This window comes from Macaca fascicularis, chromosome X, assembly GCF_037993035.2.
Source record: "Macaca fascicularis isolate 582-1 chromosome X, T2T-MFA8v1.1".
In the NCBI taxonomy this organism is placed as follows: Eukaryota; Metazoa; Chordata; class Mammalia; order Primates; family Cercopithecidae; genus Macaca; species Macaca fascicularis.
Window position 1 is genome coordinate 28,079,744 of NC_088395.1, and position 144,179 is coordinate 28,223,922.

A 144,179-nucleotide genomic window follows, 5' to 3' on the forward strand; every position below is an offset into this window, starting at 1 on the left:
TAAAAAAGGATGAGTTTGTGTCCTTTGTAGGGACATGGATGCAGCTGGAAACCATCATTCTTAGCAAACTATCACAAGAACAGAAAACTAAACACCGCATGTTCTCACTCATAGGTGGGAACTGAACAATGAGATCACTTGGACTCGGGAAGGGGAACATCACACACCGGGGCCTATCATGGAGGGGGGAAGGATTGCATTGGGAGTTATACCTGATGTAATGATGAGTTGATGGGTGCTGATGAGTTGATGGGTACAGCACAGCAACATGGCACAAGTATACATATGTAACAAACCTGCACGTTATGCATATGTACCCTAGAACTTAAAGTATAATAATAATAAATAATAAATTAATAAATAAATAAATTTTTAAAAAAGAAATGAATAAGTAGAAACATACTAACAACATTCTGCAATTAATAGATAACTTTGTAAAATTACAGACATAAAGACTGAAGACCTTAGGAGTAGGTCAATTCTGATACAATGAAGTCGGGGATATAACATGACCTAATAATAATCAGCACGGGAATCAAAGCAGGTCAGTGGATAATGCCTAATTGGGAAGATTTAAAGTAATCTCAAGAATTTCAACAATAGCTTTGAATGGAGAGTTATGAATTATAGAGAGGTATTACAGATGAGTCCCCTCTGGGATTCAGAGTCAAGTTATTTGTAAAACTAGTGTGCCAGTGATTTTTCTCAGGTTTCTGTCTCTTTTCTTTTTCTTTTCTGTCTTTATTTTTTTTTAAACAGGGTCTCACTCTGTTGCCCAGGCCAGAGTGCAGTGGCGTGATCACGGCTCACTGCAGGCTCAACTTCCTTGGGCTCAGGTGATCTTCCTACCTCAGTGTCTCAAGTAGCTGGAACTACAGGCGTGCACCACCTTGCCCCAGCTAATTTTTGTATTTTTTGTGGAGACGGGGTTTTGTCATGCTGCCTAGGCTGGTCTTGAACTCCTGAGCTCAAGTCATCTGCCCACCTCGATCTCCCAAAGTGCTGGGATTACAGGCGTGAGCCACAGTACCCAGCTCAGGTTTCTATTTTCAGTAGTTGTTGTCCATGAGGATTTTGTTTTCTGGCAAAAAGGGAATAAAAGATGGGCAGTCTTCACACTTCTGGAAGACTACAAAATATCTAATTTTACTCCAGTGACCACATTTATGCCTTGAAGATTTTGTAGTTATTAGAAAGGAGACAACCCAGGGAGAGAGGTGGACTGAGTAGAACCATAGCTAGAAACACAGGTAACGTTACCAGGTTTAGAGTGGAAATATCTGTATCAATTGCCCCTGATTTAATGTTAGGAGATGTGTGGCATCCTCTGGAGGGGAATAAAATTCTTGTAGGAGTGTGGACTTTTAAAAGGGCTAATGTTTTGCTTATACAAATTTGGGGGCTTACTTTCTAGTGTACTTTAGTAGTAGTATATATTCACTTGGACCCACATAAAATAAAACAGAGCTGTACTACATTTATATCTGTATGTAATCTGCATTTTACTATACATCTGAATTTATTGTTCAGCTAATTATGTAGGACATATAGATGTTTAATTTCTTAAATCTAATATCACTTTAAATCTCTTTTATTATTATAAAGATTATATATTAAATATATAAATATATTTTATATATTATCTTTATATGAGAAGCCTAGGCTGACCTCATCACCTTTACAACTAAGACCCTCAGGCCTACTGTGAGAAAGCTAGTGGGCAGATTTGTCTTAACAGGCATACAGAATGCTGTCTAAAAAGTGTCTTCTCCTATTTTCGGGCATGTTAGTTTCTTCTTACTGCTGTAACAAATTACCACAAATTTACTGGCTTAACATTAAGTATATTATATTACTTCTGGAGGTGAGAAGTCCTAAAATTAAGATATTGGCATGGCTGAATTCCTTCTAGAGCGTCTAGGGAAGAATCCATTTCCTCCTCTTTTCCAGTTTCTATAAATGATGTGCATTCCTTCATTCATGGCCCCTTCTTTCATCTTCAAAGCCAGCAACATCCATCTGCACATCTCCTCCTTTGATTCTTTTTTCTCTTTTATAGGATCCTTGTGGTTACCTTAGGTTCCTTCCTCTGTCTTATAGGACTCCTGTGGTTACATTAGGCCTACCTGGATAATATAAGACATTCTTCCCATCTCAAGATCCTTAACTTAATGACACCTGCAAAGTCCCTTTTGTCATTTAAAGTAACATATTTACAGGTTCAGAGGATTCAGATGTGAACATCTTTGGGAGGAGGGGCATTATTCTGCCTACCACAGGGAGCATCTGCCAATACACTTATCACTTGTGGAAAACTCTTTTCCTTTTATTTATTTTTTTGCACATATTTCCTGAGTACTTACTATGTGCATGGCCCATAGTGGAAGGCACTAAGTAAATAGTAAAGTCACTGTCCCTGCAGTCAGGAAGCTAAACATCTATTTTTAAAAATAAACTTTGGACTTCTGAAAAATTTTTTATTGTTTGTTGTACAGTGATGTTGTTTATATTTCATTTCCTATTTGTTCATAATAATAATATTGGATATTACATTTGTTTGTATTCATTACATAAATAGCAATGTCCTCCAGCGGAAGACCACCAGAAACATAACTGTAGTGGAATGAATTGGGTTTATTAGTTGTTGCAGTGAGGGATATCACACAATATGAGGAATGTGCAGCATCTCAGTAAGAGTGTTAGAAAGGACTTATTATTGGATTTGGGTTTTGTGAGGAAATCCTGAAGAACATCTAAGGAAATGGAGACTCACTCTGGATCATTTGTTGTCAGTAAGCAAGGAGAATCCTATGATTGGGTATCTCAAAACATCTAAAGGAAGGGCAAACTATAGTGGGGATAAAGCTGTAATAGGCAAAAAAGCAACAGTCACTCATATTAGCCAACAGAAAGGGATGTTTGGTGTTTGGTGAGTGGCACAAAATCTTTTTATATCTTGCTGTAGCATGGTCTCAGAATGGCCTTGTCTGATACTGGTGCTCTGTGAGACTGTTTATGACCAACAAGAGAAAAATGCGGCCTAGCAGTGAGCATCAGGCCAGCTTGTAATAACATGGAGACCTAGGTTACTCTAGTTCCTAGATGCTACACTTGTGGCATTTCCCATTCCTGTCCCATCTGTGGCACTTGCTAAAAATCCAGAATTCCAAATCTACCCTACAATTACTGCATCAGAATCTCTGAGAATTGATTTAACCAGGTGATTCTTATATATATTAAAGGTTAAAATTGCTCTATTTAAACAATTTAAATATCAATTGTTTATCAAGGTTAAATATTTGCTTGTTCATGATTACTGTCCTCAGTAATAATTTTCTGATGTTTTTATTTTTTCATTTATAATTCACAAACTATAGCCTTTTATTTATCCATGCCATTTTGTTAGCTATTTCTTGGAAATGGCTAAGCTGTGGGACTATCTTACGACAAACCAAAGGAGAGATACATTTCCAAAGAATTTAAAACTAGGCACTAATGATATTTGCATGGATTTAACATCTGCAGTTTAGTCTTTTATTTTCACAGTTTACTTATATGTTGACTGGATGTCACCTGAAATGAATACTGCAAGCCGCAGCAAGACTAAGCAACAATTCCTGTTCAGGTTCTGAATGCACACTGCACCATCTTCTCTCTGCATCATCTTCCTGTTGACAAGCTTTCCCTTGTGCTTTAAACCTGAAACCACATAAGCCTTACAACCTCACTCTGATGAGCATGCCCTTTAAAACCTCAGCTAAGTGTGTTTTCCTTGTCCCCACATGAAAATGTGAGGGGAAGCAAGCCTATAGGAGGAAGCCTGTGCCTTCAAAATAACATTGATGACACTCACACCTTAATTTCTTTTATTTCTTCCTTTTTTTGACACAAGATAAAAATGCACAATGGGAAAACAAAGTTAAAGGCAAGATGTATTCTCTTTGGTACAATCTAACATAATTATTAACACTCTAAAATATGGCTTCAAGCCCTCAAAATAAATTTTTCTGAAATGATAATAATTTTAATATTCTACTTTAAGTATGTGAATAGGTAACTTTAGAAAAATAAACGTTCATGAAGAACATGCTGAAGCTGAATGTCAATTAGGAAAGAGAAGACAGATATATAAAGTATGTATTTAGCCATAGTTTGTGCAACTTGTATTTCCATAAGAAAATCAGAATTTAATGAGAGTTCTGGAAGAATGAGAGTGAAAGATTTTCACATTCTAGATGGCAACAAAGTGTCCTATACAAGTGCTTTTCATACTATCCCCAGCAATAGATCAGTATCTTTTATCTCTTTGTTCATTCACTTTCTAAATATTATTACTCAGATTCATCACAGATGGATAATTTTTAATAGAATAACACTCAATTTGTTTAAAAAAATAGAAAAGAGACGTACAAACTACAGGTCCATCCTTAAATCATTGTTAGATTTGATAAGCATAAAATTACTCTGTCAAATTGCTATAAAAATGTATAAAGATTTAGTCTCAATTTCTGTATTTCATTGTGGAACAGTAAAAAAACTTCCATAGATCTCCACATGTTGAGTGGTAGTGTCTGATACTATGTTTAAGAACTGGGGTTTTAATGTTTATAGCATCATAATTTATTAGGGCTATAAGGGACATAAGAAATTTAACCACAGACTTAAAAGAAATAAGACCACTGAAATAGGTGAAAATGAAGGCAAAACATTATTGCTCAGAAACTTGTCAGATCCCAAAGCAAACATAGCCATTTAATGAATGGAGTAGGAGAGGCTAATGGACAAGAATGAATGAATACTATTTGATTTACAATGTATTTTTAGAAAAAAAATAAAGATAGCAGAGTGATGCTATTTATATTTTTTTCTTTTTATATATTTTTATTTTTTATTATACTTAAGTTCTGGGATACATGTGCAGAATGTGCAGGTTTGTTACATAGGTATACATGTTCCATGGTGGTTTGCTGCACCCGTCAACCTGTCATCTACATTAGGTATTTCTCCTAATGCTCTCCCTCCCCTTGCCCCCCACCCTCCGACATGCCCCAGTGTGTGATATTCCCCTCCTTGTGTCCATATGTTCTCATTGTTCAACTCCCACTTATGAGTGAGAACACGTGGTCTTTGGTTTTCTATTCTTGTGTTAGTTTGCTGAGAATGATGGTTTCCAGCTTCATCTATGTCCCTGAAAAGGACATTAAAAAGGATAGTAAGAATGATTGAATTGTAGAAATTGAGCTTTTTTATATATACCACATATAGAGATTAGCAGCAAAGCTAAATAGAACTGCGATCCATTTTTACTTCATGCCAGAAAACTATTCTTGCTACTGTGAGTGAGCTCATCTTTCATTTGCCTTTTTGCCTCCCCTCCCACTTTCAATGTGTCATCAAGTCCCACTGAGATGGCTGCCTAACGATGCCTCAAATCTGTAATAGTCTCTGCTTTATCACTGGGACCTCCAATAGTGCCTGGCAGATAGTAAGTGTTGAGTAAATATTTGTCAAATGATCGAATGAATATATGTTCTCCAACGCATGGCATAATGCCATGTTTTTCCTTGTCTTTATGATTTTGAACATGAGTTTCTCTTTTTATATAATGTTGCTACTTCTTAACATTTTTGAAGACAGGCTCACTCTACATGGCACAACTTTTCTGAACTCTCCCCCAAAATCCCCAGAAAAAGCCTCCTTAACTCTCCTCTGAGTCTATATGTATTTTCTCATTGCAATTATTTGCTTATATATGTCTTCTACAATAGACTAAATGGTCTTGAGGACAGAAATTATGTCATTATTCTAATCATCTTCCCAGTGCCTAGCATGGTGCCAGAAAATCCTAGAAATCAATATAATTTATCCTATGGATGAATAAGTGAATTAGTCAATGAGATCAAGATAAATTACAAATGATTTTAGCTCCATCTATCACACATAGAATTTTTGTGTTTTGCTTCTCCACATTTTGTAAAGCTTCTTGCTTATAAAGTCTAATAGTCATAATTTTTAATTTGATTGATAACAAATATATTAGCATCCTCTACTTCAATTTTTGTTGTGTTGTCATTTGTTTGATTTCTTACTTATTGTTCAGAAACAGGGAAGAACTCAACAAAATACAGGACAGCTCTGATTAAGATTCTAAAATATATAATCCTTTCTCCTGGAAATAGTTATGGAAGCTACAGTATCTCCTTTGATGTTTCCATGTTCTGGTATGCTCTTCTAAATACCAAAGATTTCTTGCCTGAGTACTGACCCCAATTTTATCAGAAGAAGTTTATAATTGGGGGCACACTCAACTGATTCCTAATCTATGTCAAGGTTATTCCCCTTAGCTTAATTGCCCAGTACTTAACTCTTGTGCATGACCCTAATACAAGAGCATATTCAAAAGGGTTTCGACTTTACTGAAAGTAACGGATTGCATCATTTCATAATTCCCTACTAGATAGTAAAGTAGTTTGCAACAAAATCTAATCTCTTCCTAATTTTATCTTATTGTTTGCAACATCACCAGATAAAGCTTCTTTGAATATCACTTATAAAACATCACACATTTTGTGGCATTTTCTCTAATTTGTAGTCCTAACTCCTATGCTCCCATTTATCTTCTGCTGAATAAATAGTATATTAACTGATTCACAGGGTTCTGATTTACTCCACATATTTGACTATAAAATTTAAGGAGAAAATTCCCTTTATTTTATAATACAATTCATGTTACACCTTTGGAGTTGTCAGTTTAATTTTTTCTTAGAGCACCTTCCCAAATTAATGTGGAAATAACTCAACCTATTTTGATATATGGTCAACCTGCTAGAAAATGCAAAAATATCAGTTAACAATAGTTCTTACACCATTTATTACACTAATACTACTTGGAAAATACTTTTTGAGAACTTGCTTTTAATCAGGCTCTGGTTTTAGTTTGGGGATTCAGTGTGGAAAAAGATAAACACGTTACCATCGACCTTATGTTCTGGTAGATAAAGATAAATCATAAAAAGTAAAAAGCTGCATAAACAAGATAATTTCTTATCATTATGTATGTGCAGTATATACAGGCAGATATGATAGTGACTGGACATTTTTATATATAGGGTTCTAAGGAATGCATCTCTGATGAGGTAGCCTTTAATCTGAGGACTGAGGGATGAAAGAAGCCAGCTACAAAAAAAGGAAAATATTTCCAAGTAATGGAAATCAACCAGTCCAAAAGCTCTAAAGAGGGGATACACATCAAAAAGGCCAGTGTGGCTGCAGTGTAGTAAGCAGGAGGTACAGTGAAAGGAGTGTGTGAATTGGTGTCTAGAGTTTGACAAGAACCAGATGACATAGGGACGTAGAGTGTGAAGGGAAGCCATGGTATAGTTTTAAGCAAGGGGATGACACAAATTTATGTTTTTAAAAATTTCTCATAGTGCTATAAGAAGAATGGACTTTAAGGAGTGGAAGCAGAAATCCCAGAGATAGGAGATTATGGCAAGAGTCCAGGAATAAGATGATGGTCACCTAGACTAGGAGAGAATTGGACTGATTTAAGATAAATGCTGGAAGTAGAATAGACAGCATTTGCAAATGGATTAATTTACTGGGTGAATAAAACATAAGCATGAAAAAGACTGCTACATTTTTGACTTGAGTAATTAAACATTCATGCCTCTTACTGACACATGTAGTTTGGGGGAGTGTAGAAGATATCTGTTATTTTTTTGCATTCAGCTTCCATTTCCATCTAAATATAGCACACCGATTTTTCATTGGGGATTCACCCTCCTCCTACTCCATCAGATTGGTTTTGCTTTTTTTGAGACTACTTCCAATTTCCAGTTCCAGATATGTGTATGAGAGACATGCCTGGGTAGTCAGCATTTTCAAATTTTTTGCCAAAGTAATTGACTTAGTGACAATACTTGCCCCAATTGGATGCCACCCTGAGACTTTGGGTTAAACTGTAGGGGGTTAAAGGTGTTAAGTTTGTGATTGATAAGTTAGTAGGATTTCAATTTGGCATGTCTAGAGGTTACCATGTTGAGAGAGCATGACAGAGAATGAGGCCAATGCAGAGGCAAACCAGGCAGAGTGGTAGAGTGAGAAACCAAGTCTTGATGATGTTTTTAAGTCCCTGAATTGCCATACCTGAAGCCACATTTACTCTAGTGCCTTTCAGTTATGTGTCCCCCAAATTAGCTTCCACGTGCTTGAGCACATTTGAGTTGAATTTCTCTCCCATGTAGCCAAGAGTTCTTTTTTCAAATTTATTTATTTTTAAAAAATGGAAATATAAAATTATATGCATTTGTATGTGTACATTGAAGTATGTGTACATTGTGGAATGGTTAAATCTAGCTAACTAACATGTACATTACCAAACATGGTTATCGTATTTGTGGTGAGAACACTTAACATCCACTTCCTTAGCATTTTTCAAGAATACAGTATATTGTCATCGACTGCAGTCGCCATACTGCACAGTAGATCTCTTCGTACAGTTGAGAAATGTATTTTACATGTATAAAGTTGGAAATGACTGTTTAGGTTTTCCAGATTAAAATACAGGATGCTCAGTTAAATTTGAATTTCTGATAACTGATGAAATTTTTTTTAGTATATGTCCCCAATACGGCTAAATCTGGTGAGCCTATGCCTATTAGATATCCAAGTGGAGATGTCAAGTGGGAAGTTGTGTGTACAGACATGGCTGTCTACAGAGAGGTCAAAGATTTTTATGTATATCTGCAAGTTGTCACAATAGCAATAGCATTCAAAGCTGTGGGACTAAAAGATCACAGTTTGGGAAACAAGGGAGATAGAGTTGAGCGAGTGTCCAGAGCCAATCCTGAGGGCAGCCTGCTTTATGAAGTCGAAGTCTAGCAGACCAGGGAGAATATGTGAAGTATTGAGAAGGAAGAGCCAGTGAAGGTGGCAATATAGTTTCAGGAAAAGCAAGAAAAAAAGACAAGTTTTAAGACAGGATTCATCAGCATCTCCAACAAAGATCAGCAAACCTCCTTCTCGAAATAATGGGTACACACTTTCCTTCTAATCACTTACCTACTGAACCTTTTCAACATCCCATCACTTCCTGGATCTATTCAGATGCCTAGCCCCTTTGGCCATTGTTGGAGACATCTAGAAACTCATCCCTTGTCTATGGGCATTGAGATGTTCCCTCTCTGCTGCATTTGATATTGGGGACTTAAAAATCCCCTTTCTGTTTCTATCAAACAGCTTGAGACTTTAAAGGTTTAAAGAGTTAGAACAGATATATGCAATGACTAATTAGTAATCCAAAGTTATCTATTCAGGAGTGAGAACATGGAAACAAACAGCTCTAGTGAACACCTGCTCATGACTAGAGTGTTATCAACATTGCAGAACCTACTGACCTCTTCATTTTTCCTCTCACCTTACTGTCTGACTTCTCTTCCATTTTCACTTTCTCCAGGGAGCCCACCAGTCACCCTCTTTACCTCTCCCTAGCACCTTCATTTCTTCCTTTCACTCCTCCCTTAATTAATGGTGGAATCAAAGCATATTGTGGAAGGAGTTTTTCTTTGTTTGTTTTGTAATTTTCTTTTTATTGTTAACCAAAATATTTATTACTATAATGTAATAAAAACTTATAGACAGAAAGAAAAGAATTAAGGCAGTTGAGAAAGGACAAAAAAGTGAGAACTAAAAGCCCCCTTTCTTCTTTCCTACCCCCAGTCACATGTCCTTTGGGATAGTGTTAATATTATACATATCTATCTATATATATTTTATGTCAAATGGGAAGTTTTATGCAAAGACACGTACCCACACAGATTATATAATATTAACATGCATTGAGTGGTTACCATGTTCCAGAAACTATTATAAATGCTCCAAATACATTAATTTATTTAATCCTCACAAAAGGCCTTTGGCAGATAAGGAAACTGAATTACAGAGCATAAAAGTAACTTCCCCCAAATCACAAAGCTAGTAAATGTATAATATGCATGAGCATTAAAGGCATGCTATAAAATGTGCTTTGACTAAAGTAAAATGAGCAGATATTTTCGGTGAAATCGAAATCTATCTAGAAAACGTGTTGTTTGAGGCATACTGTTTATTGATACAAATACTAATGCAACTTTCAGGTCTGCAGAATTTCTTTTGTGGCATTGGACTTCCAAATATGTTGTCGTTGTGGTCTGTGAGCTCAATTTCTGCTAAAGTTATCCTTCTACAGAAATTTTCACCCTTGTGTAATATGAGTCAGAATCTTATCTTTGGGAGTAGTTTGAGACATGTAGAAATGTTTGTATTAGCATTCAGGCCTAGGGTTACCACATGAAATGGATAGCACTTGTTGGGTTATACCCACAGGCTTGGCACAAGCTCAGAATTCCCGTATTCCAAAGATAATTTTGTCCACCTATGATATGGGGCAGGCAGTTTGTGATTGGCAAATAAGCCACTCAGCTAGCTAGCAGAGATTTATGGGTTTCTTCTCAGGAACAAAAAAAAACAGTCTGGGCTTCCAGCTTTCTACAGGGAGTTATGTTCTGGCTTCCAGCAGGAATGGAGCTTGTGGCCTCTATTTCTATCATGAAGCAGGCATTAACACCACAGCTTCCAATTTCTGTTATGTGTTATCTTGTTATTTCCAGCACTCTGAAAATTCTCCTTTCTTGTTCATCTTTCTATATATTTTTATTTAATATTGTCTGAAAACTTTATAAAGCATTTTAAATGTATTTGGAATCGGAGATAGAAATTATTTGATGTGCTCAATTGTCTACTCAAAAGTTTTAGTTTCGTTTTTATCTTGGAAATACATAAATCTTAAAAGTGTGTAATCCACTCAATTATTTTTTAATTACTCTAATCTTTAGCATTTGATAGGTTTCAAAACTCGTTTCACAAATCCCTTCCCCTTTTGCTCTTCTCCTACATTTATAACCTCCAAACTCAATGTTTTAACTGAGGCCAAATGGGGATCGACTTAACTAAAAGGGTTGATTTTTTTATATTGTTTTGTTATAAGTTTAGTTATGGTTTTGCTTATGCAAAAATATCATTTATAGCAAAACTGCATATATTTCCTCATTTTATTCACTAGGAAAATTACTAAAACTGAAGAAACTTCACTTGCTTTGATACAATGTAGGAAGTAGGACATATTTCAAAACAAAATGGCACAGAGAAAGATTTTCTGTGGCTCAGAAAATATTGCAATGCTTTCAACATTAAATAAAATTCAAATACAATGTAAATATTATTGTCCATGAATAATGGGAACTTTAACAGTTGACTTGTGTTGAGCAGCAAAAGAGAAAAGCATAGAACTCGAAAGAGAGGCTTGGGAAGCTTTCAGTAGGCAGAAATTTGATTTTAAGTTGGGCAAGCTGATTGCATGACACTCTAGTTAGGTGGCATTAATGTATCTGTTTTAAAAGTAGATTCCCCATCAATTTACACTTCAATTATTTCCCTCAAAACTTAATTTGTTTGAGACCCTGTGAAAGGCAAGGTCAGACTTTGCATCACTATCTGATACCTAGTGTTTTCCTATCATGATGAAGAGAAAAGGTATATGGGGGCCTAATGCCTTCAAAAGTCAAAAATATTAGTTAAAGCCTACGTGACATGTAGGACACCATAAAACAATCAAATATTCAAATTTTCGGTGTCCCAGAAAGTGAAAACCAAAAGGATGGAAAATATATTTAACAAAGTAATAGCTAAAAACTGTACAAGTCTAGCAAGAGAGTTAGACATCCAGATACAGAAACCTCAGAGATAACCAAATGGGTACAATTCAAAAGCATTTGTTGAGTACCTACTATAGAAAAAGCACCATACTAATTAATTAAAATTTATTTCTTACTAGGTTTTTGCATTCTAAATTTTTCTTTTATCCAGGACTTTTTGCTTCTTAAAGATTATGACTTCCAGCAAGTGACTGCTGAGCCATTTACTAGGTTTTGGCAAATGATTCTATCAACAACAATATTTCATAAATACAGATTAGGTCTCTGTTTGCTGTGATATTAGAAAACAGTGAAAGGGAGAAAAGTCAGTAGCCTGAAAATGAACTAGAGAGAAGCAATAAGAAGGATTACACTAATTCACAATTATTAAGGATGTCAAATAACATTGCTGACAAATTCCCTACAAGTAGGCTCCTTATAAGAATTTAGTTTTTCAGGAAAAAAAGATGCTGCAGGTGTTTTGGGACCAAAAAGTTTTGGCATTTATCATGAGAGATGTCAAAGAACTTCCACATGAAGGCATAGAGGTTATCCAAAAGTCTCTTCTTATTCTTATTGTCATGATACATATTTTGATTTGTTTCAAAAAATTAAGCACATTTCTATGCTAGAGCAAATATTGAAGAACTCATGTCTGTTTCTGTTTTTTCATTTTAGTGTAGTAAATCGATAGCATTTTTAACTTTTGTGCCTATAATTCCAATATTTACGCAGTTTTTATTGCATCCTAGGATTTTTTGAATGATTATTACATGATATTTTTATAATAATGTTTTCCAGAGATTTTTTTCTGCTTCCTCAGTTAGCAATCAAGTATCTATTTTTGTTTGCATTGATGAATACTACAGTATGATTTGGTCTGAAATAATGGGTAGGTTTCTCCTATATTTTGTAGCTTTTCTATGCTTTTCTTATTATTGTAAAGCCTAGAAAATGATTCCTTACATTTTCCTCCATTCTAACATAACACCACTTAAATATATATATGTGTGTGTGTGTGTGTATATATACTGCATTCCAAAGTCAAAGTGTCAGTTTCCAGGATGACACGACGATCCCTATTTCTAAACATTTGAATTCATTTCAAAGCTCAGGAAAATTGTCACGAATAATGGCTGTAATTATTACAGTACATTTGTTCTCTAAATCGACTTTAGGGAGAAAATGTTATACTGTTATTTTTAGCAATGATGTGAACTAGGCTGTTGAATTGAGGGATTGCTTCCAAACTGACCTGGAAAGGAGACACAGCTACCGCTGCTTCAATTACATTAATATGGAATACCTGGCTATTTTAAGGCCTATGTAGCCTTCAATTTTTTGGCTAGGAATCACAATGTTGCTACCTCCTCTACAATTTAAATCCCCAAATTGAGAAGGAACTATGATTTTTCTCTCTTATATTTTATTATTATTAATATTATTTTAGCATAATCTGTTTTTAGTTGTATATTTTTGTTGAAATTTTATTTGAACTTTTGCAGATGTAAAGCTAAGTGAATTCAGAATTGAAGTCATGAAATTAAGGCATCATTCGTATATAGATTATTTTAAATTAACAAAATCATAACTCTTCTAAATCAACTAAAATTGAATAAGTCTTTCAGTTAAGTTCCAAACTGATAGGTTTGTTTTCTGTGTCAAACCTGGAAGAGTCAGCCCAACAAAAACGGTGCAAATAATTGGATTTTTAAATTGAATTTGAGTATTTTTCTTGATTACAATTTTTTTAAGTTTGTGGTTATTTATTTATTATAATTTCAACTTTTATTTTAGATTCAGGAGTACACGTGCAGGTTTGTTACATGGGTATATTGTGTGATGCTGAGGTTTGGAGTACAAATGGTACTGTCACTCAGGGAGTGAGCATAGTACCCAACAGGTGTTTTTTCACCCCTTGTCCTTCTACCACTCTCCCCCCGACACTAGTGTCTATTATTTCCATCCTTATGTTCATGTGTACCCAGTGTTTAGCTCCCACTTATAAATGAGAACATGTGGTAGTTGGTTTTCTGTTCCTGGTTTAATTCACTTAGGATGATGGCCTCCAGCTCCATCCATGTTATTACAGAGGATATGATTTCATTGGTTATGGCTTTATTGTATTCCATGGTGTATATGTACCACATGGTGTATATATACCACATTTTCTGTATTCAATTCACTGTTGATGGGCACCCTGTGTTTGCTATTGTGAATAGTGCTGCAATGAACATACCTACATGCACGTATCTTTTTGGGAGAATGATTTATTTTCCTATGGGCATATACCCAGTAATGGGATTGCTGTCTTGAATGATAGTTGTTTTAATATCCTTGAGAAATCTCCAAACTGCTTTCTATAGTGGCTGCACTAATTTACATTTCTACCAGCAGTGTATAAGTATTCCCTTTACTCTGCAGCCTCACCACCATCAGTTATTTTTGACTTTTTAATAGCCGTTCTGACAGGTGTGTGATGGTATCTCATTGTGGTTTTGATTTGCATTTCTCTAATGATTAATGATGTTGAGCATTTCTTCATGTGTTTTTTGGCCACTTGCATGTCTTCATTTAAGAAGTGTCTATTCTGTTCATGTCCGTTGCCTACTTTTTAATGGGGTTGTTTGGTTTTTGCTTAAGTTCCTTATAAATTCTGAATATTAGACTTTTGTTGGATGCATAGTTTGGAAATACTTTCTCCCTTTCTGTGGGTTGTCTGTTTACTCTGTTGATAGTTTCTTTTTCTGTGCAGAAGGTCTTTAGTTTAATTAGGCCCCACTTGTCAATTTTTGTTTTATTTGCAAATGCTTTTAAGGACTTAGTCATAATTATTTCCCAAGGCCAATGTCCAGAATGGCATTTCCTAGGTTTTCTTCTGGGATTTTTATAGTTTTAGGTCTTTAATTTATGTCATTAATCCACCTCGAGTTAATTTTTATATTTGGTATAAAGTAGGGGTCCCATTTTATTCTTTTGCATATGGCTAGCTAGTTATCCCAGAACCATTTACTGAATAAGTCCTCTGCCCATTGCTTATTTTTGTCGACTTTGTCAAAGATTAGATGGTTGTAGTTCCTATTTCCTGATGCATTAGTGTTTCTGAGTTAAAACAAAACATAATATGAATGTTGTTTGCATATAAACCACCCTTAAAGACTTCTTTCAATTTTGTTTTGACATACTTTTATCACACAATATTATTTTTGTTTGGAGTAATTTTTTTGTTTTTGTTTGACTGTTTCTCCAAATTATTTGTATGAAACTGAATTATGTAGCTTACTGTCTGCAAATAATTTCTTCAATTTTTGGAAGTAGAGAATATTTTCAGAAACATAGTAGTCTAAAAGAATACATGGCAAGAGGAGAGTAACATCAAAAGGGAAAATAAATAGTGTTTTATACACAATTGAATTGCAACAACAGTAATAACAATAATAATAGTATTAGTAGCTGCCATTAATATAGCATTTATCATGAGCACTACACTGTTCTAAGCGCTTCATGTACATTAACTCATGTAATCCTCAACAGTGGGGAAAACAAAGGCAAAAAGAGGTTGAATAATTTGCTAAAGGTCACAATGGAAAAGTCATAAAGGAAAAATGAAAAGTCAAGATAAAGCCAGAAGAGTTTTAAAAATAAATGCTCAGAATATTGTTAAGTGCAACTACTGAGAAATGCAAAAATTAAGATTAGAAAAATATTAAGAGATATCAGAAAAAACTCATTTAATTTTCAAGGACCTGAATAAAAAAAAAGAATGATTATATCATCAGTTGCTAAAAGTAAATAAAATCAGTGTGTAAATAGATCTATTTGAAAAAAACAATTTTGAGGTTTAGTTGTGGTTCCAGGTTATCTAGATTCATTGGGCAAGTCATGTTAAGTCTAGGCACAGATATCTTTCACCATAACAAAAGGGATTTGGTGAATTTCTAAAGCCACTTTCCCCCAGATTAGTTTGATTACATTTACTTAATACTATTTAATGGCCATGGATTTTTTTTGGCTGAATGCAGTTAAAACCAGTGGGGTCACCTAAGCATAATGCATTGGAAATATTAAAGATTTATATTTTATATTAAAATATTAAAGATTTATTAAAGATTTCCCTTGAAGGGAAAGGCAAGGAACCATGTGTGGTCCAGAGTTGTATCTGGTAGTTTTTGAAGACCTTGGTAATAGCTGTGTGGCCTTCTCACCACCCTTCACCACTAGAGCCAATAAATCCTAATTATTTATTAAAACCTTGGCTCACACACACTCTAGGTCTAGGAGAGACAGCCCAGTTGGCCAAGGTTTTGTCATATGTCTAGATAACTGGCAACATTAAAACAATGAGAGGAAAGACATGGCAGAAGGAGTTTTATATAGAAGGAAAGCAGGTTCAGCCAATGGAAAATAAGCAGTTCTCTTCTGTCTATTATTGTATTAGTCCATTCTGCATTGCTATAAATCAGTGCCTGAGACTGGGTAATTTATAAAGAAAAGAAGATTATTCAGCTCACGGTTCCGCAGGCTGTATAAGAAGCATAGTGCCAGCATCTGCTTCTGGTGAGGGCCTCAGGAGGCTTCCAGTCATGGCAGAAGGTGAAGGGTAGCCAGTGTGTCACATAGCGAGAGTGGGAGCAAGAAAGGAGGAAGCTCCAGACTCTTTTAAACAACCAGATCTCTTGTGAAGTTGCAGAGCGAGAATTCAGTCATTATGGTGAGGATTGTATCAAGCCATTCATGACGGATCCACCCTTATGACCCGAACATCTCCCATCAAGCCCCACCTCCAACATTGGGGATTACATTTCAACATGAGATTTGGAGAGAACACCCAAACCACATCAACTATGGCTTAATAACTATAGGAATTTTGTAATACTTTTTTTTAAAAATGTGAGGCTTTAATATATGATCATGTTTTCCCTTGAGATGATTAATATCTCAATAGAGACAAATATATGAAGAATGAAAACTAAGATGTTAAAAATATTCTACCTTACCTACTGCTAAAGATTTATATTGAAAGATTGTAAAACAGGTAAGAATTGACTCTTAGAGTACTTCCCCTTTCAATTTTTAAGTCTAAGTGTATAATTATTGTTGCAAATGTATAAGATCTTTTAAAATCTTGTAACTGACAAGCTGAACATAATTATTAATTTCTCCTCAGAATTTCCATCTTTGATAGAGTTATGAGTTGAGCTTTTTCCTCAATAGATGCCCACTTGAAAAAAATCACACAAAAAATACTTTTTAAAATATGAACATTATATCTGAGTGAAAAACGTCGTCTTAATTGAGAATTTTTATATTATCACAAATTAAGTGAATGATTAAAAATGCCAGGGGAACAGAAGATTGTTTCATATGGCTCTCTGTTCAATGTGGATTGCCAATGTGGGAGAAAATCCTTGTAAATCTTAGCATTGCTCCCACACAGCCACCTACACAGATGATTGCTTGACTTTCACGCTAACAATAGATGTGTTAGTAGAACTCTCACCATCTGCAAAGTGAAGTGCACTTAAAAAGATGTAACTGCAGCAGACAGTAGTAATTGCTTATATATTGTGATTAGCATTTTATATTTACAATTAAAAGGTAAGATTTTAAGCTGTGATAGCTTCCAGTTTAAATAAAGGCAGTCCCTAAGGTAGCTCCCAGATTAAATAAGGTCAGTCCTAGATACCAGATAAACTTATTTTAGAAAACTTGATTTTGAATTTCTTTCTACTTAAGATTTATCTGTATCCAAGAATGCAGATATGAATTCTGATATTCTCACTTCTCCTTCAGTAATAACACTCAGAATCATGTGCATTAGGATAAAGTCTGCTACAGAGTCTAATTGTTACAACTGTCCTAATTTTGTAAATACAATTCTTTCGAGGGAACATTTATTTGGGTTCCTCTCCTCTTAAATCTAGTTTTATCATCACTGAAGAATGAGTATTATAGAAAATAAACTTTATATCATTGGAAAATATGGTCTTTGGTCTCCTTTCCCATATTGATTTTTTGTCAAGGATGGAAAGGCCCGTTATTCCATTACTTGGACTTAGTGGAAAATTCTAAGGCAAAGTGTTAGAAAATGAATTATCTAGATTATTCAGAGGGAATAGAGTGGCGTAAGGGCTCATGGGTAGAACCTGCTCATACTTGGAATACTGTGTGTGACAGAGAGGAAAGCAGGCATGTGGCTGATGGAAGGCAGGGTGAGACCCATTTTTCTCAACCCAATACAAACAGGTGCATTACCACTCTGTACTGGCAAAGATCCCATGTGTTTCCAACCCACATGTTTCTAACATTTGGCCTGAATAATCTTGTTCTTTCACATTGATGAGTGAGGCTGTCTGTATGAGCTATGAGAGCTACTATAACCCTAAAATATTATCTAAAATAACATTGCCTAAAATTCTATGATGAATTGCTCATTTTTGTATTAGGAACATGTCCTTTTCCTTGCCTATTTTACTGCAGAATATTATAGAAAAGGTAGTACATTAAGACAATAATAGCTTGGTATGATTTAGCTTTATTTATTTTCTCTCAAAATAAATTATAATTCTAGAAATTTAATATTAGAAGGAAATTTAGGATTAGAAGGAAAATAAAATATCACCTAGTCCAACCAATACATTTTACAGATGATAAAATTGAGGCTTAATAAACATTCATACACAAGCAGAAATCCAGAATGAATCCCTAAGACTCCTGACTTCAGTCTAGTGCTTTTTCATTTATACTATAATAAAACATTAAGACAACAGTTGTCCCTTGGGGCAAGGGTGAGGGTGTGCTGGAAAGGAATCGAAAGCATGAGGAAAGTAGAAGAAAGAGCGTAAGCTGGCCTCCAATTATTTTTCTAAAATTGATCCACATAATAGAATTTTTAGCAGGATTGAATTTATTTAAACCAGCAAGTTTAGTATACATACATCTAAACTCCAGTTGGAGTTTTGGTACTAAAAATATACTCAAGGAAACGTAATTGCCACTGTGGAAATCTGACATGTCTACCCCAGAAAGGAAGGTTACCATTTTACTAGAAAATTTAACCTTAAAAAGTAGTAGATTATCTTTGTGACAATTGTTTAGACAATTACCAAGTTTTGTTTTAACAGCCCTGTACTTGAACCAAGAAGATCAAATTCAGACTGCTCCCTAACTATATAACCTTAACTGAGACAAATAAACCATTTAACCCTCATTTAATTCTACAGTAAAATGAGTGTACTAAGATTTCAATTGGATAATTTATGTGAGGGTGCCAGATGAAAAGAATGAATTCAAACTCTTAATTTTTACTCTAAAACCTCTGCTTTTAACTTCTGTAACATAATGATTGAGGAAATGTTTGTCAATAACTATTTTATGTTACTAATAATAATACTTTGCATAGAAGATAAGTTTGTAAGTTTAAAAGCACTCAAACAACTTTCTAGTGTTCTCCACCACCATAGAACCTTTTAGCCTCTTGATCCTCCCAGTTCTACAAGGCTGCCACCACACTATTGGTTTTATGTGATTTGCTATTCAAACTGAGTCTTGTATCTATCCCCTTAAAACCAGCTTAACCAACATTCTCAATTGTACTTCTTTATTTCTTCTTTGCATATGTCTCTCAAAACCTCACTGTTATAGTTATCATAACTAAATATTTACTTTCTTTGCTCTTGCTCCAGGGCTGCCAAGATTTGCTAAGAAAAAAAACATAAGTGTATTCATTTTATAATCTGGCTTGCCCACTTTGCCACTTTATTAGCTTCATTGTAGTTGTGAAGATTAAATTATTTTTTAAAACGTAAGCTGGTATACATCATTTATTGCTGTGCCTGATATTGTAGACACTAAATAAATTATTATTGTTATTCTTTAGTCATAGAATATCTCATTGGAATAAGGGATGAAGTAACAGTTTTGCCCAAACAATTTTTCTCTGGCAATTATTCTAGACCCTATGAGGGACTTTGTACTGGATGGTCAATGGAAACTCATACAGGAATCAATGCTGGTGAGTCACCAAACAATTAAACTCAGAATCATGGTGGGAAAGGAAGTCCAAGGAATATATAATACAATTATTCAGCTTTGTAAATGAAACTCTGACTGACAAAACACAGTAGTTAGACAATATTTGGAATATAAAATGTAAAAATCAATAGCCCACAGGAAACCAGTGTGCTGTTTAAAACCATCTTATGAAAAGTTTAGATAAATATGTTTTAAAAAGCAAAACAACCAGCCATTCAAAATAGCTTCCTGAATCTTTCACCTCCTCCCATTCCTATGTTTGATACCCTAGTTCAGGCTCTTATTACTCTTCTCACATGAACTGTGGCAATAACAAAATAGTTCTTATTGTAATCAGATACTCGCTTCTGCAATCTAGCTGCCACACTGCTACATCCATCTTTCTGCCCATCAATCCAAATATTTATCCATCCACTAGGCACTGTGTTCAATATTGTGAATCTATTATAAAATAGATCTATTAAAAGAAACAATCAAATACCTCTAGAATTCTCTATTCTTAAGAAATACTCAGTCCTGTGAAGAGGGTGTATAATCATAAAATTACAATATAATAAAATAATCACTTCCAGGTATTCATGAAATAAATTATGTTAACATTTGTATATTGCAACCACATGTTTTAGTAAATGAAGTGGGAAGTAACAAAACAATATATAATGCTCATGCTGTATTATATTGATATTAATACATCTAATATATATTTGCATATGAATTATGCAAATATATTTTAGATAACTATTTTCATATGTATAAATGTACATGAAAACATCAAGAATGATATTCATCTTAGTGCTAACAGTGCTCTACAGAACTGTCGAAATTGAGAGAATTTTCATCTACTTCCTCCCTCTTTTGCACATTGATTTTTTTTTTACAATAAGCATGTATTTTATGAGTAATCAGATTTCTATTTTTAAAGCTATACAGGCAGACAGTATCAAGTTGTGCTTGACTAGGGGTTTAAGTGAATCTCAGATCTACCGCTTCCTAGATATGTTACTTTGACCAGTCTTTGCCTCACTTCCTCATCTGAGTAATAGAGGAAATTATGGTGCCTTCTTCATAGAGTTGTCGGTATGAGATAAGATAATCCAGCTAATGTTATGTTAGCTGGATTATGCCAGGTACCTGGCAAAGAGTAAATGTTTAAAAAAAGTTTGGTGATAAAGATTAAGAAGAAGATGATGATGAATTAATCCATTTAAAGTCCCATCTTCCATAGACCTATCTCACTAAAATGTCTCACAGTCAAAGGGAAATACAGTTCAATATTTACTATAGTCTCTTGAGATAGTCTCAACATTTATACTGCCCCAAACTTTGTCTAATTTTATTTATCCTCTCTTTATGGCTATAATTTCCATAATATCGTCCTCAGAAGGCAGGTATCTGATGCTGAATTAAAATTATCTTTCTCACTTCCTTCTTTCTTCTTCTGCCCTTCCCAGTAAATTTGCCTCTTCATATTTCTGCCCCTGCTCTCTTGCTCATCTCTGTTTTAAATTTGTATTCTATTTTATTTCATTAGCCATTTGGGCCCTTTTTCCTTTTAAATCTTACAAGCATCTCCATTTCTCTAGGGCCAACACTACAACTGCCTTATTAGCACAGTTTTGTTAAATCCAAAGACATGAAAAAAGTAAATGGATATGTCAAACAGGAAACGCCAAAGGACAGTGTCCTAGGAAGAACACTTACTTAAAGAAGGTTGCATGTGAACGGGATTTTGGTGATGAATCCAAGCAAATGAAAGGAATGGGATTGAAAGAGTTGATATGGCATGTTGTGGGAGCTACAAGTAGTTCAGTATACCTGGAGGGTAGGCTGGGATATAAATCAGAGGGTAATATGAGAATAGACTGAGACAAACAATAAATGGCCTTGCTAAGAAGTTTGGATTTTTATATGAAATTAATAGAGAATTATTTAAAAGTTTAGGCAGAGAGTGGTGTGATCAGACTTGCATTCTATAAAGATCACTTTTGTAGCAGTGTGAAAAAAAAAAACCACACATTTAAAGAGGGAAAGCTGTGAAGTCAAAAACACCTGTTACTATCTATAGTAAAAGGTGGAGTCAGAGTGTGGTTCCTTGCATCACAGCTATGTTTTAAACAACTAAGAGGGAACAATAATAGCTAATACAATAAATAATTATTATCTATGAGATATGTTCTATATGCCTTGCATTGTACTAAGTGCTTTATATTCAGTATCTCAGGTACCCCAGCTAGTCTGACTTCTGAGCCCATACTTTCAACTACTAAATTACAAAACAATCATCAGAGACAGCATCCAACATTAGCAATGGTGTGGTGGTAAAAATGTTTAACAGCTAGCTCTCTGGGGAAATAAAGCCCTGTTTTGAAGTGTTTGCTCATTTCATACTGTAAATATTTCAACCATGGTTGATTTCAAGCTACCAGCATGATGTCATTAAACGTTTAGTTGAAAAGAGTTGTACACGGTAGGTTCTAATGGGCTGGTGAGATCTATCTTCAGTACAACACTGGTGTCAGATTTCAAAGCTGCTGTGAAGTCAATAGTTCAATAGTCTGGAGCTAGGATATCAATTTAGGTAGGAAAAGAAAGTCATTCCTAGTGGCTTCGGGTTTTCTATTCTCATAGTGAATTTCCTGCTGAAATTCCAGATGTCGTATCCTCTCAACTTCTTCCCCCTCCCTTAGCTGCTGTCCCCATCACCTTGCCATATATATTTCTTCTTCAGAAGAAAAGTGATTACTTTTTCTTCTTGTATTTTATTGGCTCTGAATGGGATATGTGTCTTTCCCTAAGCCAGTCTCAGAGGTCAGCATGTTGATTGGCCTAAACTAATCAGGGCTCATAACTGGTGCAAGTTCCAAAACCCAGGATGTGGTTCACAGAAAGAGAAGAAATAGACACTAGTCCACAAGCAACTCTCTACTACAAACTTCCTGAGTTGGGCCTTAGGTGTTGACTTTAATCTTGGGGGTTGACAATCCTGTAGCAGTTTTAAAAGTCTGCTACCAGTTGATATGCCTTGTGTATGCCCTTAGTGCTCCTGAGGGTGTTCAAGTGTTTTCTTTCAGCAGATAAAAGCAGATGCCAGTATATCTGAGGTATCAGGACAGTGGAGAAATGGCAAGAATGGGAGTAAAGTTGTGGCGAAAAGGATGCTATGAAATTAAGTGTAAAGCAACACATTGTAGTTAGTTTCTGATATGAAGTGTCAGGGGAAACAGTAATGCTACTGAAGCCAAAATAACACTACTATGTATACTACTATGCATACTTCCTAATCAAATTGATATAGTTTTCTCATCTTTGTTGACGACATTGAACCATCAGCTTTAAATTCAGAATGCAATCTTGCTGAGCATGGCAAGAAGGCAGCAGAGCTGTTGGATCCAAGGCAGCACACGGTGTCAGGATATGAGCATCTCCAAAGTAAGCTATATAAAGAGCAGAAGCTGATTACCTATGCCTGTTGCTGTGTAAGACCTCAAGACTATAAAACATCACTTTTGGGGGGAGGAGAATAATAATGACTGGGACTGAATATCCCTCTCAACAGTGATAAGATGGAGACTTAACTAAGAGTTACATTTTTATGCATTAGGTATTAAGGAATTTACTCTCTTTTATGCTCCTGAGATTGTGGGTTGAGATGATTGCACATTACATATGGAGTCCTCATTAAGGCTTACTAAGAATTCTTATACTGCGCTTACATGCACCGTGGACCAATTTCAATCTCTAGAATTGGAGCTAATTCACTTCAAGATAACAATCATGATCGTTTTTTAAAAAGGTACATAGATATTACTATGAACTTTCAGAAATTCATTAAAATGTATAGAAAAAAGTTAACTCTGATAAGAACAAGCTCGAAAGAGTACTAAAGATTTCTTTAGGACCTCTGATAATATATAATTCAGTTGTTAGAAGGAATAGAGAGAAGGGAAATGAAGCTTTGTTTGCATTTTTTGAAGAGATTCATTTCTCCATGATTCCCAGAGGATACCTAGAAATGGAGACACATGGATGGTGAAACTTAAGATGCCTAGTTTAAACTAATAAAAATAGAACCAAACAAAAAACACAGGACCTCTTTCTAGAGCTGCCAAGACATGGGCTAAAATTATAAAACAGAATATAGGTAAATCTATTTTGGCAGTGATGGAAATGACAATCCATCAAAATTTAAAGGTATTGTCTACTGATGATAAACCTCTTTCTCTAGAAAAACAGACATTTAAATTTTGTATAAAACACAATATAATTGATGCCAAGTGACAGGTACCTGTGACCTCCAAATATTTGTAGACAATAGACATTAGTCATCTCAAAACAATGTTATAAGAACTATGAATTATAGAACATAAACAATACAACAGGCTAGCAGACATTCAAATCAGAGAGCATACTTAGTAAATTTGATTAAACACATTCCAGAAGGCAAGTGAATACAAGAGTTCAATCATACAAAGTTTGAAGACTTTGCCTCAGAAGACACTGGCTTTTGGAAGTGTCACTGGCTTTTCAGAAATCCTAGATCTGGCCCTTTTAGAACACGTCTCAGCAAGCACAGAAATCTGAAAACTTTTCCCAAATGATGACGCTGTGCCAGAACAGGAGAAGGCTAAGGGAGTTGCACTCCCATAGATCCAGGAAAGCTAAGCATGAAGGGTAGATTTCAATGATACTAGCCCAGACCCTGACAGCAGGGATGAGTCAAAACTAAAAAAAGCAGATAAAAGCCCAGACTGGCAGTATTCTAGAAAGCCAAATATTATCACTCTTTCATAGGCTGCCAATAACTGGCTCTCATTTATGCACATCAACGTGGTAATCTAGATCCCTTGTGCAAATCAGTTATTTGAAGGATGAACCAAACCTTATAAAGACCAAAGAAAGTACTATCCAACCTCAGAGTACATGTTGCTAATTCTGCTTCTTGGGATTAAGATAAGTACTCCTTTTTTGATTAGTTTATTTAAAAAATGTACATTTCATGGCAAACTGAGCCATAAAAAGAAGTTCAGTTAGTAATATAGAATCTAAGGTCCACTTCAGTGTACTTAGAAAGGTGGGATAAAAAACCTGATTGTATTTGAGTCTGCACTCAACTAGTACTCATTGCCCAGAAAGGAGTTGAGAAAGAGGAAAGAATGTGTCTACCTGGTCCTAGGCCTCTGGTGAAGGGAAGGCTTTGCATACTCATAGCAGCCCTTGACAGTCTCAAATGGGAGACTGAATCACTTGATCTTAATCCATAGGACTCAGATATGGTGGAGGGTGATGGATTTGATGACAATGAAGACACAATTAGAATTTCAGAATGGAAGGGCTGCCCACATTACCTATTTTAGTCACTGTTCTATCTAAGGCTGAAACATCCTCTGCGTAGGAACCTGTAGGGGTTGGAAAAGGTAGACTCTTCAGCAGTAATCACTCAGTTTTAGAGAAAAGAGATTCTCCAGTATACTGGCTCATCTATTCAGCCATTTAGAAAATAACCAGCTTTACCAGTCTGTGGCAAACAGAATAATCACCACCAGTCCAAAGTGTGGAGGTCCTAATGCCCAGAATGTATGAATGTGTTCTTTCACATGGTAAGAGAGATTTTGCAGATATGATTAAATTAAAAAGTTTGAGATGGGGAGATTATCGTGGATTATTCCAGTAGGCCTAATCTGATTACAAGAGGAGACAGGGAAGCAGGAAGGTCAGAGTCAGGAACGAAATTTGAAAATGGAAGCAGATATTGGAATGTTGTGGCCACCAGTCAAGGACTGCAGGTAGCCTCTAGAAGCTGGAAAAGATTCTTCCCTCCAGTCTCCAGAAGGAATATAATATAGCAATGCTACCATCTTTACATGAGCTTTGTAAGACCCATTTTGGACTTAAGACCCCCAGAACTATGAGATAATAAATATGTGTTGTTTTAAGCCACTAAGTTTGTGGTAATTTGTTATAGCAGCAACAGGAAACTAACATGCTGTCTAAGAGAACAGAGATAAAGGGCTCACTCTTCCAATGGGGACAGGGGAAGAAGGACATTTCCTCTGGAGAACATAAAGATTTAAAAGGGGAAAAGGAGACAGAGTAATTTGTTGAGAAAGAAATGTATTTCCTGTTTGCATTTGCCATTCTCCTTTCCAAGCAAGTAAGCAGCCGCTTTTGAGCACACTTGCCTCAAGGAGAGGCAGAGAAAGCGTCTCAGGAGTCTACAGCCTGTGCAATTGCACAGGGCACTGAGAAAGGCTCCACACTTGGTTTAATGCTCTGCTGTCACCGTCTTGAAATTCTTAATAATTTTCTAACAGGGGCCCTGCAATTTTTTTAGCATTGGGCCCTGCAAATTATGTAACCTGTGTTGAAAAGAGGTTTATATTTCAGGGCATAAAGAAAAGGTTTCCTACAAGCTATTTCTCTTCCTAGAACATAGCATAGAAACTGCACAGCTTCAAGACTAAAGGGACCATATTGGCTGGAATGACAGACATCTCATTGGTAGTGTGGCCAGGCTTTATTGCCCTGCTGGCTTTGTGAACTGAGATTGCAATGCATTATACAACAAAGAAGAGACTTGTGGTAGAAGTCCTGCACTTAACACTACATCAGAACTGTACGAATTTGAACTAGCCAATTAAACATTTCATGAATTGGCTTAAAAGCAATATTTGATCTGCATATCAGTAATTTACTTGCTTTCATAGTCAAATAAAATGTAAACATGTTTTATAAATTATAATGATATAAATATCAGGTAATATTTGTTATTATTACTTGATTCTTGTTTTCACACCTGAAAGATAAAATTAAACTCATGAACTTTAAAGTGATAGAAGGGTAGTGGTTAAGAAGTTAAAACTATTTTAAATGAAACACTTTATTCTGGAAATACATGGACTAAAAGGAGATATGTTGACATCTATAACATTACAAAACTAATGGCGTAACATAACATGACATTGTTTAATACATTCTTGCGTGACAGAGCAAGGAAGCATTCTTTGAAGCATGGCAGAGGTATTTTTGTACAATGGAAAGAAACCCTAATTCAAATAGTGGATGAGAATTTATGGAGTTCACCAATGCTAGCAGATGTAAAAACTTAAAAATGAAAAATATTCAATCTCAGTTGAGGTAAATTAGTGGTGATAAATTACTAACAACATAAATATTTGGGTGTATATTTTTCAACTATGAAAATAACCCCACAAAGGAAAATTATTGAATTCTGCTAATTTTTGCATACCACCTAAGAGAATACTTACTTGAAAGGGCTACAGGCATGTTTGGTAATTACTTTAAAGCAGTTTTAGATTCACAGCAAAATTGAGCAGAAGGTATACAGATTTCCCATATACTCCTTGACCCCACTCATACATAGCCTCCCCCATTATCAACATCCCCCACCAGAGTGGTACACTTGTTACAACTGATGAACCTACAATGACACATCATTATCTATCACCCAAAGTGCATAGTTTATGTTAGAGTTCACTCTTAGTGTTGTGCATTCTATGGGTTTGGAAAAATATGTAATGGCATGTCTTCACCATTATAGTATCATGCCGAGTAGTTCCATTGCCCTAAAAATCCTCTGTGCTCTGCCTATTCATCCCCATTTGATAATTTTTAAACTCTTACTTTATGTTCCCTCTCAATAAAGGTATGCTAGCAATGTATATTTTAGCCCCAGCTATCAACATTTATCTGCCCCATATTTACATTTAAATAGAAGGTATTGTTTAATCCTAAAGGAGCCAGGTATACAATTACCAAAAAAGAAGCTCAGAATTAGAATTTTTATTCCAATAATAAATTATATTTATAAACAGAATGTTAGTATACAGCAATATCATACCATATTCCATGTAACCCAATGTTTTCATTCACTTTAAAGAAAAAGAAATTAACGCTCAGAAAAGTAACTGATTTTCTCAAGGAATTTGCCTTCTGACTCAGAAGCAAGTGCTTAAAAGTATTCACTAAAACCTATAAAATGGGTTTTATCAACCAGTCAAGTAGTAATTACATTATTATTTCCAGTGGGCTTTGGTTTTAGCCTATTTAGTCCCTCTTCTACCCCTTACCCTCATTATAGGAAAAGACCCTGCCGTCCTTAGTGAATGTTGTATGCTGCGCAGATCTCTACCCCTTTCCCCTCTGGGGCTGGAGAATCCAATTCCACAATCCTGGGAGTTTTGGCAGCTGATTTTCTGCCAGTGGAGTGACTTTCAGCTGAGTCCCCCTCTAGAGATTACCCTAGCTGAGGAGAACCAAGCCTACAGTCACACCTGTTCCCAGGAGCAACCCTTATCAAATGACTGATGAATTCAGGAGTAAAAAGTCTGAGCCCCTCCTCCAATTCAGAACCACTCTGCAGAGACATCCCATTTTCATCACTCTCTCTGAAATTGTCATAACTGCACCTCAGCCCAATGTCTCCTGGTGTCCAATTCTCACAAATACTGATTTTAAGAGCACTTCCTAATAAGCTTCCTGCATGCGAATCTTCAACTCAGAGCTTCCCTTCCAGGCTCCGGATTTTCAGGGAATCAAACCTGGAACAATGCCCTTACCTCAGGGGTGAACACAAGACCCAGGCTTTTCCAATCGTGGTATCTATCACCTGAACGTGTGAGTGCTCCAAGGATCAGCACACTGCCCAAGCTAAACCAAACAGAGTTTCCCTTAGAGGTGTTTTTCAAATTTGGATAGGGTAAAATAACTTCTTTATTCCTTGGATACAACCTGTGAAGATGTGGGGCTCAAACTGGTGGATGTCATGTCCACTGCAATGTAGTCTGAGAGAAGAAAAGAAGCAGAAAGCAGGGACAGAAAGAATCCTGCCCCCTGCCCTTTTTATCATAGTGGATGTTTGAGCCTTGCATTTGCCTTTTTTGCTTAATTCAAGTTGAATTTCAGCACATAAAACCAAAGAACTCTAATCAATAAGCACTGTATGTCCAAGGTTTATAAAAATAAAATAATTTAAAACACCACTTCTTTATTAAGGTGATTGGGAAATTTTAGGTTTCTTAATATATTCACCATTAAGAGGAAAGGAAATGAGCTGTTGTTCTCTAGAAACCAGTATAAAAAGAGTCCAGAATTATCTTAATTGATTTCAGACCTTAGAAAGCTGAAACCATACTGTTTTAATATGAAGGAATGAGTATAAGCTGAAGGCAGATGAGATCATTAGGCCTTTTCTCTTCTGCTTGGGGATTTATCTTTGTACTCATTTGAGTAGTAGCTGTTGCACAAATGATTGTTTCTTTGAAAATGTGTGTAGACCTTTATCAATCCCTTTTGAAAAGCAAATTTCCTTTCCATGAATGGTTTTCCACCTATGAACTAATAATAGAAATATATGCCCTTAATACATTAATGATTTTTGTATGTTTGATACAAAAGAGATTTTGGTGCCTTGGGCATTTGATAACATTTAATTCCTCTCTATAAATCTCACAGACATTTTCCCTGGCTGAAATCTAAATCATTGACATAGCAAAAAGTGTGTATCAAAAAGGAAAGCTATATTGGATTAGGGGACAAGAAGACACCAGGGAACCTGTAAATATGTCTTGTTATGATTTTACTTTTTATTTTGTCCCTGTGTTTCAATTTCATAGCTTTCCAGTTCCTAGGCATTCTTTTCCATCAACAAATATTACCTCAGTTTACATTAGTTCAGCAGATATTTACAGCGAACCTATTACATGTCAAAGACTGTGATAAGTCTTATATTTCTTTTTAGCATCTCCCAGATTTTTTCCTTTAATGCATGTTTTGTGTGTGTGTGTGGAGAACCATCTATACCTTTTTTTATGTCTGATAATATATTTTTTACACTCATATATAAATGTCCATTTGACTGGTTATAAATATCTAGATGAAAACCTCTTTCCTTCGCTATTTTTAAAACGTCATTCCGTTGTCTTCTTGCATCCAGAGATGCTATGTTGTCAACCTGATTCTTCTTTCTTTGACTATCATCTACACTCTCTGGAATTTTAGTGCGTTTCCACTATTATATGTTGATGCATAGGTTTTTTTCTCTTTTTTGGCATTGTATGTCCCTTTTCAATCTAAGGTATTTAATTCACCTTTATTTTGGCAATTTTTTATTTAATATTTCTTCAAATCTCTCCTCTCTACCTCCCTCAGCCCCCCTCCTCCTTTTCCTTCTCCCCCTCCCACCTCTCTCTTTGTTTTAGTCCTTTCCTACTTCTACTTCTAGGCCTCAGTATTTGTTGCTACTATTCTATATCCTGTATTTTTAAACTTTGCATTTACATATGTTCTCTCTATATTCTTTCTTGCTGCTTTCACGGAAGATGATTTCATTTGTTGTTCTACCTCACAGAAACACTTATTATGTTCTTTATTTCAACGACCATAGATTTCATGTGCTAATAATTCTACTATTGTCATGATTGTTGTTCTTGTTTCATCTTATTAATATATTTACTGATTTACGATTTAATTTATATGTGACCTCTCTTTGCAAGCTTTTAAGGTTTTCTCATTCTCCTGGAATTTTGAATGTTCCCATTGATGTGACATGGTATGGGGTCCCTTTTATTCACATGCTAGTCTCTTGATGAGCCATTTTAATCTGGAGATTTATCATTCTGTTTGGGATCTTTTGTTTTTTGATCATGTATTTCCATCTGTTTTCTGTATTCTCTCTTTCCAGTGCTTCAATCAGTCAGGTGTGGGACCTAATCAATTGCTTACCTATTTTCTTATTTTCCATCTCCATCTCTTACTTTCTCTTTGTCTTATGGTTCTACTTTTCGTGACATTTTCCTCAACTTTATATTTCAGCCCTTCTGTTAAATTCTCATTGATGAGTATCTTATTTTTTATTATCAAAAACTGTCTTATGTTCTCCACCTTTTTTTCTGTTTTAATACAATTCTGTTTCAATGTCTTGAATGAAATATCTTTTCTTGTTTCCCTGTGGGTATTAATATCTTCATTTTCTTTTACTGCATATATTGTATATATTTCCTCCAATTTTATTTTTTCAAGTTTGAGGCTCATCAAATGCCTGTTAATTTGGGGCTATCCATTTAATTTAAGAGTGAGACACTACAAAAGTCTTTATTTTGATTGCCCTAACTCTAGGGTTATTGGATGCCAAATCCAGCTTTTATTAAGGGATCTACCAGATGTCAGTATTAGGACATTTTTTCTCTGAGGAAATTAAGAAAATAATCCTCTACTCTCATGCATGGCAAATATATGCCTGGCTGCTCATGTTCTGGGATCATGAAGGAGGAAGGGGACTTAGAGTCCCTGCAGTTCACTGTTCAGACTTATACTTAATTCTCCCATTTTGAGCCCTGCTTCTCAACCATGAAGCATGTGTTCACTGAGATTATTTTCCCCAACCCAAAGCCTCTGTGGTTTGGTTTCTTCAGAAACTAATTTCCCACCTTCCCACCAGGTTGGCAAAGGGGAGTAGTAATAGCCAACTGCCTTTGCAATATGGGGAAGGGATACAGGAAGGGAGTCAAACGTGTCTGGATAAAGGATTTCAAAATATCCTCATAAAGCCAGCCTTGTCCCTTAGCCCCACCTGCAAGGTATGTAGTATTTCCAATTGCTGAGTCACTCTTAAGATTCCGCAGAAAAATGTGGTGTCCTTTTCCCCATGTTGTCATTTCTTTGCCCTGCTTAAGTCATGCATCGCTCCCTCATCTGCCTTCTGACTTCTAACATTTTTGAAATGACTGCTGTGCACTAGTCATGTTATCATTGATCTTGTAGGTTAATAATGCCTCTTTTTTAAAAAAAACTAATTCATTGGCAATTTAGTGCCACTTTTGGAGGAAGAGGACATATGTACATGCAGCGAGACCAGCAAGATTAATTAAAATTTTATATTTGTCAATCTATTTTGTGCTCCTTGATTGCAAACTTCTTTGATATTTATTGCTCTGCTTTATTTTTCTGATTTTTTTCAACACATGTTGACCAAATGTTCCTTGCTATGAAGCTGTGGAAATCATTTTTATACTAGTGTTACAGTCATGCATCATTTAACAACAGGGATATGTGCTGAGTAATGTCTCATTAGGCAATTTTGTCATTGTGCAAACGTCATCAGTGGGCCTACACAAACTTAGATGATATAGCCTACTACATGTCTAAGCCATATGGTATAGCCTATTGCTCCTGGGCTACAAACATAGACAGCATGTTGCTGTAGTGAATACTGTAGGCAATTGTAACACAATAGTAAGTATTCGTGTGTCTAAATATATCTAAGCATGGAAAGGGTACAGTAGAAATATGGCATAAAAGATAAAATATGGGCCAGGCGCAGTGACTCATGCCTGTAATGCCAGCACTTTGGGAAGCCGAGGTGGGCAGATCACCTGAGGTCAGGAGTTCGAGACCAGCCTGACCAATATGGTGAAACCCCATCTCTACTAAAAATACAAAAATTAGCCAGGCGTGGTGGTGTGTGCCTGTAATCCCAGCTGCTTGGAAGGCTGAGACAGGAGAATCACTTGAACCTGGCAGGCAGAGGTTGCAGCGAGTCAAGATCACACCATTACACTCCAGCCTGGGCAACAAGAGCAAAACTCCTCTATCTCAAAAAAAAAAAAAAAAAAAAAAAAAAAAAAAGATAAAATATGGTACATCTCTATAGGGCGCTAACCACGAATGGAGCTTGCAGGAATGAAAGTTGCTCTGGGTGAGTCAGTGAGTGAGTGGTGAGTGAAAGTAAAGGACGAGGACTTTACTGTACACTACTGTAGTTTTTATAAACACTGTACACTTAAGCTACACTAAATGTATTAAAAATATTTTTTCTTTCTTTAAAAATAAACTAACCTTTGATTACTGTAACTTTTTAACTTATTTTTTTTTTTCTCTAGAGACAGGATCTTGCTCTGTTACCCAGTGGAGTGCAGTTGCACAATCCCAGCTCACTGTAACCTCAAATTTTGGAGCTCAAGTTATCTTCCTGCTTCAGTCTCCTAGGGAGCAAGGACTATAGGTGCATGCCACCACGACCAGCTAAATTTCTTTTTTTTTTTTTTTTTTTTTTTTTTTTGTAGAGATGGGGTTCTTGCTATGTTGCTAGGCTGGTCTTGAACTCCTGGCCTCAAGCGATCCTCCCTCAGTCTCCCAAAGTGTTGGTATTACAGGCATGAGCCACCATGCCCAACCTCATTTTTAACTTTTTAGCTCTTGTAATAACACTTCGCTTAAAACATACATTGTACAGCTGTGCAAAAATATTTTTTTAATCCTTATTCTATAAGCTTTTTTTTGTTGTTGTTTGTTTGTTTTTAAACTTTTTGGTTCAACATGAAGACACAAACACACATATTAGCCTAGGCCTATACAGAGTCAGGGTCATAAATATCACTGTCTTCCACCTCCACATCTTATCCCTATGGAAGGTCTTCAGGGGCAATAACATGCATGGAGCTGTCATCTCCTAGGATAACAATGCCTTCTTCTGTAATCTCTCCTGAAGAACCTGCCTACGGTTGTTTTATAGTTAACTATTTTTTAATACATAGAAGGGGTACACGCTAAAATAACAATAAAAAGTACATTATAGTAAATATATAACCCAGTAACGTAGTCATATGTTAACATTATCAAATAGTATGTACTGTACGAAATGGTATGTGCTATACTTTTAAACGACTGCCAGCACAGTAGGTTTGTTTAGACCAGCATCACCACAAACAAGTGAATAATGTGTTGTGCTACATTACAATGGCCCTGCCATCACTAGGGATAGGAAATTTTCAACTCCATTATAATCTTACGGAACTGACATCATATATGTGATCCATTGTTGACCAAAATATTACTATGCAGTGCATGACTGCATTTGAATGTCTGTTTTTCTTCTACTATCTGTAATGCATCGGTATTCTACCTCTTGGCAGGATAAAGTAAAGTATTTTACTACCCGTGACCCCTTTGTTAAATTAATCTTATTTTTGAAAAGAAGACTTTTATCTTCTTATTTTTAAATTTGCTCTTTTTAAAAGGCGTTTAAATTACTTTTCTGATTCCTGTTAGTATAGCGCTTATTTAGATATTGCTTTTTTTTTTTTAGTTTTAGCAGGTGAATGATTACTGCCATTTATTCTGTTTTTCTCATGCTTGAGATATTTAGCTTTAGCCATTCCTCATTTGGCTGGAGTGCTGCTATTAGCATTTTTTTTCAATGAACATGGATGGGTTAATTCTTAATTCCTGAAACTGTTTCTCTATTGCCCTCACGTAAGAACATAGCATAAATTTACTGCAAAGTAGATTCATAGATGATAATCTCTTCCTCAAAACTCTATATGCTCTGAGTTCCACTGGGCCATCTAGAATATGTGAATGGGTTTCCTGGACTTCATGAACCATGTAAAACTACCAACTCTTTATGTGAATGAGCACATGTGCATTTTTCTGGAGAAAGGATCCACAGTCAGATAGTAAAAGATACCCATTTCCCCCAAATATTATTTATAGACTTTGTATCACTGTATTCTGGTATTTAGTGTTGTCAATCTCCTTTTTTGCCCCCTTTGCTAATAACTTGCCTAGAAGCTTGTAGGAATTTTACTTAGTGTTTTACATTCTGAAATTTCACTGCGGTATGTCTACATGTTTTTCTTTTTCCATTAACTTTGCCAAATATTTAGAGAGTTATTTTTGTCTAAAGACTTTAGCCCTGTGTAAACTCTGGGAAAATTTTGTTCTGTTATTTCTTTCTTTAATGAATTTTCTCCACCATCTTCTTCTGAGAATTTTGTAATATATATAAGAGGTTCTTCTCTCACCTTTCTCCCTCTAATATCTTTTCTTTCGGCATAGCATGTAACTACTTTACCTTTTACTTCAAGCATTTCAAAACAGTGGAGTTAAGGCAATTCCATGCTAAGGCCAGGTGGTTTTTTTTTGTTTTTGTTTTTTTCAAACAAACAAACAAACAACTCCTATCCTTCTAGCAGGCTGAATTTAACTAGAAAAATGCATACTCTATCTGACACAACTACACACCTAGAAATTGTGCTATTATCATAAGAGTCCTCATTTTCTAAAAAGGCCAGAGATTGTAGGAGAAGCATCATGGCCAGTTTTAAAGTCAGCTCATTGTAGTAAATGTATGCTAGTCTGAAGGGTTGTGAAGCTTGTTCTTTCCCTTTCTCTATTTAGCCCATCCTTTGAAAGTCCACTGTTTTGTAATGGAGTAATTCCCTCTGGTTTATTTACTCTATACTTAGCTGGAATCCAGGGCCACAATAGAGCTCCTGAAATCTTGTTTATGTCCTGCTGGGACCACAGGCTGGCCTCTCCCTAGTTCCCTGTGCCCAGGAACTAGGGATTTTCTGAGAACAATCTTGGCACACACTTACGGGTTACCAATGTTGTTCCATTATTGAATTGGAGACTGATTCATATAGATTATTATTCACACAGTCGAATTATATCTGATTCATTTTTAAAAAATTTGTGAAGACTTTCTGTTTTATTTTCGGATTATTATGCATTTTCCATCTTTGTTGCAGGTTTCTTTTTTCATTTAATAGGCTTTGGGAAGGATTGAAAGGTAAATGCCTGCACTCAAATCACCATCTAAAAATTTAAACCTAAAGCCATTTTCTAAAATGCTGTTGTTTAGAATAATAATTTACTCTTATCCATACCCTCTGCCATTCTCTAATTTTTACTGTGCTGAAAAACCTTTAATGGTCCAATATCCTCCCACCATAATACAACTCAAGAAACCATGCATTTATTAGATGCCTAAATCTATCCCCTACCAACTTTTCCAACTTATCTCCCTGACTCTCCACATAAGACACCGGTCTGTTTCATCCAAACAACTCTGTTCATTGTTTCCCAGACAGCCCTGCCTCTGACACTTTAGTTAGGCTATCCTGATATCCAACATGTGCTCTTCCCTCCATGTCTGTATAAACATTTAAGAACTGACTAGACATCCAGGATACTACTTTAAAATCTGAGTCAATGAATATGGAATTGAAGAGGGAAAAAAAAAAATCTTTGTTTCGATTGGCAGGCCAAACCTTGATGGAATTAGGAGGCTCAGATAGGAATTGAAAGAAGCTATCTTACACTTCAAAGTTGTCATTAAGTTTCAAGAATACCAAAGACTATATGAATATTAGGAGTTATTTAGATAGATACAAGCCCTGGAGTGGTGTGATTTTAGTAACACAAACCAATACAAATATTAACATTTGCCTGGTCAAGAAGATGGCATAAGTAGCATAAAACAAAACAAAAAACAAAAAACCCTAGAACTCATATAGGCAGATCCCCATGAGTTTAGACAGAATTCCACTGGATATAGTTCATTCTACATATAAAAACTTCTAACACTTTAGTTTTTATCTAATCCACCTGAAAGCAAGCAAATAAAAATAACAAAATAAAACACAGTTTCTTTAGATGCCATAATAAATGAATTGCTAATAGGGCATTACAAAATTATCATTTTCCCATTTATCAAAATGTGGATTAATCTTACATAAGTTCTCCTGGGCTCATTTTTTATAAAACTTTAATAGAACATGGTGAGAAGGCAACAAATGAAAAACTCCGTATATACCATATCTTATTGAATCTATCTGTCACATCGCCAATTTCAGCGATATTTATATTCTTAAATAAATATAGCAATGGTAAGATGGTATTTATTGTAAGATAATTCTCTAGTTCTGAGATGTTTCAGTATTGGAAAAAATGAACATTTTATAGAATTAGTGAAATACAGGTGTCCCAGTTGTCATCAAAAAGCACTGCCGTGGTAGGAGCCTTCACAATAAATAGCACCTCAGTTCCTTGTTGAGTGCCCTTTAACTTTCCAATCAAATACATAAAGTTAAATTTAGTTGCTATCCCTGTATGGACCCATTTTTTAAAAAACTACCTGAGCTACTTCTAATCACTTTGATGTGAACTGAAATAAAAGTGTAAGTTTTACGTAAGATAGTATCAAACATCAGCTAAACCCTTTGGGATTTCTTTCCAAACAGGATGTGGATATGGTTACAGTTGCTATTTAAAATATAGAGAGAATAAAAATAAGATTAGTGTTTCTGTACATTTTGACAACTCCCATTAAGAGAAAAGCATCTGCAATCATATTTGAAGTGTACCTAATGTTAGTTAGGAACTGTCTATGACTATTGTGCTTATTAGTGCATTCAGGCAATTCAGAATTTAAATAAAACCCAAAGCACCAAATTTAGAAAAACACTGCATGGTAAGATGTAATGTTTGGTATGCTGTAGTGTTAGAGGTACTTTTTAAATTCTTGTTTTAATTAGCTTCTTTGTGGTTTTTTCTTGGGGGAGAGGGGGAGTGGTATACTAGCTTTACTCTTGATCTACAAAAGAAATACATGGTGCTGGTAAATTTTATTGTAAGCTAAAATGAATGAATCCCTGAGATACAAAGATAAAATTCTTTGTGAAACAGTAAAATAAATTTTAAAAATAATAAATTGTAACAAATGTTATTCAGATTTTTAATGACAAAATATATTTGCTATGCTGTAATTATTTCAAACCAATGGTATAGAAAATAATTGATAGACACAGGAATCAGAAAATTTATAGAGAAATCGAATCAAACCTAATGGACTCATGATTTTAATGTGAGTGACTTCAAATATATTTAAGTTAGGGAGTTGAAATGTCACATAGAAAAGGTTTGTGCCATTTTAAGTAGGTTACTCTTCAAAAGATTAAGAGAAAATGGAACTTATTATTTTCCCCAAATGTCAATAAACTCAACTCTAATTGTATTTTATTGCTGCTGAGATAAATTTATCTATCTCTATTCTTCATATCATCCTTAGGCCTTAACCTTCTGGCCCCTCATTCATCTTCACTCTTCTATGAGCATTTTGTTATTATAACTTTGTACTGCAATCTTGATTTAACTTGCAATATATGTCCAGGAGTATTTCTTCTCTTTCGTTTTATTTTCTTCTTTTTAAATTTCATTGTCTTCTCATGAGGAATGTATGTTAAAAGAAAATTAAGTCTCTAAATATTATCATATTTACAAATAACGTAGTACCCCCATCACACCTAGGAAAAAAAAAAATCTTTGCACAGCAGAAATCACCAGTACCTAAAGTATTGACTAAGTTCACCTTAAAGTTCCCTTCAGCTTGACTAACATTAGACAAACTTCTTCTTGACTCCAGGCCAGACCTTATTTTTCTTAGAGGATTTACTTTAGAAAGCTTGTTACTGTACATTCTTTCTCTTCCTTCCCCCTTTGAGATGCAAATATATTAGAAGCCTCTAACCAGTTTCATACCCCAGGAATGTCTTCCCAAGGACCTGGGAGCCATCCCTTTGAAATGTAATTATCAAGGAAGATAGTGCCCCTATGTGCCAGTCTCTGGATGGATAGGAGGCTAATTCAATCGTGACCAATTAGGGAACACAGATGGCCTAATCACAAAGGCAATAATTTGCAAACTCAGGAAACTAACTCAATGTGCTCATATTACATTGATTAACCTCCCCTCTATTGTCCTCCAGTACTGTTCCACTAGCTCATCCCTGTCCCTTTAAAACCTCCCGGCCCTTTGTTCTCATGGAACTGAGTTCAGACTGAGTTCTAGCTTACCTCCCCTATTGCAATAGCCTTGCTTGTTTAACTTTGTCCGGCGAAATTCTGCCTTGACAATTTTAATTTATCACTCTAGTCCCCCACAGAAACAAATATATTATTGTAGACAGCAATTTTTAGTATTTGGTTAACTTTCCATGTAAAATTTTCCAATTTTCTGCTTCAAGATTAACTTTTCTAAGAACAGTAGGCTGCCTATATAAAATGAGTTTAAAATGTCACCATATTAGTTTCCTATTGATGTTACAATAAATTACTACAAATTTCGTGGCCTAAAACAATACAAATTTATTATCTTACAGTTCTGGAGGTTAGAAGTCCAAAATGAGTCTCACTGGACTAAACTCAAGGTGTTGGCAGGGCTGGTTGGCAGGGCTGGTTCCTACTTAAAGCTTTAGGGGAAAATCCTTTTCCTTAAGTTTTCTAGCTTCTAGAGGCTACTCACATTCCTTGGCTCCTGGCTCTGCATCACTCCAACCTCTGATTCATCACCACATATCCTTTCCTGACTCTAACTCTCCTACTTCCCTTTTCCTTTACAAGGACCTTTATATATTGGGCCAACCCAGATAATCAAAGATGACCTTCCATCCCAAGATCCTTAATCACAACAGTAAAGTCCCTTTTTTTCACCATGCAAAATGGCTTTCACTGATTCTGATGACTGGGATGTAAACATCTCTGGGTTCCAATATTCTGCCTACTTATAATAGTCCGATGCAGAATATGTAGGCTATATTTCTGGAAGATCAGAAAATATCAATTACATGTAGAAAGTTAGAAGTAACACCACCTAGGTAAGATAAATGCATCAGGATGAATAAAGATATGAAAGAACAAAGTAATCATAATCTGGTTTGGCATATGAATATTCAAAATCTAGATGAAGGGGAGAAAATTGAGAAATGTCAAGACAGCCAAGAAATGAGTAGCTATAGCACTCATAGTAAGTCTCTGATAATGTTGACTTCTTCCTAAACTGGAACATCTGCTGCAAGTTACCTTCCTTTTTCTCCGGCCTTGTCACCCTGTTTTTTTTTCCTTCCACTTTTATTTTCAGTTCAGGGGTACATGTGCAGGATGTGTAGGTTTGTTACATAGGTAAATGTGTGCCATTGTGGTTAGCTGCACAGATCATCCCTTCACCTAGGTATTAAGTCCAGCATCCATTAGCTATTCTTCCTGATGCTCTCCTTCCCCCACCATGCCCCTCCGACAGTCCTTAGTGTGTGTGTTTTTCCCCGCCATGTGTCCATGTGTTCTCATCATTCAGCTCATACTTATAAGTAAGATCATGTGGTGTTTGGTTTTCTGTTCCTGCATTGGTTTGCTGAGGATAAAGGCTTCCAACTCCATGTCCCTGCAAAGGACATGATCTCATTCCTTTTTATGGCTGCATAGTATTCCATGGTATATATGTACCATATTTTCTTTATCCAGTCTATCATTGATAGGCATTTAGGTTGAATCCATGTCTTTAATAGTGTGAATAGTGCTACAATGGACATAGCATGCATGTATCTTTATAATAGAACGATTTATGTTCCTTTGGGTACATACCCAGTAATGGGATTGCTGGGTTAAATGTATTTCTGCCTCTAGGTCTTTGAAGAATTGCCACACTGTCTTCCACAATGGTTGAATTAATTTACACTCCCACCAACAGTGTAAAAACATTCCTTTTTCTCTGCAACCTCGCCAGCATCTGTTGTTTTTTGACTTTTAAATATTATTATTAAATATTAAATATTAATATTATTATCTCATTCTGACTGGCATGAGATGGTATCTCATTGTGGTTTTGATTTGCATTTCTCTAATGATCACTGATGTTGAGCTATTTTTCATGTTTGTTTGCCACATGTACAAACATGTGGCAAACATGTTTGTACATGTTTTGAGAAGTATCTGTTCATGTCCTTTGCCCACTTTTTAATGAGGTTGTTTGTTTTTTTCATGTACATTTGTTTAAGTTCCTTGTAGACTTTGGATATTAGACCTTTGTCAGATGGATAGATTGCAAAAGATTTCTCCCATTCTGTAGGTTGTCTGTTTTTTTCCTGTAAATTTGTTTGAGTTCCTCGTAGATTCTGGATATTAGACCTTTGTGGGATGGAAAGATTGCAAAGATTTTCTCCCACTCTGTAGTTTGCCTATTCACTCTGATGATAGTATCTTTTGCTGTGCAGAAGCTCTTTAGTTTAATTAGATCCCATTTGCCAAATTTTGCTTGTGTTGTGATTGCTTTTGGCATTTTCGTCATGAAATCTTTGCCCACGCCTATTCAGGAATGGTATAGAGAACTCAGAAATAAGACTGCACACCTACAACCATCTGATCTTCGACAAACCTGACAAAAACAAGCAATGGGGGAAAGGCTCCCTAATTAATTAATTGTGCTGGAAGAATTGACTAGCCATATGCAGAAAATTGAAACTGGACCCCTTCCCTAGACCATATACAAAAAGTAACTCAAGATAGATTAAAGACGTAAATGTAAAACCCAAAACTATAAAAACCCTAGAAGAAAATCTAGGCAATACTTATTTTTTCATATGAGTATATTTTCTTGCCTGATCTTTATACTTAGGAAAATACTGAGAAACCACAAAATTTATTACATCCATTATTTTGCTGAGAAATATCAAAATTTACAAAATAATGTACACATTAGGAAATAAATATATATTTTTGAACTGAATTGGTAAATGCATGTTACAATTAAATTTCATAGCCAGATATGGTGGCACATGCCTGTCATTCCAGGTACTGAGGCTGGAAGCTGAGGCAGGAGAATTGCTTGAATCCGGGAAGCAAAGGTTGCAGTGTGCCACTGCACTCCGGCCTGGGAGTCAGAGTGAGACTCCGTCTCAAAAAAAAAAAAAATTCAACCTGTCTCCACAGTTCTTTCTCATCTGTCATAAAAATAAAGTGAATACGGATAATTCAAGGGACTAACTCTTTATTATTGATAACATTTTAATATTAATAACTGAACAAGAGAACACTGTCATGAACATTTTGAAAGTCTTAAAGTAAAATACAAATTATGTAAAGTTAGTATTTATTTTCAAAAATACACTCTACAAACATTAAAACTTTAAAAATGCATAAGAATATATCTCAAATGAAACTAACACAAAATTTCTTCCATATTTTTCAGGATCAAACTATTCTGTATATGGCCACTTAAAGATATAACTTGGCGATATTTTTTTCTTTAGAGGTAGCCTCATTTTATAGATACATATTTTAAATATGTGTATGTAATTTATTTACTTGAGTGGTCTGCTGGTAACAGAGACTTAGATTGTTCCCAGTATTCACTGTTATAAATAGTAACTTAATGGCCTTCCATGTAATTGCATCTTGAATAATTTTTGTCAGTTTATCTATAGGGTAATCTGTGAATATTGCCATTTCTAAAAAGGGAATACAGTATGTATGTTTAAATTTAAGAGATTTTACAAAATTACCCTTCAAAATGGGAGCACTAATGTATCTTCCTACTCATAGTGTATGACATTAACAGTTCAACATCCTTACCAATACTGAATATTATAATTGTGTATATAATTAATTATTTTCCTTATAGATTTCTGGTTTTCTGACTAACTTATGTATACATTCCTTCCTTATGCAGATACTTTTTCTTTCTTTCTTTTTTTTTTTTTTTCGAGATGGAGTCTCACTCTGTCGCCCAGGCTTGAGTGCAGTGGCATGATGTCAGCTCACTGCAACCTCCGCCTCCCAGGTTCAAGCGATTTTCCTTGTCTCAGCCTCCCGAGTAGCTGGGAATACAGGCACAAGCCACCACGCCTGGCTAATTTTTTTTTTTTCGTATTTTTGGTAGAGATGGAGTTTTGCCATGATGACCAGGCTGGTCTCAAAAAACTCCTGACCTCAGGTGATCTGCCCCACCTTTGGCCTCCCAAAGTGCTAGGTATAGGCATGAGCCACCACGCCCGGCGTTTATGCAGATACTATATATAATATTTACTCATGTTTTCTTTGAGTGCATTAATGTTTTATTTATTTATATTTAAATATTTTAATCCAAATATAAATGTGATGTTTGTATTTAGATAGGGATAATTTTACAAATGAATAGCCAACTGGTCCAATACTATCCTTTCTGCTATGAACTGATAAACCACTTTTATTATATGCCAAATACCTACAGATACTTGGATATGTTTATAAATTACATATTCTATTTGATCTGTCCTTCCCTGTCTTTTTTATTTAAATATTCCTTATTTTTTCCAACTTTTTCATTATTTGTTTTACATATACAATCTTTACTATTATTTTTGACAACCTAATAAAAATACTAATGATATTTTCATTTTGATATAATTGATTTCATAGATTTCTTTTGGGAGATTTGATTTTATTTTCAGAAAAAAAAACTTTCAGCTAATAAAATATGACATTCTATTTATTGTAGAATTATATGTTCCTTAATAGGATTTTATCTCTGTTATATAGATATTCAGCATATTCTCTGTTAGAATTTTTTCTAGATATTTTATCATCTTATTTACTAAAGTAAATGGATTATTGTCGTTTTACTATATTTTAATTGGTTATTATTTATATATAAGAAAGCTACTAATATGTTTTCATATTGATTTTGCAACCAACCACATTATTAAAATCATGTTGCTGCTGACTCCACTTGACTCTATCCTATACCTTTCACTACTTTTTAAAAAAGAAATGGTGTCAATTAACATCTCAATAGTAATGTTAAGTGATATGGTGGATAGAAAGCACATTCCTGACTGTAAGAGTAATGCTGCTAGAAATAAGCATGATGCTGGATTTGGCTCTGAAATATATACTGTTTTTTTGTATCAGTGAGATAATCATCCACTCCCTTTTCAGTAAACTTTTAAAAATCAGAAATGAGTGATAGCTTTAAGTAAACACTTTTTGGTTTTTGTTTGTCTGGAATGAGTTATGAGATGTATATATACCCCCCATGTTGAATTCCGCATACTTATGATGTTATATACTTTTTCTTTTTAATTTATGTTTAATTTACAAATAATAATTATGTATATTTATGGAGTACAATACAATCATTTTGATCTGTGTATACCTTATAGAAAGATTCAAATTAATTGCATATCATTAAATTTTGATAATATTTAACCAATATGTGTTCAAAATTACAAGGGACAATTGTTTACAATTACAATTGTTTCTTTTTTTCTTATTTTTGGACTATATCAGACTTTTTGTTGCATGTGTATGTTGGCTTTTAAAAATATTTTGAGTGTTTTCCTTCTTCCTATTTGCTCTGGAAATTTTTAAATAGGTTAGAATTATACTTTAGGTTAGAATTATACTATCGTGTCCTTGAAAATGTGAAATAATAATTCGAATGTGAAGCTGACAAATATATTTGGTAATACTCACATTTTTATTCTTATTAGGTTCTTTTTATGTCAACCCTGGAAATTCATGTTTGATCTAGATTAGATAATCATTCTTTTTTTTTTGAGACGGAGACGGAGTCTGTCTCTGTCGCCCAGGCTGGAGTGCACTGGCAGGATCTTGGCTCACTGCAACCTCTGTCTCCTGGGTTCAAGTGATTTTCCTGCCTTAGCCTCCCGAGAAGTTGGGATTACAGGCACGCGCCACCACACCCAGCTGATTTTTGTATTTTTAGTAGAGATGGGGTTTCACCATGTTGGTCAGGCTGGTCTTGAACTCCTGACCTCGTGATCCACCCGCCTTGGCCTCCCAAAGTGCTGAGATGACAGGTGTAAGCCGCTGTGCCCAGCCATCGTCATTTTTATCTGGATATCAATATTGATTTGTCATTGTCTTAGCAGAAGTGATTCAAAAAATCTTCCAGCATTGTATTTCTTACAGTATATATTTCTCTTTTTAGTTCTGTCTTGGCTTTTTGTTTGCTCTATAACTAAGTTGACCATAAAATTTATCACTCAAATCAGGACTTCATTAAAAGTAAAAGGAGGCACCATTAATAATTATGTGAGGAAAACAGGCATAAACTGGGGCATATAAACATGCTCTCTATAACTTCTATTTTATTTCTTGTGTTTGTATGCGTATGTGTGCACACATGATTCTACTCCAATATGAAATGTTTAAAGTCTATTCTAGTTTTTATAAAGATGTCCTTTTGAAATTGATATAATATACTTGGAGCTCTAGTTGTTAATATAGAAACTTAGGTATTATCCTTCCCAGAAAGACCAGAAATCTGTGTACTTTTACATCCTCCCACCATCCCTTCTTTGATCCCCCACCAACAACTATTTTTTCATGTTTTGTCTTTCTTTTATTTTATCAAACTTTCTAATTTCTATCTTATGTAACTATATTCCTAAAGACCGTTTAACCTTAGCTTTATCTTTCTTTCTTTTTTTTTTTTTTTTTTTTTTTTTGACAACTTCAACTGTTTTTTGTGATGAAGTGGAATGTTTCCATACGAAGTCTACAATAGCATAGATTATGTTATCAGTAACTATGATTTTTTTTTTTTTGGTCTGCCTTTTCCTGAAAAAATATTTAAGAGACAGAAAGAAGTTTCAGCTTTTGTTGATAACCTGATGAGATTTGGCAAACACAGTTCTTGGTGCTGAGAAACGGGAAAGCCCCTGCCAGCCAGAAACTGACCTGACACTCACAGCTAGGTTTTGGTGTTCTCCAGATGAACACAAACAGTTTCATAGAATATCATCAGTGTAATCACCCTGTGACCATGAGGAATTAACACAAAAACAAGACCACTCTATAATCACATTTGATCACAGATAAAAACACGAACACTTTCTAAACCACAAAAAGAGTCAGACATCCCCCCAATCTGACTAATATGTGCAACTGCTGCTTCATTACCAGTTGCACATTTAGGCACACTTCTTTCTTCTCTCCTTCTAGATAAGATACCCAATTATAGAATTATGTCTGCTTCCTGAAAGTGAATATGAAGCTTACCACTAACTGTTTTTCAAAGGGTTCCTGGTACATCATTGGTCAAGGATTCACGTTATCAGAATTTTTGTTTGCTTTTTTTTATTGTTATTTAAGAAAATGAGGCAGGGGCTTATGGGTTCCTACCTGTTTAAGAATGCCTGTTACTTTAATACTGGAGTAACAATTAAGTTTTCATATTTTATTTCACAGAAATATATGTAGTAATGCCTCTATTGTCCTCGTGCACTGAATACTATGTTAAAGAAGACTGAGGCAGTGTGATATTCAAATTTCGTGGCAGATTTGCCTTGATTTTTACCTATATTGTCTATAGGTAAAAATTTTTGTACCTTATTGTTGAAATTCCAAAGCATTACTATGTGTTGCTTTCATCTGTTCTGTTTCAGTCTTCCTTAGACTATTGTACATATTCATTGGTTCTTTATTTTTAAATAAAATATTTTAATTTCACCTTAGAATTATTTTTCTGTTCCATTTACTGGCATTTTAAAGACATACTAATTATTTCCCAGAGATCATGCCTATTTATCCTCCAGAACAATTATCTTCTAAGGACCTTTTAAAAAAATGTTTTCTTGTGTCCAGGTGTGGTGGCTTTCACCTGTAATCCCAGCACTCTGGGATTCGCTTGAGGCCAGGAGTTCGAAACCAGCCTGAGCAACACAGTGAGATCCCATCTCTACCAAAAAAAAAAAAAAGTTTTAAATACCTAGGCTTAGTGGCATGCACCTGTAGTCCCACCTACTTGGGAGGCTGAGGTCCGAGGATTACTTGAGCCCAGGAGTTTAAGACTGCTGTGAGCCGAGATTGTGCCACTGCACTCCATCCTGGGCAACAGAGTGAGATACTGTCAAAAAAAAAAAAAAGTTTTCTTTTGATATGATCACAGAGTCACAGAAAGTTGCAAAGAAAATATCTCCTTCACCCAGTTCTCCACAATGGTAGCACCTAACATAATTATAGTACAATATCAAAACTAGAAAATTGGCATTGGTATAATGTGTGTATAGAATTCTAAGCCATTTCTCACTTATATAGATTTGTGTAATCACTACTGCAATCAAGATTCAGAACTATTTCATCACCACAAAAATCTTCTTTGTGCTACTTCTTTATACTAACACCAACACCATTCCTCCCACCATCCCTAAACCCTGGCAAGCACTAATCTGTTTTCCATTTATATACTTTGTCACTCTGAGAATATTATATAAATGGAATAAAACAGTATCTGATCTTTTGAGATTGGCATTTTTTACTCAGCATAATCCCCTTGAGATCCATCCAGTTTGTTGTGTACGTAATCATTTGTTATTTTCTTATTGTGCAATGCTATGGATTACCACAGTTTGTATAATTATTTATCTTTTGAGGAACATTTTGGTTGTTTTTAGTTTTCAGCTATTACAAATAAAATTACTATGAACAAATGTGTGCTGTTTTTTTGCGTGGACATAAAATTTCATTCCTCTGAGATAAATGCCCAGCAGTGAAATTGCTGGGTTATATGATAGTTGTATACTTATTTTTTGAGTAAAATGCTGAACAGTTTTTTTCAGAGTGACTGTACCATTATTTATATTCCTGCCAGCAATGTATGAGTAATCCAGCTTCTCCACATACTTGGCAGCACTTGATGTTTTCACTTTTTTTTCTCATTTATTCATTCTGATAGGTGTGTAATTATATCTCATCGTAATTTCAGTTTGCATTTTCCTAATGGCTAGTGACGTCAAACATCTTTTCAAGGGTTTATTTGTCACCCATATATACTCTTTGGTGAAATATCTCTTCATATCTTCTTCCTATTTGCAAATTGAATGTTTTGATTTTTTATTGTTGAGTTTTGAACATTCTTCACATATTTTAGATATGAATCCTTTCTCAAACATGTGATTTCCAGGTATTTTCTTCTGGTCAGTACATATCTTTTCATCTTCTTTATGGGATCTTTTATAGAGAATAAAACTTAATTTAGGTAAGGTCAAATTTAATTATTATTTTTTTAATGATCATGCGTTTGATGTCAAGTGTAAGAAGCCTTTATCAAGCCTTAGGTCCTAAAGATATTCGCCTATGTTATTTTCTAATAGCTTTATAGGTTCATGTTTTACATTTATTTATTATTTATATGCCTTTTTAGAGACATAGTCTCACTCTGTCACCCAGGCTGGAGTGAAGCGGTGTGATCATAGTTCACTGCAACCTCAAACTCCTGGGCTCAAGCAATCCTCTCACCTCCCTCAGCCACCTAAGTAACTGGGAGGGACTTCAGGCAAACACCACCATGCCCAGCTAATTTTCCTATTTGTAGAGACAGGTTCTCGCTATGTTTCCCATACTGGTCTTAGACCTAGCCTCTGGCAATACTCCCACCTAAGCCTCCCAAAGTGCTGGGATTACAGGTATGAGCCACTGCACCCAGCCTACTTTTAGTTTTCAATTAAATTTTGTATAAGGTGTGAAACTAAGATTAAGATTCATTTCTATTTTTATTTTTATTTGCCTAGGGATGTCTGATTTTTCCAACACTATTTAATGAAAAACTATCTTTCCTCCATTGAATTGTTCTCTTCTTTTTCAAAAGTCAGTTGAGTATATTCATGTATGGCTACTTCTGAGTTCTCTAGCCAGTAGTTCCATTGACTTATGTGTCTGTCCTTCCACCAACACCAAACGGGTTTCATTACTGTAACTATATAATAAGTCTTTAAACTGAGTAGACTGATTCCTCCTATTTTCATCTTTTTTAAAAAAATGTTTTACTTATTCTAGTCCCCTTGTCCTTTGATATACATTTTAGAATGCACTTAACTACATCTACAAAAAATCTTGCTGGAATTGTGATGGGAATTGCATTAATCCTGTATATCAATTTGGAGAGAATTAACATCTTTATTATGTTGACTCTTCCAATTTGTGAACATAATATTTCTCTACAGTAATTTAGATCTTCCTTCAGTTTCCTCACCAGTATTTTATAGTTTTCAGTACACAGATCTTGTACATGTTTTGTTAGATTTAAATCTTAATATGTTACTTTTTAAGCAATTGTCAATCATATTGTATTTTTGGACAGTATCAATACTTTGGTCTCTGTGTGCTTATTGCTAGTATATAAAAATATGATTGGTCTTTATATGTTGACCTTGTATCTGTGACCTTTCTGGACTCACTTATTAGTTCTAGAAAATATTGTGTTTTCTTTCCTTTCTTTCTTTTTTTGAAACGGAGTCTCACTTTGTTGCCCAGGCTGGAGTGCAGTGGCGTGATTTCAGCTCACTGCAACCTCCTCCTCCCAGGTTCAAGTGATTCTCGTGCCTCAGCCTCCTGAGTAGCTGGGATTACAGGCGTGCACCAACACACTCAGCTAATTTTTGTATTTTTATTAGAGACGGAGTTTCACTATGTTGGCCAGGCTGGTTTCAAACTCCTGGCCTCAAGTGATCCTCCTGCCTCAGCCTCCCAAAGTGCTGGGATTACAGGTATGAGTCACCCGTGTGCCCGGCAGAACTATTGTTTTTTAACTTTAAAACATTCTATCTGTGATATTCTTTTTGTCTGTGTTTTTGTTTTTGTTTACATATAAGTTCCCAATAATTATTTCTTGGGAATTTCTTGGGAATTTAAATATAAATCATCATATTATCTGGAAATAGCAACTGTTTTATTTCTTCCTTTGTTATTTATTTTCTGTTCTTTGTTTATTGTGCTGGCTAAGGCTTACAACACTATGTTGAATAGCAGGCCTGAGAGGAGACATCCCTGCCTTGTTTCTGTTCCTAGTGGGGAAGCATTCAGAATTTCGTCATTAAATATGATAGTAGCTGTGGGTTTTAGTAGATGTTCTTTAGCAAATTAAAGAAGTTCCCCTCTATTCCCAGTCTGCTGATAGCTTTTATCATGAACAGTGTTGGGTTTTGTCAAATGCTTTTTCTGAATCAAGTGATATGGTCTTATGATTTTTTTTACTTTAGCTTGTGATACGGTGCATTGCATTGATTAATTTTCAAATGTTGAACCAGCCTTGAATACTAACACCTACTTGGTTATGGTGTACAATCTTTTTTATACATCACTGGATTATATTTGCTAATATGTAGTTGAAGATATTTGTGTTTAAATTCATGATAGAAATTGGTCTATAGTCATCTTTTTTGTACTGTCTTTGCTTTTGGTATCAAGGTAATACTGGCCTCATAAGATGAGCTGGTGAAGAGTCCCCTCCTCTTCTATTTTGTGGAAGACTGTATAAAATTGGTATTAATTCTTCTTTAAATACTATACTTCTCCAGCAAAACAATATGGTCCTGGATATTTCCTTTTTAAGAGTTTTAGAATTACAAATCAATTTCACTAGTGTGTATAGGGACTATTCAGGTTGTTTAATTTTTCTTGATTGAGTTTTGGTAGTTTATGTTTTTTGAGGAATTGATCTGTTTTTTCTAAGTTGCCAAATTTATGATAAAATGTGTTTGCAGTTTTTTCTTACTGCCTTTTTAAAATGGCTTTAGAATATGTAGTGATGTTTCCTGATTCATTTCTGATATTGATATCGGTGTGTCTTCTCACTTTTTAATCTTTGTCAGAATTACTGGAGGTTTATTAATTTCATTGACTTTTTCCAAAGAACCAGCTTTTTGTTTCATTGATTTTCCCCATTTTCCTGTTTTCAAGTTCATTGATTTGTGACTTTTCTTCCCTTTCCTTCCTTGTGCTTGCTTTGTGCTTCTTTTGCTCTTTTCCATATTTTTGTGGTTAGGTTTTAGATTATTAATTTTAGATACTGGTCATTGGCATAAAAAGTAATTTTTGATCAAAATGTAGGCATTTGGATTTTGTTATGAGTCTGACTCTTATTCAAATCTGGTGTTTTAGAAGGCCTCCTCCTGCAGAGGAAGGGAGGCACCACCTTGTTACTGCCATGTGGGGAGAAAGAATCCAGGTTCTCCACTTAGCCTGATACATACCACCTGATTATGAAAGGCACCCTGCTATTGCTAGGTTGGCCTGGAGTTCAGGCTCCCCACTAGGCCTGTCTTGATACAAGTCTGGCTTGGAATAGGAGCATGCCTCTTTACTGCTTTCTTACACTTACATTGCAGGATCATGGCCTTCTCACCACTGAGTGGTATTCAAAGTCCTGGCTTTCCACTAGGCCTCCTCTGACACAATGCCAGTGAGGAGGGAGGGGGACATCTTGTTACTGCCTGACTGTAGAAGTCCTGGCTTCCCACCCAGCCTTTTCTGACATAACCATGTTGGGGACAGGGAGGGGGTCAGGTGCCCTGCTATAGCCAGGCAAGAATGGCATTCTAGTTTGGGGTGGGGCTGTATTTTTTTCTGTGGTGTTTGGCTGGAGTAGAACAATTTTTGTCTAAAAAAAATTATTTCCTGCTAGGCTGCCACTTTTTTCGTTCTTTAGCTAAAGATAGAGGCATTTCTTGTTTTATTTATTTATTTATTTATTTATTTATTTATTTATTTATTTATTTTTGAGCCCATTGGCATTTCTGGGTTGCCAGCTTCTTTATTACCCAGTCTGGTATATATAAGGCAAAAAGAAAACCCAAGCACTTACTTAAGGCAAAAAGAAAACTCAGGGCACGACTGTGTCATTCCTTGAGTCCTGAGGTCTGTAGGCAGTCTGTAGGCAGTCTGTTTCTTTCCATGTTTCAGAGTTTCCTTATATGCGTTTTGTATATAATGTTCAGAATTTTTAGCTGTAAATAGCAGGAGGACTAAGGAAAAATACATCTTTTCCATAATTCCAGAAGTACAAATCAAGATTTATCTCTAAAATCTTTTTATCTTTTTAATTTTATTATTTGTGATTATTTCAAGATGTTCTACTTTGTTACCAACAACTTGCTATATTTAGTCTCTCATTAGCTGCTTATGATTTATTTGTTCATTCTGTCAGAATGTGAGTTCGAACTGCCATTTCACCCTTATCATCTCTTTCCATCATTTTATCATCTTATTTTTAATGTCTTCTTTTTCACTGAATGTATTTATTTCAGTTCTTCTGTAGTGCAAATCATTTATTCTGGGGATTCTTTTAGTTTGTTTGGTTAGGTCATGATTTCTGCTCCTGTCTTTTTTTCTCTGTGTGTCTTTTTCATATTATGCTTCTGTATTTCACTTTTTTTTCCATTTTGGCGTGTAGTAGTTCCCCCCTTATCCATGGGGGGTATGTTACAAGATTCCAGTGGATGTCTGAAGCTGTGGATAGGACTGAATCCTATATACACTATATTTTTTCCTCTATATAGAAAGCAAAAAAAAATAGAGTGTGTATATGTGTGTGTGTATATATATGTGTATAAATATGTGTGTATGTGTGTGTGTATATATATACACATATACATATATGTATATGTGTGTATATATGTGTATGTGTGTGTATACATATATACACACACACACATATACACTGTTATATATATGTATATACTTATACCTAAATAATATATACTTAAATATATTTATATCATATATCATAGGTGTGTATGTATATATATATGATAAAGTTTATACATTAGGCACAGTGAAAGACTAACAACAATAATAATAAACTAGCACAGTTTTAACAATATACTGTAGTAAAAGTTATGTGAATGTGGTCTCTCTCTCTCTCAAAATATCTTAATATTTTCAGACTGAGGCTGACTGTGTACAACAAACCACAGGAAGCAAAACCTCAGATAAGGGGGCCTACTGTAATTGGCATGATATTTCTTTTCATCTTATTTTTAAGTAAGGTGGAAAGTGCCATGAACACTATTGGCTCTGGTTTAATGTGTGTAAAGTATCCTTGATTCTTTCTCACTATATCTGTGACCTGTTTGTCTCACTTTCTATATGAGAGTTGGATACTAAGTGTTCTACTCAGTTTTCTTTGAAAACTGGTGGTGGTCAAAGAAAGGGGGACAGAAGCTTCTGGGAATTGGTATAGATCCTGAAGGTATTTGTCATTTTCTAGATGTCCTTAACAAGCACCGGTGTCATTGTAGGGAAGTATGGTGTGAGGAGATTAATATTTGGATGCATACATTTTCTGAAGAAACAATTTATGGGATTATATTATTTTTCTTAATGTTATTGGGTCCAGGGAAGGTACATTCATGGTGTAATCAAATTTTACTTGATGTTTTGGAACTGTTATAATTTCTTTCTTTCTTTAACTTTCTTTAACTTAATGGAGAGTAAGTTAATTTATAAATGATTTATTATTCGTTTAAATTTGCTCAGCAGATTGGTAGCTCTAATAACTGTTGTGTGATGAGATTCCACATATGCTTTAAATTGTTCTTTAAAATCTACAGGGAGCCTTGGAAACTTTGCTTTAGATAGAGACAGTTACCTCATCATCATTCTCTTACCTGAAATTGTTAACTCTGCTGTCAAACAGTGGAGGAAACATAAGAGAAACTCATTAGGAAAATTCTGTGAAATTTGAAAATAGGGAAAAGAGACTACTGGCCTTGACTTCCTATTGTCTGGGCTATTTTACAAGTCACTGGAGCAGAGATAAACTTTTATATTTTTTATCTGGTAGAGATTAAAGTAATTTATGTCCATTGAAACAGACCACCCTCAAGGGTTTATGGGCCAGTTAAACATTAACCAGTTTTGTATGTAACCCAACAATCTAACTCAAGCATTTCTTTGTTAAATTGCCTGTATACTTAACAGTTAAAATGTTTTTGGGGCTTTTATTTTTATTATCTTACAGGTTCTTAACTATTTAATAAAGTAAATATCTTTAGCATTGTTCATTTTAAATGTTTCTTAGTTTCATGATTTTACCTTTTTGAAAATTACATTTTAACCATATTTGAGGTTTCTCTGAGATTCCACAGTGGTCTCGCCTTTTGGAGCCAAGTAAACTAAACCTCTTGGGCTGGTTAAACCTAGCCCTGTCTTTCCTTGGCTCCTGGAGTGAATCCCAAGGGGCAATAAAACTTTCATTTTACTGACTCTATTTTTCTAAGTTGCTTTTTTCCCCTTTCTGTTGATTTTATATTTTTATATTTGTTTCTGGTTTTTACTCAGCTAACAAGTTATGTTCCCTTGCTGGCAGCAATGATTAGAAATTGGTTATAGACCATTTGGTGATATCTGTCAGATGAATAATAGAGATTTATTCTCTGCTGTGTGAGAGATGACAGAGAATATGGTTAATCGTTTTCTTTCTTTCTTTTTTTTTTTTTTTTGTCTACCTGTGGTGAGCTTAAATTAATTAAGAGTTTTATGCTTATTAGGAAGGTAGAAAGCTCTTTGAGATTTTAACTGAGAGGTTTTGGTAGAAAGCTCTTTTGAGATTTTAACTGAGAGGTAATGTTGAGCTGTGGCTGAATTTGTAGAACAGAAGCTATAGGCTCTCTTTGTGTCTGTGCACCTGTACTTGATAAAAGGACATACCTTTCATGATGTGAGTGTGAGATATTTTCCTATTTCCATGGAGTATTAATAAGTTATGTCCTTTAAACTTAAAAAACTACTATTCTGATTTGTTTTTAGAGATAAGTGAGCATATATACAAATTTAATATCCTCCCTCAAAATCACAGAAAATCAATTTGTAAAACTCCTGACCTGATATCTCTAAAGGAAGTGCTAGCTCAAAAACATTTTATGTCTAAGTTTACATAATTAAGGTGAATCTTAGGACAAATTAAACTGGTTTAGTAGTTTTGGTTCAATAATAAATAGTAACTCTTTTTCTTGAGTCTAACAGTCCTGTATGTAGCACAAGCGTTTTGATTTTGTATTTGTTTTTCTTAGATTTGGGTTTGCTTTGTCTTAAAGTGATGAGTTAATCTGAACTTCTAGACTTCTTATACTGTATTATGAATCAAATCATGTTACTCCCAGAAAGCATTTAAGATTATGAAAAAAATTAATTTGTGTTTAGCTAAGTTGAATCATTATTTTACTCATTTTTATATCAGTGGTGATTATGTTTTGTAGTGTTTCTGTTTAAATAAAATTTCCAAGATCCTTAGATGATTTACAAATTTAGATTAATTTTAAATTGAGTTAATTAATGCATAATGATTAGATGCTGCAGGGGAGAAAAAGTAATATATTTCCTTCACACAAGGCAAGGTTCACGGCTGACATGCCTATAACAAAAGACAGATTAACAAGAGAAAAGCATATCAGCTTTATGTAACTAGTTTTATGTGACACAGAAGCCTTCATAAACGAAGAACCCAAGGCCCAGGGAAAACTGTATTTTTATGATTAGGTCAAATGAAGAAGTATGATTGGACAAAAACGAGATATTACCTAAGGATATTAAACTAGGGGAAACTTAGAAAGGATTGTTTGTTCTGATTTTTTTTGGCCTCTCTGTGTAACATTCCTTCCCTCCAGGTATAGGGCAGGACACCTGTCACATAGGGTCTTATGAACTACTTTCAGGGGAGGTAGGTCAGAGAATTCTTTTATAGCCAACTCTCACACAGAAAAGCAGAAGGAAGTCAGATGGTGACCTTTCCGCTTCTACTGTTTTCTCAGTTTCCACAGTGCCGTATTTTGGGGTAGCGTGTCCTGTATCGTGTCAATGCCTAGATAATTTCTAGGTAAAATTGAATACTCAAACATTGATTACTAAACATAATTTTAAGTTTATATGCTCTTATTGATTAGTTTTTATTTCTCATTTACAGTCATGATATCTTTGGGTAACATTAATGAACATGTTCATTTGTGTCATTTTTAAGAAGGTATAAAAATGATGTGTGGGGCTGCAGGTAATGAGTTTTATTAGTCTGCTAAAGTATTTGAAAGAGAGTTCTGAAATTATAGGCCTCTCAGTTTTTCTGTGAAATAGAAGTACATTTTCTTCCTTAAAGGTTATAATTAATATGGTTAGTTGAGACTGTACTAGGAGCAATAATGCAAGATAAATATACCTGCATATGTAAGGTAATGGGATATAGTTTTGTTTATCAAGAGAAAAGGGGTAATTTTGTCTTAAAGGTCAGGTTGTTTCAGAATGTCAAACAGGTTAGTGAAAGACAAAATCTTAATGGATACAGAAAATTGTAAAAGGTTTTACGAAATGTAGTTTTTATTTGCCTTGGTTTATAATATTTGAATAGAAAAAAGCAAAGAAATGTATTAAAATTTTGCCAAAGCTGGCTCATTTTTGATGAGTTTATATATGAGAAAATATGTTGAAACTTAATGCCAAATATTATGTAAATGCAAAACTAGAATATGGATTTTTCTGCCTTAAAATGATTAACTTGCTTTAGAGCTCTTAACAAGAGGTAATAAAGATTATTATTTTTCTTCTGTAGGTAATTTCCTATATCACCAAGATAGTTTTCTCTGTTTTGTTTGGATAATTATGTAAAATAACAACACATTCAACACAGATTCTTCACCTGTAAAAAAAAGATAAAATGCTTTACAATTATGTTACCTTCTTAAATAATTATTTTAAAATATTTTATTGACACATTGATTAAATGGAGGAACAAATATTGTTTCTTGAGCACTGATCATCCTGACTGAATCAACTGACCTGATCTTTGGCAACTATTTTGATTTCACTTTCTCAAGACAGGACCTAAGTTGAGGAAAACGTAAAATAAAATTTCAGGCTATCTTTTGCATTTAAAGAGATGTTTTAGGTTCTCCAGTGGGTTCTTGGAAAATCAAAGATTTGTTATTTACTCTATAAAAGAAAAAATGCTACAAATATATTGTTTGTTTCCTCCATATTTCTTAACTATACTATTGTAAAAATTACACGAAAATAATTGTCAAATGAGAATAGATACTCAGCCTTCCTAAGGTTAAACTTATATGAGTATAATGTTATTAATATAAATATTCCAGAGACTTCACATTTTATGGGAAAACCCTAGGATTTAGTCAATGCCTATACTGCCATAATACATTCATATCCTTGGAGGAAGCATTGATCAAACCCTTATAAAATAGGGTTTTAGTGCACTCAAATAGAACATTTTGATATTATTAGAACTGTGATTAAGTAACCACAGCCTCTAGTCTCATTACTAAATGGCTTTCTACTTCCTGGTATTTGCCTGAAGTCTTTGGTACAAGCCAGAAGCTCAAATATCTATCTTCAACAAATAAAGCGAATGGCAGAGCCTTTTGGAAAGGATAGCATAACAGGTACTGTGAACTATTGACATTTCAAAGAATAGCCTTTTTTTTTTTTTTTTTTTCTTCTTTAGACACAGTGTCTCTGTTGCGTAGGCTGGAGTACAGTGGCGGGATCATTGCTCACTGCAGCCTCAAACTCCTCGGCTCAAGTGATCCTCCCACCTCAGCAGTAATAATCCTAAGGGGGCTAGGACTACAGGCACATGCCACCAAGCCCCGCTAATATTTTAATTTTAATTTTTGCCGAGATAGGGTCTCAGTATGTTCCCCAGGCTGGTCCCGAACTCCTGGCCTCAAGCGATCCTCCCACCTCAGCCTCCCAAAGCTCTGGGGTTACAAGTGTGAGCCACAGCACCCAGCTAGAGCTGGCATGGCTTGAACAACTGACAGTCTATATCATGAACTGAGTCAGGATTTTCAGGACTCTTTTTCATTCCAGAAGCAGACAGACTTTGCAAAAGCAAATTGCTGACCTGAGACCTAATGAAACAAAATTCATCATATAGGACTGAGGAAGAAAATCCTATTGTTATTTGGTTGGAAAATTATTGCAATTATTTTTAAATGTGAATTGTAATTGTATGTAAGGATGCCCTATTTATTTTTTAAGCTCTTTCTAATTCTCAATTTAGTAGACTATACATCTGTGAACTAAAATGAAATGTTTTAATGGTATCTGATTCTCACTGGCCCCTCAGAATGCAGAAACAGATACTTTTACTTGAGTGTTCTTACTTTTCAAAGCAATGCTATATATTTACTTTCCTAGATTCAATAACAATCTGTACTCCCTTTACCCAGATGTAACTGGGCAAATTGATTGTGCAACCAGGGCCATATCTAGAATATCATATTTTCAAATGATTCTCATCAAATTAAGTAATCAGATATATGAAGCCCACTTCTTAAAAAATCATACTTTAAGTTCTAGGGTACATGTGCACAACGTGCAGGTTTGTTACATATGTATGCATGTGCCATGTTGGTGTGCTGCACCTGTTAACTCGTCATTTACATTAGGTTTGTCTCCTAATGCTATCCCTCTCCCCCTCCCCATCCCACGACAGGCCCCAGTGTGTGATGTTCCCCACCCTGTGTCCAAGTTTTCTCATTGTTCAATTCCCACCTATGAGTGAGAACATGCGGTGTTCAGTTTTCTGTCCTTGCGATAGTTTGCTCAGAACGATGGTTTCCAGCTTCATCCATGTCCCTACAAAGGACATGAACTCATCCTTTTTTATGGTTGCATAGAATTCCATGGTGTCTAAGTGCCACATTTTCTTAATCCAGTCTATCATTGATGGACATTTGGGTTGGTTCTAAGTCTTTGCTATTGTGAATAGTGCCACAATAAACATACATGTGCATGTGTCTTTATAGTAGCATGATTTATAATCCTTTGGGTATATACCCAGTAATGGGATGGCTGGGTCAAATGGTATTTCTACTTCTAGATCCTTGAGGAATTGCCACAGTCTTCCACAATGTTTGAACTAGTTTACAGTACCACCAACAGTGTAAAAGTATTCCTATTTCTCCAAATCCTCTCCAGTACCTGTTGTTTCCTGACTTTTGAATGATCACCATTCTAACTGGTGTGAGATGGTATCTCATTGTGGTTTTGATTTGCATTTCTCTGATGGTCAGTGATGATGAGCATTTTTTTCATGTGTCGGCTGCATAAATGTCTTCTTTTGAGAAGTGTCTGTTCATATCCTTCACCCACTTTTTGATGGGGTTGTTTGATTTTTTTCTTGTTGATTTTGTATCCTGAGAATTTGCTGAAGTTGCTTATCAGCTTAAGGAGATTTTGGGCTGACAATGGGGGGTTTTCTAAATATACAATCATGTCATCTGCAAAGAGGGACAATTTGACTTCTTCTTTTCCTAACTGAATACCCTTGATTTCTTTCTCTTGCCTGATTGCCCTAGCCAGAACTTCCAACACTATGTTGAATAGGAGTGGTGAGAGAGGGCATCCCTGTCTTGTGCCAGTTTTCAAAGGGAATGCTTCCAGTTTATGCCCATTCAGTATGATATTGGCTGTGGGTTTGTCATAAATAGCTCTTATTATTTTGAGATACGTCCCATCAATACCGAATTTATTGAGAGTTTTTAGCATGAAGGGCTGTTGAATTTTGTCAAAAGCCTTTTCTGCATCTATTGAGATAATCATGTGGTTTTTGTCTTTGGTTCTGTTTATATGCTGGATTACGTTTATTGATTTGCATATGTTGAACCAGCCTTGCATCCCGGGGAATGGAGCCCACTTGATCATGGTGGATAAGCTTTTTGATGTGCTGCTGGATTCAGTTTGCCGGTATTTTATTGAGGATTTTTGCATCGATGTTCATCAGGGATATTGGTCTAAAATTCTCTTTTTTAGTTGTGTCTCTGCCAGGCTTTGGTATCAGGATGATGCTGGCCTCATAAAATGACTTAGGGAGGATTCCCTCTTTTTCTATTAATTGGAATAGTTTCAGAAGGAATGGTACCAGCTCCTCTTTGTACCTCTAGTAGAATTCAGCTGTGAATCCCTCTGGTCCTGGCCTTTTTTTGGTTGGTAGGCTATTAATTATTGCCTCAATTTCAGAGCCTGTTATTGGTCTACTCAGGGATTCAACTTCTTCCTGGTTTAGTCTTGGGAGGGTGTATGTGTCCAGGAATTTATTCATTTCTTCTAGATTTTCTAGTTTATTTGTGTAGAGGTGTTTATAGTATTCTCTGATGGTAGTTTGTATTTCTGTGGGATCGGTGGTGATATCCCCTTTATCATTTGTTATTGCATCTTATTTGATTCTTCTCTCTTTTCTTCTTTATTAGTCTTGCTAGCAGTCTATCAATATTGATCTTTTCAAAAAACCAGCTCCTGGATTCACTGATTTTTTTGAAGGGTTGTTTGTGTCTGTATCTCCTTCAGTTCTGCTCTGATCTGAGTTATTTCTTGCCTTCTGCTACCTTTTGAATGTGTTTGCTCTTACTTCTCTAGTTCTTTCCATTGTGATGTTAGGGTGTCGATTTTGGATCTTTCCTGCTTTCTCTTGTGGGCATTTAGTGCTATAAATTTCCCTCTACACACTGCTTTAAATGTGTCCCAGAGATTCTGGTATGTTGTGTCTTTGTTCTCATTGGTTTCAAAGAACATCTTTATTTCTGCCTTAATTTCATTATGTACCCAGTAGTCATTCAGGAGCAGGTTGTTCAGTTTCAATGTAGTTGAGCAGTTTTGAGTGAGTTTCTTAATCCTGAGTTCTAGTTTGATTGCACTGTGGTCTGAGAGACTGTTATAATTTCTGTTCTTTTACATTTGCTGAGGAGTGCTTTTACTTCCAACTATGTGGTCAGTTTTGGAATAAGTGCAATGTGGTGCTGAGAAAAATGTATATTCTGTTGATTTTGGGTGGAGAGTTCTGTAGATGTCTATTAGGTCACCTTGGTGCAGAGTTGAGTTCAATTCCTGGATATCCTTGTTACCTTTCTGTCTCATTGATCTGTCTAATGTTGACGGGGGGGGTGTTAAAGTCTCCTATTATTATTGTATGGGAGTCTGAGTCTCTTTGTAGGTCTCTAAGGGCTTGCTTTATGAATCTGGGTGCTCCTGTATTGGGTGCATATATATTTAGGATAGTTAGCTCTTCTTGTTGAATTGATCCCTTTACCATTATGTAATGGCCTTCTTTGTCTCTTTTGATCTTTGTTGGTTTAAAGTCTGTTTTAATCAGAGACTAGTATTGCGACCCCTGCTTTTTTTTGTTTTCCATTTTCTTGGTAGATCTTCCTCCATCCCTTTATTTTGAGCCTATGTGTGTCTCTGCATGTGAGATGGATCTCCTGAATACAGCACACTGATGGGTCTTGACTGTTTATCCAATTTGCCAGTCTCTGTCTTTTAATTGGAGAATTTAGCCCATTTACATTTAAGGTTAATACTGTTATGTGTGAATTTGGTCCTGTCATTGTGATGTTAGCTGGTTATTTTGCTCATTAGTTGATGCAGTTTCTTCCTATCATTGATGGTCTTTACAATTTGGCATGTTTTTGCAGTGGCTGGTGCCAGTTGTTCCTTTCCATGTTTAGTGCTTCCTTCAGGAGCTCTTGTAGGGCAGGCCTGGTGGTGACAAAATCTCTCAGCATTTGCTTGTCTGTAAAAGACTTTATTTCTCCTTCACTTATAAAGCTTAGGTTGGCTAGATATGAAATTCTGGGTTTAAAATTGTTTTCTTTAAGAATGTTGAATATTGGCCCCAAACTCTCTTCTGGCTTGTAGAGTTTCTGCCGAGAGATCTGCTGTTAGTCTGATGGGCTTCCCTTTGTGGGTAACCCGACCTTTCTCTCTGGCTGCCCTTAACATTTTTTCCTTCATTTCAACTTTGGTGAATCTGACACTTATGTATCTTGGAGTTGCTCTTCTCGAGGAGTATCTTTGTGGTGTTCTCTGTATTTCCTGAATTTGAATGTTGGCCTGCCTTGCTAGGTTGGGGAAGGTCTCCTCGATGATATCCTGCAGAGTGTTTTCCAACTTGGTTCCATTCTCCCCGTCACTTTCAGGTACATCAGTCAGATGTAGATTTGGTCTTTTCACATAGTCCCATATTTCTTGGAGGCTTTGTTCATTTCTTTTTACTCTTTTTTCTCTAAACTCCTCTTCTCACTTCATTTCATTCATTTGATCATCAATCACTGATACCCTTTCTTCCAGTTGATCAAATTGACTACTGAAGCCTGTGCATTCGTCATATAGTTCTTGTGCCATGATTTTCAGCTCCATCAAGTCATTTAAGGTCTTCTCTATACTATTTATTCTAGTTAGCCATCTGTCTAATCTTTTTACAAGGTTTTTAGCTTCTTTGCAATGGGTTCGAACTTCCTCCTTTAGCTTGGAGAAGTGTGTTATTACCGATCATCTGAAGCCTTCTTCTCTCAACTTGTCAAAGTCGTTCTCTGTCCCGCTTTGTTCCATTGCTGGTGAGGAGCTGCGTTCCTTTGGAGGAGAAGAGGTGCCCTGATTTTTAGAATTTTCAGCTTTTCTGCTCTGGTCTCTCCCCATCTTTGTGAATTTATCTACCTTTAGTCTTTGATGATGGTGACATACAGATGGAGTTTTGGTGTGGATGTCCTTTCTGTTTGTTAATTTTCCTTCTAACAGTCAGGACCCTCAGCTGCAGGTCTGTTGGAGTTTGTTGGAGGTCCACTCCAGACCCTGTTTGCCTGGGTATCACCAGCAGAGGCTGCAGAACAGCAAATATTGCAGAACGGTAAATGTTGCTGCCTGATCCTTCCTCTGGAAGCTTCGTCTCAGAGGGGCACCTGGCTGTATGAGGTGTCAGTCGGCTCCTGTTGGAAGATATCTCCCAGTGAGGCTACTCGTGGGTCAGGGACCCACTTGAGGCAGTAGTCTTTCCATTGTCAAATCTCAAACTCCGTGCTGGGAGAATCACTACTCTCTTCAAAGCTGTCAGACAGGGACGTTTAAGTCTGCCGAAGTTTCTGCTGCCTTTTGTTCAGCTATGTCCTGCCCCCAGAGGTGCAGTGTACAGAGGCAGGCAGGCCTCCTTGAGCTGCGGTGGCTCCACCCAGTTTGAGCTTTGCAGCTGCTTTCTTTACCTACTCAAGCCTCAGCAAAGGCAGATGCCACTCCCCCAGCCTTGCTGCTGCTTGAAGTTTGATCTCAGACTGCTGTGCTAGCAGTGAGCGAGGCTCCATGAGCGTGGGACCCTGCAGGCCAGGTGCGGGATATAATCTCTTGGTGTGTCGTTTGCTAAGACTGTTGCAAAAGTGCAGTATTAGGGTGTGAGTGTCCCGATTTTCCAGGTACCATCTGTCGTGGCTTCTCTTGGCTAGGAAAGGGAATTCCTTGACCCCTTGCAACTCCCGGGTGAGGCAATGCCCCACCCTGCTCCATGGGCTGCACCCACTGTCCGACAAGCCCCAGTGAGATGAACCTGGTACCTCAGTTTGAAATGCAGAAATCTCCTGTCTTCTGCATCGCTCATGCTGGTAGCTGTAGACTGGAGCTGTTCCTATTCGGCCATCTTGGAACCATTTTTTTTTTTTTTTTTGAGACAGAGTCTTGCTCTGTCACCCAGGCTGGAGTGCATTGGTGCAATCTTGGCTCACAACAACCTCCACTTCCCTGGTTCAAGTGTCACCCTCTATAGTAGCTGGGATTACAGGCACCCACCATCGTGCCCAGCTTATTTTATTTTTATTTTTTTTGTATTTTTAGTAGAGATGGGGTTTCACCATGTTGACCAGGCTGGTCTTGAACTCCTGACCTCAGGTGATCCACCCACTCTTAAAGAACATGTGTTGCCTTTGTGGACATAAAGACCACACAAAGCCCTCCTAAGTAATTGGCTCAGTATCTGGCTTATAAGATCTCACAGATGGTATTAGTCTCATAGAAGATATGAGAAAATTAAACCAAAAAGTTTCTGCACAGCAAAATAATCAACAGAGTGAAAAGACAACTTAAAGAATGGGAAAAGGTATTTGCATGTTGTGTAGTCAATGAGAGACTAATATCCAGAATGTACAAGGAACTCAAATAACGAACAACAACAACAACAAAAAACAAACAAATAACTCCATTAAAAAGTGGGCAAAGAGCCTGGGTGCATTGGCTCATGCCTATAATACTAGAACTTTGGGAGGCTGAGGTAAGAGGATCGATTGAAGCCAGGTGTTCTAGACCAGCTTGGGCAGCATAGTAAGAACCCCATCTCTACAAAAAATAAAAAGTTTACCTGGGTGTGGTTGCACACACCTTTAGTCCTAGCTACTCAGGAGGCTGAGGCAGGAGGGTCCCTTGAGCCCAGGAGTTGGAGGCTGCAGTAAGCTCTGATCATGCCACTGCACTTCAGCCAGGGCAACAGATTGAGACACTATCTCTAAATTTTAAAAAAAAGAAGAAGAAAGATAATAAAAAGTGAGCAGTCAGCAAAGGACATGAACAGACACTTTTCAAAAGAAGACATGAGTGACCAATACGCATATGAAAAAATTCTCAATATCACTAATTATCAGAGAAATTACAAATTGAAACTACAATGAGACATCATCTTACACCAGTCAGAATGGCTGTTATTAAAAAGTAGAAAAAATTAACAGATGTTGGTGAGGATGTATAGAAAAGGGAACACTTATACATTATTGTTGGAAATGTAAATTAGTATAACTTATATGGAAAAGAGTATACAGGTTTCTCAAAGAACTAAAAATAGAACTACCATTCGATCCAGCAACCCCATCACTGGGTATTTACCTAAAGAAAATAAATCATTGTATTAAAAAGATACCTGCATGTATATGTTTACAGCAGCACTATTCACAATAGCAAAGATGTGGAATCAACCTGTGTTCATCAATGGATTACTGGATACATAAAGTGACACACACACACACACACACACACACACACACACACACACACACACACGTATACACTGAAATACTACTAAGCCATAAAAAAGAATGAAATCTTGTCATTTGCAGCAACATGAATGGAACTGGAAGCCATTATCTTAAGTGAAATAACTCAGAAACAAAGTCACTTAGCATATGTTCTCACTTATAAGTGGGAGCTAAATAATGTGTACACATGGACACAGAGTGTGGAATAATAGACCTTGGAGACTCATAAGCATGAGAGTAGGGTGAAGGAAGAGAAATTACTTAATGAGTACAGTGAACACTATTGAGGTGACGGGTACAATAAAAGCACAGACTTTGCCAGCACAGACGTATTCATGTAATAAAACTGTACCTGTACCACCTAAATTTATACAAATTTTAAGTTATTTTCTAACAGGTCAGGGACCTTAGAAAAGTTTTGGGGACCACACCATTTTCTGGAAAATTTTCTCCATGAAGTGTTCTTAAAGATTGTTGCATTATTTGATTATTTTTTAAATACAAACTTGCAGTTTGTATTATTACTATATTTTTTTATTTCACTAGGTTTTGGAGAGGCAACTTCTAACATATACATAGATTTACTCAGTGATGGTGTCCTAGAAAGACACAAATAAGATTTCCATCACAATTCATGTCTCATGTTATTATATTCTTTCTTAAATTACAAAATGACATGTCATTTTACAAAATGATTCAATCTTCCTATAACTATTTTATCAATTTGGTAAATCTGAGAAATGATGGTTGATATTTTATTGATTACTTTGATTTTTTTAAAACATTGAAGGCTGGAATTTCCTATTTCATAATTTTTTTAAAAAATAGTATGTTAAGAAACTTTTAAAAATCACACTTTATAAGTGTTTGTTTTATGTATAAATAGAATCACCTTTACAATTATTTTTAAATTAACAAAATAAGAAGGCATGGTCTGGAGGAAAATCTCCCAGCATTGAATTTGCAGAGAATTTGGAAATTGGGACAGATAAGAAAATAACCAGAGGAAAAAAAATACTTTGTTTACCTAGAAAATTACCTGTGTATTTTGCTTACTTAATGAAATTAATCAAGCCATTGCAAAATGAGAATCATTTTAATTGGAAAATTATGATTTTCAAAATCTACGGGCATTGATTTATAAATGATTTATGTGTTAATAGTTCCCATTTTTATTTTACTCTAGGACAAATTTATTTCCATGAAATTCATCTTTAAATGAGTATCGTTATCAGTAGAAAAGCATGTTTTGGATTTTTAAAAACTTTACTAACACACAGATTTTGAAAATATTCCCATTCCTAAATTATAGAAACTGAAAAGTGTAAGCAACTTATTATACTCTTTAATCTATTATATGAACAATGTATTTGTTCAGACTAACTAGTTTTTTTTATTTTCTTATGTGAAGTGTTATAATCAATTTTTAAAATTTTGATTCAAATACATTTCCGAAAAAAAGTTATTGTTCATTAATTTTATTACAATACTCACCTTCTAATTAAAGAGTTGTAAAGGCCAAAGAGAACCTTTTTCGTGAGAACAGTCTCATTAATTTGAATACCAGTGACTTAACTACCTTGCCACCAAGGGATTTGATCATTTATACCAAAATTTCTCTCAATTTATTACCACATTTACAAGCAACTAAAATGAATGTTTTTCCATTGCTTTGCCTTTGTGAATTAAATCACTTTTGTTTCCTAAAATAGCAATTTTACAACCCTGAGTTGTGTATGTTTCTCAATGTTTGTGGAAGGAAAAGTTTTCCTTTTCCTAAAAACTAATGTAATTTGTGTATGTAACATTTCTGGATTTGACCATAAAAGGTAACATAATATCTTCCATTCAAGTAATATAAGTTCTTATGTCTTAAGATTTTAGCCTAAATGTATTTCATTGTTTTGTGCCCATATATAATTTTTTGTTGTAGGGCCCCCATGACTAAGCACCAGCGTAAATATAGCTTTCAGTAAAAGCTACATACAGAGCAATGTTCCTTGGAACGTTATCATATCTTGCAAACATAATTTGTGACATGTGCTCTAACATGTACCAATACTAGTGTACTTTTGAAAGTCATGGCTGGGGTGTTTGGCGGTAGGTCCATATCCTTCATCTGAGGCTTTCAAGGTGAATGCTAGTCTAATGTCATGAATGAGTATATGGCCTGTGGAATCAAATTGTATTTAGGACCCAGCCTGGGGGGCTGGGGTAACACCAATAATATCAACTAGTCTAGTGGCATAGACCAGTTGGTTGGCTCCTAGGTAATTGACTGAAACTCATCTTTCTTTTCTGTAAGCATGGAGATAATACATATTATCTTAATATGTAGGTCATAAATGGATTGTATATAAGTATGAAATGAATACATGTAAAGCATTTGAAATAGTGTCAGGCTTGGAGTCAGTACAAGTGTCTTAGTTCTCGTTATCATATACCTTTCACTGAAGGAATTTTTTGTTCACAGAAGATATTATTCCAGAAATAATTATCAATGATATATGTATATATGTCAATATAAATATATGTACATATATATCGAGGTTATGTACACATATCATATATTTTTACTTTTCCTTGACTCTCGTTCATTTGCAAAGGTTCATTTCTCTCTGCCTTTTTACTGAAGTCACTTCATCTGACATCAAAACTCACTCAATGGCCTTTTTAAAATACTCCTTCCTCCAAATAACTTGCAGTTAGTTGTCGATTATCAAAACTACCTTGTTGAAGTAATATGTAGATATTCTAGTGCAAAATAACTTCTGGTTCTTTTACAAGAACTGCACCAATCTGCAAGAAAAATGAATTTACTATACATTTATGTTCAAAGGCTATTAATGAAACTATATCAATATTAACTAATACTTCCCTTGCCAGTAGTAACAATAGTAAGTTAAATGTTACAGAAATACTAACATGATCCCATATAATATCAACAGTGATACTTTGAAACAATGGTAAAATAGCATATATATGGACTTATTTCTAAAGGATTTCAATCAGGAGGCTTACAATGGGTTAATTTTAGAAAGAAAAAAGCAAAAAAATGAAAGAAAGGAAAATGGGAATCACTTTTCTAGTTCAGTCTGAACAGGATCATGGTGTTTGTACTTTTATATAACCTAGTGCTCCTTGATTATTTTATTTACACATGTTTCTTTATGTTTTACCAATATTTTCCATTCCAGTATATCTTCTCATGAGGAGTTATTTTAAATTCTTCGAATATGGGACTGCCAAATCAATTGATTTTTCCTGGAATCCAAAAACGGACTTTAAAATATGGCCTCACGCCTCGTTTTCCCAACTAACAGCCACTCTGCTCTGGATAAGAGGCAATAAGTGACCAGATTTGACAGGGTTGGGGGTGGAAGTTTCAATCACGATCAGCAGGTTTACAGGACAGCAAGCACAATCCCAAGTGACCATAGAGTCTGGATCTGTGACTCAAGACTCCCTCCTTAAATGCTGTCACCAATCATCCAGGTATGATTATATCCAGATGTTAATAAGAATGCTTCTTAGAGTGGAATGTATGTAAGTGGGGGATGGAAGCCATACATACTGGCTCAAGCTCCTCTCCAACTTCACCTTCAAAATGAGCATGGACAACACTTAAGGGAATATTACATACAGCCTGGACTGACGCTAATTTCTCCTAAGCTGGAAAAGAATGCCCTGAGCCAGGGAGTTCTCTTCTACACTGAGAGGGTCTCAGCAGGTAGCTGATCAAGTCACATACCTGAAAGCCTTTATCATCTCATTAGTTTCAAATTGTCTGCTCCTCAGTGCTCTCACACATCATTTAGCTAAAGCCTCAGCTAGTCTTTGTCAGTTCCCATCAGGAGATCTGCATCCCAGTGATATCAAATCGATTTTATATAACAGTATAAGTCAGATCGTAAGTTTGCTTGGCCAGCATCTATGAACTATTTTATAATTACTGAAATTCAGCATTTCGAAAACCCATATTTTGAAAATACTGCCAGATGATGGCCCATAATAGACTTAGAAAGACCAATTAATTAGGATACCGTTTCATCAGTCAGGATTGTTTAGCAGTATCCAAGTTAACAGCCGTGTGTTGCTTCCAGGTGTATTGCTCAATTTCCAAACTTTCTTGTTGGCATTTTTAGAATAGTTTAAAGCATCTGTCCTCAACCTTGGCTTCACATTAGAACCATCTAGGGAACTTTCATAAATACTGATGCCTTGGCTCCACCTCCAGGTATACTGATTTAATTGACCTGGGGTGAGCCTCAGGCATTGGTATTATTTTAAAAGCTCCCCATGTGATTCTAGTAGGAAACTAGGGCTGGAAATCACTGATTTAAGATAACAGCAGTTGCTTGAACTTTTACATACTTCATAATAAGCTTCTGCTAGGTCAATTAAAAAAAAGGTGTTCCATCAAGAAAAATGTAATTAATATTTGAGTGCTTTATTCTGTTTATTTTTTAAACTAGTACATTTCTATATTGCCTCTTGAAAACCCACATTTGAAAACTCCCTCTTTAGCCTGGACTTCTTTTCTTGATATGAAAGATTCTATGTTAGCCTCAGAAGTGACAAATGCATTAAACAACTTATATTTATTTATTAAGCACCTACTATGAGTACGTTAGATTCTAGGAGAAAAATTACGATATTTAAAATATGTCCTTGATCCCAAGGCATATCATTTTATTTATGAAGGAGGCATATTCATCTGAAATAATGACCCATAATATAAAGATTAAGTGATGCTTGTGAAATTAGAAATATTTGCTAATTTGTTTGAAATTCTTTCTCTCGGGCCTTGGGAGTGAGAGAACCATCAAAGGGATGAGGTGAGAAAGGCTCTAATCTAACTACTATAGATAATATGGGAAAGGATGTGAGGTGATAAAAACTCGGCCTTATTATTCAAAGACAAACAATTGGAGAACAGTTACAGACATAAGCGCCATTGGTAGGTTGCAAAACTGGCCTTATTATTTCTTCTTCTTATATCCATACATTGGAATACTTTCCTCCTTTAAAGCTAGATTTGACCATGTGACTTGCCAGCTGTAGGCATGCCAGCTCCTAGTCTTCCATGTTTCTACTTGTCTCTTGGATTTCTGTTATTATCATGGGAAAATGCTCTGTCTAGCCTGTTGGAGGATGAGAGACATGTGGATCACAGCAGTTGCCCTGGTGAACAGTCAGCTGACTCTAGACATGTGTATAAGCACAGCCAAGGAAGACAGAGCCAGCTATCTAGCCTGCCGCCAGTTGAGCCCAGACACATGATCCGATAAGCAGAGTGGTGAAATAGTATGAGTAAAAACGTATGTCTATTATTTTATTCATCTCTCTGGGTTTTAAAATGTGAAAATTCTCCAGAATAAAATCACCTTTCTAATTGCTGCTTAAACACTGATACTTCACAACTAATTTTAGGAGTGTTGCTGAGTATTCTGTAGCAATGCATCTGTCTTTGTACAGCATCTATCTGCCAGAGAACTACTCAAACCTTCTAAAAGGACAAAGTCTTATTTTTAGATACACACTTTAAATTTGCCTCATCACCGACAAAAAATGGGAGGTAATATGAAGAATCCGACTCCTACTTAATCTAGGAGTAGCACTTGCAGACAAAAGGTAACAGTATCTTATAAACTTAATTTGTTCTTTCCTGCATCAGGATTTTCAAACCATGCCCAACGGCTCTTAAAAACAGCTCAAAACATTCAGGTTTATTAGAGTTTTTATATTCTCAGGAAAAGATCCACCTACACAGTCAGTAAATTTTTGCAGAAATTAGAAGGCAAAGTGATATTCAGTAAACCTCGTGGAACTAATAAGGAGCAAAGTATAAGTAAAGAATTTAAGGAGGTACACAGTAAAAACACAAAATTACTTAATTCACTTCCAGTGTTCTTAAAGATTTGCCATCAGACTTTCTCTGTACTCCTCCTATTGCAATTCATATGGACTTCATACCACAAAAGTTTATCACACCGCCTGATCACTGGGACATAGGATTGAAGATCAACCTTCATCCTTGGTTCACAACACACATTCATTGTTGGACTAGGAATGACCCTCTTTTATTATTCTCTGCGTTAGATATATACATGTTTGTGTTTATTTATCTATGTTAATAATATAAGAACCTGAGAAATCACCACTCAACAAGAAAAATAGAACCTGAATAATAACTTAAATCATTTGTGAACCTATACAAAACATTCTCCTGCTCACCTCCCACCTAATGGAATTACCATCTGAATCCTGTGTTCAGCATTCCTTAGGTTAAATTTTATACAGTTGTAAATTATCTATCCATATATCTCTCTCTCTATATATATGTATTCCTAAAAAGTATATATAAAGATATAGATCTATAAATATAATATCAGTCTATATATTATCTTTTCAGGATTTTTAACTTAAAAATTCTGAGACACACATACACTGTCATGTTTTGCTGTGACTCTTTCGTTTTAACTGTGGTACAATATTCCTTTGTGCGAACATACGCAGTTCATTTATCCATTATTTTCTTCATGGATACCGGGTTATTTACAGGTTTTTGCTCTTACATACAGTATTACTATGGTCATTCTTACACATGTCTTTTCATGGGGATATGTGAGCTTCCCTTGGAAGTGGAATTATTGACTCAAAAGTAACATATGTACAATTTTATGAGATATTGTTGAATGTTTTCCAATCTCTAAGTGATGCTGTGTTTCCATTTCTCCTCTAATATGTGGCGTTGTCAGATATTTTTTATTTTAATTTTCACCAATCCAAATGGGAAAAATTGTATATCATTTTGATCTTTATTTGCTTTTCACTGATGAGAACTCATATTCAAAAATTTATTAGCACAAAGTGTTTTATCATCTGTCCGATGCCTGTTCTTTATTTCCCCTCATTTTTTCTAATTTTTTTGTTTGTTTTCTTAGTTATTTTTAGAAAATTTTTATGGTCCTAACTTTGTCATTTGTGTGCCTACAAGTACATTCCAAGTTTGTAACTTGATTTTTCATTTATACACAATGGAGCACTATTCAGCCATAAAAAAGAATGAGATCTTTAAAGTATCTCTTGATGAACAAAAGTTATTTGCCCATAAATTGTTATATTTAGTGTTTTCAAAACTACAGAAAAGTTAAAAGAATAGTACAGTGAACGCCTATTGTTTACAAATATTCACCCTAGGTGAACATCAATATTCATCAGCTGTTAACATTTTGCCATATATGCTTGGTTAACATGTATTGATGTGCATATTGAACTTGAAAGGAAATTGTTGACATCATGATATTTTCCCCTTAATTACTTCACCATTTACCTCTTAAGAAGAAGGACATTGTCCTATTTAATCACAATACCATTATATTTTAAAAATCATTTAAAAATTATAATTTTATATCATATGGTTCCAATATTCAAATTTCCCTGCTTGTTCTCAAATATTAAAAGCTATCTTCTATATCTTTTAAAAATCCAAAGTTCACAAACTTATTTTGGTTTTTATATCATCTTTAATTTCAAACAGTTCTCTGCCTTTTTGTTTTTCATGGGGTTCATTTTTTATACCTGTTTTTTTTGTCATGACATTGGATTTTTGAAGAATCTAGTCTGTTGTCTTTTATAGTATCCTTAATTACTGAAGTTTAGTAATTGTTTTCTCATTGTTAGATTTACAACAAATATTTTTGGCATAAATGCTTTATAGGTTTTTTTTGTTGATATGAAATAATTGTACATACTTATGAGTACATGTGATATTTTGATATATACATACAATGTGTAATGAATAAATCAGAGTAATTGAGATATCTATCACCTCAAACATTTATTTTTTTGTACTGAGAAAATTGCAAATCTTCTCTTCCAGCTTTTTTGAAATATACAATAAATTATTGATAAGTATAATCACCCTACTGTGCTATAAAATACTAGAATGTATTCTTTTATGAGGAATGTTATTGTCTTAATCAGTGGAATAAGGAAAGACTGTTATTTTTATATTGTCTTCCTATCTGTGAATATAGTATATTTCACCATTGATTTGGGTCTCATTCAATGTCACTTAGTAGAATTTTGTAATTCTGTCAAGGTTTTGCATAATTTTTGTTATTCTTAGATATGTGATATTTTGCAATACCAATTTAAGTACTCTTTTTAAAAACATTTTTTAGTTTCTTGTTTATGATGTATTGCAATATGATTGATTTCTATAAATTAATATTCCGTCCAACCAACTGCTAAACTCACCTATTATTTCTACTAAGTTGTTCTACTAAGTTGTCATTCTTTTGAGTTTTCTCAATAAATAATTAAATCATCCCTAAATAATGAATTTTATTTTTTCCTCTGTAATACTTTTGTTACTAATACTACTTGATTGCCTTATTTTGCTGACTACAAATTATAGTGCAGTATTTTATTGAAGTATGGTAGTGAACACCTTTGTCTTGTTTCTGGTTTTAAAAAGCATGTTTCTTGATGAGACCCCATCTCTACTAAAAATACAAAAATTAGCCGGACGTGGTGGCAGGCGCCTGTAATCCCAGCTACTCGGGAGACTGAGGTGGGAGAATTGCTTGAACCCAGGAGGTGGAGGTTGCAGTGAGCCAAGATCGCGCCACTGCACTCCAGGCTGGGCGACAGAGTGAGACTCTGTCTCAAAAAAATAAAATAAAATAAAATAAAAAATAAAATAAAGTAGTATGTATCTAAAATTAGCCCAGTTGGAGTAATTGTTTTCTAGTTTTTAATATGTATATTTTTATCAGGTTTTGGAAATTTGCCTTTGTTCTTCATTTACTAGAAGTTTTTGTTAAATATGGTGATTTTATTGAGTACATTTTCTGCATCTATTTAATGATTATATGATTTTTCATTTCTAACGCATCAAAAATTATCTAGAATTAAACCACCATTATATATCTGAAATAAAACTAACTTGGACACAGTGTGTGTATATTATTATATACTGATGAAATTGATTTGTTATGTTTTAAGGGTTTTTCATGAAAAAAATAGCCTGATACTTTTTATTTGTAATATCATTGTATGGTTTTGGCATCAAGATTATCCTGACTTTGTAAAATAGGTGGGGAGTATTACTCTTCTAATCTTGAAAGATTTTATTTAAGATTTACATGAGTTTGAATGTTTGGTAAATTTTTCCTGTAACACTATCTTATTTTTCAATTTATTGAGTTTTCATAGAACTAAGAATTTCTAAGAATTTTTAAAACTTGTCTATGTTTTTATAATTGTTGACATATTACCATAGGAAGCATTCTCTTATCTCAATTTCTACTTTACTTGTCATTATGAATCCTTTTAAAGCATAATATTGTTTCTTCATGTCTCCTCTCTTCTTTTGATCAAAGTTGCTAGAGGTCTGCTAATTTTGTTTTATTGTTTAAAGAACTAACTTCAAGTGTTAAAAACACTTCAATCTCTACTGTTTCTTTTACGATTTTATTTAATTATATATCATAATCAACTGATTATTGTTGAAGATATTCTATTGTTCTACCTTCTTAAGTTGGACTCTTAACTCATTCATTTTGAGCTTGCATTGTTTAATATTATAAATACTGAAGGCTTTAAATTACCCTCGATGTACCACTTTTTATTGCCTTCTATAGTTTGATACATTTAGATTTTCATTGCCAATTATCTGATTTATTTAAAATATCCATTATTATTTTATAATTATTTAGCATTGTGTTTCTAAATTTCTGATGTGGGGAAATTTTAGGTTATTTTGTTATTAACTTCTAAATTGCATTGAGAACAAAATGCATGGAGAATATGATGCCTGTTCTTTAAAATTCGCTGAGATTTGCTCTTCACCTAGTACATCATCAGTTTAGAATATCGTCTATGGGTTCTGAAAAGGATGCGCTTTTTCTTTTTTTTTTTTCACATGGCTAAGGGATTTATTCTTGGAATACATAAGAAAATACATTCAATATATGAATACAAATCAATGTGATACACAGTACTAATGGATAAAGGACAAAAAGAAAAACACGTGGTTACCTCAGTAACTACAGAAAAGGTACTTAAAAATTCAATACCTTTTCATGATAAGCAAAAAGTCAACAAACTACGAATAGAGGTTAATTTTTTCCTCCTGATAAAGTACAGGATGTGCTTTTTCTTCTTTTTGGATGTATAATTCTGTGTTTGTCCAATAGGTCAAGCTTCTGTTAGCATTTTCTCAGGTGCATCATATTACTGCTTTTTGGGAGCAACTTGACATATCAAAAAGAGCCGTGTTAAAAATCTGTTAGGATAATGGTGAATTTATCAACTTCTCATGAATTGTGTTACATCTTTGAGAATATATTTTAAGTGTATACATACTTAGAATTTCTAACTTTCTGGTTAGTTGCAGCTTTTATTGTCGTGTAGTTACCTACTCTATCTCTAGTAACACATTTTGCCTTAAATTCTATTTTATTTGATATTAATGCAGATATGTCAGCTTTTTTGGTTAGTATATGTCTTATATAGTATTTATATCATTTACTTTAAACATTAGTTTTTTCTTATGCTTTAGTGCTCATTCTTGTTAGTAGCACATATACAGCTTTATAAAACCAGTCTGATAATCTATTTTAACTGGTCAATTTTGTCCATTTTCATTTATGATATATCGAGTCTTGTTTTGACTATATTACTATGTCTTATGTTTTCTATTTTATTAAATACTGTTTTATGTTTTCTAGTTGACCTTGTCACTCAAATTTTATATTATTTGCCACTTACTATGGGCAAGAGGCTGTAAAAGGAGTACCATATTTTAGGAGTACCATATTTCATGTATCCCAAAATACTTGGCTTTTGTCATAGACAAGTTTCTGCTCGAGCTATAAATATGATTTTAAAATAAATATTTAAATAAACCATTTAATGATGGCATAAAAACCAATCAAATGTTGTATCTTTAGGCCATGTGGTTTATTACCAAAGGAATACACATGAAGCAAATGCTTATAAAATCGTTAAGAGGAATGAGTTACTGGTCCTAGGCTAAGATAGACATTCAGTGCAGAAGGATTTATTCAGGAAATGAGTCATGATATATTTTTTATGCATTGTTGTAGAATTGGAGGTCCAACCAGATTTGGCATGTTTATTTGTTTTCTTATATTCTCAACATTTCAATATACATTTGTTTCATTGAATTGTAGTCACCGTGTGATGATTCACTCTCTACTGTCTATCTAAAAAAGAATCTGACTTTTCACTCTAGTTCTTTGGCTACTTCAAAAGTAATTTTTAAAAGTTTTTTTTAAAGAAGATATCGAATTCCTTGGCATTTAAATTTATTTAAAGCAGTCTAAAACATCCCTGGAAAATTACGTTTCTAAGATAATTTCAGAATTAAGCTCTATCTTAAAGTGCCATTATGTGTGATAATGATTCTACAAACCTATCTACTGTTTGCCTCCATTCATCACACCCTCATTTCCTGTGCATGAGAAGTCATGAGTGCAAATAGAACTGGTGGAAGAATCTGGGGTCAAAATCTCTTTAGGAGTAAAAGAACAAAATAAAGAAACATATGCCAAAAAATTCTATAAATAGAAAACTGAGAGAGTATCCATTAATTTCTAAAAGAAACACATGCAAGTATTCAATAAATGTTTCAATTACTTATTAATTGATTAGTCAGTTTAAGTACATAGATACGGGGTTGCAAAAGCTGTTACTAATAGGATGATTCAGTTTATTGTCATTATTAAACTGCCACAATGTAATGTCAGAAAAACGCCGAGATATCAAAAAGGAAACAATGAAATGGAGCCAAGGTTCTAAAGGTCCCCTTTTTAAAATCAGGATAAATGGGATGAAGCAATGAATGTCCCTCATTTCTATTCATTTTACTGAAAGTGTTCATATAATGTCCTGGTCCTAAGCTGTGATATTTATTATTATTTTTATTTTTTTAGATAAAGGAAAAAGCAGTGCATGGAAGCTGAATATAAGATATGGGCAAACCAAGATCATTCATCTCATACAGTAATTATCTCTAAAGCAAGGGCTCCTCCAAGGTATTCCCTTTGCAGCAGAAGAGTCATTTTATCTTAAGGTCATGCCTACCTAAATTTCCCTATTCCCTGATGTTAGCATCAATAACCCACGCTGGGATTAATATAGCATACCTTCCTAAAATAACCTTCTATTACAAGGTTGGATAGTTCTCAAAACCACCTTCAATATCAATCTTATGTAATGAGGAAAACACAAGGTTAGAAAGCTTAGATTTAATGTGAATCTAAGATTCTACATAGTAACATGGGATGATAATGATTCAAGGTAATGGGAGAATCTATAGCGTGCTATTGATTACTTCAAACTACAGATAAAAGGCAAAACCCACAAATTAGACAAACTATGGACAAATAGCATATAACTGAGTTTAATTACTGTGCTGGGGAGTAAGTAAGCTCACCTCAGATTCTCTACTGCTTCAAAATTTTATTTCAAGTGTTGTAGAAATGATTTACTTCATCCAATCTAGATAATTATTTTATGCCTATTCTGGGAAAGGTATGCTAACACTTATTCTTCATATATAAAGATGTATGTTACATAAACCATACTAGGGTAGCAATATAGTGCAGTGCAAAAAGACTTAACTCGACACATTTGAGTGAAGTACACTTGGGTACAAATCCTGGCAAGACTTGGGAAAAAGTAATTATCCAAGTAATTATAACCCATCTGTAAAAGGCTGTAATAATATATCTCTCACAGGATTGATGTGAAGATTCAGTGAGATTACCTGCATATATCACCCACTAGGTAATTCGTTCTCCAGTATCTTGTTCTCTTTTAGTCTCTTCAGTAACACTCTGTGAGATGTTTGAAAGGGTAAATGTATGTATGGCTGTTTAAGAGCTGCAACAATTTAGAATTTAAGACTATTTTTTAAAATGCAGAGGCAGTCTAAAAATTTTGAAGTGAAATGTAATTAGAACTCTTTCATATAATGTCAGTTAAAGTGAGAAACAGAATGAGAGAGACCATCATCATTCTCAAGTGTTGCTCATATAGAAAAAAACATACATATATATGATCTGGGTATGAAAAAATAATACAAACGTGAAAGTAAAAATACATTATATAAAATGTACTATTTTACATCTCACATTCCATGTATCATATATATTATAAAAAACACATGTTACATATATTATATGCTATGTTATAATTTTATACTATATACTAAATACACATCATAATATATTACATCCACTATATCATGTAATATTCATCAATGTAGTATATTATGTACTACATTATATATAATGCTATTTATTACTGTATATTATATATCTTAATCACTTACATGTTAATATATTATTTATTGTACATGACATATTACATATTTGTAATACATATTATATATTACATATTACATATTATATACTATGTGTGTAAATATACAGGTTTGCCTGTGCATGTGTGTATAAAATAGTCACTTATTGTAGTTATTATCCTATTTTCCCTATTTAATGAAAGATTTCTTACTGAGTGAGAAAGTATATTAGCAGATTTTCAAGAATATTTTTGTTACACTAGTAGTTGCTTCATGTTAGGAAAAGTAGATTGAATGTTTCTTAGAATTAAATGAATATCACAATAGAATTAAGAAAATATATATTCTAGAGATATATTAATAAAAAGAATTTTTATTATTTGAAACAATGGTTCTACTTTATATCATTCCACTTTATATCTCCAATTAAGTTATTTTTTAAATTTATCTTTCATTCCAATGTTTACACTGGATTTTAAACAGCAGTGGTAGAGTGGAATCCTTTCTGTCCATAGATAACAAAATTTCTTTCTAGTTGTTCTGAAGAATTCCCTTGTTTCTATATCAGAAGTGGTAACTCTGTGAGCATCCTATTTGAACCCTTTTAATATTATCAGGTACTCTCTGTGATTACAGAACATCTAGATAAATTTAGTACTATGAACGCAGACTTTGTGTTCTTAAAACAGTTTGTAGTGATAAAGTAACCCATATTTCTGCCTTATTCTTTACTGAGCCATTAAAGTCACACTTTTTTGATACTATAATGTACAAACTTTATTTTATTATAACTTTCCAATACAATAAAAACTTCCTTTTGCTGCTTCAGTATTGTACTAGCAGATTTTCATAATAGCTGTGACGTTAGAAAAGGTCAAATGTTAGCTTTCACACAAAGAGAAGATGCTAATATATATCTAAAATTGATTAACATAATCAAGAAAAATGAAAATCCAGAACGGTTTTTCCAAACTAATATGATTACCACCTCGCAAAGTTTCTTCCCTGGCATCTCCACAAATTCATGGTACATAGGCGAGAGTAGAGTAAGGTGGGAGAAGCACAGGCCTGGGAATCAAATGGATGGGTGTTAGAATCTCATTCAGGCACTTATGAGCTATAGATGACCTTCAGCAAGTCACATCACCTTTCTAAGACTTGGTGTGTATTTGTTTCTTTGTTCATTTGTTTTTCTGCAAAATGGAGATAACAATGACTACATGAAACCTTGTGTCCAAAATATATAGCATAGAGCCAAGCCTACAATGTGCAATCTATAAATTACTATTTACACTCATCTTATTTTGCAGTAGCATTCCTACTGAAGTCCTTGCCTCTAGTCCTCCTCAATACTCCATCCTTTGCTGAAATGCCTTCCTCTATAAATGATTCTTAATTCATACCGATCAACTACCATCTTTCTGAATTTATCTTTAAATGTTCTTCTCCCACAACAAACTTTATGTCCAAGTGCGTAGGCCTACTTGTCTTTGATTCAGGTATTCAGATATGGCCTATGCAATTCAGATAGAAATATTTAGAAACTCCCGAAAAGAAATCTATGAAAATGAGCTCTGTGTTCCTAGCATTAGGCTAGACACTGACCGATGATAAAGATACATCAGAAGCGATTCCTGTTTTCAGGGACAGGGAGCTTTCTGTCTATAGAGGTACATTAATTTTTTTACTTAATTTTTTAACTTGGATTGTTTGAGACTAGAAACTAAATGTGGTGGAATATTTTCCAAATGTTAGTAACATTATGGTTATCCAGGTTTCAATGTTATTAATCTTAATATCAAAAGCAAGAGTATCAGAAGGGTTTGACTTGATTTCCCTTTTTTCTTTAAGCCAAGAAGCACACAGAATGAACATTTATTTTATAGCAACAATGTCCTTGTAAAGCAGTAGCAATGATGAGCTTTCAGTGCATGCTATATAAACAATATATGTATTAAGCTATGTGGGTTCATAAAGACACTGTTAAGTGAGATTAAACTTTCTCTTTATTAAGCCATTTGCTCCATGTAGTCAAAAAAACAAAACAGAAAGACAGAAAACATTAAAATAAATATCCACAGAGTTAATATTCTCAACGTGGGGATAAGCTTGCAATCTGGAACACTGCAAAGGTATATATTGTTTGCATGAGTGTACTGTTTTTTAAATATTCCCCCAAATTCCCACGCGTGTGACAAGTTGTGTGCCATTGGTAGCAGAGAGAAAGAAGGCAGGGCACAGTTAAGAGGATGCTTTTATGAGAGCATTTTGCATGTTGTCAATAAAAAAATTAAAAAGCCAAGTTCATTCATTACAATATAGATAAGCATTACTGAGAGGTAGAAAATTGGATTCCTCACTCTTGCCAAAAATATTGTAAAAGGTATCCAGATTGCTCCAAAGCAGCAAGAAGACTTTTTGGAGATACTTTTCTGCTTTTCTATATGCTGAGGCTGCCCTCTTAGCAGCACAACAGATGAAGGAAGAGGAATAGAAATTGCATTGAAAGTTGCTATTCAGCTAAGTTTTGCTTTCTGACCATTTCCTTGTCCTCCAGTGCTCTGAAGTCAACTAAAAGACCAATATACCTTCTCTGTTAATGGAATTCTTTCTTATTTTTTTATTCTCCCCTTCACCATGAAAAGACATTTTATAGTACCTTGGGTCCCTTTAGCTTTTACTATCTGTGGTCTCCAAAACTCTGCTAACTAGAAAGGTAGCCTAAAGTGTATAGAACTAGGCCTCTACCCCAAGGAATTTTGTAATCTGCAAGGATAGCCAAGTCAAACCTTTCTAACAAAGGGATTAAAAGCCAGAATGGTTATAAGAGTTCATTTAGTCTATTCACACAACAAAATTACCATCTCTATTTTCAGACCACCAAGGATGATGAACCCACAACTGATTTTACCTTTCCAGAGAGCGTAAGTTCAGCTCTATTACAAGGAATCTCCTTTCATTGTTTGGTGTCTTCAATTATTGGAAAACATTAGCTTACACTAAATATAAATTAGTCTTCCCTTAATTTCTACCGGAGAGTACTCTCTGGTATGTAAGAGGATAATTTCCCTCCTCTATAGAATAATATATCCACAAGTATGTATACTCCTGCACACAAATCATGTTCATCAACACCTCAGATGTTTAGTGTCACGGAGTAATATGGCATCAAAATTGTGTGTATTAAGTTTTTTAAGAAAAATATTTTAAATCAAGTGAAAATTCAGCATCCTAAATAGAGTATTCTAAATGTAATTTACATTTTGTTCAATAGCAACTTTCAATGCAATTTCTATGCCTCTTCCTTTAGGTTATCACTATTATTAAAATAAATCATTGTATTGTTCTCTAATATATTGATGCCTTCAGGATTTGTGGAATTTGGTGGAAAAATGTGTACCTATACTATATGTTCCTAGGATGTTTTCCTTTGGGACTTTGTTTATTTTTTCTATATATATTTTTCCCCATTGTTTCTAAGTATCAGATTTTGAGGTCCTGCCCTTGTCACCTTGTCTGCCTTTGCCTCTGGCTGAAACTCTGTGTTTTTTTTAAAAAATTTTCTTTTGTGGACAGGAATACTTCTTTTCTTTTTCTTTTTAAAAATATATTTAAATGGTTCAAGTGCAATTTTGTTACATGGACATACTGCATAGCATTGAAGTCTATGGTTTTATTGTACCCATTACCCAAATAGTGAACACTGTAATTCAAGTAGTTTTTCAACCCTTACCCCATGCGCAACCTCCCTCCTTTTGGGGTCTCCAATATCTATTATTCCACTCTGTATGTATGTGTGTACCCATTTTCTAGCTCTCACTTGTATGTAAGAACATGCAGTATTTGACTTTCTGTATCTGAATTATTTCACTTAGGATAATGGCCTCCAGCTCCATCCATGTTGCTTCAAAAGGCACGATTGTATTCTTTTTATGGCTGTATGGTATTCTATGATGTGTGTGTGTGTGTGTGTGTGTGTGTGTATACATACACACCACATTTTTTAATTCAATTTTCTGTTGCAGGACACTTATCTTGGTTCTGTAACTTTGCTATTGTGAATAGTGCTATGATAAACATATGAATTCAAGTGTCTTTTTGATATAATGATGTCTTTTCTTTTGGGTAGATACCTAGTATTGGGATTGCTGGATCTAATGGTAGTTCTAGTTCTAGGTTCATGCTGTTTTCCATAGAGGATGTACCAATTTACATTCCCAGCAAAAGTACATAAGTATTCTCTTTTCTCTGCATCCTTGAAAATGTTAGTTGTTTTTTGACTTCTTGATAATGGCCATTCAGATTGGTGTGAGCTGGTATCTCATTGCGTTTTTAATTTGCATTTGGCTGATGATTAGTAATGTCAAGAATGTTTTATGTCCTTGTTGGCCATTTGTATGTCTTCTTTAGAAAAGTTCCTGTTCATGTCCTTTGCCCACTTTTTAATGGGGTTCTTTGTTTCGGTCTTATTGAGTTGTTTGAATTGCCTGTAGATTCTGGATGCTAGTCCTTTGTTGCATGCATAGTTCACAAATATTTTCTCCCATTCTGTAGATTTTCTGTTTACCCTGTTGATTATTTGTGCTCTGCAGAAGCTGTTTAGTTAAGTCCCATTTGTCTATTTTTGGTTTTGTTGCATTTAGCTTTGAGGACTTAATCATAAATTATTTGCCTAGGCCAGGGATCAGAAGAGGTTTTCCTAGGCTTTCTTCTTGGATTTTTATAGTGTCATGTCTTACATCTAAGTCTTTAATCCATTTTGAGTTAATTTTTATATATAGTGAAAGATAGGAGCCCAGTTTTATTGTTTTTCATATGGCTATCCAGTTTTCCCAGGAAAATTTATTGAACAGGGTGCCCTTTCCCCAGTGTGTATTTGTGTCAACTTTGTCAAAGATTAGTTGGTTGTAGGTATGTGACTTTATTTCTGGGTTATCTATTCTGTTCCATTGATCTATGTGTCTATTTTTATACCAATACCATGCTGTTAGGGTTACTATAGCCAGTAATATAGTTTGAAGTCAGGTAATTTGATTCCTCCAACTTTGTTCTTTCTGCTTAGGATTGCTTTGACTATTCAGCCTCTTTATTGGATCCTTGTGAGGTTTAGGATTTTTTTCCTAATCTGTGAAACATGCCATTTGTAATTTGACAGGAATTGCATTGAATCTGTAGGTTGCTTTGATCAATATTGTCATTTTAATGATATTAGTTATTCCAATGCATGAGCATGAGATGTTTTTCCACTTGTTTATGTTATCTACAGTTTCTTTCGGCAGTGTTTTGTAATTTCCCTTATACAGATGTTTCACCTTCTTGAGTAAATATATTTCTAGGTATTTTTAATTTTTTTATTTCAATAGTTTTTGGGGAACAGGTGGTGTTTGGTTACATGGATAAGTTCTTTAGTGGTGATTTCTAAGATTTTGGTGCACCCATCACCCAAGCAGTGTACACTGTACCCAATGTGTAGTATTTTATCCCTCAACACCCCTCACCCATCCCCCCAAGTACTTAAAGTCTGTTGTATCATTTTTATGCCTTTGCATATTCATAGCTTAGCTCCCGCTTATAAGTGGGAACATATGATGTTTGGTTTTCCACTCCTGAGTTACTTCAATTGTAATAATGGTCTCCAACTCCATTCAGGCATTCGCATTGCTGTGAATGCCATTATTTCCTTCCTTTTTATGGCTGAGTAGTATTCATGGTGTGAATACATACATACATACATATATATATATATATACACACACACACACACACACACACACACCCCGAATAGACACCTTATTTTTACATTGCTATTGTAAATGGGATTAACTTCTTAATTTGGCTCTCAGCTTCATTGTTATTGGCATATAGAAATGTAACTGATTTTTGTACATAAATTTTGTATCCTAAAACTTCCGTGAAGTCATTTATCAAATCTGGAATCTTTGGGAGAGTCTTCAGGGTTTTCTAAGTGATACTGACTTCATAGAATGAAGTTGGGAGAATTCCTTCCTCAATTTTTTGCAACAGTTTCAGTAGGATTGGTACCAGTTCTTATTTATATATCTAGTAGAATTCGGCTGTGAATCTGTCTGGTGCTGGGCTTTTTCTTGTTGTTGGGAGATTTTTTAAATCATTGATTCCATTTTACTATTCTTTACTGGTCTGTTCATTATTTCTATTTTTTCTGATACAATCTTGGGAGGTTGTGTATTTCCAGGAATTTGTACATTTCCTCTAAGTTTTCTACTTCGTGTGCATAGAGATCCTCAGAGTAGTCTCTGGTGATGTTTTGTATTTCTGTGGTATCAGTTGTAGTGTCATCATTGTCATCATTACTGATTGTGCATATTTGAATCTTCTCTTTTTTCTTGGTTAATCTAGCCAGCAGTCTATAAGATTTGTCTTTTCAAAGAACCAGCTTTTCATATCACCGATAATTCGTATTGTTTTCTTGGTTTCAATTTCATTTAATTCTGCCCTGGTATTTGTTATTTCTTTTCTTCTGCTAGGTTTGGGTTTTTTTCCTTATTTTTCTAGTTCCTTGAGGTGTGACATTAGGTTGTTAATTTGAGATCTTTCTATCTTTTTAATGTAGGCATTTAATGCGATGAACTTCCCTCTTTGCACTGCTTTTGCTGTATTTCAGAGGTTTGGCATGTTGGGTCTCTACTTTCATTCTTTTCAAAATTTTGTAAAATTTCCACCTTAATTTCATCCTTGAGCCAACAATCATTTTGGAGACGGTTGTTTAATTTCCTTCTATTTGTATAGTTTTGAGAGTTCCTTTTGATTGATTTCTAGTTTTTTTTTTTTTTTTTTCCCCACTGTGGTCTGAGAAGGTACTTGATATGATTTCAGGTTTTTTAAAATTTATTGAGACTTGCTTTTTGGCCTAGCATATGGTCTATTTTGGAGAATGTTCCATGCACAGGTTAAAAGAATGTATATTCTGTGGTGGTTGGGTAGAATGTTTGGTAAATTTCTGTTAGGTTCATTTAGTCTAGAGTCCAGTTTAAGTCCAGAATTTCTTTGTTGGTTTTCCGTCTCAGTAATAGCTCCAGTGTTGTCAGTGGGGTATTTAAATGCCCCCACTATTATTGTACTGTTGTCTGTCACTTATTTTAGGTCTAGTAGGATTAGTTTTATTAATCTGGCTGCTCTTGTGTTGGGTGCATATATTTATGATTTTATAGCTTCTTGTTGAATTGATAGTTTTGTCATTATACAATGACATTATTTGTCTTTTTGTACTGTTGTTTTGTTGTTGTTGTTTTGTTTTGTTTTGTTTCCTTTGAGATGGAGTTTTGCTCTTGTCACCTAGGCTGGAATGCAATGGCGCAGTCTCGGCTCGCTGCAACCTCCGTCTCCCGGGTTCAAGTGATTCTCCTGCCTCAACCTCCCAAGTAGCTGGTATTACAGGCGCTAGCCACCATGCCCGGCTAATTTTTGTATTTTTAGTAGAGACAGGTTTTCACCATGTTGACCAGGCTGGTCTTGAACTCCTGACCTCAGGTGATACACCCACCTCAGCTTCCCAAAGTGCTGGGATTACAGGCATGAGCCACCGCGCCTGGACTATACTGTTGTTAATTTAATATATGTTTTATCTGATGTAGGTATAGCTACTCCCGCTTGTTTTTTGTCTCCATTTGCATGGAATAATATCTTTTTCTACCCCTTTACTTAGAGTCTGTAAATATATTTACCATTTAGGTGGGTTTTTTGTAAGCAACCTGTGGTTGCTTATTAGTTTTTTATCCTTTCCTCCAGTCTATGTCTTTTAAATGGAGGATTTAGTCCATTTACATTCAAGGTTAATATTGATATGTGAGATTTTATTCCTGTCATAATGTTAATTGTTACCTCGTTGCTTTGTAGTCTTAATTGTATCACTGCTTTATAAGACCTGTGAGTTTTATACTTTGAGGTATTTTTTACAGTATCACTCTTTCATTTCCATGTTGAAAAACTCCTTTGAGCATTTCTTGCAGAACTAGCCTATTGGTGACAAATTCCCTTCGCATTTTCCTGTCTGGGAAAGAATTTATTTCTCTTTCATTTATAAAGTTTAGTTTATCAGCATGCAAAATTATTGGCTGAAAGTTTTTTTCTTCTTTAAAAGACTGAAAATAGGACCCCAATCTCATCTGGCTTCTAAGGTTTCCTCTGAGGATTTTGCTGTTAGTCTGATGGGATTTTTTTTTTTTTTTATAGGTGATTAGATGCTTTTTTCATGCTGCTTTTAGGATTTTTAGCTTCATATTGACTTTTGATAGTCTGATGACTGGATGCCTTGGTGAAGTTCGTCTTGCAAAGTATCTTCCAGGTATTCTCTGAGCCTCTTTTATCTGGATGTCTACATCTCTAGCAAAACCATGGAAGTTTTCTGAATTACTTTCTAAAATCAGTTTTTCAGACTTTTACTCTTTTAGCTTCTGCCTCAGCAATACCTGCAACTCAGAGTTTTGGTTGCTTTACAAAATCCCATGTTTCTCAAAATCTTAATCCATTTTAATTTTTTTTCTTTATTTTTGTCTCACTGGATCAATTCAAAAGACCCATCTTCAAGTTCTGCAATTCTTTATTCTGCTTGGTCAAATGTTAAAGCTTTCAGCCATATTTTGTAATTTCTTCAGTGAATTTATTTCCAAAAGTTCTATTTGGTTTATTTTTTAAATAACTGTCTCTTCAGTAAATTTTTCACTCATATTCTGAATTGGTTTTCTGATTTCCTTATGTTGGTTTTCAACTTTCTCTTGCATCTCGTTGAGTTTCCTTACAGTCCATATCTTGAATTACTTATCTGTCATTTCAGAATTTTCATTTTGGTTAGGGTCCATTGCTAGAGAGCTAGTGTGATCCTTTGGGGGTGTCAAAACATTCTTTTTACTTGTACTGCCAGAGTTCTTATGTTGGTTTTATCTCATTTGGAGAAACTGTCACTTCTTATTTTTAAATTTACTTTTGTTTTACTAGTACCCCTTGAGGGTTGGATTGTAGTCTATGTTGGGTAAGCTCATTTGGCTTTGCTTCTGGGTGCTTTCAGGAAGCCAAGAGTCTGTAAGAATTCTTTGGTTATTAATAACCTTATTGTGGTGGTTTTTTTTCAAATGCTGCTTATTTATAGGTTGTAGTAGTGGTGTACTGTGTTTGTGTGCAAGCTTGATTTCTCCTACAGAGATGGGGAGGTAGAAATCTCAGGAAACTTATCTCATTCCCTGCTACTGTGCATTTCTATCAGCAGGTGTTTTACTGGGTTGTGCGGGTGTGTTTTATTGGGTTGGCCACCTGCTTGGCCAGTAGGTGGCGCTTCCAGGAGGGACACAGCTGTGTTGGTGGCAGTGGGACTTAGGCTTGGCCTTGTTAATCAGGAGAAGTACTTGGATGTCCCAGGCAATGGGTGGGGCTGTGGAACTCCAAAGGTTCCCCATCCGATGCTCTGCCACCAAAACAGGTGGAGGGGGCAAGACTGGGCCTAGCTGGGTTGAACAAGCCAATATCTAGGTTCACTAATGGCAGGCTCAAGTGTTGACCCCAGCATGAGTAGCAGGCAGCTCTCAGGCTGCTAGGGCAAATTTCCAGGGAGAGGCACAGGTGCATCTCCTACACCAAGGAGCCCACACAAGGATAAGGGCAGTCCCGAATCCACAGGCCAACAGGCAGCAGTGGGACCAACCTAGATCCCACGTCCCTGACCCAGGGAGTCCCCCTGTGGTGACCAGCAGCAGGCCCAGTCCCAAGCAGTGTGTGTTCAGATCACAAAGCCATCCCAAGACAGGAGACTCCCTTCCCAGGGCAGAAACTGAGGCTCTGAGACCACACTCTTCCTGGTCCAGTCCCACAAAAGGAAGGGCACCCAGCTCCGGCATCACAGCATGAAACTGTCATTTCTTACCTTTTGGGGTTCTGTAGCCACTCCATATCAGGTCACAAATCTCATCCCCATTCACTTGGACATCATGCTCAAGTCCTGGGAGGATGGGACTAGGCCAGTGGACTTGCCCTCAGACCCTCAGACTCAAGTACTATCTTCAATAGGGATAGGTGGGCTGGTCCAAGGCCACTAGTGGAACACTAGGGTGGGGCAATGGTAGCAGCACTGTGGGCCTGCCACCAGGAAGGTCAGGCCCACTTCATGGGAATGGCCACGCAGGCAGATATGGGGGAGGCTAGAACATGTGTGGCACATGGTCCAAATGCTCTGTGGCCCCACAGGAGCCCACAGCAGTGGTGGTGGAACTTGTCCTTGGGGCACATGCAATCACTGGGCCTCCCTGTTCCCTACCTGGCCTGGTATCAGGCAGCGGCAGCAGTGGCTTTATGGCAAGATAAAGAGCCTTGGAGGATGAGCTCCCAGAATGGTACTGTGCTGCAGCTGCCCAGCGCTTAGAAGCCTATGGGACTGGAGCAGTGCCTGTGCATAATCTCCAGGTGACTACCTATACCAGTATGGAGGTCTGAGGGGATTGAGAACCTCTCCTGTAGTTCATATTGTAAATGTCCATGGCAAGAATGAGGAGCTCGGAGGGTGGGATGGGCGGGGCGGGGAGCCGTGGGGGGGGGGTTCTCCCACTTAACCCTTTCTTGGGTCCACAGGCTGCTCCTGGCTTCCAGCGACCCTGAGCACATAGCCCTTCTTTTCCTTCCTTCACCCTCGGTGTCTCCTGTTGCTTCTCTTGAATTCCAGTGTTGTTTCTCAGACAGTCCATTCAATGTGTAAATATCTATTCAATATTTTGGTTTCTGTCTGTGGAAGAGGCATGGCCCAGGTGCATCTAGTCAGCCATCTTGAGCCTCCTCCACCTTTTTAAATTTGTTTAATTTTAAATTTTTATGTTAGTTTTATTTGTTTTACTTAATTTTTGTTTTTAACTGACAATAATTGTATATATTTATGGGACATAATGTGATTTTTATATATGTATACATTATGGAATGATTGCATTAAGCTAATTAACATTTATCACCTCACATACTTATCACTCTTTTGTAATAAGAACATTTAAGATCTATCCTTTTAGGAATTTGAAATATACATTATTAACAAGGGGGCTAATAATGTATTAATAATCATGCTGTGCAATAGATCTCAAAAACTCTTTCCTCCTTTCTAACTAAACCTTTGTATCCTTTAGACAACTTCTCTCCATTCCCCACCCCAGTGCCCCATCTTCCAACTTCTGGTAACCACCCTTCTACTCTCTTCTCTTATGAGTTTAAATTTTTTAGATTCGAGCTCCAGTCTCCAACTCCCAGCGCGAGCGACACAGAAGACCGGTGATTTCTGCATTTTCAACTGAGGTACTGGGTTCATCTCACTGGGGAGTGCCGGACGATCGGTGCTGGTCAGCTGCTGCAGCCCGACCAGCGAGAGCTGAAGCAGGGCGAGGCATTGCCTCACCTGGGAAGCGCAAGGGGGAAGGGAATCCCTTTTCCTAGCCAGGGGAACTGAGACACACAACACCTGGAAAATCGGGTAACTCCCACCCCAATACTGCGCTTTAAGCCAACAGGCACACCAGGAGATCATATCCCACACCTGGCCGGGAGGGTCCCACACCCACGGAGCCTCCCTCATTGCTAGCACAGCAGTCTGTGATCTACTGGCAAGGCAGCAGCGAGGCTGGGGGAGGGGCGCCCGCCATTGCTGAGGCTTAAGTAGGCAAACAAAGCTGCTGAGAAGCTCGAAGTGGGTGGAGCTCACAGCAGCTCAAGGAAACCTGCCTGTCTCTGTAGACTCCACCTCTGGGGACAGGGCAATAACAAACATAGCCGAAACCTCTGCAGACGCAAACGACTCTGTCTGACAGCTTTGAAGAGAGCAGTGGATCTCCCAACACGGAGGTTGAGATCTGAGAAGGGACAGACTTCCTGCTCAAGTGGGTCCCTGACCCCTGAGTAGCCTAACTGGGAGACATCCCCCACTAGGGGCAGTCTGACACCCCACACCTCACAGGGTGTAGTACACCCCTGAGAGGAAGCTTCCAAAGCAAGAATCAGACAGGTACACTCGCTGTTCAGAAATATTCTATCTTCTGCAGCCTCTGCTGCTGATACCCAGGCAAACAGGGTCTGGAGTGGACCTCAAGTAATCTCCAACAGACCTACAGCTGAGGGTCCTGACTGTTAGAAGGAAAACTATCAAACAGGAAGGATACCTACACCAAAACCCCATCAGTACATCACCATCATCAAAGACCAGAGGCAGATAAAACCACAAAGATGGGGAAAAAGCAGGGCAGAAAAGCTGGAAATTCCAAAAATAAGAGTGCATCTCCCCCGGCAAAGGAGCGCAGCTCATCGCCAGCAACGGATCAAAGCTGGACGGAGAATGACTTTGACGAGATGAGAGAAGAAGGCTTCAGTCCATCAAATTTCTCAGAGCTAAAGGAGGAATTACGTACCCAGCGCAAAGAAACTAAAAATCTTGAAAAAAAAGTGGAAGAATTGATGGCTAGAGTAATTAATGCAGAGAAGGTCATAAACGAAATGAAAGAGATGAAAACCATGACACGAGAAATACGTGACAAATGCACAAGCTTCAGTAACCGACTCGATCAACTGGAAGAAAGAGTATCTGCGATTGAGGATCAAATGAATGAAATGAAGCGAGAAGAGAAACCAAAAGAAAAAAGAAGAAAAAGAAATGAACAAAGCCTGCAAGAAGTATGGGATTATGTAAAAAGACCAAATCTACGTCTGATTGGGGTGCCTGAAAGTGAGGGGGAAAATGGAACCAAGTTGGAAAACACTCTTCAGGATATCATCCAGGAGAACTTCCCCAACCTAGTAGGGCAGGCCAACATTCAAATCCAGGAAATACAGAGAACGCCACAAAGATACTCCTCGAGAAGAGCAACTCCAAGACACATAATTGCCAGATTCACCAAAGTTGAAATGAAGGAAAAAATCTTAAGGGCAGCCAGAGAGAAAGGTCGGGTTACCCACAAAGGGAAGCCCATAAGACTAACAGCAGATCTCTCAGCAGAAACTCTCCAAGCCAGAAGAGAGTGGGGGCCAATATTCAACATTCTTAAAGAAAAGAATTTTAAACCCAGAATTTCATATCCAGCCAAACTAAGTTTCATAAGTGAAGGAGAAATAAAATCCTTTACAGATAAGCAAATGCTTAGAGATTTTGTCACCACTAGGCCTGCCTTACAAGAGACCCTGAAGGAAGCACTAAACATGGAAAGGAACAACTGGTACCAGCCATTGCAAAAACATGCCAAAATGTAAAGACCATCGAGGCTAGGAAGAAACTGCATCAACTAATGAGCAAAATAACCAGTTAATATCATAATGGCAGGATCAAGTTCACACATAACAATCTTAACCTTAAATGTAAATGGACTAAATGCTCCAATTAAAAGACACAGACTGGCAAACTGGATAAAGAGTCAAGACCCATCAGTCTGCTGTATTCAGGAGACCCATCTCACACGCAGAGACATACATAGGCTCAAAATAAAGGGATGGAGGAAGATTTACCAAGCAAATGGAGAACAAAAAAAAGCGGGGGTTGCAATACTAGTCTCTGATAAAACAGACTTTAAACCATCAAAGATCAAAAGAGACAAAGAAGGCCATTACATAATGGTAAAGGGATCAATTCAACAGGAAGAGCTAACTATCCTAAATATATATGCACCCAATACAGGAGCACCCAGATTCATAAAGCAAGTCCTTAGAGACTTACAAAGAGACTTAGACTCCCATACAATAATAATGGGAGACTTCAACACTCCACTGTCAACATTAGACAGATCAACGAGACAGAAAGTTAACAAGGATATCCAGGAATTGAACTCATCTCTGCAGCAAGCAGACCTAATAGACATCTATAGAACTCTCCACCCCAAATCAACAGAATATACATTCTTCTCAGCACCACATCGTACTTACTCCAAAATCGACCACGTAATTGGAAGTAAAACACTCCTCAGCAAATGTACAAGAACAGAAATTATAACAAACTGTCTCTCAGACCACAGTGCAATCAAACTAGAACTCAGGACTAAGAAACTCAATCAAAACCGCTCAACTACATGGAAACTGAACAACCTGCTCCTGAATGACTACTGGGTACATAACGAAATGAAGGCAGAAATAAAGATGTTCTTTGAAACCAATGAGAACAAAGATACAACATACCAGAATCTCTGGGACACATTTAAAGCAGTGTGTAGAGGGAAATTTATAGCACTAAATGCCCACAAGAGAAAGCAGGAAAGATCTAAAATTGACACTCTAACATCACAATTAAAAGAACTAGAGAAGCAAGAGCAAACACATTCGAAAGCTAGCAGAAGGCTAGAAATAACTAAGATCAGAGCAGAACTGAAGGAGATAGAGACACAAAAAACTCTCCAAAAAATCAATGAATCCAGGAGTTGGTTTTTTGAAAAGATCAACAAAATTGACAGACCACTAGCAAGACTAATAAAGAAGAAAAGAGAGAGGAATCAAATCGACGCAATTAAAAATGATAAAGGGGATATCACCACCGACCCCACAGAAATACAAACTACCATCAGAGAATACTATAAACACCTCTACGCAAATAAACTGGAAAATCTAGAAGAAATGGATAATTTCCTGGACACTTACACTCTTCCAAGACTAAACCAGGAAGAAGTTGAATCCCTCAATAGACTAATAGCAGGCTCTGAAATTGAGGCAATAATTAATAGCCTACCAACCAAAAAAAGTCCAGGACCAGATGGATTCACAGCTGAATTCTACCAGAGGTACAAGGAGGAGTTGGTACCATTCCTTCTGAAACTATTCCAATCAATAGAAAAAGAGGGAATCCTCCCTAACTCATTTTATGAGGCCAACATCATCCTGATACCAAAGCCTGGCAGAGACACAACTAAAAAGGAGAATTTTAGACCAATATCCCTGATGAACATCGATGCAAAAATCCTCAATAAAATACTGGCAAACCGGATTCAGCAACACATCAAAAAGCTTATCCACCATGATCAAGTGGGCTTCATCCCTGGGATGCAAGGCTGGTTCAACATTCGCAAATCAATAAACATAATCCAGCATATAAACAGAACCAAAGACAAGAACCACATGATTATCTCAATTGATGCAGAAAAGGCTTTTGACAAAATTCAACAGCCCTTCATGCTAAAAACGCTCAATAAATTCGGTATTGATGGAACGTACCTCAAAATAATAACAGCTATTTATGACAAACCCACAGCCAATATCATACTGAATGGGCAAAAACTGGAAAAATTCCCTTTGAAAACTGGCACAAGACAGGGATGCCCTCTCTCACCACTCCTATTCAACATAGTATTGGAAGTTCTGGCTAGGGCAATTAGGCAAGAGAAAGAAATCAAGGGTATTCAGTTAGGAAAAGAAGAAGTCAAACTGTCCCTGTTTGCAGATGACATGATTGTATATTTAGAAAACCCCATCGTCTCAGCCCAAAATCTCCTTAAGCTGATAAGCAACTTCAGCAAAGTCTCAGGATACAAAATTAATGTGCAAAAATCACAAGCATTCTTATACACCAGTAACAGACAAACAGAGAGCCAAATCAGGAATGAACTTCCATTCACAATTGCTTCAAAGAGAATAAAATACCTAGGAATCCAACTTACAAGGGATGTAAAGGACCTCTTCAAGGAGAACTACAAACCACTGCTCAGTGAAATAAAAGAGGACACAAACAAATGGAAGAACATACCATGCTCATGGATAGGAAGAATCAATATCGTGAAAATGGCCATATTGCCCAAGGTAATTTATAGATTCAATGCCATCCCCATCAAGCTACCAATGAGTTTCTTCACAGAATTGGAAAAAACTGCTTTAAAGTTCATATGGAACCAAAAAAGAGCCCGCATCTCCAAGACAATCCTAAGTCAAAAGAACAAAGCTGGAGGCATCACGCTACCTGACTTCAAACTATACTACAAGGCTACAGTAACCAAAACAGCATGGTACTGGTACCAAAACAGAGATATAGACCAATGGAACAGAACAGAGCCCTCAGAAATAATACCACACATCTACAGCCATCTGATCTTTGACAAACCTGAGAGAAACAAGAAATGGGGAAAGGATTCCCTATTTAATAAATGGTGCTGGGAAAATTGGCTAGCCATAAGTAGAAAGCTGAAACTGGATCCTTTCCTTACTCCTTATACAAAAATTAATTCAAGATGGATTAGAGACTTAAATGTTAGACCTAATACCATAAAAATCCTAGAGGAAAACCTAGGTAGTACCATTCAGGACATAGGCATGGGCAAAGACTTCATGTCTAAAACACCAAAAGCAACGGCAGCAAAAGCCAAAATTGACAAATGGGATCTCATTAAATTAAAGAGCTTCTGCACAGCAAAAGAAACTACCACCAGAGTGAACAGGCAACCTACAGAATGGGAGAAAATTTTTGCAATCTACTCATCTGACAAAGGGCTAATATCCAGAACCTACAAGGAACTCAAACAAATTTACAAGAAAAAAACAAACAACCCCATCAAAAAGTGGGCAAAGGATATGAACAGACATTTCTCAAAAGAAGACATTCATACAGCCAACAGACACATGAAAAAATGCTCATCATCACTGGCCATCAGAGAAATGCAAATCAAAACCACAATGAGATACCATCTCACACCAGTTAGAATGGCGATCATTAAAAAGTCAGGAGACAACAGGTGCTGGAGAGGATGTGGAGAAATAGGAACACTTTTACACTGTTGGTGGGATTGTAAACTAGTTCAACCATTATGGAAAACAGTATGGCGATTCCTCAAGGATCTAGAACTAGATGTACCATATGACCCAGCCATCCCATTACTGGGTATATACCCAAAGGATTATAAATTATGCTGCTATAAAGACACATGCACACGTATGTTTATTGCAGCACTCTTCACAATAGCAAAGACTTGGAATCAACCCAAATGTCCATCAGTGACAGATTGGATTAAGAAAATGTGGCACATATACACCATGGAATACTATGCAGCCATCAAAAAGGATGAGTTTGCATCCTTTGTAGGGACATGGATGCAGCTGGAAACCATCATTCTTAGCAAACTATCACAAGAACAGAAAACCAAACACCGCATGTTCTCACTCATAGGTGGGAACTGAACAATGAGATCACATGGACTCAGGAAGGGGAACATCACACACCGGGGCCTATCATGGGGAGGGGGGAGGGGGGTGGGATTGCATTGGGAGTTATACCTGATGTAAACGATGAGTTGATGGGTGCAGCACACCAACATGGCACAAGTATACATATGTAACAAACCTGCACGTTATGCACATGTACCCTACAACTTAAAGTATAATAAAAAAAAAAAAAAAAAAAAAAAAAAAAAAACAAACAAAAAAAAAAAAAAAAAAAAAAAAAAAAAAATTTTTTAGATTCTACATATAAGTGAGATCATGCAGTATTTGTCTTTCTGTGCCTGGCTAATGCCCTTAACATAATGTCCTTCAGATTCATCCACGTTGTTACAAATGATGGGACTTTCTTCTTCCTTAAGATTGAGTAATATTTTATTGTGAACATATTCTTTATCCATTCATCTGTTGATGGACACTTAAGTTGCTTCTATATCTTGACTGTTGTAAATAGTACTGCAATAAACATGCAAGCGCAGAAATCTCTTTAACATACTGATGAAACCCTGTGGTTCTAATCTTATGTGCTTTTAGAAGTTATATAGCCAAACTCATTACAAAGGTATCTAACAGTGCCACTGAGTGAGTTTCTCATCAAAAAAATGTATAAACGTAAATGTATGCTGTGGCGGACAGACCTTGAGGTGGCTTCCATGATTCTTGCCCCATGGTGACCAAGCCTTTTTGTAATCCCCTCCTGAGTATAAGCAGAACTTGTTTCTAAACAACAGACTATGGCAAATATGATGAGATCTCACTCCCTTGATTAGGTTACAATATCTGGCATAGTGAAGGGATTTTGTAGATATAATTAAGGATTGTAAATTAAATAAATTGATTTTGAGCTATCAGAAAGATTATCTGGGTGGGTCTGTCTTAATGAGAAGAAATCCCCCTGGGCCCTCCCTAAGGTTAAAGACTCTCTCTCCAATGCTGGCTTTGAATAAGAAAGCTGCCATGTTATGAGAGGGTCTATGATAAGGCCCATGTGGCCAGAAACTACTGGAGGTCTCTAGAACCTAAGGGCAGCCAACAGCTGACAGCCAGCAAAAAACTGGGGCCCTCAGTATTATAGCTGTAAGAAAATGAACTTATCCAACAACTTGAAAAACTTGGAAGCAGGTTTTCAGTCAATCTGGTGATGAGCCACAGTCATAGCTGACACTGATTGCAGCCTTGTGAGACCCTGAGCAGAGAACTCAGCTAATTAGAGACATCTGGCCTGCCACAAAATCCACCATCTCTCCTGACTCCAAGTTTTATATGGGAGTGCCAAAGGGCTGTTTTATGTGAGATCGTGCAAATGTTCTGTCAGTGAATACAAAGTGTCTTCCAAGTTTTCCCTTTCTTGCTTTGGTCCACTTTAATGGCATCTCACCCTAGGCCCAAGATGCTTATTATGTTATATGAACACATACAAGCCACATTCACCGGTGTTGTCTCCTAATGCTGGTCCTGATACCAATCAAAGTGATCAAAAATTGGCATTGTGTGAATAACACAATGAAGAGTGTGTAACTGGGGACCCCACCTGACTCCCAAAGGAGTGTAACCTTATACAAGTCAACATTGGTTCTTAGTACTCTTCTTGCTTTAGAACTCAGTTTCTGATCCGTGAAGATTGCCTAAGGCTTTGTCCCCAGGAACATCAGCATCACGCAGGAGTTCATTAGAAATGCAGACTCTCAGGCCACACTCTGAACCTACAGGATCAGAGCCCAGGTTTTAACAAGTGATGTGTATACGTATTAACATCTGGAGAAAACGGAGCTAAGAAACCAATACCTGAGATATATTAACATCTTCTAAATCTTTCACAAATATATAAGCTGCTGCAAGCTATATTCGCCCTATCACTTTAAATCATCCCTACATCTTCCAGAATTTCACAAACACCCCTTTTGAAGCAAACTTGCATTTCATTTTTCACTACACAAGGTTATACTAGAAGCTATTGAGTTTTTCACTATAATCAGCCCTTTGTATCTAGCATAAAACTGGACATATTACCTCCCATTATAAGTGCAAAACCATTTTTATATCTCTTTAAATTCCTATTAAGAAGATTTAAAATGTGAATACCTTTTAATCCAACAATTATACTTCAAGGAATTTATCCTGAAGATATATTCTCACAAGTGCAAAAGGGCAGATGTTCTTGGATGTTCACTGCAGTACATTGATAATAGTACTGACATCTAAATATGTAAATGTCCATCAATCAGGAACTGGTTAAGATAACTTATGATATCCATATAATCTGCACCTTCACAAAGTATGAAGAAAATATGCCTGTGTCTGATAAGGAGAGATATCTAATAAATATTTTAAGGATAAAAAGTAAGTTATAAACTTATATGCTATTATTTGAGTACATAAGTTGTATATTTAAATGTATATATCTACATGTATATAATTTTGTATACATTGAAACTTTGTAGTTGGCATTATATGTTGGCTTATCTAATCTTTATTTTCAACTCTCTTTTCCCCTATCTTCCTCTTCTGTGGAGGCTCTAAAAGGTAAGAACCTGATTTCCCAGACACCCTTCCAGCTAGGATTGACCATGTCAAACCTCTCTGGCTAATGATGTGTTATCGAAAGTCTAACATTAAAGTCTCTTCCCCTTCTTTTACCCTGCCTGTAATGCAGGGTGAAAACTGGAGGTATAGCAGCCAATTGGTGACCATGAAGCAGCAAATATGAGGCCTAGAACCAACATGCTAGCATGAGGGGAAAAAAGCAATGTGCGGCTGGACGCAGTGGCTCACGCCTGTAATCCCAACACTTTGGGAGACTGAGGCAGGTGGATCACCTGTGGTCAGGAGTTCAAGACCAAACTGGTGAAACCCTGTCTCTACTAAAAAAAAAAAAAAAAAATTAGCTGGGCGTGGTGGCGGGCACCTATAATCCCAGCTACTCAGGAGGCTAAGGCTGGAGAATTGCTTGAACCTGGGAGGCAGAGGTTGCAGTGAGATGAGATGGCGCCATTGCACTCCAGCCTGGGTGACAGAGCGAGACTCCATCTCAAAGGAAAAAAACAAAAACAAAAACAATGTGCTTGCGTCTCTCATGGCATCCTAGGTCAACAACAGCAGCACTAGGATGCCTACCTCTGTGTTTTTTTCGATGAAAGATAATTAAATCCCTGGATATTTAAGCCACTACATGGAGGTTTTTGGTGGTAGTGATGGTGATGATGATGATTACAATGAAACTAATTTCTAATGGCTACAAGTGTGAATTTTGAAGAATGGGGTAAGAGGCAGAGGAAGTACTTCTACTTTTTAAAATGTTTACTCTTTTGTAATGTTTGACATTTTATTCAAAGAAAATGACACATACATAAAACGAACTGACTTTAAATTTCTGGTATTTATTCAATATGGATAATATGAGAAAACGTTGAATATGTCCTCCCATAACAGAGTGGTTGCTAAAAGCACAAATATAATTACGTTAGTGATTATACAACTTAGTTGACAAATGAGTGCTCCTCTCGGAACGAAGGTAATTTCGCGTCTCTTGTTTTAAAGGAAATTAGTTAACTATCCCAATTTATAGAATAATGGTAATGATGGGGCTTCATATGGTTGAATGATAATGCCCTTCCCTCTTTTGTTCTTTTTGCAATGTTTGAAGAAAAATGAAAATAGGGCCCTAAAAGAAGAAATGAGCTAAGTATCTAGGGAATTGTTCTTCATGAAGCCTTTTTTTCTCAAGCAGTAGATACGGGTTGTGTTCTGTAAAGGAAAGGGTTAACTTGGCATGTCTGGATTGCTCAAACTCTGCACATTCCCATGAAAGGTCAGGTTTTGGGGTCAGCCTTGGTTGGCTCTTGGGAGCTGAGCTCTGAGCTCTTGGAATGTTCTGCCTATACCAGTCTGACTAAATAGTTTATGCTAACGATGTGATTTATTTTTGCTGTTTTTGCTCTGGGGGTCTGGAGTCTGAGAAGATGACATTAGTTGTGTATGCCTATATAATTGACCCCAATAACAATCCTGGACAAAAAAGCTTGGAGGAGCTTCCCTGATTGGTATGTGTTGTCTCACATTATTGTTGGGAGAATTCAGTGCATCCTGCATAGCTCCCCTGGGAAGGACACTTGGAAGCTTGTGCCTGGTTTCTCCTGGACTTCACCTCATGAAAGTTCTCCATTTGCTGATTTTAATCTGTATCATTTTGCTATAGTACACCATAACTGTGCCTATAAATGCTTCTGTGTCCTGTGAGTCCTCTAGCAAATAATCTAGCATAAGGGTGGCCATGGGAACCCCTGAGATAGTTAACCTAAAGTTAAATACCGAGAGCTGTAAATAACTAATAAGTTGTTTGATGCTAACTAATTGTGAAGGTATAAGTATCCCCTCAAAAGATCCTTTTCTTCCAGAAAATGGATTGAGATATAAAGGCATATTCTGGGAAAATGTATAAATATGTGTGAAGTAGAAATAGAAATCCCAGCAACTAATGATTATTGAGATTGACATGAATTATGTTTTCTAATATTTTGGTTTAACTTTTTAATTAAAGCATTTAATTTGGCATTAGATAAAATAATTGGATTGGAAAATACATTATTCCTCTAGTCAGTCATGTCAATGGGAGGTAATAGAGAATCTATAGTCAAGGTCACTAAAACAATAAGACAAAAGTATTCAGGGAGAAACACTCTCAAGAGGTAAAACTTTGTGCCTAAATGTAAAATAACTTCATAGTCTAAAAATATTTCATATGAATAAAGGTTTAGATACCTTTTAGTTTTGTGAATTATTTACCACTCTTACAGCCCCTCTTTGATTTTGGTTCATAGATTGTCACATCTGTTTTAAAATTATATACATTTAGCAAAAGAAAAGCAGCACAAACATAGTCTTAAAATATAGAATAATGTGAATATTAAATGTACCTCCTCCTTAAGCTTAACAAAATTACTTATTTGCTTGTTTTGTTTATGATTTATTTAACTGGCCTTGTTCCAGAAAGTTTAGCAGTTGGCTAAAACATTTTCTAAAGGAATAATTCTATGTTTACTTAGAAAGTGAGGAAACTGAGACATAAGATTCCTTAATGAGACATATTAAAATTCCTGGAAAGAATATTACCTTGTTTATAGTAAATTATATAAATAAATAATTTTTAACATATTCTGAGAGGCTGGTGTAAAACTAGCAGAGGCCTAGAAATAATTATCTTGGCTGCTCAACACATAGTGTCATAGTGTACAGGAAAATCAAACTTTTTTTCTCTGTACTCACAACACAGAACACTTCAATTTGGACACTAGATGTGTGAGGCTTTTTTTTTTAATTTCACATATCAAGCAATTCTCTAATTATCTGCAGACACCAACTGATGTCTTATAATTTCATTCAATTCTGACATTATCTACCTGAAGTTAGTATAGACCCCTCCCATGAGACTTGCCCCCACTTCAGATACCAGTCACAAATGGTGGGTTCTCAACTTCTGTCCAATCTGGCTACAAATTGGTGTTCCCACAATCCACTTCTCAGATTCAGTCATTTGCTAGAATGGCTCACAGAACTCAGGAAAACACTTACTTGTGTTTATTAGAAAGGATATTACAAAAGATACAGATACACAGCAAGAGAAGGAGGTTGGAAGGGTCCCGAGTGCAAGAGCTTCTGTTCCTGTAAAGTTGGGATGTGCCATACCTCTGGCACATAAATGTGTTCACCACCCCAGAAGCTCTATGAGCCACCATACTTTTGAGATTTTTATGGAGATTTCATCAGATAGACATGATCAATTATTAACTTAGTCTCCAACTCCTCTCACCTCCCTGAAGAATAGGGAGTAGGGCTGAAAGTTCCAAGCTTCTAATCATGGATTGGTTTTTCTGGTGACCATCCCCATCCAGGATCTCACCAAGAATGTGTCATTAGAAAAAACATCCTCCTATCACCTGGGAAATTCCAAAGGATCCAGGAGTTCTCCTTTTGACCCTCAGGAACCAGGGTCAGAAACCAAATAGTAAAGCAAAAGATGATCCTAGCATTCCTATTGCTTAGAAAATTACAAGAGTTTTAGAAGATCTGTGTCAGGAACTGAGGGGCAGACACATATATATATATTTTATTATTTCACACATGGCATATGTAGACATTCATCAGTTCATTTCTTCATTGAATATTTCTTCAGTTCCAATCGTGTGCCAAATCCTGTTGTAGCATTAAAGATACCAACAAAAATATTTTTCTTCATGGAATTTATATTCTATTAGAGGAAGCGTCTGGTGAATAACTCCACAAGTAAAACATTCTATATATCACATGGTGCAAAGTGCTACCTAGAAAAATAAAGCAAGAAAGACATTTCAGGACATAGGTCATGTGTTTTACAAATTTAAATAGCATGAAAGTAGACTCAGTCACACTGATGTATATGTGTATACTTGCTTGGTAAGGTTATCAAAACCACATTTGTAGAATCAGTTTAAAACTAACTTGAAATTATGACACATAGTAAATTTGTATCATGTTAGATCAAGTTTGGTATAATATGATTTACAGTAGAATATGTAATACAAGAATAAAGTGAAAGAAACAGATTTGGTAGAAGGGAGGTTGCTATGGTTTGAATGTTTGTGTCTTCTCCAAAATTCATGTTGAAACTTAATCCCAAATGCAACAGTATTATGAGGTGGGACCTTTAGGAGATGCTTAGGCCATAAAAGCTCTACCCACATGGGTGGGATTAGAGCCCTTATAAAAGGGTTTGAGGGACAGAGTTCGCCCCTTCCATCTCTTTTGCCCTTCCATCTCTTCCACAATGTGGACACAACATTCATCTTCTCTGGAGGATGCAGCAAATGGCACCATCTTAGAAGCAGAGACCGGCCCCTCACCAGACATCAAACTTTCCAGAGCCTTGATCTTGGACTTTCTGTCTCCAGACCTGTGAGAAATAAATGTCTGTTGTTTATAAATTATCCAATATCAGGTATTTTGTTTAGAGTAGCACGTGTGGACTAAGACAGAGGTAGAGAAGTAGTATTTGTTAGAATGATAAGCTTTTTATGTGGTGACTTGTACTGAAATAACATAAAAATGTCTCTTTTTAAATCAGAGGAATGTCTACACATATATCCTCAAATAACGGCTACCTTGCAACTGAATAATTTGGGGGGCAAAGTAATTCATATCAAATTGTGATAAATGGACCAACCTACATTGTTATTCAACTGAAAAAGAGGAATGCATATCTTTGGTAGGCTGCCTTCTAAAATGGCTCCTCTCTCACCTCCTAGAATTTTCACTTTTGTCTAACTTTTTCCCTTTAGTATGAACTGAACCTAGTTATGATGACAAATAGAGAACAGCAAAAGCAATGGCATATGACTTCTAAACTTAGGTTACAAGACTGACTTCTGTCTTGCTGACACTCACTTCTCTTTCACTTGCTCACTTTGAGAAAGCAAGCTGCCATCTTGTGAGCTGTACTGTAGAAAAGAATATGTGGCAAGGAACTGAGGGTGGTCTCTGACCAATATCCTGCAAGGAATTGAGACCCATCAGTTCAACAGACTGCAAGGAAATTAATCATGCAAACAACTACTGATTCAGCTTGGAAGTGGATTCTGCTCCTGAGAGACTGTGGTCCCAGCTGAACCTTAATTGCAGCCATGTGAGAGTCTGAGCTGGAGGACCCAACTAAGCCATTCCTGGATTCCTGATACACAAAAGTAGGAGATAAAAAATATTGTCATTTTCAAGTCACTGTGTTTGGGGAAATTTTCAAAGGCGCAATAGATAACTAAGACATGATTGTTCTCTTAGATTTCTAAGGCAACGTGTATTTTATCACACTTAAAACTTTAATGTGGTATGTGTGCTGCCTATTACAATGGTTCAAATGATCATGTAATTTAAGAGTGCTCAAGATATTGGTATGTACTTTCATTAAATACTACAAATTCAGTGATGAAGGGGAGACTAGTACAGGAATAGAGATGAATTGGTAGAAGACTTTCACTTTGTAAAGTCAAAAATAATAGTAACTAATAATCTATAATTTTAATTTTATAAAACCTGCACGATATGCAGTCATTTCAAAGTAGACCTACACTGAGGAAACATTGCACCAATGATAAAAAGAGAAAACAGGAATGATAAAGTAGTTTATATATGTTGCAGACTGCGAAGGTAGAGGAATTAGAAAAGATTTTTTCCAGAAACAATTACAAAACTGACAAGAATAAGGTATAGTAGTTTTAATTGCTTTAATATGCATAGAGTGCCATTATATATTTTTGAAAGATAATATTGATTTTTTGCTTGGATTCTTATTTATAATATTCTTAACTACATTGCTACCTATGATTTTACCAGGGAAGCAAGTTAGCCCTTTGCACAAAATATATAAAATCTCTCTTACAAGATGAACCTGGTATTTGCCATTCACCCTGTGAACTGTTCATCCTCTGTATCCATTCGTGACATCTCCTTCCAACTTGTGATATTTTTCAGTCAATAGAAGACCCCATCTGCTACTTTCACTTAACTATTAGCACCTTATCGTCTTTTCTCTCTCATGTCCAAGATTGGAACATTCATTTATACTGGACTTGATTTTCTGCAGTTTACCTTGCTGCTAACAGGGAGAAAAGCATACCTGTATTATATTGCCCCTAATTCATGGATGAAGTGTGAATTCTCATGTAACAAACCTAGAATAATTGAGTCACACCAAAAGCTCCTTGCAGATGGTTATTAACAGGCAATGGTCAGATATCATCTAATAAAGTAAAGCAACTTATTTTTATTTGACTCTGTTCTAAGAGGTAGACAGAACTTTAAACCCAGTAACATTCAGGTGAATCTAAGTCAAATCTAAGAGAGCTTACGTAAGACAAACTCCTAGACATCTGCTATATGAGTCGTAGAATCATTGTTTATATCCTTTTATTTCAAACTACCAAATCTCATTTTCTGTCAGAAAATGGTGCAGAGGTTTATTTGTAACCCATATAGTCTACAGGGAGGTAAGGCACTCTCAAAGGGGAATCAAATCCACAACATTACAGGCTGAGTAAAAACCTGTGTCTTAGAAATATAAGTTGAAAAAAAAGCTTATTGCCATTTCCAACAAAACAATCTGTATTAAACATGCTGTTATTTTATTTTTTACTTTCAGAAGTGTCTCATCAATTTTCTAGAATAAATGTACCTGCTGATCCCCTGTGTGGATGCATGAAAATTTATAATATCAACTGTATTAATTTTCTATGACTGCCATAATAAATTACCACAAACTTGGTGGCTTAAAACAACAGAAATTTATTCTCTTACAATTCTGGAGGCCAGAAGTCTAAAATCAGTATCATTGGGCAGACATCAAAGTGTTGACTGGGTCACACTCTTTCTAGAGACTCTACATGAGAATCTGTTCTTTGACTCTTACAGCTTCTGGTGGCCAGGGGCATTCCTTGGGCATTTCTGGACTTGTGGCTGTATCTTTCCAATCTCTGCCCCTATTGTAACACTCTGTTTCTTCTCTTTGGTCTGTGACAAGCATCCCTCTGCTTAATATCCCTTAAAAGGATATTTGTGATTACATTTAGATTCGACCTGGATAAACCAGGATAATCTCCTCATCTCCACATCCTTAATGTAATTTCATATGCAAAGACTCCTTTTTGCTATATCCAGAGATAAGGAACTGATATCTTTCATTATTCAGCTTACCACATCAACCAACTTTAAATTATAAAGTAGTACTCTTTAACAGTTTGATTCATCACACACCCACATCGCTGATTAATAAGATTCATTTGGGAGCTACAAGTTTTAAAATAGATTTGCCTTTCACCAATTCGGGGGAAAATGAATTCCATAAATGGAAACACTTCATGGGAAACACCTGATATTGAGGGTCATGTCATTATCAACTTAAATACCACAGTTATTTCAACAGCTGAGTCAGTGCCTATGAAACACATTAGCTGGAATGCAACCAAGACCATAAGCTTCTGAATCACTAAATTAAGAGCATCTACTTTTATTAGAATGCAGAAGCAAACAGGTAGCTTCTTCAAAACCCAAAGTGACAAAATAGTGATTAGATGCAATTATCTATATTTTAAAATGTGGCTGTTTGCATTCACCTTTTAGTGAGTCATGTAATGACTCACCACATACTTTCTTTAAATGATAAGTTCCATTAATAATTCCATTCACACATCTTGGATTCATCCACATAATTTTAGGAACAAAGCTATTCTCTATCTCTTACATATATATGTTTATATGTGATTAGTACATTGCCTCTCTCTTCCTTCATCTATGTATTTACATATGTATGTATGTGTCTATCTACCTATCTACCTAGTTACCTACGTAGGCAAACTATATGTGTAGTTCTACAAGTAATGTTTTTAAAAAATTAATATATAATAAACATCTAGGTCTGTTCTTGTAACTAGTACATAGTACAGTATTGCATTTTATATGCTAAAACTCCATTATTTTACCCCATTTTTGATATTACAAACAATGCTAACTCGTTCTGATAAATGCCCTTTTGTAAGATGTGTAAATACTCCTGCTATTTTGTAGTTTATTTTTACTTATGATATCTTTTAGCATAAAATATCTGTTTAAATTTAGGTAGTAATCTTCCTCAAATTCTCTTTTATGTTTTCTGAAACATTTTCTAATTTAAGAATTCATTTCTCACGCTAAATTAGAAAGAAACCCAATCTTTTATATTTTCTAGTAATTTCAAAGTTTTGTTTTCATATTTAGATCTTTAATCTACAAAGTATTTAACTTATAAAGTAAATGATGTGAAGTAGAGATATAATATTCTTTATTCAAATGAAGGGCCTGGTCTTAATACCTGGTCTCATACCATGTATACTCTACCCACCAATGTGAAATGCCCCCTGTCTCTTTCATTGATTAATTTGTCATCCATGTGCTGCTAATACCAATGTCTAAAATGAACTTCAGATTTTAGCTCCATTAATATTTCCTCTTGGACCCATATATCAAGATCCAAAGTCTTCTATAATAAGCTCTGATAATTCCAACTACCTCAGCAATATAGCACAGATTATGATTTATTTTTATAAGTTTTTTTAAATTTTTAAATTTTTTATTTTTTTTGAGATGGGTTCTCACTCTGTTACCCAGGCTGGAGTACAGTGGCTTGATCTCAGCTCACTGCAACCTCCGCTTCCCGGGGTTCAAGCAATTCTCCTGCCTCAGCCTCCCGAGTAGCTGGGACTACAGGCCCACGCCACCATGCCCAGCTAATTTTTGTATTTTTCAGTAGAGGCGGGGTTTCACCATGTTGACCAGGATGGTCTCAATCTCTTGACCTCATGATCCACCAGCCTCGGCCTCCCAAAGTGGTGGGATTACAGGCGTGAGCCACCATACCTGGCCTCTATTTTTATAAGTTTTTATAAATTAATATATGCCCAAAATAGATAGTAAATATGCTTTGTAAGGACAAGAGGATAGAATTCCCAATATATACAGTATCTGATAGAATGTAGGCATGCAATGAATGTTTTGAGAGTGAATAAATCAATGAATAAAAGATTGAATGACTGTTTTGATATCTAATAAAGTTTCCCTCATTTTTAAGCTGTTCTTGTTTAATATTCTTCATTTAATTGTTTGATAATTTTGGAGAGACATGATGCTTTAGCAAGGCTGAGTCTTACCATTGAAGATCATAGTGTATCTCTCCAGCAATTGAAGTCTATTTATTTCCTTTGATAAGGGTTTTTAGTAATTGTTTTATTTTTCTTCAAATAAATTTTAACCATTTGTGTTTTCCCAATTAAGTAGTGATAATAATATTTCACCATTATTATGATGTTTGTTGTTAAGTTTCTGCTAAGTCGTTTTTATCAAGCTAAGAAATTTTCTGTCAACACTGAGCTACTTGTACATTTTTTTAAAGTTTTTAAATTTTTTAATTTCTATGGGTACATGGTAGGTGTATATATTTGTAGAGTACATTAGATGTTTTGATACAGGCATGCAATGTGTAATAATTCACATCATGGAGAACTGGGTATCCATCCTCTGAAGCATTTACACTTAATATTACAAACAATCCAATTACACTCTTTTAGTCACTTTAAAATGTACAATTAACTTATTATTGACTATAGTCACCCTGTGTGCTATCAAATAATAGGTCTTATTAATTCTTTCTATTTTTTATACCCATTAACCATGCCCAACTTCCCCCCATACCCTCACTCCCCTTCCCAGCCTCTGGTAACCATCCTTATCCTTATCCATGAGTTCAGCTGTGTTGAATTTTAGATCCCAGAATTAAGTGAGAACATCATGTGATGTTGGTGTTTCTGTGCCTGGCTTATTTCACTTAACACAGTCATCTCCAGTTCCATCCCTGTTTTTGCAAATGACAGGATCTCATTCTTTTTTATAGCTGAATAGTATTCCATTGTGTATGTGCACTACATTTTCTTTATCCATTCATATGTTGATGGACACTTAGGTTGCTTCTGAGAGAGGGGAAAGAAAGAAAGAAATCAACTAGGCAGATAGGATGAGAGCCTTTGGCAGAATTCCCTTCTAACAAAAAGCGACCCAATAAGTCATTTCTCTTTCAGCAAAGAGCAGCCTGAAACATCAGGCTGCAAACACAGATAAGGAAGGCAAGTTCTAACACAGAAAGGGACCTCCCATGTAATCAGCAAGTTTTGCTGACATACAGTGGGCCCCATTGAGCATATTCCTCTCCCTTCTTGGATATACTCAGACAAGGAAGCTTGCAAAGAGTGGGGGGGTGCCTGCAACAGCACTGATAAGAAGAGCTACCCTGGACCAGGCATGTCCACCTTCGAGGGTTCTGCCCTGCCTTTTTACACGTGTGCAGTAGGAAGAGATAAGCAACATGGAGTAACTTATGCTAAAGAGCCGACATGTACACTAGAAAGATTGGGGTGGGGACGGTCAGAAATTCATGCCTTATTCAAATGACACACCTTACTCAAATGACACAGGTAGTCCTGACCAGTTTTTTGTGCCTTATGTAAATGAAGCACCCCTCCCCTCCAGCTCATTTATAAAAACCCTTGCATTTCAGTGTAAAACAGCAACCCATTTTTCCATGACCCCTCTCTGCACCAGAGAGCTTTGGTCCTTTTGCTTATTAAACTTCTGCTCTAACCTCACCCTTGATATCTTGGGCCGTGAGACTAAGAACTTTGGGTGACACCCCAGACGATGAGACCAGTTTCACTTCTGAATCTTGGTTATTGTGAACAGCGCTGCAACAAACATGGGAGTACAGATATCCCTTCAATATACTGATTTCCTTTCTTTTGGGTATATATTCCGCAGTGGGATTGCTGGATCTTATGGTAGCTCTATTTTTAGTTTTTTGAGGAACCTCCAAACTGTTCTCTATAGTTATACTAATTTACATTCCTGTCAACAGTGTAGGAGGGTTCTCTTTTCTCCATATCCTCACCAGCAGTTGTTATTGCCTGTCTTTTAGCTATAAGCCATTTTAACTGGGGTGAGATGATATCTCATTGTAGTTTTGATTTGCATTTCTCTGATGATCAATTACGTTGATCACCTTTTCATACGGCTGTTTGTCATTTGTATGTCTTCTTTTGAGAAGTGTCTATTCAAATATTTTGCCCATTTTTTAAATCAGATTGTTAGAATTTAATATTTAATATTAGAGTTGTTTGAGCTCCTGTGTCTTCTGGTTATTAATCCTTTGTCAGATGGGTAGTTTGCAGATATTTTTCCCATTCTGTGTATTGTATCTTCACTTTGTTGATTGTTTCCTTTGCTGTGCAGCACCTTTTTAACTTGATGTGATCCCATTTGTCCATGTTTGCTTTGGTTGCCTGTGCTTGTGGGGTATTGCTCTAGAAATTTTTTTCCCAAACCAACGTCCTGGAGATTTTTCCCAAAATTTTCTGGTAGGAGTTTCATAGTTTGAAGTGTTAGATTTAAGTCTTTAATCCATTTTTATTTGATTTTTATATATGGTGAAAGGCAGAAGTCTAGTTTCATTCTTCTGCATATGGATATCCAGTTTTCCTAGCACCATTTATTGAAAAGACTGTCTTTTCCCCAGTGTATGTTCTTGTTGCCTTTGTTGAAAAGGAGCTCACTGTAGGTGTGTGGATACGTTGGTTCTCTATTCTTCTCCATTGGTCTATATGTCTGGGTTTATGCCATTACCATGCCGTTTTAGTTACTATATCTCTATAGTATAATCTGAAGTCAGGTAATGTAATTCCTCCAGTTTTGTTATTTTTGCCTAGGATAGCGTTGGCTATTCTGGGTCTTTTGTGGTTCCATATAAATTTTAAGATTTTTTTCTATTCTTGCAAAGGATGTCATTGGTATTTTGATAGCAATTGCATTGAATCTGTAGATTTCTTTGGGTTGGTCAATTTCTTGATCACCATAAATTTTCTTGGTAGATTTGTTTATTGAATACATTTTACAGATTTTTTTTTAATTTATTTTTTATTATTATTATACTTTAAGTTCTAGGGTACATGTGCATAACGTGCAGGTTTGTTACATATGTATACTTGTGCCATGTTGCTGTGCTGCACCCATCAACTCGTCAGCACCCATCAACTCGTCATTTACATCAGGTATAACTCCCAATGCAATCCCTCCCCTCTCCCCCCTCCCCATGATAGGCCCCGGTGTGTGATGTTCCCCTTCCGGAGTCCAAGTGATCTCATTGTTCAGTTCCCACCTATGAGTGAGAACATGCGGTGTTTGGTTTTCTGTTCTTGTGATAGTTTGCTAAGAATGATGGTTTCCAGCTGCATCCATGTCCCTACAAAGGACACAAACTCATCCTTTTTTATATGGTTTTCTGTTCTTGTGATAGTTTGCTAAGAATGATGGTTTCCAGCTGCATCCATGTCCCTACAAAGGACACAAACTCATCCTTTTTTATAGCTGCATAGTATTCCATGGTGTATATGTGCCACATTTTCTTAATCCAGTCTGTCACTGATGGACATTTGGGTTGATTCCAAGTTTTTGCTATTGTGAATAGTGCCGCAATAAACATACATGTGCATGTGTCTTCATAGCAGCATGATTTATAATCCTTTGGGTATATACCCAGTAATGGGATGGCTGGGTCATATGGTACATCTAGTTCTAGATCCTTGAGGAATTGCCATACTGTTTTCCATAATGGTTGAACTAGTTTACAATCCCACCAACAGTGTAAAAGCGTTCCTATTTCTCCACATCCTCTCCAGCACCTGTTGTTTCCTGACTTTTTAATGATCGCCATTCTAACTGGTGTGAGATGGTATGTCATTGTGGTTTTGATTTGCATTTCTCTGATGGCCAGTGATGATGAGCATTTTTTCATGTGTCTGTTGGCTGTATGAATGTCTTCTTTTGAGAAATGTCTGTTCATATCCTTTGCCCACTTTTTGATGGGGATGTTTGTATTTTTCTTGTAAATTTGATTGAGTTCTTTGTAGGTTCTGGATATTAGCCCTTTGTCAGATGAGTAGATTGCAAAAATTTTCTCCCATTCTGCAGGTTGCCTGTTCACTCTGATGGTAGTTTCTTTTGCTGTGCAGAAGCTCTTTAGTTTAATGAGATCCCATTTATCAATTTTGGCTTTTGCTGCCGTTGCTTTTGGTGTTTTAGACATGAAGTCCTTGCCCATGCCTATGTCATGAATGGTACTATCTAGGTTTTCCTCTAGGATTTTTATGGTATTAGGTCTAACATTTAAGTCTCTAATCCATCTTGAATTAATTTTCGTATAAGGAGTAAGGAAAGGATCCAGTTTCAGCTTTCTACTTATGGCTAGCCAATTTTCCCAGCACCATTTATTAAATAGGGAATCCTTTCCCCATTTCTTCTTTCTCTCAGATTTGTCAAAGATCAGATGGCTGTAGATGTGTGGTATTATTGCTGAGGACTCTGTTCTGTTCCATTGGTCTATATCTCTGTTTTGGTACCAGTACCATGCTGTTTTGGTTACTGTAGCCTTGTAGTATAGTTTGAAGTCAGGTAGCGTGATGCCTCCAGCTTTGTTCTTTTGACTTAGGATTGTCTTGGAGATGCGGGCTCTTTTTTGGTTCCATATGAACTTTAAAGCAGTTTTTTCCAATTCTGTGAAGAAACTCATTGGTAGTTTGATGGGGATGGCATTGAATCTATAAATAATCTTGGGCAGTATGGCCATTTTCACGATGTTGATTCTTCCTATCCATGAGCATGGTATGTTCTTCCATTTGTTTGTGTCCTCTTTTATCTCACTGAGCAGTGGTTTGTAGTTCTCCCTGAAGAGGTCCTTTACATCCCTTGTCAGTTGGATTCCTAGGTATTTTATTCTCTTTGAAGCAATTGTGAATGGAAGTTCATTCCTGATTTGGCTCTCTGTTTGTCTGTTACTGGTGTATAAGAATGCTTGTGATTTTTGCACATTAATTTTGTATCCTGAGACTTTGCTGAAGTTGCTTATCAGCTTAAGGAGATTTTGGGCTGAGACAATGGGGTTTTCTAAATATACAATCATGTCATCTGCAAACAGGGACAATTTGACTTCTTCTTTTCCTAACTGAATGCCCTTGATTTCTTTCTCTTGCCTGATTGCCCTAGCCAGAACTTCCAACACTATGTTGAATAGGAGTGGTGAGAGAGGGCATCCCTGTCTTGTGCCAGTTTTCAAAGGGAATTTTTCCAGTTTTTGCCCATTCAGTATGATATTGGCTGTGGGTTTGTCATAAATAGCTCTTATTATTTTGAGGTACGTTCCATCAATACCGAATTTGTTGAGCGTTTTTAGCATGAAGGGCTGTTGAATTTTGTCAAAAGCCTTTTCTGCATCTATTGAGATAATCATGTGGTTCTTGTCTTTGGTTCTGTTTATATGCTGGATTATGTTTATTGATTTGCGAATGTTGAACCAGCCTTGTATCCCAGGGATGAAGCCCACTTGATCATGGTGGATAAGCTTTTTGATGTGCTGCTGAATCCGGTTTGCCGGTATTTTATTGAGGATTTTTGCATCGATGTTCATCAGGGATATTGGTCTAAAATTCTCTTTTTTTGTTGTGTCTCTGCCAGGCTTTGGTATCAGGATGATGTTGGCCTCATAAAATGAGTTAGGGAGGATTCCCTCTTTTTCTATTGATTGGAATAGTTTCAGAAGGAATGGTACCAACTCCTCCTTGTACCTCTGGTAGAATTCAGCTGTGAATCCATCTGGTCCTGGACTTTTTTTGGTTGGTAGGCTATTAATTATTGCCTCAATTTCAGAGCCTGCTATTGGTCTATTCAGGGATTCAACTTCTTCCTGGTTTAGTCTTGGAAGAGTGTAAGTGTCCAGGAAATTATCCATTTCTTCTAGATTTTCTAGTTTATTTGCGTAGAGGTGTTTATAGTATTCTCTGATGGTAGTTTATATTTCTGTGGGGTCGGTGGTGATATCCCCTTTATCATGTTGTATTGCGTCTATTTGATTCTTCTCTCTTTTCTTCTTTATTAGTCTTGCTAGCGGTCTGTCAATTTTGTTGATCTTTTCAAAAATCAACTCCTGGATTCATTGATTTTTTGGAGGGGTTTTTGTGTCTCTATCTCCTTCAGTTCTGCTCTGATCTTAGTTATTTCTTGCCTTCTGCTAGCTTTTGAATGTGTTTGCTCTTGCTTCTCTAGTTCTTTTAATTGTGATGTTAGAGTGTCAATTTTAGATCTTTCCTGCTTTCTCTTGTGGGCATTTAGTGCTATAAATTTCCCTCTACACACTGCTTTAAATGTGTCCCAGAGATTCTGGTATGTTGTATCTTTGTTCTCATTGGTTTGAAAGAACATCTTTATTTCTGCCTTCATTTCGTTATGTACCCAGTAGTCATTCAGGAGCAGGTTGTTCAGTTTCCATGTAGTTGAGTGGTTTTGAGTGAGTTTCTTAGTCCTGAGTTCTAGTTTGATTGTACTGTGGTCTGAGAGACAGTTTGTTATAATTTCTGTTCTTGTACATTTGCTGAGGAGTGCTTTACTTCCAATTATGTGGTCAATTTTGGAATAAGTGCGATGTGGTGCTGAGAAGAATGTATATTCTGTTGATTTGGGGTGGAGAGTTCTATAGATGTCTATTAGGTCTGCTTGCTGCAGAGATGAGTTCAATTCCTGGATATCCTTGTTAACTTTCTGTCTCGTTGATCTGTCTAATGTTGACAGTGGAGTGTTGAAGTCTCCCATTATTATTGTATGGGAGTCTAAGTCTCTTTGTAAGTCTCTAAGGACTTGCTTGATGAATCTGGGTGCTCCTGTATTGGGTGCATATATATTTAGGATAGTTAGCTCTTCCTGTTGAATTGATCCCTTTACCATTATGTAATGGCCTTCTTTGTCTCTTTTGATCTTTGATGGTTTAAAGTCTGTTTTATCAGAGACTAGGATTGCAACCCCTGCTTTTTTTTGTTCTCCATTTGCTTGGTAAATCTTCCTCCATCCCTTTATTTTGAGCCTATGTATGTCTCTGCATGTGAGATGGGTCTCCTGAATACAGCAGACTGATGGGTCTTGACTCTTTATCCAGTTTGCCAGTCTGTGTCTTTTAATTGGAGCATTTAGTCCATTTACATTTAAGGTTAGTATTGTTATGTGTGAACTTGATCCTGCCATTATGATATTAGCTGGTTATTTTGCTCGTTAGTTGATGCAGTTTCTTCCTAGCCTAAATGGTCTTTATATTTTGGCATGTTTTTGCAATGGCTGGTACCGGTTGTTCCTTTCCATGTTTAGTGCTTCCTTCAGGGTCTCTTGTAAGGCAGGCCTAGTGGTGACAAAATCTCTAAGCATTTGCTTATCTGTAAAGGATTTTATTTCTCCTTCACTTATGAAACTTAGTTTGGCTGGATATGAAATTCTGGGTTTAAAATTCTTTTCTTTAAGAATGTTGAATATTGGCCCCCATTCTCTTCTGGCTTGTAGAGTTTCTGCCGAGAGATCTGCTGTGAGTCTGATGGGCTTCCCTTTGTGGGTAACCCGACCTTTCTCTCTGGCTGCCCTTAAGATTTTTTCCTTCATTTCAACTTTGGTGAATCTGGCAATTATGTGTCTTGGAGTTGCTCTTCTCGAGGAGTATCTTTGTGGCGTTCTCTGTATTTCCTGGATTTGAATGTTGGCCTGCCCTACTAGGTTGGGGAAGTTCTCCTGGATGATATCCTGAAGAGTGTTTTCCAACTTGGTTCCATCTTCCCCCTCACTTTCAGGCACCCAATCAGACGTAGATTTGGTCTTTTTACATAATCCCATACTTCTTGCAGGCTTTGTTCATTTCTTTTTCTTCTTTTTTCTTTTGGTTTCTCTTCTCGCTTCATTTGTTCATTTGATCCTCAATCGCTGATACTCTTTCTTCCAGTTGATCGAGTTGCTTACTGAAGCTTGTGCATTTGTCACGTATTTCTCGTGTCATGGTTTTCATCTCTTTCATTTCGTTTATGACCTTCTCTGCATTAATTACTCTAGCCATCAATTCTTCCACTTTTTTTTCAAGATGTTTAGTTTCTTTGCGCTGGGTATGTAATTCCTCCTTTAGCTCTGAGAAGTTTGATGGACTGAAGCCTTCTTCTCTCATCTCATCAACGTCATTCTCCGTCCAGCTTTGATCCGTTGCTGGCGATGAGCTGCGCTCCTTTGCCGGGGGAGGTGTGCTCTTATTTTTTGAATTTCCAGCTTTTCTGCCCTGCTTTTTCCCCATCTTTGTGGTTTTATCTGCCTCTGGTGTTTGATGATGATGGTGACGTACTGATGGGGTTTTGGTGTAGGTGTCCTTCCTGTTTGATAGTTTTCCTTCTAACAGTCAGGACCCTCAGCTGTAGGTCTGTTGGAGATTGCTTGAGGTCCACTCCAGACCCTGTTTGCCTGGGTGTCAGCAGCAGAGGCTGCAGAAGATAGAATATTGCTGAACAGTGAGTGTACCTGTCTGATTCTTGCTTTGGAGGCTTCCTCTCAGGGGTGTACTCCACCCTGTGAGGTGTGGGGTGTCAGACTGCCCCTAATGGGGGATGTCTCCCAGTTAGGCTACTCAGGGGTCAGGGACCCACTTGAGCAGGCAGTCTGTCCCTTCTCAGATCTCAACCTCCATGTTGGGAGATCCACTGCTCTCTTCAAAGCTGTTAGACAGAGTCGTTTGCATCTGCAGAGGTTTCTGCTGCTTTTGTTGTTGTTTACTGTGCCCTGTCCCCAGAGGTGGAGTCTACAGAGACAGGCAGGTTTCCTTGAGCTGCTGTGAGCTCCACCCAGTTCGAGCTTCCCAGCGGCTTTGTTTACCTACTGAAGCCTCAGCAATGGCGGGCGCCCCTCCCTCAGCCTCGCTGCTGCCTTACCGCGAGCTCGCAGACTGCTGTGCTAGCAATGAGGGAGGCTCTGTGGGCGTGGGACCCTCCCGGCCAGGTGTGGGAAATAATCTCCTGGTGTGCCTGTTTGCTTAAAGCGCAGTATTGGGGTGGGAGTTACCCGATTTTCCAGATGTTGTGTGTCTCAGTTCCCCTGGCTAGGAAAAGGGATTCCCTTTCCCCTTGCGCTTCCCAGGTAAGGCGATGCCTCGCCCTGCTTCAGCTCTAGCTGGTCGGGCTGCAGCAGCTGACCAGCACCGATTGTCCGGCACTCCCTAGTGAGATGAACCCAGTACTTCAGTTGAAAATGCAGAAATCACCGGTCTTCTGTGTCGCTCGCGCTGGGAGTTGGAGACTGGAGCTGTTCCTATTCGGCCATCTTGCTCCGCCCCCCGGGAAGTCTTCATTTTACAGATTTTTAGTGTTAAACCATTTTTGCATCCATTAAACAATCTCTGTTTGTCATGATGTATTAATGTACTATTTAATTTGTAAAATATTAATTTTACTTATGTTTTTGCATAAATAATATTGGTGTTTATGGTGTGTGTGTGTGTGTGTGTTCAGGTGATGCATTTAGTCAAATGATGGTATAATGTCGCTGCTGTCCCTATACAAAGTTTATAAGATATTAATAGTAGGGGAAACTGTCGAGGGAGAATGGATATATGGGAACTCTACTTTCTGCTCAATTTTTCTGTAAACCTAAAACTGCTCTAAAAATAAAGTATATATAATATATATTTGTATATATACTTTGTATTAATGTGTGTGTACTCTATATATATATACACACATACTTAAAATATCTATATTTTAGCTGTCTCAACAAAGGAAAAATATAAAGTATATTAATTAAAAACAACTGCCAGACATGCAAAGAGATAGGACTAAAGTACTGAAAATTAAGAGATCATATATTTAAAATAAGATAAATTGACAGGTGATATACTTAGTAGAGTTTTTAGACACTATCTTTAAAGTAAATAGGATCAATATGAACAAAAATGGATTAAAAAGTGGATATTTTTACTAAATTACTGAAACTTATAAAATTAAATCAAATGGAAATTAGAAAATAACAAAACTGAAATTAAGAATAAAGTGTGTGTGATTAAGAGAAGATTAGACACAGCGGAGGAGGTCATTCACTAAATAAAGATAAATTAGAAAATATTCAGACTGAAGCAAGAGAAAAAGGATATAAAATAAGAATGTAAGAAATATATATGAGATAAAAGTATAAGGAATATATATATATACACACACACACACACATATACGTAGCCCAATCTATCTCCCCCCACCCCATACATGTGTATATATAGAGTCTCAAAGGAAAAGTGAGATAAAAAATGAGGCAAAAGCAATATTTGAGGAGTTATTGGCAAAAATATCCCCAAAGGGACAAAGGATAAGACATCTCAGATTCTATATCTATAAATTCAAAGCAGAAAAAAAATGCAAAGAATACCACACCTATGCATCATGGTTAATCTTAAAGGGAGACACTGAAAATAATTATTTTTAGAAGAACATCAACAAGACTGACAGCTTACTTTACAACAGAAACAGAAAAATGGTAGTAAGAAGAAAATAGTGAGCTATTTGAAGTCCTGAAAGAAGATAGCAGCTAAATATAAATTGTATAACCTGCAAAACTTTCCTTCAAAAAAAAGAAATAAAATGATTTTCAAAGACAATTTAAGATTTCTGGGAGTTGGGGGAAGGTTAGCAAACCGACATTAAAAGATATACTAAATATTATTATTTAGGCAGAAGGAAAACTCTTCCAAAAGGAAGTATAATAATACAGAAAGGAATGAAGTGCACCAGGGAGGAAAAATTATGGGAACATTTGGAATGCACATCAAAGTTCCCCAAAGATAAGTGTTTACTTTTCTGTTGTATTAAAAATATATATGGAATTAAAATTCCAAGGCTGGTAGGCATCTAGGTGGATCCAGGCTTCCTCTGTCTTTCTACCTCATGACAATCAACGTTGACAACCTTTACAATGGATTAATTATACCATTCATCACATCCACATCCCATTTAAGAGAAAGAATGAGGGAGACAGAACAAACTTCTTGGTTCTGACTGAAATAGGAATGATCCTGTCGTAATTGGAACAAACCATTTCCATATATATCCCATTGACCAGAACTTGGTTACATAGACACACTTTGCTGCAAAGCAAACTGGAAAATGTAGTCTTTATTCTGGGCAGCCATGTATCCTACTAAACATAAGCAATTATATTAATTACATTAACAAATTGAGAATGGGTAAACTTGGGGAACACCTAACATTCTGGGAACCCAAGTATACATGAATAACTTTTTCCCATATGGAATCATATCTATCTGTTCCCAAGGAAACAAACTCCACTGTACCGTATAGTTACTATGTCTCAAAATCTGAGCTCTGTGGGTGATTGGTCATCTTGTCATTCAGATTTATGTATGGTACTGGTTTTCCAGACATGTTATCAGACCCATGGTTATTTAATATTAAGTGATGAAGTATTAATAGAACAACCAAGATGAATTTCCCATTCAAAAAAGGGAAAATAGGAAATACAGATAACAATCACTGATGATTTTTAGCCATTATCAAACCATTATCGAATTCTATACCATAGCAATGCAGTAAGTTGCCTGGAAGTTGCTCTGGTTGTGTTTTCTAGGATAATGTTTTTTTCTGTATTCCTCTGTGGTGCTTCTTTTTGTCCCATGTGACCATATTTGAAGCATAGTAGCTGAGCTTTTGCAACTCGCTTCTTTCTGTGTAGCTTTAGAGGCCTGGGGATTGCTTTATGGGTTAAACAGTCACAGGATTTTTCAGTCTTGGTTTGTATTTTGGTTTGTTTGTACTCTTTGGGATTTTTATGGTAAAAAAAATTTACTTCAAAAACTTAATTGGTTTCTGGCCTATTTGTTTCAGGCCAGTTCCATATTTAGACATGTATTTAAGCCTTGAGACTCCAGTCTTTTATTTACTAGCCTCTACATTCTACCAAACTCCTGTCTCTCAGCCTAATAGCAGCTCCTTGTGGCCATCTGAAACTGTAGACTTTGATGAGAAGAAAAAGCTCTTAATCCTCCCCTTAATTAGAGGTTCTCAGCATTTTTTTTTTTTTTTTTTTGGAAGAATGTCAGTCTTATATTCTGCTAAAGCTATCCTTTGGAGACACCACTTACATAGAAGGCTAATTTTCACTCATATAAACAAATTCTGGAAATGAATAATTTAAGGGTCTATAATCTGCATACATTCCAACACTTTCTATCTTTTAACTCCATTAAAATCAATATGTGTCTTCTGACTCATGGTCCATAATGACTGTTGAGATCTAGCCATCACATCTGCACCTCAGCCAGAAGAATAACGAACTTTACTGGACGCATCAGCTTTAAACTAGGCAAGAGGCTGGGTGCGGTGGCTCACACCTGTAATCTCAGCACTTTGGGAGGCTAAGATGGGTGGATTGCCCAGGAGTGCGAGACCAGCCTGGGCAACATGGCGAAACTCCATCTCTACAAAAGTACCAAAAAATTTAGCCGGGCATGGTGGCACATGCATGTAGTTCCAGCTGCTAGGGAGGCTGAGGTGGGAGGATTGCCTACACCCAGGAGGTCAAGGATGCAGTGAGCCATGTGCATGCCACTGTACTCCAGGCTGAGCGTTAGAGTGAGACCTTGTCTCAAACAAAAGAGAAAAGAAAAATAAATAAACCAGACAGGCATTAATGATTCTATTACTTCAAAAATGAAAGAAGTCAATGGGCATTGGGAAAAAACTAGCAGTCTTTCTCTTGCTTATCCTTTATAATAGCTTTTGGTTATTTAATTAATAAAAATTTCTGCATTTTTATTCTACCTTACTACTGGGAAAACATCCATCATTTTCATATTTAATATCTATATGGCTTTTCTAATTATGATTTTTAATTAATATGGCTATTTTTTACTTATTTCTGAGCATTCTTCAACAGTAAAGATATATAAGTAGAGATTTTGCTGTTTATATATTTTGATACGAAGTGCTCTGCCTACATTGTTTTATAAATAATAAGTTCCCTTCTTATTTACTTTTTGGTCAAAAGATTAATCTAGTAGTATATTTCTTCACTTCAGTGTTGTTAAGAATTTTGCTAAACTAACTCATTTACTAGTGCTAGGAGAGTTTTTGTAAATTCCTTCAGATTATCTGTGTAAACAATCATGCCATCTGCGAATAGGGTCAGTTTTATTTTTTACTTTTCAGTCTGTATGCCTTTTATTTCCTTTTCTTTTTCTTGCTTTATTGCCCTTATTAGAATTCCCAGTAATATGTTGAATAAGAATAATGAGAGCAGTTTTGCCTTGTACCTAATCTTAGGGGGAAAACATTCAGTCTTTCACCACTAAGCATGAGGATAGTTATAGGTTTTTGTAGCTTCTCTTTAACAAGTTGAGGAAATATCCTCCATTCCTAACTTGCTTAGTGTTTTTAGTATGAATAGGTGGTGGATTTTGTGAAATGATTTTTCTTCCTCAGTTGATACGATCATAGAATTTTTCTTTTTTAGCCTGTTCTTATGATGGATTCCACTGATTTCTGAATGTTGAATCAGCCTTCCACACTTAGAATAAATTCCACTTTGTCAGGGTATATACTTCTTTTTATACTTTGTTGGATGTGACTTGCTGATATTTTGTTTAGAATTTTTGAATGTACATTTTTGAGTTATATTGGTCTGTGGTATTCTATTATATAGCCTTTTTCTCATTTTAGGATCAGGCTAATACTGATGTCATTACATGAGTTGGGAAGTGTCTCTTCTTATTTTTGGGAGAGTTTGCTTCCCTGGCTGTAGCTACTTATTGTAGTGTGATTGCCCTGAACTGTTCCTCCCATATGTATGTGGTGTCTCTGAGTGAAGAAGTACAGCTTTAATCCATCCTCCTCCTCCTCAATGTTTTTCTTCATTTTTCTTCTCTTTTCTTGTTTTCTTTTCACGTCTCTGCTGTCTTCTTTCTTTCTTTCTTTTTTTCTTTTTTAAGACAGAGTTTCACTCTTGTTGCCCAGGCTAGAACGCAATGGTGTGATCTCGGCTCACTGCAACCTCCGCCTCCCAGGCTCAAGCGATTCTCCTACCTCAGCCTCCTGAGTAGCTGGGACTACAGGCATGTGCCACCATGCCCAGCTAATTTTTGTATTTTTAGTAGAGATGGGAGTTTCACTATGTTGGCCAGGCTGGTCTCGAACTCCTGACCTCAAGTGATCCACTCGCCTTGGCCTTGCAAAGTGCTGGGATTACAGGCATAAGCCACTGTGCCTGGCCTGTCTTCTCCTTTCTTCCCCTCTTTTGCTCTCCCCAGTAAGAGCTGCTGTCTTTTTTTTTTTCTTTCTTTCTTTCTTTTGACAAAGTCTTGGTCTGTTGCCAGACTGTAGTGCAGTGGCACGCCCACAGCTCACTGCAGCCTTGACCTCTCTGGATCAAGTGATCCTCCCACCTCAGCCTCCCGAGTAGCAAGGACTATAGGTGTGCACCACCAGGACTGGCTACTTTTTGTATTTTTTTGAAGACAGTATTTCGCCATGTAGGCCAAGCTGGTCTCAAACCCCTGCGCTCAAGCAATCCTCCCACCTCGGCCTCCCAAAGTGCTGGGATTACAGGTGTGAGCCATTGCACCTGGCCAAGCTGCTGTCTTCATAGAAGAAATCATTCACTAACAAATCTCGTATTAGTCAGGAGAAAGTCAGGGTAATATATTCTCCAAATTCTCTGTCTTCTTACACTTCAGTCTGTTACCATTACAATCCTTTGGCTGAATCTGAGAGCCAGAGAGGATGGGAACTTGGTTGAAGTAGACCATAGAAGTCATCCTCTCTAGGTTATGGTCAGGACAGAGAAGGGCAGAGAGTAGCTTTAAAAGGGCACAGCTGGCCGTGCATGGTGGCTCACGCCTGTAATTCCAGCACTTTGGGAGGCCGAGGCGGGTGGACCACCTGAAGTCAGGAGTTCGAGACCAGCCTGGCCAACATGGTGAACCCCGTCTCTACTAAAAATACAAAAAAATTAGCCAGGCGTGGTGGTGGGTGCCTGTAATCCCAGCTACTTGTGAGGCTGAGAAAGGAGAATTGCTTGAACCTGGGAGGCAGAGGTTGCAGTGAGTTGAAATCATGCCACTGCCCTCCAGCCTGGGTGACAGAGTGAAACTCTATCTCAAAAATAAAAATAAAATAAAATAATTTTTTTAAAAGGGCACAGCTGTATTTGTTTTTTTTTTAAAGTTTGCATATACAACCTCATTATAAGTGTGTTTAAATTTTTCAATCCATATATTAAATATAAATTAAATTTATTCTCTTTCTTATTTTTAAATAAAAATAAATGTTCTAATATTTTCATATTCCAATAGATTACCTAAGGTTCCCTAGGGTGTGCTTAATTTACTTTGGGGATCATTATTCTAAATGGTATTTCTGCCATCAGAATGTCATTTTCAAATTAGCCAGTCGTGGTCACGCTCCTGTAGTCCCAACTACTTGGGAGGCTGAGGCATGAGAGTCACTTCAACGTGGGAGGCAGAGGTTGCAGTGAGCCAAGATCACACCACTGTACTCCAGCCTGGGCGACACAGCAAGACTCCATCCCAAAATAAAAATATCATTTTCTATTTTATCTGTCACACTATTAACTAAATTACCATATACCTCCTTTTGCTTAAAGTCTTTACTTTCTCCTCACTGCCTAAAGGATAAAACTCAAATTCTTTATACATGGCCCTCTCATAACCTGTAATCTTTATATTGTTCTCCTTTTCTTCCATGCAGCCTCACCAAATGATTCACCTTTCTCAAATCAAGACATACCGCATTATAATCTTATTTTTGTCCTGTCATTATTTCTTCTTGGAGTGGTCTTGTTCTTGTGTATCTTCCTACTCCATTTTCTACTCATCTTTCAAGACCTATTCAAATGTTATTACTTTCTCAATAAAAGTCTTCCTCAGGTACTCTGGGCAATGACAGAGCTTTTCCCTCTTTCTCTATGTTCCTACAGAATTTTTTCACATCATTTTTATGGTGTATTACTTGGAACTGAAATAGTTTATTTGTATGAATCTCCTAATAGACTGATAGACTGACAGCAAGGATGTTGTCTTAATTTATCTTTGTATATTCAGGATGTAGATCAACAATTGATATATGTTAAGGCCTCAAAAATGTGGAATTAATTCATCTATACATTGCCTCAGTTATCATTTTGAAAACCCAAATCTGTAAAATGTTGAATAAATTGAACTGAATCTATATTTCCCAAACATTTTTTCAATCAGTGATGAGAAATGATGTTAGATTTATTCTACCCCTGTTGGAAAGCTAGTGTCTCTAGAGGGCTACTTGAAATGCCACATCTTGATGAGGAGAAGCCAGAATGTGCTTTGTTTAATTAGTCATACATGTTATTGGTGTAAGAAGGTTGATAGTTGGATTTGTGTTATCAATTTGCCATCCCCAGTCTTATTTGTATTCCTATATTTGTGAAATCAATTTCTTTCATGCCATGTCTGCTTCTTCATGGAAACCAAATGCAAGGGACATTAGAGAATGAAAATATAAAGCTAAGAATTTCTGATCTAATATTTTTTAACTTGAATGTTGCTAATGTACAAATTCTGCTTATGTTGTAAAGCATGCTCAAAATGTAATTTACAATCAAATCATGCTATAGTGATTTCTGTTCTCATGTGATTGATCTCTTTAACATCATAAAAATTCTAGATAATTTGTTACCAAGTAATGATTTGTGAAAACAGATGGTATGTTAAAGTAATAATGTCTTATATTCTTAATTTTCAAAAGGCAAAAGTGAGGAAAGAAAACCAAGTAGAAACCAAGAAACTGATGTGAAGAGAAAAAGCATGACATGCCCACAGATTAGTAACTTTTTATATTCATTTAAATGCCAGAAGGGATGGATGAATTATTAATAAGTACTCAAAATTCCTTATCTGTAGGTTTTTCAGTTTACACTCTCTTGATTCACTGCCTAAAGGGAGTTTGATAGCAAGAGTAAGATCCCTAAATCTATAGCCACACAATACTTCCCAGAGATAACTTACATGCTCCTTGTGGGTAATATGGACATCAACAGAAGTCTCAAAAGACTACCTCTTGTGAGTGATTTTGATTTCTATCCACTTGCTTCACAGTCTAAGTTTACAACAAAATGTTATCTTTTCAGGAATATTTAGAATGTGTCTTTACATATAATATTTTCTTTTCTTTCTTGCCTTTAATGTACAGTTATAGAAAATGGGGACAGTCTTTAAAAAAATGTCTCTAGTTATGAAAAAGTAAATGGAAGGTTATTTAACAACATTCATAAATTTTGAACTACGTATTAAAAGAATATGCCTTCTGAGTGAGGAAATATTTGTAATGGAAAGATTAAATTAGGCTCCTTTTCTTTCATTTCCCCAAGTAGTATATTAATTTTGAAATATGTTCAACTTTTAGTCATATAGTATTTATTAGCCATTTATTAAGCACAAATGTTGTTCATAGTACTAGTTTAAATAATAGATTAAGGAAGATGAAGTTGTATAAGCAATGTAAAAACTATTTTTTTAATAGTTGGTGCTCCCTTAAACATCCTTTAATACCCCAAAGCCTTATGAAGACCTACAAACTCATCAAGTTTACATACAATCTGCTGACCTCAAGATCTCTGTTTACTCTGAGGTCTGCTACGTACTACCCTCATTACAATCTACTTTGAAATTCTTAATAATAAATGCAGTCTTTCTGGTGAGACAATAATTATAAGTATATTGTATTTCATTACATTTAAATAATTCAGGATATCATAATATATTATGCTTGGCTATAATTCCTCCTCCATAAATGTATTCACATTGTTTCATGGATTATTTTATCAGGCTATCTAGTTGTCACCTTGGAAATTAGAAAGATTGACCCCAAATTGACCATAACCAAAGCAAAAAAGTTTTGATGGTAAGATAAAAGGAGGATGCAGCAATGGTTTATGCCTTTATAAAGCAACCCAATTAGGATATGTACAGAGGTAGGGCCTTGCATAGTTCTATTTTGAAAAGTGGATTAAATGAATATTGCAAAAGAAAATTTGCATATGCTTGCAAATATTGCATATTTGCATACTTTTGCCTACATATCTGCTGTTTTGCATTTTCTAAACTAAAAGCTAACCATGATAGTACTATAGTGTAGAAATTACATGTCTACACTTCATTTAATGTCAAAGCTCAGAGGATCTTACATCTGGGAAAAACAATTCACCTTATCCAATCAAACTCTCTCATTTGACACATGGGGAAATAATCTTAACATAAATCTTATCCCCACAAGAGACCATTATTTTAAAGTTGTTATAGATGCCTATTAACAGATACAAAATATGGAAGAAGAAGAAAAGACATAAAAAATCTCTAGTGTAAAATCAATATCCCTTAAAAATGAATATTTCAATGACATGAGATATATCAAAAATATCTCATTAGAAGTATTTGTCATTTATTATCAACTAAACAAATACTCTTTATGATTGAATGTTTACTATGCGCCAAGCACAGTGCTAAATTCTAGGGATTTCAGGAGATTAAATCAGTTTGTTCCTGTCATTATTCTTACAATTTAGAAGGAAAAGTAAACACGTATCCACCTATGAATTTTTTAATTGCTATGAGAATTTAGATATAACATTTAATTTTATAAAATATGTTTGGTAACCTTGTATTCCTTTATGATTTGCAAAAACCTTTCATATACATATACTCATGTAATTCTCACAACTTTGTGAGGTTGGTATTATCATCACAAGAATTGTAATTACAGAAACCAAAAGTATGATTTAACATACATGTTTGTAATCAAAAAGACCAAATTCTTGTGAGGAAGATAATGTGTTTTTAACTAAAAAGAAACATGTTTAATTCTTAGAAGAGGTTTATATAGTTAAAAGCTGGATGCATCTTATACTGTATGAGTTTTGACATTATTTTGGAAAGCTATCTTTTATTAAAAGAAATAAGTTTCAACAATATCAAGGCATTGTTACTGCATTCTAGGAAATGATTGGGAAATGGGATTTTAGTTAAACTAAAGTTACCATTTAACTAAAAATCCCCTCTACGTTAAATGGAGCAGCCTAGGGCAAGGACATAGATGCCTAAGCTGTGGGAATATGTGGCCCAAAACCCTCTCATGAGTGAACAATTATATTGCTTGCACTCACAAGTTATTTCTTCTTAGAAATATAGCACTTACCAACCACAAATCTTTAATATAGTAAACATAGTGTCAACTCCAAAGTTGAAAGAGAGGTCAGAAATCATAAAGTTAAAGTTATTGCCTCTGGCGTCCTAGCCAACTAAGTAATCTGAACAACCGTTTGAGTGAAAAAAGGACAACAAAAAATGCTGGAAAAATATTTTTAAATAAAATAAATGTAAGCTAAAACCCAGAGGAAAAATACATTGAGAGATAGCTTTCAATTTGATAATATCTGACAAATGTGTGAACTTGAACTTTGATTTTCCAACTCTTTCAAGACTTGTGGAAGAATAGGCAAAGCACAAGGGTCATCCAATTTGGTGTGTCTAATAGGAAATACTCCCAACATAAAGCTGGGGTTCCCAGCAGCTACACCTTCAAAGTAAGAATATACTAGAAGTAAATCTGCCTTCCTCCCTCTGCACCTTCAGAATAATGCAAAGAAATATATCTAATTGATCTTTGGCATTGAGTTCAGGGGCAAAAAAATAAATCTTCCTTGAAAACTTGTAGCCAAAACATTGGTCTTACGTGCATCTACAGCCTAAATTCCTACTACATTGGTAGTTTGAAAAACCTTTATCCAAGAATTTAAAGTATCCAGAGCTGGTAGAACCTCCTGATAGCTTGCAGAAGAAAATGAAAATATTTTCTGGAGAAACTCACCGAAAGCCCAATCTTCAAAGAATTTTCGAAGATAAAGTCTCCAGAATTATGAAGTCAAATTCAAAAATCACTAAACGCAAAAGGGACTAAAGTGCCATATATGAAAGCCAGCAAGAGCATCAGACTGTGGAGTCAAACCTGAAAATACTCCATATATTCGAATTACTAGAAGAAGAATATAGAAGTAAATATAGTGATAGGTTTTAAAAAGAAAAGCAATTAAATATGATAAAAATAAGGAAATATAAAAAGGAACAAAAGACCTGAAAATATCCTTATTGGATTTAAGAATTAAAAATAAAATATTGAATATTAAGAGCTCAGTAGGAATGGAAAACATGTTCAGTACAATTTAACATCATTTTTAACTTAAAAATGATTTTAAAAATGCTAGAAGGAAATATTTAATTAGATTAAAGATACCTTCAAAACCCCACAGTAAAAACCATAATTAATGGAAAAATATGAAAAATGTTCCTTTTAAGTTCAGAGACATATTACTTCTATTTAACGATATATTGAATTTTAAAGCCAATACAATAAGTCAAAAAAAATTAGAAAAGGAGAAAAATATCATTTTTTCTCAGATAACATTGTGTTTGAAAAAACTCAAATCTACAGATTATTACATTCAACAAGAAAGTTTATAAACTGCATGATAAAAAATAAATATGAAAAATTAATTGCATTCAAATTAACAGTAGCAAGCAGATACAAAGTGTAACTTTTTATTTTTATTTTTATTATACTTTAAGTTCTAGGTTACATGTGCACAATGTGCGGGTTTGTTACATATGTATACATGTGCCATGTTGGTGTGCCGCACCAATTAACCTGTCATTTACATTAGGCATATCTCCTAATGCTATCCGCGCCCCCACCCACAATAGGACCCAGTGTGTGATGTTCCCTTTCCTGTGTCCGAGTGATCTCATTGTTCAGTTCCCACCTATGAGTGAGAACATGCGGTATTTGGTTTTCTGTTCTTGCAATAGTTTGCTGAGAATGATGCTTTGCAGCTGCATCCATGTCCCCACAAAGGACACGAACTCATCCTTTTTTATGGCTGCACAGTATTCCATGGTGTATATGTGCCACATTTTCTTAATCCAGTCTGTCACTGATGGACATTTGGGTTGATTCCAAGTCTTAGCTATTGTGAATAGTGCTGCAATAAACATATGTGTGCATGTGTCTTTATAGTAGCATGACTTATAATCCTTTGGGTATATCCCCAGTAATGGGATGGCTGGGTCAAATGGTATTTCTAGTTCTAGATCCTTGAGGAAACGCCACACTGTCTTCCACAATGGTTGAACTAGTTTACAGTCCCACCAACAGTGTAAAAGTGTTCCTATTTCTCCACATCCTCTCCAGCACCTGTTGTTTCCTGATTTTTTAATGATTGCCATTCTAACTGGTGTGAGATGGTATCTCATTGTGGTTTTGATTTGCATTTCTCTGATGGCCAGTGATGATGAGCATTTTTTCATGTGTCTGTTGGCTGTATGAATGTCTTCTTTTGAGAAATGTCTGTTCATATCCTTTGCCCACTTTTTGATGGGGTGGTTTTTTTCTTGCAAATTTGATTGAGTTCTTTATAGGTTCTGGATATTAGCCCTTTGTCAGATGAGTAGATTGCAAAAATTTTCTCCCATTCTGTAGTTTGCCTGTTCACTCTGATGGTAGTTTCTTTTGCTGTGCAGAAGCTCTTTAGTTTAATTAGATCCTATTTGTCAATTTTGGCTTTTGTTGCCATTGCTTTTGGTGTTTTAGACAAGAAGTCCTTGCCCATGCCTATGTCCTGAATGGTACTACCTAGGTTTTCTTCTAGGGTTTTTATGGTTTTAGCTCTAACATTTAAGTCTGATCCATCTTGAATTAAAAGTGTAACTTTTTAAATGTTCAAGTTTATACTCAGAGTAGACGATAAATCTATATTCACAGTTAAACAAGTATTAATGGAATGGAGAACCATGTAGCCAATGCTTTAGTCATAAACTGCAATATTGTTGGCACTGCAGCAACTCCCCATGTGCTACTTCCTTATCACGACCTTCTCCCTAAATGTAACCACAATCCTGGTTTGGGTGTTAATAATCCGACATTCAGGTCAGTTTGATTCTTTCTACCAGGAAATAGGGATCTCTAGGGAATCCCAAATTGTTTTTCTCCGCTACTGGCTGTTGAATTACCAGGACATACTTTTATTGGTTTGCATCCACAGCTATCTTTGCCCCTCACCACTGTGACAGCAGTTGGTTGCTGAACCTCCCTCATTTTCCCTCTCATTCCTGGATCCAGACCAAAGAAGTGATCCTCAATCTAATCATTTTGGACCATTTTTATAAACTGATGATAGTTGGATCAAATAATTCAAAACCCTTCACTAAACACTGTATTATATCAATTCTAATTTATTGTTATCCTCATCCTGGGTAGACAGTAAAGGTATAGTAATTCAGTATTTTCCTCTTTTTAACAAAACATTGGGAGATACAAGCCAGACATGACTCAGAAATAATTTAATATCTAATTTCAGGAGTGTTGGGTTCCTTTTCGTAGAAGCAGAGGCAGATGGGAATTCTTGAATAAGTTATTTATTGAAGGAGTACTCTCAGGAGAAAGAAGTGAAGGAAGCAAATACATCAGGCATTTATACGTCAGGTACATATAAATCAAGCAAGAGCATGTCTAACCGGGAATCTAGATTGAACCTGACTCTGCAGGGAGCTCTGAAGCATGAATTGTAACACAGAATAGTTACTGCCTTGAGGCGAGGAGGGCAGCCTTTTGTATGCCAATACCAGTCATTGGTCGGTGGTTGTCCCTGGGAGCAGGAGTGGGTGGGAGGGAAGAGGAGGAGCTGAGAGGGAGATGTTGTTTCCCAGGCAAGGTAAGGGCAATTTTCTGGAGAAAGGCCAGCTATGACTATCAGCAGCCAACCCTCACAACAGCTGAGGGATGAGAGCCATAGGCAGGTAAACAGAATCTTGGTGTGGAACCAAGAAGGTCTACTAGAAGGAGAAAGAAATTTTCTAGAAATACTTTTAGTGTTTATTAGACCATGGAATTGGTATATTAAAAGTTGCCTAGTTGGAATTCTGTATAACATATTGCTTGATATATCGCAAGCATATTTCAATTTACTGGAACAAAAGATATTGGGTTTTTAGAATAACTCCTGTTTAAATTGAGACAGGATCTGCACTTTAAGGGCATAACTACGAATAAGATTTCACTGAGCAACAATAGTTATAACTTGAATGACTGGTGATTGTCAACTAGAAGAAACTGTAACAATACAAATTGCAACATTTTGATATATTTGACAGAATAATGAGGACGTGGGGCATTTCAAGACTTTCATATAATCTTTGAAATATTATATTTACAAAATAAAAGTAAATCACATTTATCTGACCGAAAAAAAGAGAAAACTTCATAAAGGGAGATATTTCCCCAGAGAACCGTGAGTAGAAACTGTGAGTAGAAACATACAGCTTTTCCCTCAAAAAAAAAAAAAAAAAAAATCTAAAACCAGCATTTATTACCCACCCCAAATCATATACGATTTTAAAAAGACCTACTTCTAATAAGTTTTATGATCCTTTATGAGCAGAAGAGAGCACTAGTTATTATAATTGGTAACAGTTAGTCTAAAACAACTCATAATCTTAAGCTGTGGCTAAGGCTCCAGCTGTTGCCCAGTCTTTTAATACAGGGACCTTAACTCTTAGCAGCTTTCCTTTCCTGCTGCTTCATGTGGCCATCCTTCCATACTGCCTAATGTAGGATCTGGAAGCCTCATGCTTCTGCTGTTTCTGATGACACATTAATGCTGCTCTACCCCACTGTTATTACTTCCATTCATGACTTTGCTCTATTAAAAGTATTAGTAACTTCACTTGGAGTGTACAGTGGAGGGGATCAGTATTTGTTGAGTAGCTTCTAGAAAATAGGAAATGTACATATATTTTAATGAAGTAGTAATTTTCATCTTAATGATTTTCTTAAATAATCTTATAAAATATTTCTTCTTCTACAGCCATGTAAATTCAACTAAAGATAAGCTAAATAACTCACAGAAAGTCAAACAAATAATAAATGACTGGACAGGTCATTTATTTGAGCCCAAAGACTGGCCTTTTAAAAAAATCTGTGCTCTTTCTAGTACATAAGTTGTTCTCAAACTTACAACATCATTATGTTATGTTGGTCCTGAACCAGAAATGTCAGCATCACCTCCACTGTTAGAAGTACAAATTCTTATACCTTATTACAGATGTACTGAGCTTGATACTACTGGATTTGGGCCCAGAAATCTATGTTTTAACAAGTCCTTCAGATGTTTCTGGTGCACACTGAAGTTTGAGAATCTCTGTCCTATGCTGTATTGCTTTTTTCAATGGAATGAAGCAGATGAAGTCTTAGGTCAGGCTTCAGATACTTTCTCCTCTTAGAAATTACAGGCTTTGTGACCCCAAAGATATCCTTTAGCTTTAAACACTGTTTTTCAAGGTTTTGTTTACTTTGCTTTTTTTTTTTTTGGAGGCTCATAAACAGGTCTATTCCCTGGACATCATCCCATATCTCTCTATCATTGCCACAGCTTTCATTTACTGCTTAATTTATTCATTTATTTATTCATGTGTTATTTCATTCAGCTACTTTTATTTGAAAGCCTTTTATGTGTCAGGTACTGTGCTAGGCAAGTTAATGGCCCATCAAATAAAGTCCATGTCCTAATCCCCAGAAACTTTGAATATGTCATGTTGCATGGCAAAGGGGAATTTAGGTTGCAGATTAAATTAAGATTGCTAATCAACTGACCTAAAAATAGCGAGATTTTCCCGGATTATGTGTGTGAGCCCAATGTAATCACAAAGATCCTTAAAAGAGAGAGAGAAAAATGTGACTATAGAAGAGAGAACTAGAGAAATGACAGTATGGGAAGTACTCAGCTTGATGTTGTTGGCTTTGACGGTGGAAGAAGGGGCCATGAGCCAAGGAAGGCAGGCAGCCTCTAGAAGCTGCGAAAGACAAGAAAACAGATTCTTCCCTAGAGTCTCCAGAAGGAATGAAGCCCTGTCAAACCTTGATGTTACTCCAGTGAGACCTGTGTCAGACTTTGGACCTCCAGAGCTGTAAGACAATTCATTTATTTTGTTTAAAGATACTAAATTTGTTTTGATTTATCACAGCAGCAACAGGAAACTACTACAGGTACTCTCTTGGTTATTGGAGATGCAGCAGTAAGCAAGAGAGATTCAGTCCTAGCCCTCAAGTAAAGGGGAAACACTCTATTAAGGGAGATAAACCAAATAATTTGTTGTGTGGTAAATGTTATGCTAGATAGCACTTGCCTGGAGGAAAAGGACTTTAAGTCTAGAACGAACTTTAAATAGAAGCTAAATATGCAAAGAGGGGGGATAGGAAGTGTGTTTGTGGAACTGCATGTGCAAAGAACTAGAGGTAAAATAATCTGTGTTTTAAGAAATGTCAATGATGTTTAACCACCTCACAGTCCCTAAGTTATGTATGCAGAGGAGATACAGCTTCTGTAACCCATGATAGAAGAGACAAATAATTACAGACATTTAAAATTCAAACTTCTGTATCATTAACTCAATAATCCATGGCTAAAGTATTCAGTAGGTTCAATTTTTCTCCCTTATTTCCTAATCTCATCATTTATTCATTTGACTATTTGATATCATCTTTGTGAAAGACTATGTAAGAGAAAGGAAGGGTGACAAAACTAAAACACAAAACAATCTATCTTTAATTACAACTAGTCGGAGTAATTACAGGCACTCACTGAGGAAAGACAAAATTTAATGAAAACTGAAATTTACCAGTTCTCCATTATATTTCCAATTAGCAAGAATAACAGAAAATAAATTTCAAGTAAAATATCAATTTTATTCTAGCAACAGCAATTGTAGTTCATCAAAATATTCTGGTGCTCCAAAGAAATATGCGAAAGTAATTAAATGCCACAACATATTAACCAATAGGATGAAGAACAAGTACAACTCCTTTATTTAGTATACTTCACTTAGGACTTTAAAAAGGAAATGGGCTGGGTGCAGTGGCTCATGCCTGTAATCCCAGCACTTTGGGAGGCCAAGGCAGTAGGATCACTTGAGGTTAGGAGTTTGAGACCAGCCTGGCCAACACAGTGAAACCTTGTCTGTACTGAAAATAAAACAATTAGCTTGGCATGGTGGCACATACCTGTAATCCCAGCTACTCAGGAGGCTGAGACAGGAGAATCGCTTGAACCTGGGAGGCATAGTTTGCAGTGAGCAGAGACTGGGCCACTGCACTCCAGCCTGGGCAACAGAGCGAGACTCTGTCTCAAAAATAAATAAATACATAAATAATGAATAAAAAGGGAACGACTTTGTTTAGAATGAAGCCTTTTATTATTAGGCATGGAAGATGGTCTCTTAGAGCAGGTGCCAACAAACTATTTCTAAAAAGAACCACAGAGTAAATATTTTTTGACTTTCTAGGTGCAATGTTTCTGTTGCAAGTGTTAACTCTGTCATTGAATTGCAAAGACAGCCTCAGACAATATTTTCTAATAAAACTTTACTTACAAAACAGGGGGCAGGACAGTAGCTTGCTAATTTCTGTCCTAGAGAATTTTCCTTCCCTCCCTCCCTACTTTCCTTCCATTCCCTTCCCCTCCCCTCCCCTCCCTTCCTCTCCCCTCCCTTCCTCTCCCCTCCCTTCCTCTCCCCTCCTCTCCCTTCCCCTCCCCTCCCCTCCCTCCCTCCATCCCTCCCTCCTTCTTCCTTCCTTCCCTCCTTCCTTCCTTCCTCTTTCCCTCCCTCCTCCCCTCCCTCCCTCCCTCCCTCCCTCCCTCCCTCCCTTGCTTCCTTCCTTCCTTCCTTCCTTCTTTCCTTCCTTCCTTTCTTCTTTTTTCTTCCTTGTGTGGCAATGTATTTTTCCATTGAGAGAAGCAGAAAGCCAGTCTCTTCTAATGTAAACTACTAACTCCTGTCAGACAGGGTTACACAGAAAGCAAAATAAGGAAATATTGAAGTTTTCTTTTTGTTCATTAAAAATGAAAAGTTTTATTTAAAAGCAACCACGGGTCCCTTAAAAACCAGTTCTTCCTTACTTTTTTTTTTTTTTTTGCCAATGTGAGTGTGTGGGAAGAGAAGCTGTTTTTCTGAAATGCTTGTAAGTGATCATATTTTGTAGCTACAGATTTTGAAAAGCATTTAAAAACAGTTTCACAGTGTACTCTCCAGGATGACATCTTTCCCTTGAGGCAGAGGAGTGACTTTTCTAAAAAGTGTTTCTTAAGTAGTTCCTCTTCCCAAGGCAAAGGTACCTCATTCTAATCTCTTTGCTACCTCTTGTCCCTCTTCATCTTCCTTTATTTTTCCAAGTTATTTGTGTCTCCTGATACAATTTCCCAATATTTCATTAAGTGGTCTGGACCAAATGCAATATTTTATTATCTGTTGACATCAATTTTGAAATCATAAAAGAAAAACTTTTTATGTTACAGGACTCAAATTTTGTCTGGGTTTAATTTCCATTACATGTTCTAATTTGAACTCAACCACTTCTCCCTGGTTTTTATTTTCTTTTTAATAAAAGGAACATGAAAAACTCAAATCTACATGGTTGAAAGTAGAGATAGAAAGGGTGAAGATCGGTTTACTTTCGGTTATCAACAATTAAAAATAAAGAAAAGAAATGGTACCCTGGAGTTTTACTGCAACACCCAGAGTAGCAGGAGAGAGGTTTCGTGCTTACTATAATCTTTCTTGATATTTTGCCAAACTGCATAATGTAATTTGAACTTTCCAGGCCTTGTTAATAATTCAGAAACCTCATGTTTGTATATAAACTTCCTTTCAGAGAGCTCAAATCTCTTTCATAACATTTTCTCTAACCACATCAATATTCTACTTGGAAGGCTTAGTTATTTATTTTCTTATGAATGCTACAAATGAGAAAATGAGGCATAAATACTCAGGATATTTGACATGCATTCTTAAGTCTGAGAAGTGGTTGAATTAAAACTGTGATGAATCCCTTAAGTCCCAAACTAATTACTAATTCAGCTTTGATTTTTGTTTTTCTAAGGTTAAAAGTAATCGTTTATTCTTTAGGATGAGATGCTTCCTCTTGAATCCAGGGCTGAATTTACCTCTCTGTCTAAAACAACTTTTAAAATGGAAAAAGACATATATTTAAAAATGGTTTACAGACACTATATCAAGTAGCACAGGATAGTGATCCCCAAAAGAAGGAAAGCAAATGGTGTGAGCCTATGATTGCCCAACTTACTGTCTGGAGATAGTTCTTAAGCCTAGCACAGGAATGGGGAGATGAAGCAGAACCTGGAGGTCACCCCAAGTTGAGGAAATGGAGCTAGGACTCTGGGAAGGCCAAAACAACTGGAATTTGCTGGGCTGTATATCAGAGAAAAAAGAGTTGCACAATAAGAGAACTTCACGGATCTGCAGAGGGTTCCCAAGTCTTCTGCTACGTATAGATCAATACATATTTCTGAGGAAATTACCTGAAGTGAAGGGAGGAACTATTTTGGAGACATTCCTCTATGAGTCTCTGTTAGTCCGCCAGGGCTGCTGTAACAAAATACCACAGACTGGATGGCTTGAGCAACAGAAATTTATTTGCTCACAGTTCTGGAGGAAGTCCAAGGTCAAGGTGCCAGCAGAGTTGGGTTTTCCTGAGGCCTCTTTTCTTGGCTTGCAGATGGCTGCCTTCTCACTGCTTCCTCACATGGTCTTTTCTCTGGGCATGTGCAGGAAGAGATCTCTGGTTTCTCTGCCTCTTATAAGGACACCCATCAGTCCTTTTGGATTACAACTCCACCCTTATGACCTCATTTAATTTTAATTACCTTTTTAAAGGCCTTATCTCCAAATACAGTTGCTTTGGGGATTAGAGTTCAAAATATGAATTTTATAGAGACATAATTCAGTCCATAGCAGTCTGTTACATTTTTGCACATCTTACAGAGTCAAGAACTGCCTTTGTTCTGGTATATCTTATTAAGGATATTTTTGTTGTTGTGAACTGCCTTAGAAGACAGATATAGTTTCTTCTTTGGAAGCAAAGGACAGATATGCTTACTGTCCAATATAAAAGATCTAGATTCTGGGTTTCTCTCCTATAATACAACCTACAGCATGTGTGGGAGTTGCCTGGCCCTCTTTACATTGCCCTATGAGAATTGGCAAACTGTCTTCTGTTAACATCCCTGAAATTGTGGCAGGCTAAGTTCTCAACTTGTGAGTAGGGCAAAAGCTCCCTCTTTCAGAGACCTTCAAAACTACCTGCTATGGTTTTGATACCAAAACTCATGTTGAAATTTGATCTCCAATGTGGCAGAGTTGGAGGTGAGGCCTATTGGGAGGTATGTGGGTGATGGAGGCAGATCCTTCATGAACAGATTAATGCTTTCCCACTAGGGTGAGGGAGTTCTTGCTTGAGGGAATGAATTAGTTCCTGAGGGAGTGGATTAGTTCCCACAAGAGTGGGTTGTTAAATAAAGTCGGGCTTCCTCTGTTTCTCTCTTGTGCTTTCTCTCTTACCATGTGATCTCTTTTCACATGCCCACTCCCCTTCTGCTTTTCACAATGAGTGGAAACAGCATGAGGACCTCAACAGATGCCACTGGCCAATCTTGAACTTTTCAGCCTACAGAGCAGTGAGCCAAATAAACCACTTTTTAAAATGAATTACCCAGCCTCAGGTATTCTGTAATAGCAACACAAAAATGTACTAAGACACTCTCTAAAAGAAATAGAGAGAACAATCACCGTATCTCCTACAGGGCCAGGAACAGTTCATGCTTCCACCAGTCAAAGTGGAAAAGCTTGTAAATCACAAGGTATAAAAAAGAGTACTCAGAATGACATTGCTACAGTAATGCAGAAAGATAGGCTATAAACTAAACCTGCTCTGATCGTCTAGCACAGCTTAAATGCAAGTCGTGAAAGGATCAAAGTGTTTCAGAGTAACTTAATTGCAACTCAGAAGAAAGTTCAGGAGTTTCCAGTACCTAACAAGGTAATATTTGCAACTTCTGGATCAAATAAAAAAGTACCAGGGTTGCAAGGAAGCAGTGATGTATAGCCCGTAATAAGAATTAAAACAAATCAATAGATACAGATTCAAAAATTACACAAATGCTAGAATTAGTAGGTAAGGACTTTAAAACAGTTATTATAACAGTATTGCACATGCTTAAGAAGACAGAGGAAAGATTGAACATGTTGCTTGGAAACAAACGCATAAAAACAAAAAATACATTGGATAGCATTAATTAGAGATTAGCCACAGCAGAAAAACCAGCTCCTGGATTCATTGATTTTTTGAAGGGTTTTTTGTGTCTCTATCTCCTTCAGTTCTGCTCTGACCTTAGTTGTTTCTTGCCTTCTGCTACCTTTTGAATGTATTTGCTCTTGCGTCTCTCGTTCTTTTAATTGTGATGTTAGGGTGTCAATTTTAGATCTTTCCTGCTTTCTCTTGTGGGCATTTAGTGCTATAAATTTCCCTCTACACACTGCTTTAAATGTGTCCCAGAGATTCTGGTATGTTGTATCTTTGTTCTCATTGGTTTCAGAGAACATCTTTATTTCTGCCTTCATTTCGTTATGTACCCAGTAGTCATTCAGGAGCAGGTTGTTCAGTTTCCATGTAGTTGAGCGGTTTTGATTGAATTTCTTAGTCCTGAGTTCTAGTTTGATTGTACTGTGGTCTGAGAGACAGTTTGTTATAATTTCTGTTCTTTTACATTTGCTGAGGAGTGCTTTACATCCAACTATGTGGTCAGTTTTGGAATAAGTGTGATATGGTGCTGAGAAGAATGTATATTCTGTTGATTTGGAGTGGAGAGTTCTATAGATGTCTATTAGGTCTGCTTGGTGCAGAGTTGAGTTCAATTCCTGGATATCCTTGTTAACTTTCTGTCTCGTTGATCTGTCTAACGTTGACAGTGGAGTGTTAAAGTCTCCTGTTATTATTGTATGGGAGTCTAAGTCTCTTTGTAAGTCTCTAAGGACTTGCTTTATGAATCTGGGTGCTGCTGTATTGGGTGCATATATATTTAGGATAGTTAGCTCTTCCTAATGAATTGATCCCTTTACCATTATGTAATGGCCTTCTTTGTCTCTTTTGATCTTTTAGGGTTTAAAGTCTGTTTTATCAGAGACTAAGATTGCAACCCCTGCTTTTTTTGTTTTCCATTTGCTTGGTAGATCCCTTGGTAGATCCCTCCATCCCTTTATTTTGAGCCTGTGTGTCTCTGCATGTGAGATGGGTCTCCTGAATACAGCAAACTGATGGGTCTTGACTCTTTATCCAATTTGCCAGTCTGTGTCTTTTAATTGGAGCATTTAGTCCATTTACATTTAAGGTTAATATTCTTATGTGTGAACCTGATCCTGTCATTATGATATTAGCTGGTTATTTTGCTCGTTAGTTGATGCAGTTTCTTCCTAGCGTCGATGGACTTTACATTTTGGCATGTTTTTGCAATGGCTGGTACCGGTTGTTCCTTTCCATGTTTAGTGCTTCCTTCAGGATCTCTTGTAGGGCAGGCCTGGTGGTGACAAAATCTCTCAGCATTTGCTTGTCTGTAAAGGATTTTATTTCTCCTTCACTTATGAAACTTAGTTTGGCTGGATATGAAATTCTGGGTTTAAAATTCTTTTCTTTAAGAATGTTGAATATCAGCCCCCACTCTCTTCTGGCTTGTAGAGTTTCTGCCGAGAGATCTGCTGTGAGTCTGATGGGCTTCCCTTTGTGGGTAACCCGACCTTACTCTCTGGCTGCCCTTAAGATTTTTTCCTTCATTTCAACTTTGGTGAATCTGGCAATTATGTGTCTTGGAGTTGCTCTTCTCGAGGAGTATCTTTGTGGTGTTCTCTGTATTTCCTGAATTTGAATGTTGGCCTGCCTTACTAGGTTGGGGAAGTTCTCCTGGATGATATCCTGCAGAGTGTTTTCCAACTTGGTTCCATTTTCCCCATCACTTTCAGGCACACCAACAGACGTAGATTTGGTCTTTTCACATAATCCCATATTTCTTGGAGGCTTTGTTCATTAATCTTTTTACTCTTTTTTCTCTACATTTCTCTTCTCACTTCATTTCATTCATTTGATCTTCAATCACTGATTATCTTTTTTCCAGTTGATTGAGTCAGTTACTGAAGCTTGTGCATTTGTCACGTAGTTCTCGTGTCATGGTTTTCATCTCTATCAGTTCTTTTAAGGTCTTCTCTGCATTGATTATTCTAGTTATCCATTCATCCATTCTTTTTTCAAGGTTTTTAGTTTCTTTGCACTGGTTATGTAGTTCCTCCTTTAGCTCTGAGAAGTTTGATCAACTGAAGCTGTCTTCTCTCAACTCGTCAAAGTAATTCTCCGTCCAGCTTTGTTCCATTGCTGGCGATGAGCTGTGTTCCTTTGGAGGGGGAGATGCACTCTGATTTTTTGAATTTCCAGCTTTTCTGCCCGCTTTTTCCCCATCTTTGTGGTTTTATCTGCCTTTGGTCTTTGATGATGGTGACGTACTGATGGGGTTTTGGTGTAGGTGTCCTTTCTCTTTGTTAGTTTTCCTTCTAACAGTCAGGACCCTCAGCTGCAGGTCTATTGGAGTTTGCTTGAGGTCCACTCCAGACCCTGTTTGCCTGGGTATCAGCAGTGGAGGCTGCAGAAGATAGAATATTGCTAAACAGTGAGTGTTGCTGTCTGATTCTTGCTCTGGAAGCTTCATCTCAGGGTGTACCCAGCTGTGTGAGGTGTGATGTGTCGGTCTGTACCTCAGTTGAAAATGCAGAAATCACCCGTCTTCTGTGTCACTCACACTGGGAGCTGGAGGCTGGAGCTGTTTCTATTCGGCCATCTTGGGTGCCCCTAAGAACATTCTTTAGAGTGAACTTTGAATAATCTAACTCCTGAAGAGCAACGAGACCTGGTGAATTAATAACTGAAATCTGAATTCTGCTTACTATCTGCTTCTGTTTTCTTTTTTGACTTTTCTTTTTCTTATATATGTGATAAGGGATTTACATTAGAAGATTCTCATTTCTTGAACATTTGTAGAAGTCTAGATTTTATTTAGTTTTCTATCCCTAAAAACTGTCAAACTATCTGACAACTCATGGATAATGCTTTTTATGATATTTATGAATGGGGTAAAATATGGCCTTTACAGTCATCAAGTCTCTTGTAAAACTGGAGTTCTAAGGTTTTATATCAATAACTAGGTATTTTATTAAAGTTCATAAGATATTGAATGAAATAAAGATCTCACAGCAATTTAATGGGAGTTTTGTTGGTCAGGCTCCATTCCACCCAAAATTATTCTTTGAAATTCCAATTAAACATTTTTAAAAAGACTGTTCACTTTTAATTTCTACATTGATAGGTAGACCTAGAGGGAGATAAATAAAACCTGTTTCAGTGCCAGGCAACAGATGGCAGATAAAAGATATTATCATATACCTTCAACCAGGCAGGATAAATTGTACAAATATATTTTAGCAGCTGCTAAATTAAACAGATATATGGGGCAGGTAAAAACAAACAAAAAAATTTCCAGTGATCCCATGGAGACTAATTAAGAAATTGTGCAGTTGTAAAGCTATATATTTCTGTAAATACCAGCCTTTTCTGTGTACTTAATTGTTCCTTTTAAACTTTTAACACATCTGAGAACTGTTATCCTGTGTCTTTGTGCTCTATCTTAAGGAACCACTAAAAAGTCCACAACCTCCCTGTGGGAAAGCAAAACTCAGGTTGACTGAGACCAGGTCAGTTTCTAGCTAGAGGACTGACTGTTCTCAACACTGAAAGATATATCCTAATTGACTCGTGGAATTGACTTGCCATGCTATAAGGTTTGAAGTCACACTGAACAACAGGGTGATATTCTGAGAAGAATAGTGGTCCAGGCATAAGAAAACATGCCTTACTTCTAGTAATAACAATTATGGGAGGCCTGTAAGTCCCTGAGCATCTCATGACTCAATTTCCTTATCTCTGCACAGGGGGAAATCATTCCTGCCCTGCCTATTTCACAGGCCTTTTATGGAAATTAGTAGAACAAAGAGAAGAAGTTGACAATAACTAGGGAACAATAAATTATTTATAAATTATTCTAAATAATTTTAGGTTTATAGTCTCTAATGTTATAAATTTGAGATATATTTTCATTTTATTATTTATTTTTAATTACTTTTATCATTTTATTATTTTATCATGTTCTTATTTTACCATCTATCATTTTATAATTAAACCTACCCCTTTGAATTATATAAGGAAAATTTTCTAGTTCTCTACAAAGGAAACTGATAAAGGGTAGCCCAAGTTCAAAACTTCATTCATGACAGTCATCAGTTTCTCTTCTGTGTAAGGAAGACTTTTCCCAACCATTTGAGCTTCCCAGAAAATGGAATATTCTGTTTTCTAAGGTAATGAGTTTTACTTCTGTGGATATTATAGAAAGGGTTGGTATTCCTTTGAAAAGAAGGAGGTAAATAACATATTAAATGAGCCCTGGCTGCCGAAAGCGTCCATGTCACACAAAAAAATTCCAAAGAACCCTAGACTCTAGTGATTCTCTTTCATAACAGGGCTTAGCCGTGATGTGCAGACAAAATTAAAACTTGAGAAAACTGGGGAGACAAGAGGATAGGGAGGCCTTGCACGAACTGGATGTTTCTATGAGCTGGAAAATAACAACGTATTGCATCATCCTCTGGGTGCGATTTGTGAACAATGTGTCCCCCAGGTGACAATGGCAGTAAACATTCTGGTGTCCATTTTAAACAGATAAAGTAAAGCATGGAGCCACTGCTCTGGAACATTAACCAAGCCAAGTGAAATTCTGGTTAAATTCACTACTGGCAGACTTAAGGTCAACATAACAAACACACACACATGCACAAATTCTTTGATATTTTGCAAAGGTAATAATTACTCCTATTTCAACACATTTAAAATATTAAATTGTGTATATTTTCAATGTCAATATGTAGCTATAATTAATAATAAAAATTAAATTCCCACATCTCTGCATAATCCAAACAATGAAACATACCTGAGGTAATGTATAAGGCACTTCTGTTCATTGAAGAAGAAAATCTTCCAGCAATTATATTTTGGAAGAAAAGCAAATATTCCCTAGAGGTATGTGTCCCAATATTTTCTTCAATTTTAAATAGCATTTGTCCAAGGTCACAAAAGTGGATAAGCCTGGATTTGCACTAAGTCTTTCATAATTAGATCACAGCAGTGTCTGAGGGCTGTATGGCAGGAACCACTGTAAGGAATTTGCTTACATTGTTCCATTTAATCCTCCATAGCTCCATTAACTCAATACTATTATGATCCTCTTTGTAGATGGGCAAACTGAAGTTAGAGGGATCCAGAGTCTCCCAGTTAGGATATCACAGATCTAGGATTCTCCCCACACAGTCCGACTCCATAGCCAATGTGTTTAATTCTTGCATTCCACTGCTTTTGCAAAGTAAAAGAGGTACTTAAAATGACATGTACATAGAAATACTATGATCAGCTTATCTTTTATCACAATACGGAAACATAAATCCTTCCAATTCTTCAAACTTTATCTTATTTTTCATTTGTATTAAGTTAGTTTCTTAGGAACATGGTACACATTCATGATTTTAAGAATATCCACTCACTTGAACAGCATGTTGGGTTATGTAAACTTACGTTCTCTCAATGTGTGAGTACGATACTCTTTCAGATAGGAACCTATGCTGTTATATATAGCCTTACAGTAAAAGCCTCTCATATTTAAAGGAAAAATAAAGCCAACAGCTTAAAGAACTGAAAGGCAAGTAAGCTGCACAAATGCATTTTCACAATATTACGGACCCTTATTTCACTTTTTCAAAAATAAGTAGGGGTACTCATTTAGCAACATTTCCTGAAAACCCCGAACAACAGTCTATCTGGTAATTGCTTCTTGTAAAATGCGTAGCCTACAAAATCACTTCTGTGGGATTACTGCCAAAAATATATAACCTGAAACTAACCATGAGGAAACATCAGAATGAGTCAAATTGGGAGACATTCTACAAAATAACTGCCCAGTACTCTTCCAAAATATCACACTCGTGAAAGACAAAGAAAGGCTGAGAAGCTGTTCCGGATTAAAGAAGACTAAGGAAACATGACAACTAAATGCGACATGTGATCCTGGACTGAATCATCGACAAGGAAGAAAGAAATAGTTTTTGCTAACAAAAGATATCATTGGGACAATCAGTGATGTTTGAATCAGATTTGTGGATTAGCTGATAATATTATAGGAAAGTTAATTTTAGAGTTAGGTAATTGTACTGAGGTGATATAAGAGAATGTCTTTGTTTTAAGGAAATCATTAAAGGTAAAAGTGATTACTTTTGTAACTATCAAATATTGCAGAAAAATTGTATGTGTGTGTGTATGTGTGTGCATTGTTCATATGAGACCAATTTTGCATGCCTTAACACCATATTAAATTACATGTGGATTTATCAGATTACAACAGCCAACATGTTCATATTTGAAGCATTGGACATGCATTAGCATCTTAGAAGATATGAATACAATATTGACAACGGTGTTTCCTTATTCACTTTAAAAAATCTGACTCTGGATGATTATTTCTCTGTAAGCCACATCTGTAGGTTGGAATTCTGTTACACCCTAGAGGTTAGCTTGTCTTCTCCAAGCAACAACATGAGAAAAGTGGGGTCTGATGATATTCCATCAATGCAATTAACCTTTCAACTCTCATTCCTGTTAATCCTAAGCCCCGGACTCACTGGATCATTTTATAGCCAGCACTGAGTATGCTGGAAAGCTCATGAGAAACTGGACTTTGATCCCTGGATGATTCAGATTCTGTCAGTGTACTAATCTTGATAAGCCTTCTACCCAGTTGTGAGTCTCAAATTCTTGGAAACCTCTCACCATAACCTCAAAGTAATTCATGGCACATTGTTTCCAGGAACATACAAATCCTCAGATTAAAAGAGGCACACTAATGCTCTCAACCCTCTATAGCTTTGTCTAGTTAAAATAAGTTAAAAATTTAAAATTCCCACCTTACTACTCTGTCAACTTCTTAGGTACTAGACTAATCCATATGCTTTGACAGTTTCTCAGGGATACCTTTTGAAAGAAATATAGAAATATTTGGTCAATTAATTACCATTCAATCATACTATAAAAGTGTTAGTAAATGAGGACCTTATATTTCTTAATGTATCATAAAAATAAATAGATCTTTATTGATTCTTCATTGGGAGTGAAAATCCTTTCTTAAAGTAATCCCAAGGTCTGCTGACTATGAAACTGATTCTCCATATAATGTGAATGAGTATAGATGAAAGAGAATTTTAAATACTTCCAAGCCATGTCTTCTAAGGAAAATATTCCATTTTACAATATGCTACTGACTAGAAAACCCTTAATTGTCCTTACTTTGAAAAATAGACAGGTTAACTCTTAAGCTATTAAGAAGTTAAGAATCATCTTGACTCTTGTTTGATAAAGACTACCAAAGAGACACTACAGCAAACAATAAAAATCTAAAAGGGGAAATTCCATTGAAACACCTCAAATGCTTGATAATTTTAGTAATTTCTTATTTTAGCATAAAACTTCACTATGTTGAAAAAGTTTTACAAATATTTTCTAAAACACAGGTCAGAAGTAGGCTTCAATCCCAGCACCACTCCAACTTCAACGCAAGGACACTCTTCTTTTTGGCCCATTGTGGTTCCTGAACATCTTACATTGGCATGCTTTTATGTGTGTCAACATTTATGTTAGGATCACAGGGTACATGTGCAGGTTTGTTACCTGGGTAAATTGTGTGTTGCTGAAGTTTGGTGTATGAATGATCCCATCATCCAGGCAATGAGCATAATACCCAATAGGTAGTTTTTCCACCCTTGCTCTCCTCCCACTCTACCCCCTCTATTAGTCCCCAGTGTCAGTTGTTCCCATCTTTATGTCCATGTGTACTCAATGTTTGCCTTCCACTTATAAGTGAGAACATGTGGTATTTGGTTTTCCGCCCCTGCGTTAATTCACATAGGATAATGTCTTCCCGCTGCATCCATGTCGCTGCAAAGGACCTGATTTTATTCTTCTTTATGGCTGTGTAGTATTCCATGGTGTATATGTACCACATTTTCTTTATCCAGTTCACCGTTGATGGGTGTCCAGATTAATTGCATGCCTTTGCTATTGTGAATAGTGCTGTGATAAACATATGAATACATATCTTTTTGGTAGTATGATTTATTCTTCTTTGGGTGTATAC